This window comes from Xiphophorus couchianus, chromosome 13, assembly GCF_001444195.1.
Source record: "Xiphophorus couchianus chromosome 13, X_couchianus-1.0, whole genome shotgun sequence".
In the NCBI taxonomy this organism is placed as follows: Eukaryota; Metazoa; Chordata; class Actinopteri; order Cyprinodontiformes; family Poeciliidae; genus Xiphophorus; species Xiphophorus couchianus.
In genome coordinates, this window is record NC_040240.1 from 23,161,880 (window position 1) to 23,269,098 (window position 107,219).

A 107,219-nucleotide genomic window follows, 5' to 3' on the forward strand; every position below is an offset into this window, starting at 1 on the left:
GAGACAAAACTGAGCAGCAGGGGATCTGTTTGCCAACTCAGAGACAAATGACAAAGTTAATAGAATGGCTGAGGAGCTCAATAAGGTGCAACAAGAAAATGAACTGCAACACTTTAGTGCTAATCAGTAGCTAACCTCCAAACAAGACTGCATGTGTCAAGCCTCCATTTTTTTTCTTTTTTTGTCAGAGAACATCTCCCAAGCTGAGACGGGGAAAAAGATTAAAGGGGTATTGTGTGATTACTTGTCCTGAATGGGGAAGGTTCATGCAGTTAAAACACTTTTTGTCTTTGTAAAAAGAACTATGCTCCTTTGGGTGCCATCTTGTACTTCCAGCCAAGAGCAAACAAACAGTGAACAATCAAAACGGCACCTACAGACACTGACGTCACTCAGCTCATGCACACAAAAGGATTTTGAACTTTTGACAATGTCAAAATCAATCAATATGAGGCTTTAGTTTAATAATTTTTATGATTTATTTAAAGTTCTTTAGAAATTTTATTGAACACCTCAAATTAGTTCATTCTTAATTAGTGGGACCAACTGGTCCCAGTAGTGAGCAGGTGGGGGGAGGGTGGGCACCATAAGTATCCATCAAAAGACTGACCACTGAGGCGAAATCACACAAGCGAAGCCACTTATTCAATTTTTCGTATCCCCCTTCCATCCCTGCATGCATCTGCATCCCACTATCTTTTCCCTTCACTTTCCCTCCACCCCACCTCCCTTCCTGTGTCCAGCACCCCCTGATTTTACCCTGCACCCCCCATTTCTCTCCCTCCCCTCTGCCTCTTGCCCAATTCATTGTACCAAAGGAGATTTTCTCCATTGAGGCCCAGTCTCTTAGGTAACCCCAGCGCTGCATGAAATGAGGGTAGAGAGAGAGCGAGAGACAAGGAATGAGTGAAAGAAGAGGGAGAGAGAGGCAAAAGAGGGCGGGGAAACCAAGAGGAAATGTAAAGGCGGAGGGTGGGCCCGGCAGAAAGGGTTGAAGAAGGAGAGGGAGAAGGATGCAGGATCAGAAGAGGCAAAAGCAGAGAGAGTGAAAGATGGAGAAGTAGGACAAGTGCGGTCAGACGTCGACAGCGAAGCAGCTAAAATTCGACCCAGAACGGAGGGAGGATGGAATAGAAGAGAGGATGTCGGTCGCACATGTAAGGATGAATGATCGGTGGTTGAGACGGACTTTATGGCGGGCTTTTTGCAGAAATTCTTGATCCAGATTTTATGTCCCACAGGGTCCTAATACCTGGCACTACAAGCCTCCTTTCCTTTAGGTAATACATCTTTTTGTCACTTTTAAACAGGGCACCGAGTATTATCAGTGCCTGCAGACAAGTGTGAGGCAGAAAAGTTTAGGCTTTTGGGCCTTTTTAATTCCAGCAGGATCAGTACTTGTAAGGGAAGAGGTTGGGAAAATGGAGCAAAGAGTTTATGTAAATTGTTAAGAATGCAAAACAAATTCTTTCTGTTAATGCATAAATAAAGGTGAACTTTACTATAAGGCACTTAAAAAAAACTTTTAACCATAAGACTTTTTGGACTTCATTAGGAAAAGATAATTGAAATGTTGTAAACTTACTATTACAATGCTGAAACATACCAGGACTTAAGAAAGCATTTAAGAGATTCCACTTTGAATTTATTTTTTCAACAAAATGAAATATTTTCTGGCTCTAACTGCAAACTTTATTCTGAACACAGGCTTAAAACTTTAAGGAACAAGCTTGCTGAGTTGCTGCCATCCTTTGTGACCATGCTACTCTGCACCTCAATGGTGGGCACACAGCACATGGGGTTCGGATGAATAGGCCAGGCCTCACCAAAGACCGCATCATTTGGATAAAGACGGAGTCCCACAGAAAGAGAGAACGCCTAACAGAGCGAATCAGATAAAGAGAAAATGTTGCATTCGGCAAATCAGATTAGAGCGAGTCACGGTTTTACTTTTTAATTCTCAAGCATCCCATTACTCCACCCTCACTTGATCTAACTTGGGGAAATTTTCTACCCCTGTTGCTAATGTGCTTGATAATCAGGTGCACAACTGCTGTGCTGAGTTATCATCTCAGGCTTTTGTCCTCTTTGATCCATGTGACCATTGGGGGGGGACCCACTCCTTCTTTTGTGCAAGGTCACAGCGCTGGCTCCTTTAGGACGGGCCTGCCCCCGGGTGGTGACCCCTTCGTTTATCATGGTGTCACCGGCTCAGAATACAAGCATGAGTTAGCGCTTTCTCCCTTTCTCTTTCTCAGGCTTATTCTTGGTTATTTCTTTTTTCAGGTCTTTCTTTTTTTCATCCACAATCGCTGACCTGAAGGCCACGGACAAACACTGCTTTGAACCTTTTTTCTCAGCAAGTGGACAAACTGATATTTTGGATCCTCTCCCAGCGCTTGGTGGCTTGAAACTTAAATCACTAAATCAGCTCTGCACCAACTGCCACACAACCAGGCGATGCACCTGCCTCTTCAAGAATGTGAGTCCTCTAATGACCAAAGGAGACATGGAGGTCTGGAGTTGATTGTCCAAACGCAATTCTTGCGTCTGCCTTTGTGAAACCAGGAGTTGTGGATGGACATCACGCCCCTGACCTCCAAACATCAGCGAGGGACAGACCGCCATGGATGGGATCAAACTCAGCGGCTCTGAGGATGGAAAAGTGAAGCGCAGAAAGACAAACAGAGAGAGGGAGAGTGCTATTGAACGAGGCAGAGAGTGTGAGTTTATGTAAATCTAAAGCCTTCAAGAAACTCATCTTACATTTTTGCAAGACATCCTGAAGGTTTTGTTAATAAGACTGATTTTAAGATTTCATGCTCTAGAAGCTTTTCATCAAAGTTTCTTAAACTTAGTTTTAATAGAATATTGCATTTATGTTGAGAAAAAGCTAACTATTTTTCCTGGCAACAAGTACAGGAAGTGAAGAGGAAGTCACCTGATTTGCCTAAATACAATCTAACGTAAACATCACCTTTGCATCTATGCTAAGCTCATATTTTTTTCAAAAAGGAAAAGTCTTTTGAAACCATTAATGTTTCTCATTACAAAAGATGTGATCCAGCTTGCATCAGTTGAGAGTGAAAATTAACTCCAATTAATTGAATATCTGTTAACTTTAAGTGTTTCTTTCACACAGGTGTCATGTCTAATTGTTTCTACACATCTTGCTCTGCAGATCAGGAGAGTCCCCATTTTGGACTCTCAGCTTTTTGCTGCACCTCAGACAAACTCAAAAAGCAAAAAGCTTCACCTCAGCTGAATGTGTCCTTCTCACACTTCAGCACTGAAATCTAAAGCAGGTCTTGCTAAATTTGCACTGGAAAGGGTAAAGTGACAGAAAAGGAGAATGAATGGGGATTGGGAATCTGTATGTGTGAGTGTGTGTGGACTCACCCTCTCTCTGTTTGCTGGTGTGAATTTGCTTCTGTGTGTGTTTTCCTGTGTTTGACAAAGTTCAGGGGGGAGGCAGACCTGGAGAAAGAAAAAGGAAAATGAGAGCAAGTGAAGGATTTGAATGTGGTGCAGAAAGAGTGGGGGGAGAGGCAGATTTTTGGAGGGAAAAAGAAGAGCAGGAACCTTGAAGTTTGTGTGGCCAGATTGTGTGCTGCTTCACAGCAAGAGGAGCGTAAATTGGTGAGATTTATAGATTGAAGCTGCAGGAAGCAACATTGCAGTCTGGGAAATATGTATAGAGAAAGAGAAAACACGAGAGAGGGACAGAGCGGGAGAGTTAGAGGGCAGAAGGAGATCAAGAGCGAGGCTGCATTAATATGCTAATGTCCTGAGTGAATGCACAACAGGCCCACTGACCAGGCTAATCACTAGTGGACACACACTGGGGCTAATCCCTAAAGCAGCACTGACACACACATGCGTGAGGCACACATGCACATATTTAGATAGTGACATCTTCAGCATTAATTAGTGTTTGTTTGAAATGCAAGGAATTGCCAGGCTTGGGTTCAGTTTTAGAAATTGCAGGATAATTTCTAGATAATATTAAAAGGTGTAACTGATTGCTTCCATCAGTCAAATCACAATGTTTTAAGGTTTTCTTTGTTCTAGATATGATTGAAAACAAAAAGTTCAAAGAGGATCAATATAAAAGGATGCAAAAGGCTATTTTAGTAATATGGAAATGTAACACACAGAAACATTTTAGTCTAGCATAGATGTAAAAATGCCATCTTCTGTTAAAATCTGGATAAATGTGTATAGCTAATATGATAATTATTAAAATTTCAAAACGCTGTAAAACATGAAGATAAAGCTATTCTTTGTCCTGGAATTTGGACTTCAGTAGCTTTTATCTGCTTGAAAATGTTATTTTATGTACTTTGTTTTAAAATCTGATACTTTTGTACTATATTTACATGTTTTCAGAATAAAGTGATTAAAAACAATATGTCAAGATGTGTTCTGGGTTTTTGCTCCCTGCTTTCTCTGTTGGCTTAAAAAAAAAATACAAACTGCTAAACTCTTTTCTAACTTTATGGAGGAGAATGAGAAATAATAATGGTCATATTTATCTATCACCTTTGTCTGATTTTAAAGCCCTTAAAAAGTAGCAGACTAACATTTAGCATACATTTAACTTATCTGCACAAGGACTAGTAATTGGGTTTGCTTATCTGTTAAACACATGGTGTAATAAATTCTGAGAAGGAAGTTAAATGTCTTATAAATAATGTTATGACATAATTTTATCCACAATTATTTTTCCCAAAAATAACGTTTTGTCCATCCATCCATCCATCCATCTTCTTCCGCTTATCCGAGGTCGGGTCGCGGGGGTAGCAGCTTCAGAAGGGAGGCCCAGACTTCCCTCTCCCCAGCCACTTCTTCCAGCTCCTCCGGGGGAATCCCGAGGCGTTCCCAGGCCAGCCGAGAGACATAGTCCCTCCAGTGTGTCCTGGGTCTTCCCCGGGGCCTCCTCCCGGTGGGACGTGCCCGGAACACCTCACCAGGGAGGCGTCCAGGAGGCATCCTGACCAGATGCCTAAGCCACCTCAACTGGCTCCTCTCGATGTGAAGGAGCAGAGGCTCTACTCTGAGTCCCTCCCGGATGACTGAGCTTCTCACCCTATCTCTAAGGGAGAGCCCAGCCACCCTACGGAGAAAACCCATTTCGGCCGCTTGTATCCGCGATCTCGTTCTTTCGGTCATGACCCAAAGCTCATGACCATAGATGAGGGTGGGAACGTAGATCGACCGGTAAATCGAGAGCTTCGCTTTTTGGCTCAGCTCTCTCTTCACCACGACGGACCGGTACAGCGCCCGCTTGACAGCAGACGCTGCGCCAATCCGCCTGTCGATCTCCCGCTCCCTTCTTCCCCCATTCGTGAACAAGATCCCGAGATACTTAAACTCCTCCACTTGGGGCAGGACACCCCCCCTGACCCGGAGAAGGCACTCTACCCTTTTCCGGCTCAAGACCATGGCCTCGGATTTGGAGGCACTGATCCCCATCCCGGCCGCTTCACACTCGGCTGCGAACCGATCCAGCGAGAGCTGCAGATCACGATCTGATGAAGCCAAAAGGACCACATCGTCTGCGAAAAGCAGAGATGAGATCCTGAGGCCACCAAATCGGATCCCCTCAACACCTTGGCTGCGCCTAGAAATTCTGTCCATGAAAGTGATGAACAGAATCGGTGACAAAGGGCAGCCCTGGCGGAGTCCAACTCTCACCGGAAACGAGCCCGACTTACTGCCGGCAATGCGGACCAGACTCTGACACCGGTCATACAGGGACCTGACAGCCCGTATCAAAGGGCCCGGTACCCCATACTCCCGGAGAACCCCCCACAGGGCTCCCCGAGGGACACGGTCGAACGCCTTCTCCAAGTCCACAAAACACATGTAGACTGGTTGGGCGAACTCCCATGCACCCTCCAGGACCCTGCTGAGGGTGTAGAGCTGGTCCAGTGTTCCACGACCAGGACGAAAACCACACTGCTCTTCCTGAATCCGAGGTTCGACTATCCGACGGACCCTCCTCTCCAGGACCCCTGAATAGACCTTGCCAGGGAGGCTTAAGAGTGTGACCCCTCTATAATTGGAGCACACCCTCCGGTCCCCCTTTTTGAACAGGGGGACCACCACCCCAGTCTGCCAATCCAGGGGAACTGCCCCCGATGTCCATGCGATATTGCAGAGTCGCGTCAACCAACACAACCCTACAACATCCAGAGCCTTAAGGAACTCCGGGCGGATCTCATCCACCCCCGGGGCCTTGCCACCGCGGAGCTTTTTAACCACCTCGGCGACCTCGCCCCCAGAGATTGGAGAGCCCAACCCAGAGTCCCCAGGCTCCGCTTCCTCAGTGGAAGGCATGTTGGTGGGATTGAGGAGGTCTTCGAAGTACTCTGCCCACCGGCCCACAACGTCCCGAGTAGAGGTCAGCAGCACACCATCCCCACTATAAACAGTGTTGGTGCTGCACCGCTTCCCCCCCCTGAGACGCCGGATGGTGGACCAGAATCGCCTCGAAGCCGTGCGGAAGTCTTTCTCCATGGCCTCTCCAAACTCCTCCCACACCCGAGTTTTTGCCTCAGCAACCGCCCGAGCCGCATGCCGCTTCGCCCGCCGGTACCCATCAGCTGCTTCCGGAGTCCCACAGGCCAAAAAGGCTCGATAGGACTCCTTCTTCAGCCTGACGGCATCCCTCACCGAAGGTGTCCACCAACGGGTTCGAGGGTTGCCGCCGCGACAGGCACCGACAACCTTGCGGCCACAGCTCCGATCGGCCGCCTCGACAATGGAGGCACGGAACACGGTCCACTCAGACTCCATGTCCCCCACCTCCCCCGGGACGTGTTCGAAGTTTTGCCGGAGATGGGAGTTAAAGCTCCGTCTCACAGGGGATTCCGCCAGACGTTCCCAGCAGACCCTCACAACACGTTTGGGCCTGCCAGGTCTGACCGGCTTTCGCCCCCGCCACCGGAGCCAACTCACCACCAGGTAGTGGTCAGTGGACAGCTCCGCACCTCTCTTCACCCGAGTGTCCAAGACATACGGCCGCAGATCCGATGAAACGATGACAAAGTCGATCATCGAACTGCGGCCTAGGGTGTCCTGGTGCCAAGTGCACATATGGACACCCTTATGCTTGAACATGGTGTTCGTTATGGACAATCCATGGCGAGCACAGAAGTCCAGCAACAGAACACCGCTCGAGTTCAGGTCGGGTGGGCCGTTCCTCCCAACCACGCCCCTCCAGGTCTCACTGTCGTTGCCCACGTGAGCGTTGAAGTCCCCCAGCAGAACAAGGGAGTCCCCAGGAGGAGCACTCTCCAGTACCCCCTCTAAGGACTCCAAAAAGGGTGGGTAATCTGAACTGTCGTTCGGCCCGTAAGCACAAACGACAGTCAGAACCCGTCCTCCCACCCGTAGGCGGAGGGATCCTACCCTCTCGTTCACCGGGGTAAACCCCAACGTACAGGCGCCGAGATGGGGAGCAACAAGTATGCCCACTCCTGCCCGACGTCTCTCTCCCTGGGCAACTCCAGAGTGGAAGTATGTCCAGCCCCTCTCAAGGAGACTGGTTCCAGAACCAGAGCCATGCGTCGAGGTGAGACCGACTATTTCTAGCCGGAACCTCTCGACCTCACGCACTAGCTCCGGCTCCTTCCCCACCAGAGAGGTGACATTCCACGTCCCAAGAGCCAGTTTCTGCAACCGAGGATCGGACCGCCAGGGTCCCCTCCCTTGGCCGCCACCCATCACACAGTGCACCCGACCCCTTTGGCCCCTCCCACGGGTGGTGGGCCCATGGGAGGGGGGGCCCATGTTTCCTCTTCGGGCTGAGCCCGGCCGGGCTCCATGGGTAAAAGCCCGGCCACCAGACGCTCGCCATCGTGCCCCCCCTCCAGGCCTGGCTCCAGAGTGGGGCCCCGGTGACCCGCGTCCGGGCGAGGGAACACCAAGTCCAAGGTTTTCCTTCATCATTGGGGTCTTCGGGCTGCACTTTGTCTGGTCCCTCACCTAGGACCTGTCTGCCTTGGGTGACCCTACCAGGGGCATGAAGCCCCAGACAGCATAGCTCCTAGGATCATTGGGGCACTCAAACCCCTCCACCACGATAAGGTGGCAGCCCATGGAGGAGTAACGTTTTGTGTTAAGCTATATAGGATTCCTTCATATTTCTTCAAGAACTTAGGAGATACAAGTAATTCCACTATTATATGGCCAGAATTGCAGTAATTATATTAAATCAAATAAAACTGGGTTTATTCATCTGTCTTTCGGCTTTATTTATTCCAGGAACTATAAGCTTGTCCGTTTTAAGTAATTGTAATACCATGTCGAGCCACTTGGGGGTGATAATGTATTTCAGATCTCTATTGAAAGAGACTAATTTTCATCAAGAATGGGAATATCCTGCTGAAGAACAAAACAGTTATGAAGAAAAACACATCCAAAAAACGTCAGCTATATTATTATTAGACATGTGTATTAACAGAAGGAGAAGCTATAAATAAATACAAAATCAGATTTAATAATGAACTTGACATTTTTTTCTGTGAGATTTAATTATTTAAACATATTTTTTAATGAATAAATTTTACTGACATGATTAAAATGCTTTCATTTGTGTAAAAAAATGAAATTTGTATGAATTCTATATTAGTGTCATATTTTCAAAATGCTCCATTTTAAATAAAATTACACAGAAAGCAGGCTTGCACTGTATGCTATTCTATATACAGTGAATTTGTTTGGAACATGTTTGGAAAAAAGGAAAATAAATCAGGCTATTTTTGCACTTAGATTGGGATATATCCAGTGTGAAATTTGATCCAAACAGAATACCTGCAACCCCTATAGAAACAAAAAAAATTAATTTAAAAGCAGAAAGTGAAGACTTCAAATATGTGGTTGAACTAATCTAATGGAAAATGAAAAAATACCATAGAAGTGTACCTAAAATATGTTTTATTTGGTCCCACATAATGTTAATTACACAATAAAGAGTGCAATCATTTTTTGAATTAAAATTATCATTGAGTTTTGTTATTGCAGCTCCTTCAGACTGACAGCATATGAAAATATTCAGCAAAACATTTGTGCAATTTATAGTTTTTCAGTTTTTTAAGTAGAGATGCTGCATTGATATGTTTTGGTTACTATTTGGTTTTGAAGAACTAAAATTCACCCCTTAGCCCTTTATTTATTTTTTATTATTTAATCATTGGACTCAAAACTAAAGTAAACAGTATGGATTAAATCACGTCATTTATGTGTTTACTCAGCAGCGATTATAGGAATATTGGTGCAATAAAACTCTGTGTATTGCATAAGAGTACACACTGGTTCAAGCAATAACGAAACTGATGAAGTCACCAATGTCCGACAATAACCTTTGGAGCTACTGAAATGCAAAGCTGAACTTGTCTTGACCTCCTGACCTCTTGCACTGGATGTGTCTCCCTCTCTCAGAGACATGTGAGGCGCATCATGACCACACATCCTCTCTCCGAAGGATGCTCTGTTGCTGTTGCTGTGATTTTCGGGGCCAATGTTCAGCTGTACAGGAGCACTAAGCCAAATCCTCCACCATCATCATGTTTTCATCGGCGCAGGAGGAGGGAGGGCTGAGTGCGAGGCAAAGTGGGGGGAGAGATAGACACACACCGGGCCTAGTCGCCACATCTTTTCATGCGAAGGAGCTGCGCCGTTAAACCGTCAGTAATCCGTTTTTATTTGCTGTAAATATAAATTTAGCTAATTCAGCTAGCATATATGCGAGAGAGTGAGACAGAGGCAGGACTGCCAGTGATAATCCGGTTTGTTCTTGTCTGTCCTGTTTTCCTCTGATCCACTTTAGCTATCTAGTTAGCTTGCTGGCTAAACATAGCTAGCTTACCTTGCCAACTTAAAACAGACTCTAATTTATGGTTTCTAAACTTGACAAGAAATATCAACTTTCTTTAAACTGTGTACCGAATGCTTTGCGTTTGATTTCACACTGAAAAATAAGTAAAATAAGTTATTTGTACGGCACAGTCTGATATTTTAAGTTTTCTTGTAACGTTAGCTTGGCTAGTTTACGAGCCCCACCGACTGGCTGTCTCACAGCAGCAGCGGTTTGTTCCCGTCGTCTGGGCTCCGTGTTGCTGTGAGATGTTTTAATCACTGTGATAAACGCACAATGTGTTACGTCAGTAACATGCTGTTAGATTAATATTGAGCTATTACAACCCTGTAATATATCCGGACAGGACGTTCTTGGCACCAGCTGAGCAGCTGGCTGCTTTTCAAAGCCAAAATGTAACGTTACACAAAATGACCAGAAAAAAATCAACAGATTCGCTTTTATGTCTTCTGGGAGCAGCAGATTAAGTAATCGCAATCATTTGCACAACTGTTTTACTCTGATTGCCGTCACTGAAATGTCAGCCTCGTATGTTTATTTTTATTTCTTGCTCTTCCTTGTGTTGGAATTTCAGACCCGTTTTTGGTTTCCCAAACCAACTACGGCCCGGGCCTCAGTCCGCGGTCTCGAGTTTGATAGTGGGCTGTTAGAGACGAAGGAACGCCGGCTTGACGCTGCCAAGCAGCCCCTGCGCCCCAACCACCATCATGGGAGACAGCAGAGGTGAGCAAAAAAACGACACAGATCTATTTATTTCTAATGATTTGTTCACGAGAAGCAATATTTGTATTAATTATTAAAAGTTTATACTTGCATACATATTAGTACCTGTAATAAAATCAGCATTAACAAAACCATGGTTATAATAAGACACCCTGGCAACACTTGCTCACTTCTCCAAATTATCATCCTAAAATAGCAAAGCGGGTTGTAACATGTTTTATTTTTAGAATTAAAAATTGTTTCATGATTTTATTTCGTTTGCCCAAATGTTACAATGTAAGCAACAATGTAATATACAACAATGTTATAAGTTTTTAGAATAAAAAGAATCTTAATGTTTGGGTCCAAAGATTAAAAAATATATATATATTATGTTTTATTTCTTTACTAGGAGTTGTTTTATAGCCGTGTTAACTCTAGAGTTTATTAACTGTCATCTAACAAAACTAACAGCTATGAATCTTTATTAGTGTATTATGAGTTTTTACTCATAATACACAAACTATAATAGTCAGCTTACAAGTGTTATTTATTTCACTTTATGAGAAATTAACTTTTGAAAGTATTGTGCTTGTTTATGAGTGTGAGCAGTGTTATAAGGACTGGTCTCGTCAGTTGATTCGTCTTATCAAAAAAAAATAAACAGACGAGGCAAAAACCAGCATAAAGCAGTGACAGTGCAGTCTAGACAGCGACAGATGATAGTGTCAACATTTTGAAGTGATCATAACAAACACTGTGGTGGAATTTATCATTGTCAAATCTGTCAGTATTTGTCGGTCTGACCTCTGGTTGTGTAAAATAAAATGAATAAATTCAGATTGTTGAAATGAAAAGATTTCTTAAATGTTGATTTTTGTTGTCCACTCTAATTAATTATACTGTAATTAGTAATTATACTGTTGCCATGTGCTGTTACATTTTTTGCCTGATGTTTAAAAAATGCATGTTAGTTTCAGAACCGCGTGGAAAATTTATGTCAGTTTGATCTTAAATGCTGTTTTGCAGTTTTTTATCTAAAACGATGCAATTTGGAAACTTCAGTAAATCATTTGATGGATCAGTTGAATAAAGAAATGTTTTTCTTATATTTTAAAGCTTCAGTTCATGATTTGATATCAAAATAGTTAAACTGTCAGTGATTTTCCACACTGTGTATTTTGCTTAAAAACCGTTCAGCTGACAGCAGGTTTCTGTTACCTTTTTACGTTGCACTTGTGTATGAAACTCTTTTACATTCTCTCTGTTATTTTTTCTCGTCAGATTCTCGCAGTCCAGACAGTTCGTCTGTGTCTTCCCCTCCCTCGGGCCAGCGCTCCCCGCCGCTGGTTCCGTCTGCAGCTTCCATGACTTCACTGCCACCCAACACCACCACAGGGGTCAACAGTCCCATCAGTAGCATTGGTTCTCCCTTTTCTGTTATTAGCTCATCACTGGACTCACCCTGCCTACCTGGCACACCGTCAGTGGGATATGGCCCAATTAGCAGCCCCCAGGTAAGCTAGGCTGTCAAGAAAAAAAAATGTATATCCAGTAATCTAATGAAAATCTTTAGTTTAGGAGATTCCAAAATATGCAAAATTAGATTTTTGGACAATTTTGGCTCCTGTATTTCTGTGTATTTGCCATTCCCTTTTCTCAGTATTGATTTTCCACCCACTAAATTATTACTCATTCCTTTTTTCCCTTCTAAATTTATCTTGAGATAGATATATGACACCTATATTTTAGGTTTAAACCTTTTCTTATTGTTTATTGTCAGATTTTTAGAGTGAGACATCAACAGAGGTGGAACCTAAAGGGATGGAGAAACATTGAATGGAGGAAAATATGTAACCATTGCTTTTAATACACCTATTTGCTACTTTTGTTGTTTTGGTTTGATGAATGTTCATGATCTGACTTTGTTTTACTGTATGATATGAAAATAGTTTGGGACAAAATGGCAAATCCAAGTTTTTAAATGGGGGTAAGAATAATTAATCAAGGATTAATCTTGATTAACAAACAAATTCTTTCTATTGTCTTTTGTCTATTAGATTAACTCAACAGTGACCATGTCAGGGCTCCATGCAGTGAGCAGCTCCGATGATGTGAAACCTCCTCTTGGCTTGAAGCAGCTGTCTTCCCACAGCCCAGGGCCAATGCTTTCTCAGAAACGCCTTTGTTCCATCTGTGGAGACAGATCTTCTGGTCTGTAAACCTCTCCAGTTCCACTGTTCTAGTGAAACGTGTTTGAAACATTTAAGAAATTTGCAGTTGTTTGACTGACTTTTTCTAACTACTTCAACGTTTGCTTTTCAGGTAAGCACTATGGCGTCTACAGCTGTGAGGGCTGTAAAGGCTTCTTCAAGAGAACAGTGCGAAAAGACCTAACCTACACCTGTCGGGACAATAAAGACTGCATAGTTGATAAAAGACAGAGGAACCGCTGCCAGTACTGCCGCTATCAGAAATGCCTGGCGATGGGAATGAAGAGAGAAGGTGAGAAAGCATCAAAAAGATCCAGAGACTTCCATTTATTCCAAAGTTAGATGTTCTGTTTCATAAGAAAAAAAGCAACAGAAAGGGACAGGTTTTAAATATATCAATAGCTTTCTTTTAAGCACTCTGGGGTTGGGATGTTCGTTCAGATCCTCTTCAATTTTTTTCGGTTTGTTTTTCTTTAACTTGCAGTTCAGTAGAAGAACACGTTTTGTGAATGTCTTCCACCCAAAAATCTTTTAAAATTATCAGCCTTTTTCACAGGCAAAGTTTTTTTCTGTCCTGAAATTATTTTACTGTTGATCAAAACCAAAAGTGTTTTGTTTTGTTTTTTTTATCTTATTTAGTTCAAGATTTTTAAATAACAAACAAAGTAAATAATCTTTGGGGTAAAGAGAGTCAGGAAGCTGCTGACGGGTCGTTTTTGGAGTATCAAAACACTAATGCTCGTTTTTTGAATATATCAGATAAGTTGTGCAAACAGAAAAACCTGAAAGTGCAGCAGTTAAACTTGAACACCCATGACTAGCTCTTTGAATAAGTATGGCACATAACCATTCTGCTTAAATTAAAGACTGTTCTGTATAAAACTCTTACTGTGGAATTACTTGTTAGTGAGTCTTTCACTATTTAAATTTTAAAAGTGAACCATAAACATTCAGACGTGGAACAGACTGAATGATTTACAACATAATTCGGGTTTTCCCTGCAAATCATTTCAGGGCCTTTCATAAACCAGTCCACCTGAGGTCAGTTCTCTTAAACTTAAGAAGTTTAAGAAACAATCAGATTACCCGTGTATTTTTATTATCTCAGTGTTATGCTAGAATTTCACACCAAGGTACAATTCAATATTTTGTGTAGCTTTATTTGACCTAAATTAATGATACTCTAGCCATGTAAAGTGAAAATGTACAGGCTAAAGGTCTTTATAGGAAGTTTTACTAAACTTTTTTCAACTCATTAGTTGTAATATTTGACAATATGTGATACCAATAAAAACAATTAGGGCTGCAGAATATTAAGATAACATGTCATATGTGATAATATTGATGAATGTTGCCATAACAACAAGATTTGTTTGGAAAAGATTTCATTTGGCTGGTGCCTTTTGGTTTTGGTATTGAAACGACTCGGTTGTAGTTAATTTATCACCTTTTTGCCATTTAAAACATTTTATTCTGCCTTAAACAGGAAGTGTCACTGGATGTATTGGTGCTAACTCTTAGCTAACTCTGTTGCTCTCCGGCCTCGTCTTTGTGATAAAATTTGTGACACAATATGCAGCCCTAAAAACTATCATTGCATCAATATTGACAGTATAGGTTCTTTTTTTATTTTCATCACAGACCTGGTCAATATTTAGTATTGTCTCTGTCAGGAATACATATCTTTTCATATCATTTTTCTCAGTTATTTTTTATAATTCTTTTTTTTTTCTCTGTATGTTTTAAAATTACAATAATTTGATCTAGAATGGCCCTCCCCGTCTGTTGCAGTTATTTAAAAATAAAATATATCAGATCAGATTATAATTAATCTTTGTTGCTCTTTTCTACTGAAAGAGACTATCACAATGTAGAGAAACAGCATTTCTGCTTTAATTGTCCTTGCAGTCACAGCAGCTGAATAATTTTTGAATGGTTCTGTGTAATCTCTGGTCAGTTTGTGGAAAACACTGATTGGTCTGTCTCTACAGCGCTGCTCTCAATTCTGACAGATTATAAATGAATCTGGCAATGTAGAACAACCAAGCATCACTTACATAATCTGTAATTTTTTTTTTCTGTTTGGGCTTGGATATTCGGTGTCTGTTTTAGTGCCTCTACCTGGACAAATGAGATGATGTCTATTTGATTGCTACTTGAGCAGCGTGATAAACAGAGACGTTGATATTCTGAAGGAAGGGGGGGTGACGTGTTTACAGTAGAGGATGGGAAGAGCGAGAGGGGGATGTGGGGTGGATGAGTCCTATAAACACTAACCCCTTGCCCCCTCTCTTCCTCTTTTGTGTTTCCTCTCGTTCTCTCTCTCCCCCTCCCTCCTTCTGTAGTGGCCAAGATGAACGACAGATGTAAGGAGAAGAGAGAGGGAGGGGGGTGTGGCTGTCTGTATGAGCGATCAAGGCATAGAGGCATATTACGCCTGCTGTCGCTTAGAAGGACCTCATTTAAAATATTTTTCCATAGCTTAATGCCAGGCCTCAGAGGCATCCCAGAGCAAGCCTTGAATGACTTCCATAGGTATTTTCACCCTTTGTGGACGCGCAGCTAGCCAAATATACAAACTCTTCTTTAATCATCCCCATTATTTAAAAAGCTATTCTACTCCCATCTGATTTCTGCACAATTAGGGCATATTTCCTGCCATCAACCACAGAGCCGTTCCACATTTGTTCAGAGGCTAAATGAGACTTTGATGCTTGTGGGGCTTTAAGTAGAAATGTTTAATTTTCTGCATTTTTTTTCTTTTATTTACGCTCATTTTCTTCGTTTGTGGCTTAGTTGCACAACATTTAATTTTCTCTCTCCATTTCCCTAGTTGATCAGAGCAGATTGTTGTGAAAGCAAATAGTTTTTTTAAAGCGCTTGCCTGAGTAAAGGCCACTATTGAAAGTGTTTAAGGCTGTGATTTCCAGCCTGGGGGGCGCTAGAGAGCTCAGAGGAGTTTTGCAATAAAAATTTATCACACTAAATCAATATCAAATATTACTTTTACACATTTAACTGATTTCAACCCAAGGGTTTTCGTGGAGTAATAATTATTTTCAATAATACATAAAACTTCTTGTAATCACAGTTTTAGGAATGTTTTTTTATTATTATTGAAACAGCATTCCTTGGGGGCATAAATCAGGATTTACCCTGAAACTAACAAGCAGATGCAACATCTTAAATCAAACATTATTTATAAACTGGAGGAAAAATATTGAAAATGTTATATTGGTAGCAACAGGACGTGTCTGGAGGATAAGATGATTCATTTAATGAATGTGTTTCTGCATCTAAACAGTCAAATAAGTTACTAGTGGAAAACTCCCTCAACATCCTTGTTTTATTGCCATTTTTACAGAGTATGTATATCAGAATACGTGTTGTACTGAGGACATTCAAACCATGAACTGCAATTAGGTTAATGAGGCCAAATGAACAGATTTCAGGTAATTTTATCACCCAGTACTACATTCACAACAGATAATTTATCTCATTATGTTTTGGAGGATTAAAATATCTGGACTATTTTGGGGATCAAATAAAATAAACTAGCAATTAGTGGTTTTTGTAATATTTTGTCAGTGGTAAAAATTGTGTACCGCTGCTTTAAATGGTTATTACTGATTTCTATGAAAATGTTTATTTACGGAATATTAATAATTGACTGCCGTGATTAAATTTCATATTATTGTGTGATGGATTTGTTGAGTTATTTGGCTGTTATGTATTCTGTTGTGTAACATAATGAGGAGGACATTGGTGAAGTGAATCAATTCCTTGATTGTAAATATAAACTCATGTTCAGGAGTTACATTGCTTCAGTTGTATCACATGTTTTTCTTGGACAATATTTTCATTATTTTGCAAACAAATAATTCATGATTTTAATGTTTAATTGTCTCCACTGCATTTGCACCAGTTAAAGTGGGTTGTGTGAATTAAAATTCTCCCAAAATACAGAAAAGTAAAAGAACAGAAATGTTTAATGTTTGACTGACTTTTGCATGTTTTCATGCTGATCCCTCTTTCATTTCTCTGCTTCTCTTTCTGCTTTTTTTTCTGATGCTGATCTTTATAAATCTTTTTCTTCTCGTCATCCACACATTTTGTCCATATTTGAAACCAATGCCCTTCTTTCTATTGTTTTCATTAATCTTTTATGTCCTTCACATTTTCTGTCCTACTTTCATTCACCCAATCTCCTCATCCTCATCACACTTTCTCTACTTTTCTCACCCTTTCCTGCAATATTGTTGATCCCGTGCTCCTCCTTTCCCGCTCCGATCCCTTGCTCTGCAGCTGTCCAGGAGGAGCGGCAGAGAAACAAGGAGCGCGAAGGCGAGGTGGAGTCGACCAGCGCAGTGAATGAGGAGATGCCTGTGGAGAAGATTTTGGAAGCTGAGATGGCTGTAGAGCAAAAGACGGAGCTTCATGCAGATGGAAGTTCAGGCGGAAGCTCTGTGAGTAACTACGATACTAGAAATTAAATCCTGAATTAATTATAAAGTTTAAAGATATTTAAAATGACTAATTTGTTATTCTTCTTCAAGTCTAATTAAATATTCCTAGGAGAATGTTCCTAAGAGTATAAAAATAAATTGGCTCTAATTTTCCATTTCTATACAATTCAGCCCAACGATCCGGTTACCAACATCTGTCAGGCAGCAGACAAGCAGCTCTTCACTCTGGTGGAGTGGGCCAAGAGGATCCCTCACTTCTCTGAGCTTCCTCTGGATGACCAGGTCATCTTGCTCCGCGCTGGTTAGTCTTGGTCACAACTGTAGTGTCATAACTTGATATTAGGAGGATTTTATCCTCTGTAGCTTAAACCTGTATCCTGGTCTTAAAATATAACAAACTGGTTGAAATTTGAAATGTGCTAATATACATGGTCGGGCCAAACACATTCATTAATATTTCTGTAAATGCACCAGAATCAGCATAAAGGCTGTTTCCTCTCTGTTGCCCTTGGACAAGTCATGCTTGTCCAAGGGCATGCTAAAAACGAACAAAGGTTTTACAAAAAAGGTTAAAAATTACATAACTACACACATTTTGTCAATATGAAATACAGTCAGTGCAAACAGCAAGCATAAAACAAAGGAAGCTCCAAAACAATTATTATAAAAAGTATAAGAAATAATTAAAGTTAATTTAATCCTTCATCTAGATGGCAAAACACAAGTGGCCAAATGGTGGGATTTGGAAAAAGTACTTATTATTCAAAATGTTGACAAATCTGATGTGTTATGAACCACTTATTATTTTTATTTTTTTTAATGCAACATGTTTCATATGTTGCTTCCTGACAGCAGGTTTTGTTTTTTCTCGTACCATATAAGAAGATGAATCCTGCAAATCCAATACAAAAACAATCCTGATAAACGAAATAATAATTTTCAAACAAATTTATTTAATAGTGGTTCAACTTTAAAATCTTTCCCATGCAGACACAAAAAAGGCACATCGTTATTTCACTCTCTCAATCTCTTTAAGTATGGATGAAACCGTCTCCAGTGTGTTCAGACTATACTTCGCAGATCGTCCTTCTAAGTTAAGGATGGTCACAGATCTTGTTGCCTTATTTGTGTAAAACCTGCCAGAAAGTCAGGTTTCTTTTATTTATTAGCAACTATTCTAACACATTTAGTTTTAGTAGAATTTAAAGTATTTCATAAGACTTTGCTGCTTTTAACCTTAAGACGTTGCTAGACATTATAATGGTTAAAGAGCTCTAGAAATGACTGGAGAAAGAAAGAAAGAAACAAAGAAAGAAAGAAAAAGATTCTTTAAGACAAACTGCAGCTTGTCTTAAAGCTGTAACTCAGTTCAGATACTGAGACGCCGACTCTCCAACAGGCTGGAATGAGCTCCTGATTGCTTCCTTCTCCCACCGCTCCATCTCGGTGAAGGACGGCATTTTACTGGCCACTGGCCTCCATGTCCACAGGAACAGCGCTCACAGCGCAGGGGTCGGAGCCATATTTGACAGGTAATTTACATATGCATGTATAGAAGAAAAAGATATGCAACAGTTAAAACATTCCTCATGATTCTACAGATATATGTATAAAAATACTGATAACTGGAGCAATTTGACATTATAAGTATATTTTTATTCAAATTGATCTGTACAATATTACTATCCCATACTAAGAGATCAAATTTAATATCCTTCTTTAATTTTATCTTGCAATTTAACAATCATTTGTCTCAATGGTTTTATACTCTGGTTTAGTGTTTAATGCTATTTTAGTTAATTAATTATTGACGGGGCTAAGTTCTTAGGATAGTATCTTCTCATCTTTGGTTGGCTGCAACTGCTGTGTTCTGCATTGGCTGAAAGATTCTGCTTGTTTTTTTTAAATTGTTTTTATTTTTTGTTCTGGCTGTCCAACTTTAGTGCATGCAAGGCGAGGGAAGCTGGTGGTTAATGCTTACCCATGAACATGCATGCCCATCCTGAGTTAGTGGCGTAGCACCCACTGTAGAATGTATTAATCCAATAATGATGGCTGGAGAATGGAAAAATACTAACAAATGAAGATTTCATAGCAGTTTCCTTAAAATGATTTAATTTTGATGTTAAGCGTGCAACCTGTTATTGTGAATGTTATAAAGCATGTGTGTGTTTTTAAGTTTTTTTTGTTTTTGGTATTTTATCTTAATTTGAAGACATTTTCTAATGCGATAAACCATACATAGTAGGTGATTTTATGATGATTACCGCTAAAAAGCAAGGCTTAGGTAAAGTACGGCTGTCTCATTTAAAGTGTTAAGAAGCTTTTATATCTGTTATCTGCTTCCATCCATGTATTAGATTCTTATCAGCCTTGATTAAAATGTATTGCTGCAGATGTCCGAACTTCTTAAAAAAATCTAAGTCTGATCACAACGTGTTAATCCACTGTCAATTACACTATAAATATTTAATTATAAATAGTTAGCTTTGCTGTAGATTTTAATGTTTTTATGTAAATCTGTTTAACTGGAAGTCATTCATTTTCTGCTGATAATTACCTCAAAACTCAGATCTCCTCCTGCAACTAGATTATTTTATGTGTGTTATGGTACATTTAATTAATTATGCATTTATCTATTTAATTTTTAACTTTTAACTCTCAATACTTAACGTTGGCAGCGAGTTAGTCATGTGATTCAGGCCTGTTGGATCAGAGATGCAGCTAAAGTTTTATTCAGACATTTGATCTACAGAACAGTGTGATCATCATCTACACTCTCAAATCTGATCCACCATATTATAAACAAAACGCTACTTTGTGCCATTTGACGTTTCGTAAACACACCCAGGTTGCATCAAGGCATCATATGTGTGAATTGTTATTAAAGTAATTAAAGGCGTTTTAATGCCTGACGTGTTTCGCCTGTTTAGAATAATTTACAACTGTGGCTTTAAAAGTAAATAGGTCTGTTTACTGTCATCATGAACAAACAAGGAAGGATTTGATTCTTAAACTTGCTTGTTTTTTGTGTCAATTAGAACAATTTTTATTTCTATTTTAAGTTTGATCACATCGCCTTTGGAGACATGAATTTTTAGTTTTAATTTTTTTGCCCAAAACCCCAAAAAGAAGTGGTTACTTTTTGACTCGCTTTTAAGTGCATTAAAAGGAAGAAAGAAGCACAACGCCTCCATTTGTCAGTTAAAATAATGTCAAAATTTATTTTCTCTATTAGTTTTAATACAGTATAGAACTACATCATGTTAAACATTTTAATTTATTCTTATGCAATACAGGATCAGTGAAACATTTGAAACATTTTCACTAGTCAGAGGATTCATCTGTAATTTTCTATTATTAATAATTTGAAATATGACATTTATCATAATCTCCTCCTCCTTACCAAAAGATATAGGAACATCATGATTTTGTTCTATTTACTTTTTAATTATTTTATAAAGCATTTGACCCCAAACAGCGTTCTGGTTTATGTACAACACAGCAGAAAATCCAGACAATAGATTTCAAATGAGTTCAGTCTTAAAGTGGTGAAGTCATGTCTAAGCATGGGCTACATGTAGAGGTGAAGTTGTCAGCACACAGGCAGAATACTGTAATGACCATCTGTGCAATGACATTGTAATAACGCATTGTGATTGAATACACAGGGCGAACAATGCTGAGGTTGGGGCCCTATTTGACAGGTAATTACTCCACTACACAAACACTTCTCTTGAACCCCTCCTCTTTGACTCAAAGTGAAAATAAACAGAGAAGTTGAGGCTTTAAAGCTCTTTCTAGATCGTAGCAACACTTTTATGATTCCTTGGTACAACATAAAAATCTGAACAGAAACTACTCAGCCTGGTCATATAGCTAGCTTGACTTTTTCTTCTTTTTATGGCTTTTATTGCATATGAACATTAGAGGAATGTTCTGCTCATCGTGTTTGACATCAGATGCTTTCTGAGACAAAAACAGCAAAACGGAAAAGAGTGAATTGGATTTTTTAAAGCTGTTGTTTCCAACATAGTAGTGGAGTCAAATGGTTTGTGTTTGGATGGAAATGATATTCCACCAGTCCTCAGTTCTTTTATTTATGCTACTTTACCGTGGAGGTTTGTGGAAATTGTGTTGGCCTGCATCAGTAACGCCACCTGTGATTGGGCAAACCCATTTCATCACATCAGTAGCATGTGTTTTTCATACGTTCTGGAAAATTTCCTCTTTCCTTCTTTTATACAACTAACTTCCAAACCAATTTAATCTACACCATCAGTGTGGATATAAACTATTAGTACTGTACTGTAATGGTGATTAAACAGTAAACCTTCATCCGGATCTTAGATGATCCATCAGTAAGTAATCAGACTCTAATTTGCATGACTTTGTTTTTCTGAATCCTTCTTGATGGTTTCTTTGTATTTTTATTACAGGTTATATTTATGTGAGATGCTGTTAATAAATTCTTACATTTCTCACAAAGCATGCTATTTAATTTTTTTGTTTATACATGTTGATAAACAAAATTGTGTTGAAATGTTACAAAGACAAGTCAGATGTTTCAGGCATGTTTTTGAACATCTTAGTTTTTGTGAATTCAGATGTCAGGAGTGGATAATACCTAGAATCCTAAATTGACATATTTTATTTAGCCGAAGTTAAATATGCACATAAGGAACATATAAAGCAAATTGTGAGAATATAAAAGCAGAAGGTTTCATTTCAGCTTCCATACTTAAAAAGTCAAAAAAATTTATTTTTATTTAGATATTACCAAGCAAAGTAAAAACAAACAGGAGTACTAAAAGCTCAAACTGAATACCAGCAGCAGTTAAAAATGTTGATCTCTGGATGACAAACTTGTGCTTAAAATAAAATTTGCTAAATCTAAATATTTATGTATTTAAAATGGATTTGTGTTACTGTTTCCTCAGCAGTTGTGGTCAGTTTCAGATTTCAACGTCTACATTATCAACCGTCACATTTTCTAGTAGATCTGTGTTTAAGCAGACCAGCTCTCAGGCGGCCGTTAGATTTGCCACTCTGGTATAAAACCTTTTTTTTTCCCCCTTCTTTATTTTCTTGTGCAGAACCAGCAGTTCAGCCATGCCATACCTAATGTGATAATCACTGAGAAGCAATTATGAATAACCTTCTGGGACTATGGAGTCTGTTTGTCTTAGAAGTAATTTCCTCCGTGTCTCATTTTTTAATATTCTGCTTTTTTCTTTCATTCTTTCCTCTACTTCTGTTCTCTTAATGAATTCCACCATTGTGGCATCCCGCTGTATGTATCGCCCTACTGCATATCTCTTTTCTCTTCAGGGTTCTGACAGAGCTTGTTAGCAAAATGAGAGATATGCAAATGGACAAGTCAGAGCTGGGTTGCCTTCGAGCTATCATTCTCTTTAACCCAGGTAAAGACTGTTATAACAAAACCCTCGTTAAAACAGTTAAAGACAGATATTCAGGTTATTTTACATGGAGAGGCATCTAAAATGGATTAAATTCTATGTACTGATTGTATATTTTTCTTCTCCTGTTGAAAGATGCCAAAGGTTTGTCCAACCCCAGTGAGGTGGAGCTTCTGCGAGAGAGAGTTTATGCGTCTCTTGAAGCGTACTGCAAACAGAAATACCCTGACCAGCAGGGCAGGTACAGTAAAACTTTAAACATTTTTAGACGAACAGAACATTTTTTACGGTTATTCATTGTCCAGTAAATTCAGTTTTCTGAGTATCTGATTTTTCATTAACCCATTTATCCTCCATTCAGGTTTGCCAAGCTCCTCCTCCGACTCCCAGCACTGCGCTCCATCGGTCTAAAGTGCCTGGAGCATCTATTCTTCTTTAAACTGATTGGTGACACGCCCATTGACACCTTTCTGATGGAGATGCTCGAGGCGCCTCACCAGCTGACTTAAGGGAGCCGCGTTCAGACCGGTCAGGATCCGACGCACACCAGGATTACCAACACGGCCTCCAGCGTCTGCTCGCTGGCTTCTCCTGCTGGGCCTCGCTAAACTGCAGCACCGCTGGTTTTATTCTGCCAGCTTTTACACCCAAACACACACACACACACACACACACGTTACCCGTCACCATACGCTTCATTATGTGTTCACGGACATACAGTCACACATGCACCTGCAGTTCTCCGAAACGGGATACCTGAACTGAAAAAAGAATCTTAACAAATACACAGAAAGAGCTTGAATTTAATAATTGCTAATGCTCACACACACACATAGACGCATGGATTTTCATTATTGTTTCCTCAGTTTTCTTCTACAGGAGTATTGACTCAAGAAATGATCCCACACATACAAGAAAAAATGTCTTAATTTAAATTAGACGTTAGTTTTCACATCTTCATCTCACAGTGGGATTTTGCTTCTGCATAACTGGTGATTTCCTTTTCTTTTCACTTTGGTTACTTACAGTTGCTGCTCGCTGCACCTCTGTCTCTTATATTCATAACTAGCTGGTTAGTTATTTATATGATTTTAGCTGAAGATCAGGTGCAAAGCATTTGAATCAACTGTCCAGCGTCACAACAAAATCTCCTTTTAAGGACTTGCAAACACATCATCAAAGCGATTTTATTCAATCGGGTAAACATAGAAATATTGTTTTTTTTTAAATAGTCATGCTGAAACTTGTTTGAGTTTCTATTTTGAAGTACTGTACTCATGAAATGAGCGCTTTTTAAGGCATTGAAATCTAGGAAAAGGGGGCTGGGTGTGCTTTGTTTAACAAGCGAAGCCGCTCCAACCCTTACGCGCACAGCGGGCTTTGTAAGAAAGGAAGAATGACTTGAATAATTTGTTTCTTTTATTTTTAAGTTGAGATTTTATCTCTACTTCGGCAGATGTTTGGCATTTTAAGGCGCTTGAAGCCTACAGGAAGTAAAGCTTCACGCAAAGATAAAAGTATTTTTTTCTTTTATCTTCTGTTCCCCGAACCTCTCTTCTCTTTTCTTCTTTTTTCTTTTCTCTTCTCTTTTCTTCTCTGGTGGTCATTTATGCACTTTTGTGAGTTGTAACTGTGTAAATGTTCCTGTTCCCTAAAAATGACCATCTCTTCCAAACACCTAAGATGAACTTGAAGGTACTAAGTGTAGGGTTTTCTCATTATTGCATATTTTTTAATCTTTTATGTTTAACCTGGTGAGTGATTGCTGAGTTTCGGTGCAGATGTTAGTGAAGCAGCCTTGTGGTTAAACATTTTGTCCGGCAATCTTGATGAGAGTCTGCCCTAATGACCAGCACAGATTTTACCCAGTGGCCATGAAAGAGGAAATTTTTCTCTGTGCCCTGAAAGTAATCATGTGGATAATTGGACAGCTTGTATCTGAGTGTGTGGCCTTCTGGTCAGCAAGTCAGTGAGGAAATAAATGCGTCCGACGTTTGACTGTTGAAGTGACCTTGGACTGTACGCTGAAGATGTTTGAATTGAATCGACGTGACTCTACTGTTGTTTTTTAGAAACGAGGTGCTGAAAGCTTTGCAACGAAGCATCAGTAGAGTTGGAAAATGTAAACAAGCTGAAATGATGTGACAGTGGAAAAAGTTTTAATCTCACCTGATAGGCGATATTGACTGTGGCGAGTCTGCAGATCCTGGAAGAACCAACGGTTTAAATGTGGTCCACACGCAATGAATGAATTACATAGGACCTCTTGAGTTGTGTTGCAATAATGAAATCCCTTTATGCTCGACAGTATAATGGAAATCCTACACCTACTACCTGTGGATTTGGACGTTTTGCTGCGTGTTGGCTTGAATCTTTTTGTACAATAGCTGTAAATAATACCAAAAAACGAACAGAGAAGTCATGCAGAAACGATGACCTGCTCACACTTGTGAAATACGTGGCTTCAAGAAATTTAAAGCTCTATTTTTTGCTGTTTATGAAACATCACGTTTTTATCTCTTGAAATCACGAAACATGAAACTGACCAGGGCCAAAACCACACCTCATTGCTGCTTTTTTGCACCAGCTTCTGCCAGTTTATTCCTGTCGTTCCCAGTAACTGATTGGCTGGATTTTTTTATTTTTTATCTTTTTTGTTGACATTAGCTCTTGACATCTACTGTGATTGAAATTTGTGAAGAACCGAATCAGTGAAAAAGTCAAATGCAGCTACAAAGTGTTTAGAAGAAAACCCTCCACACACCCTTGAATGTGAGCAATACTGGGAAACACAGATTTACTTCCCTTTCATGTATTTAAATAAAAAAAAGTGTTGATATTCTAAAGTATATTTAACCGCCTCTTTAGCCAACATTTAATAGAAATAAGAACATTTTGCGGTGTCATTCTAGTGAAGAGGTACAGCTGTCTTCTTCCAGGTGCTAAATCATCCATGGTCTTTTAAAGACCTGCACATTCACATCAATGCAAATACAGTATGCAAGAACACAGACAAATCAACCATTCTCCCTCTCTATTAGATTTATTCTGATCTCCATCGGCTTTGTTGTAGATTTTAAGTTGTGGAAAATGATTTCCAGCTGTGTTCTAGTAGAGTTTGGCTCTGCCACTCAGAGTCAGACCCGGTTTTAGAGACAAGCGTAGGAAGCTGCGGGGTTTTGCCGTCTAGAGACGTTGTTGGCGTCCAGCCCAGCAGATGACCCTGGTGTTCCTCAGAGAAGGTGTCCGGCCTCCACGTCGGTGTGATGCTGCGGCTGACCTGTGAGACAGGTGATTTATTTTAATCATGGGAGAAAGTTGGCGTAACTTTAACCTTGTTTCAGTTTCCTTTCATCTCTGCATACGTTTGGTCAAATTAGTAGCGTTTCTATTATTTGCGGAAAAAGTCAGCTTTTTATGCAACATTGCTGACTCGGACTGTTGGCAAAAGGAAAGCGAGATGAAGGTGAACTTATGATTTAGGTGAGCTTCCGGTGTCTGCCAGCCTTTTTTACTGTGTAGTGTAGAGTTTGTGCTTTAGTAGTGTGAGGATATGAGCTGATGCAGGTTTTGAGTGAGACTGATTCTGTAGCTGCTGAGCTTTTAGATCTGTGATCTAGATTAGAAACAGTCGGACTGAGGACAGAACCCGAGGAACCCAAAACGAGCGTCTCTTTATTTCTCCTCTCCTTGTACCTCAGTGGTGAAGCTGACTGTTGGATAACTGCCTGCATGAGTTCTGTCCTCTGACTGTTTGAAGCTTTTCCTTTTGGAGCTTCCTCTCTTGAATGTTTGAGCCTTCGGCTACTGCACAGCGTTCAGAACCAGGGATGAAAACAGTGATGAAGGCAAACTATTTAACACGACTCAGATGATTAAGCAGTTATTCTGCAACATTTGCATTATATTTCTGTCTGTTACATGATATTAATTAGGAGTAATTTACATTTCTCATCTCTCCATACGACATGTTTGTTTTGCTTTCTGTCTTTTTGTTATCTAGCTGAGAGCTTAGCTTTGAGTGATTTATAATCATACAGTGATAAAAGCTATAGACTCAGTGCGGGTTCTTAAGCTAAGTTACGTCCAGCTTTGCTGAGCAGGAAAACTCTTTAGCAGAGCTGGTGGTTGAGCGTTTATAAAATAATGTGTGGCCATGTTTTTATGCATTTGTTCATTAATCTGCAGCTACACGTTTTAACTGGCAGAAACTGTAACTTTGGTTGTGATGTGCTGAGTGTTGTTGGGTGAAATCGCGGGTTGTTGGAAGTATATTTGAATTTTTAAGCTGTTATGTTGACCTGAAGCTTTATTACAACAACCCGGCCTCCTGGAGTCCTTTTGCCCCATCTCAGCTGCCATAGCTACAGCTTCACTCACCCGCTTTGACTTTGCCTGGGAATAAATAGACTTGCAGCTTAAACCTCTGGTTGTTGGACTGCTTGAGGATGTGAAGCTTTTTCTTTGATGGGAAGCTGTTGTGAAGAGGATTCAGAGCTGCGTGTCTCTCTTTGCTTATGTTACTTGACGGCAGAGCTGCGACGATCCGCGATCACCGGGTGAGACCGCCGAATCGCACCGCCCCGCCCACAAATGTTTGTTATTGCAAGTGTGCACTCAAGGCAGGCGCATGCTGCCACCTTTTTTAGACTGTGTAGCAGCATTGCCGTCGCCATCTTTGTTACATTTTGAAACTTCTTGTGTTTTTATGAGTAAATATTTTAATTAAATACTTTTTTAATCTGACTGAAATTGATGGTCGTGCGTCGATTGGACACGAGGGTGGCGTTGTTGCACGTCTTCTGGAGCCAAGGCCCGTGCTGGTTTAATCAGAGAAGTTCAGTGTGTGCTATGCAGCCTCCAAACTCACCACCCTCACAGTTTTCAATCACTGCCAAGCTGTTTGCAGCCATCTTTAATGTAGGGCCACTAAGTCCTTGTCATGTGTGTAAATTGTGATTCTTGTGCCGCACAGTGAAGACGGTGCGCTAACGTTAGCCTAAGTAGTGCGTTTCTGAACAGAGGCCCTGATAGGAATGGAAATAGCAGCTTGTGTGGAGAGGGTGGACCTGGGCAGAGACGTAGACCAGGGTGTGGACCCCTCTGGGTGCTCAAGCTGATCATTTGGTGCTTTTTATAGGGTCCTACAACCTGAGAACATACATATGAGTGAAATACAAATAAGGAACGATTAGATAGGGAGAGACTAACCCTGGGCCTGATCTTCTCTGTTAGGTCGGTGTTGTGAATATTGTTGGGAACTATAACCTGTCAGAGAAGCAGAGAGAAACTAATGAAGGAACCTAACAGGAAGGACTGATTGAATATAGCATCTCTCCTGGAGGATGAGGGGGTTTACGGCTTGGATTTATGGAGCTCTGATCAGAAACGAGGGAGAAAACGGGGCAAGGACTTAAATAACTTGGATCAAGTGTTCAGTTATTGATTGAGAGAAAAAAAAAACTATTTTCCAGTAGATCTCGGATCTTCCTTAATCGTTTACTCTCCATCTTAAAACTTTCACACAATGCTCTTCGTCTTGTTTCTCGTCTCCATCTACTCTGACTATGCTGTCCACCTTTTCTTTGTTACAAAGTATTAAACAAATGCAAGAACTGACAACAAAAAAAATCAGAACTGAATTTGTCACTCTTCTGTTTGATTTGTCTGTTTCTCTCTCTTGTGTCTGTTCTCTGTCCTGTTTGTATTCTACTCCATTTTGCTCATGGAGCTGATTGACTATTGTGTGCTTTGGGGATTGAAAGAAGAAAAAAATATGAATAATATTTTTTTTTGTTCAGTCATTAATTCTGAATCTTGTTTCTGTTTGTTGTATAATGTCTGAGTAAAAGTTTTAATACTGTATGTGAAGTGTTTTTTGTTTATTATTCAGAGAAAATGCACTTGTAACTCTTATTTACAACAGAGTGTTAGGGCTACGCTAAGAAAATAAAAATAATATTGTGAGAATAGATTAATAATATTGCGAGAAAAAATTCATATTACAACTTCATTCTCGTAATATTACAACTTTCTTCTATTGTTTGACTTTATTCTCGTCATATTATGACTTTGTTTTTGTAATTTTGTTACTTTATTCTTGTAATTTAATGTTTTTTTTTATTTGTTCATAATATGACCCCAATACTCCGTCATACTTGTTATGTATTATACTAGCTGATCCGAATAATAATATTAGTAGAAAATACAACAAAACCACAACAATGAGAGAATTTACAGCTCATTTATTTCAGCGTCTACATTATAAAAACCTTCATTTGGTTCCTGGAGTGTCCAGGAGAAACGATGCGCTGCTCAGTCCAGCAGGACCCCAGGGCCTCAGCTGACCACTGCCACTGCACTCCCACCTATTAACCTCTAGAGGGAGCACTGACCTTTTCCTGATTAACTTCCACCATCAGTGGTCTGCTAACTCTGCTCCGCCTCCTCTTGTCTCCTCCCGTGGTTGTTTCTCCTCAGTAGCACCTGTTTGACTCAACTTCACCTTTAAGGAAGCAGCTCAGCTAAGATTGGAGTCTTTCCAGAGAAATTTCATCCAACAGTGGTGCCTCTATTCCCTCTGCCTCCCATTAAAACACATAAAAATGACCACAAATATGAAGTTTGATCTCTTTTCCCCCATCTCTGACTATATAGCCAACATAACTCAAAACTGCTGCATATCTTACTTTTGAAAGTTGATTTATAATTTCTTGTTGTAATAAATCCCTTTGAACCTTAGTGGTATGCTACCTGAAAACTCAATTAGACTTAATTTGGGATTTTTCTTGGCAGTTGGAGTATATGGGCTATAAATAATAAACTATAATCAGTAATTTCCTTTTCTCTAATAGAAAACTATTAGTGCTATTTAGGAGTATTATTATCCATGTTGCAGATTTCAGGGCCAACCTGCCTGTGTGGAATCGTTTCCTGTAGTTCCGGCTGGTGCCAGCAGAGGGAGTAAGCACAATGACCTCTCTGTTGAGAACCACAAGACATTTTCAGCCAAGTCAGCAGCAGCAGATTTAGAAAAGGCGCTATCAGCTCGTAACCTTGTAAGTTACACGTCCGCATTACGAAGGTAGCTGCTGAGTTTTCTTACTTTCTGAGCGCTCATCATTTTTAATCATAATTTCCACCTATTGAATGTGTCCAAATTAAATATGATGCTATATTTTAAGCTTCAAGGTCAGGGGTTTAAAGTTGAAAAGTATTTATAGTTGACTGCTTCCTGAATTAAACTGTTGGTGGTCCCTCTGGTTGTTTCCAGCTTTATCTTTTCATCCTGTCTTTGTTTCTCTCTTCCTTTGCTTGAATTATCTTCCCATTCTCTCCATCCACCTCTTTCTAATCACTCTCCCTGCCTCTTCTGCCAGTTCCTCCCTCGGTATCTTCCTCTCCTGTTTCTCCCTCTCCTCCCTCCCCTCCGCTGTGGTATGCGAGGCTTTGCTCTATAGAAAGACACCTTTATGCCCGGGGTCAAATTCCTCTTAATTTCAGCTACAGAAATGTCACTTTTCAGCAGGTCAATGTTATTGCTGTACTCTGAATAAATGAGCGGCGTTTGAAGTCACTTGGCACCAGCGATTTGCTGGATCCTGTGTGGTAGAGGAACCCCACACACACTGCCATTAAAACACACACCTGCAGAAAACAGAGCTTATTTGATGCAGTGCATTCTTCAGAGGAGGCAACATGTCAGCTGGGTTTGCTGCTCGCTGTTATTTTCTGTTCAGTCTAGTGGACCAACGCAGTAAAATAACAGTTTAATGGCTGTTTGAACTCAGAAGTTGATGTTTTCACATATTTGCTGATCTGTTGCAGTTTTATATATGACTTATTATCTGCAGATTTGGTTAGAATTTACCAAATTATTTCATATTTTTGAATCTTATCAAAACTGGCTTCTCTTAAAAGGTCTTAAAATTTCACTTTTAGGGATAATATAGTAACAAATCTATACTTCTTGTCTTTTTATAATGAATAAATTTAAAGCTTGAACAAATTTTAGGGCGTCTTGGATCTTGAAGATTCAGATGATCAAGGGAGGAAAAATCCTCAGGAACAACTAGTGACAGCATATAGCCAAACCAAATTACTGGTCAGCCTCCGTCCCCATGTTCCTTCAGCTGTAATCATATGCTGGTTTTTTGGGCATACACAGACTAAATCAGAGCCAAGGTACACTTAGATGACTGAGATCTAAATGTGGGCGAAGCACAACAAAATATAATTTTACATTTGAGGACAGATGATCTTTGTAATCAAGGAAACAGACAGACTGAGATACTTAAAGAGTCTTAAAAGCATCAAAAAAAAGGTCAGAATTTGAAGGGAGGCCGTTCTGGTTGCAGCTATTGGTGCTTAGTCATTATAAGGATGTTAACAGACGAGGAACGCTTCAAACTATTTTTCTGTAGAAAATTTAAAAGCATAATCATAATTTAAAGTCAGTTATTGTTTGTAGATGCCTATTTCCACCCTTTATAATATGAGTTTTAGTTTTACATCATATAGTTAAAGTCAAAAATTTGCATGAAGGTCTAATTAGGGCTTTATTGATGCATTTGAAGCATTAATTTTCAGGATAATTGACTACAAAATTTAAAACTTCAATGATCTTTTTGATGATCATTTAATGATCTTTTTCCACTGAAGAACAGAAATAAACTCTCAGACTCATCGTTAAACATATAATCACCCTCCACCTCCCAAGTTCCACCTTTTATATCCATCACCAACTTTCCAGCATGAATCTGCGGAACTAAATTTGAGGTAAGTTGAAAAATTTGAGGTTGTCGTCATTCTTTTCTTTTTCCTCCTTTTCTTCTTGTTGAGCTACTAATAAACAAAGACAGCTGGTGCCAAAAATAACCTTTTTAAAAATGTCTGCTCATCCTAATCCGTCTTATATTTTCAGCAAAAGTATTCCAATAAATATTTTCTTGAAATAGAGCAGGAATAATAAAATATACGGATCGATGGTGGCTTCAGACATTTTCAACTCCTCTCAATGGTGTTTAGTAAAATATGAAATCTGAAGGTTTTTGTGAAAATGACAGAAGGAACTTGTAACTTAGACTCAGATTAGTTTTATTTAGGTACATTTAGAACATTTCCAAAAAGGGAAACAATATTTTACAAATCAATAATTTCACAAAAAAGTGATATATTGAAGCTGAGGCTTACAGTATTCTTTCCTACTTTATTCATATAATAAAATAAAGAAACATAACTAAAGTGATGTATTCAAACCTGCAAGATTTAAAAGAGATTACACAAATGTGTCCTGGAAATTAAAAATCATAACTAGGTATTAATAGGGATTTTTGTTTTTGTTTTTTTGCACTATTGAACCAGTTGTGACTTAATGCTGCTTATTTCAATGACTCTGGTCACATTTGAAATTATCTTCTGTTAAAACCTTTTCTCAGATGACCAAATCAATTAAAACACAGAGTTAATAGTTTAACATTTATCAAGCAGACCTTCTAACTTCTCCTTAGTGGAGAGAAACCGGGTCGTGTGTTTGGGACCATTAATGAGCTTTTGCCTGTTTACCAGGATTCCACAGAGGGAAATTTAGAAAGGAAGAAGGTGATGAAAAGAAGAAGACATAAAAAGGAAGAGGGAGGGTAGTATTTGCATTCTGCAGCGCCTCGCGTATTAATGATGCCGCCTTGGCATGTGCATGCTTTGTTCGTGCAGCAGCAGCCCGGATGAACTGAACTAGGCAGAGATGAAAAGCTCTTTTTACTTCAAAGGTCTGACAGACTGGAAATAGCTAAACACCATAACAGTTGGATTGTTTTTATTGCTGGTTTTCCTTGACCTCATTAAGCGGCTGCAGAGCCTGAGTACAAATAATTTTTCTGTGTCCCTTTTTTTTCCTTTGGAAATTATTATAAATTAGTATTTCTTTCCTTTAACTTGTTTTGAATCCTAACTTGGGGCAGTAATCTCCACACAGGGTCTTAATTCTGGTTTATATTTGTTACTCTTTCTATTTTTAAATAGGCTGGAACCTGTAACTATGTAGTCCAAAACCATTTATTTAAGTGATTGTGATATTGAGTCACAGAGGTCACAGAGGTCACAGGTCCAGAAGGAGAACCCAGATATTCCACTTCCCAGTGATATTTTCTTCATCATTCTCAGGGATCCCAAGACATTCCTAAGCCAGAAGTGCATAAAGTCCAACCAGCAGGTTCTCGATCTGCTTCTGAGTATTTTTCCAATGAGTCTTGCTTTGGAAAACTTTCAAAATGATTCAGCCAGGAGGAATCCGGATGAGCCACTTCAAAACAAATGCCCTCCATAGTTGTCTCCAGAACCCCAGGAGGGGTGATGGGTTAACTGGGGTAACATTTGCCCACAAAGGTTGTATTTGTTCATCAAGATTTCTGAATCGCCCTTAATCTGGCCCCGACCCTCAGACCACCACGGACCTCACCCTACCAGGTACCGGAGTTCATAGGGATACTCCAGCCTCTCTACCATGATGAGCTGGTGATGCTACTGAGCTGCAATAAAGAAAAATATTACATCAAAGATGTTGCTTCATAGGTTCTGGAAAATATTCAGATGTTTAATTGTAAGGGCTTTCATTAAACTCTCTTCCTTTATGTTTTCTGTTCCTCTTTCTACTAAAGATGCAGAAAACATTTTCAGGCTGAGACAAACTTCTGGTTTTCTTATCAATTAACTTTGCTTTGATATAAGAACTTGACATAACAAACATTGATTATAGATCAAAATATGTTGCAGGTTCATTGACAGACGACACAGTTTGACTCCAACAGACAAGGAAGAGATTTTTATATTATCCCAATTATACATCAATGTTTATTTCCTTAATCTTTATCTGTTTTGTTTTGACTCAAAGAAAAGTGGAATGGGACATTTTCAGATTTCAACCCATAGTTGATTGATTGGTGGATAATTTTCTTATGTTTATTATTACTGACTTTCTCATTGTTTGCTCTCCTCCCTCTGTCCTATCTTCCTTAATTTCACAGATTTCTCTCCTCTACTGTACCCCGACAGAGGACCCTGCTCTCTGCAGCTTCCTGTCTCACAAAAGGCTCTTCTGTTTCCCCCCTCTGTGTTTCCTCTGCTGCCACCCTGCCCCCTTCCTCAACACCCCAGTGGTACATTCCCTCCCTCTCCACCGGTGCATTCCTCACTGACTTCGCCCTCGTCAGGAGTCCCTCTGTCAGCTAGCTCCATGACTTCGGAGCCAGTCTTCATATATCAATAAGTTGATATGTTTTCTGACATCTGTAGGTGTGACTTAACTGCTTATACTAAGGATCATAATCAGAAAATTTCCTCAGAAATCATTTATTATTTAAATAGATGTAAGGAGTTACTCCATGGCACATTTTCATGCCTGCACCTTTATTCATCCCCATCATTTGGTGAACAGTAATGTTGTTCCACCTGGAAGGTTTAATTAAAATTGTATACAGAAATATAGTTGTGATTATTTAGGTTGCTCATGCTGAAATAGATAAATCTCAGTTTTACATAAATGATGCTCAAACAAATATGAGCATCACTTCCAACACTTTCATATTTACAGTTTTTCTGCTAAGAACCAAACATATTCCTAACCTGTTTAACATTTTTTAAAAAGATGCACCAGTTTGGGTCTCAGTTGGTCCTGTTTTGCTGTAATGCTCCAGGTGTGACGTTCAGGTAGGTCACCTTCGTTTACTTTGCAGTAAAGCTTTTTCATGCGTACAGGATACGACTTGTGTTTCTGAAATATGCAAACCCTCCTCAAAAAAGATGTTATCACACTGAAAGGCTGCATGTGTTGCTCAAAAGCTCCAGTTATGGTTCATAATCAGTGGTGCATTCACAGACGTGTAAATTAACAGTCAGTGAAAGCAGCGACCACCCAGCGATGTTTTCCATAGTTTCATTTTTTCTTTTTCCCCCCAAAATCCAGAGATTTATCCAGAAACTGAACAAAGCCGAGCATCTCATAGAGACCTATTTCCAAGTTTTTGTGTTTATTTTTGTGTTGGTTTTGCCTTTAAGATTAGTTGGTTTTTTCTCTTCTTTCAGATATAAATATATATCCAAAGATCTGAAAGGAACTGGTACGTTATGTGTGATTCTGTTTTTACAGTTTTAATTTTATTTTTTCATTGCTCAAAAGTCACTATGACAAATTTTATTGAATGTTTTGGACTAAATTGAATAGATTTTGATTTACACCAGAAGTTTGTAACAATTAGTTGTAGATAATAATATTACCTCTTATAAATTATTGTTTCCCCAACATTTAGCTATAATTATTTAAACATTTTATAGTCTAAATCTTTACCTTTTATCAGTTTGAAGAGCTCAGCTCAGCAGCTGGCATGAAGAAGGCCACTCAGACTTCGCTGCCCTGCTTTGCTTCCTCCACGGTTTCTATGTAATCATCAGGTTCACTGATGTGTCACTTCAACACCAAACGGACTCACCTGACCTTCACCTCGACCCCACAGTGTCTGAAAACCAGTCTGGGTTACAGCCGGGCTTCGCTGCCCTTTGTTCCTTCATCGTTCAACCAACCAAATACTTGTGATGCTTCACATTCTTGGTGTGTCTCCTTTTTCATCCCTTGTAATTATGAAAACCACTAAAAAAAGCTTGATTCTCATCCTGAATCAAGTCGTTTAATAGATGTGCTTGTAGTTTAGTGAAACCTGTCTCACCTTTAATTCCCACACAGTTTGTGTTCACATTAAAACTCCAGTAAATTCCCTTTACACCTGCATATTTAGTGCTGTTTTTATTGTGACAATTTAATATAACTTTGTACAGTGATTGTAAAAAGGGGATGTGGACTTTGAATATATCATTTTAGACTGGATTATTGACTAACTAGTTAAAAAAAAAAACTAGTTTAAGCTAAATCTGATGCAAGCAATCTTTTATTAATATTTTTTTTTTTGCAAATTGTCCCTGTTGAATAAACTAATAAACTAAACTAAACTTATTTTGCTACATTTTTGTTTCATTTGAAAAAGAAACAGCAAGTCCTGAACTTTGGTAGCACCGTGGATTAAGATCTTAGTCTGATTAAATTAAGATTATGTCTCATTAGTACTGTTTGCTTACTTGTTCTGCTTTTCTAACACTGGATTTTCTTTCCAGATCAGTAAAACATTTATTCTTTTGCACCTCCAACACAAACCTAATCACTAAAAAGAAGCTTATACTATAACCAATGATTAACACACCAAACAAGCACGAAACATATTTTCGCTTATAATATGGGAGAAACGTCTTGTAATAAGTGAAAAAAATCTGCCAGCTGAACTTTTTTAAAAACAATATTAAGGAAGCATTGACTTAAATAAAGCTCTTATATCTTACTTAAAAGTTACATCTAAGTTAGTTTTATCTTATTTCAAATGTGCTACGATATCTGCACTAGAAACTAAAAAAAAATTGGTTAGATTTTGTGTTTTTGCAGTGTACATGTTGAGTTGAGAAGATCTAGAAAAGGTGAAACTTTGACTCTCCTGTTTTCATCCCTTTTATGGGATGTTTCTGCTGAGGTCATGAATTATTTGGTGTCACCAAGTCAACGGGTTCCACCTTGTGTTTTAGTTAGCAGGTCATCCATCCGTCCATCCATCCATCCATCCATGCATCCATCCACCTTCTGCCTCCACACCTCTGTTTTATTCTGGAATCTCCATGTGTAAATACCTTTTGGCCCCTCCCCCATCCTTCCAGCTCCCGTCAGCCCTTTGCTTCTATCCCAGCTCTCCTTCTTCATCAATGGCCCTCATTCATTCCCTCTCACCCTCTGCATGCCTGCATGCCCCCCTACCACCAACTCCCTGCCTCCCCTCCTATAACCCCGTCTCTCTATTCATTCCTGTGATTTTTCCTGCCTGTACCTTTCCACGGCCCTGGAAGTCCCCCCCTCCCAGGCTGCAGTTTCCCCATGTGAGTCCTATCTCTCCTCCATCTCGTTTCTTTTCAGAGATTTGAGTGTTCAGATGCAGACATCTGGGTGGTTCCAACATCTCTGACAAAATGTACTGACATCAAGAAAAAAAGAACCATCTGTCAGTTTTTAGATGTTCATCTTTTGTGTCTAAAGCTTCAGGTGAAACCCAGACCTGCTGTATGTGCTGGAACAGTTCACTCTCTGGCTCTGTGCAGATTAAGTCCTTCTAACTGCCTTTTATTATCCCAGCCATTATTATAAACCATCTGGGTAAATTACCTTCCAGAACTGGGTAATTGTGCTAAATTGAGCGAATCTTGGAGTTTACCTACTGCTATATTTAAGGTGAAGGAAGCTGCCTGAACTCCAGAAAAAGAACAGCATTTGTGCAAAAAGCCAGAGATCAAATAAAAGCTGTATGAGGGACACAGACGGCATTCAGGGCATCAAACATTAAAACTGCTAGTTTACTTAAACAAAATATACGTTGTGCTATATATATATATATGTATATGTATATAAAGCCAATTCTTTCTGCCTCACACATTTTGTTGTGCAGCTGACGGACACTCACCCCACTCAGAAAAACACACCCACTTGCTCTGCCTCCCTCTGCCCAGTTGTCACCCCTCTCCTCCCTCCTCCTGTCTATTTCGAGGTATGTGGTTAGCAGGGTGTGTGCGCAGCTCCGTTTTAAAATCACTGACCCTTTCTCTGCCTAAATTCCCGTTTTTATCTCCCTCAGCACACCTTCTGCATCTTTGCCACTCCGAGCGCTGTGTGTATTCATCACAGGGACATGCACACTCTTTGGCCGCTCTGTCTGCAGCGACTGTATCAGTCCACTCCCTTTGCGCTCCGTTTCCTCCCAGGCGAACCCCGGCTCTGATCTATTTCAGTGTGTTGTGGCTAGCAGGGTGTGTGTGCGTTTGTGGCCCTGCCCTGTAAAATACAGACTTTTCAAGGAAGTCAGCTGTATAATATGGTTGCTTTATTGTAATTATAAGGTTCTTCTTTTGGAAATAGCACACAGAGAGAGAGCTGCCCACAAGCACTTGTTGAGTCCATCTCGTTGAGCTGATGCCATCCCTCTGCAGACACTCTGCTCTCGCTCTCGTCCGTCCTTGAGGAGTCTCCTGCTCCCAGTGACCCAGATGTTGCCCCACCAGGGCGCTCAGCCAGCTGCACACTAATCACCCTTTGATATTGCAGTATGTGATGCATCGGGTCGGTCTGGATGTCTGTGAGAATTTATTTTAATGGGAGGCTTCGTCTGATGCAGGTTTTCTTCAAGGAAACTCTGCGGTCTCTGGGTTCTCTCAGCCTTTAAATATCATCTTGACTAATTAAAAGGCTTTATTAATTTCCACGCAGCTGACATTGAAACTTAATTTTACAGCTGAAGCCTGAATCTGTAGCCCAGATTTTGGGGCAGATTTAACAAATGTTAATACACCTGTACTTTGAAACCAAGCAGCTCCAGCTTTTAAAACATGCCACAAGTCTGTTTTCAGATGATGAAGTCATGCCACAGTGGAGATAAACGTGTTTTCCTCATTTTCTGGAGTTTATGATAGTTCCATTACGTTGGTGGCCAGCAGTTTTTATGCAGATGCTATACTGTTGCGAAGGACATCCTGCTTTGTGCAGGACATGGTAAAGGGTGGGGACATGTTGGAGGAAACAGGCTGAATCAGAACTGACAAGTCTAATTGTTTTTATTCTTCTGACTGTGACTGTAAAAACACTGTAATACCTTAATATTGAGATAATGTAAATGAATTCAGTGACGAATAAAAGACGTTTTATTACCACCCAGAATCTAAAGCAACAACCTGTCAGCAACATTCGGAAGTAGGCATGTGATTTTATAGATGATGACGTTCATTATTCACTGCTTTTATACCCAACTCTGTGATTTGACTGGAATACACTGGAATTAGCTGGATTTTTTTGAGTTAGTGGAGATGACCTGGACCAGTTTGTCTTGTAAAGTTTCTTGAAATTGCAGCTTTTGTGAACTGACATCACAGAAAATTGTGTGTTCCATGTTTTCTAGTACGAGATCTAAGACTTTCTACCATTAAGATAAGTAAAGCAACAATATACAAGTTGGAATATGGCACCACATGTACTTGGCTAACGGTAAATTTCCTTTTAACAGAGTTTGTCAGAGTAAGAAATTCACTGGAACAATAAGACCAGAGGAAATCTTTATTTCCTGCCACATTTCACTTTCTATTTTCACCCAAAGTATCTCTACCCAATTAGCATCAAGCAACACTCAGTCTACAGCACGATTTAATCAAATATGAGTTTTTTGTGATATCACTTCAATCAACCTCACAATGGCGGATTTATTTACTGTCTGAAAAGAAGAGAAGAATTTCTAATCTTCAACATTTGTTCATTCTTGACTTCCTGGTTAATAAACAAAGTTTCTGTCATGTTCTCGGCTAAACTACAGCTAACCTAAACTACAGTTTTGATGGCACATTTACTGCCAGAGACTGCACACACACACTTAACATGCGAAATCCAGAACAAGCATAAACCGCCGATGTCTCCTGGGGTGTCTCCTTTTACAGCTTGTGGTCTCTTCTTTCAGAGCAAATTGAGGCTAGAACCAAACAGGCTGTCCTCAAAAAGAAACACTCAGTCCAGTGTGTCCAGAAAACCAAAAAAACAAAGCTGCCACATGGGGGGAGAGACTCCAGGTCTTCTGATTTCATGTAAATACTGTTAAAAAGAAAATAGCATCTGAATAAGGATGCTCTGTCTGTGAGAAAAAAACAACTCCTATCCCTGGAAACAATGCTAAAATGCATGTTTTGGGTCTGCAATTTTTATTTCTATACATTTCTGGTGCATTAGGTGCACAAGTATTTGATTTACAGCAGAAAAAAATCTGATAACTTTAGTGTAGTCCACATTTCTGTTTATTTGCTCAAATTCAAACCAACCTGTCCTGTTCAATGCAGCAACAAAATGCAAAATTGTGATAGATGTTCTGCCATTTGTTTCTCTTTATTTCAGTTCTTCATCTTGTGCATGGAAGAGGCACCGGACAATGAAAACTCCCTGTTAACAGGAAGAGATCTCCTGCAGAACCAGAATCATTAAATGCAGTGATCTATGACCAAATATTTAGCAAACTACATCAAACACTTTCTACAAACCCATGAATCATCAGTGTAGCTTCCCTGCCCTCATAAAAACAAAGCAACACTCCTCTAGGTTTCTTCCATTAGCAGAAAGAAATATTATCTTGTTTTATATTATAATGTCACCAGAATAATGCTTCTGCAGGGAGGATTTTCTGAAGTTCAGTTATACTCATTCTGTTTCGCTCTTTACAGTTTCTCTATTGTTGCTAAGCCCCCAGACTGAATTATAGTCAGGGAGTTATCTTGGAAAGTACCACAGATTGTAAACACACCCCTCAGAAAATAAAACACAAATGGGGAGAGAAATGAGAAGGTGGTGAGAAGGAGTGAGTGGTATAGAGCATCAAGGCATAATTATGGTTAATTACGGCTTTCTGGATGTGAAGTCTGCAGTCAAAGAAAGTGACTAACCATGGGCTTTGTGGAGGCAGAGACGTTTAAAAGCCAGACATCAGGGCACATAGAGGGACTTTGAACATACATGGTTCTTTTAAGTGTTTACAGCAGGTATAGATTTAAAAGCCACTTTTAAAGGAATGTTTCTTTAGATTGAAGTTCACAGCGTTATAGTCTGATACTTATAGCAATCAGTTACTTGGCAGCTTGTTATTTCTGCTCATTTATCTTTCAATTTATTCCCATGTATGATTGCTGCACACGTTCTGCACACAGAGGGAATACTGTCGACATGAGAGCTAATCAGAGCCAGTGCAATAACTTTAGATCTATTTTCCTAAAGCAGTCGTGTCCAGGTGTTGCTTCAGGAAAAAAAAAATGCTTTTTGTTGAGCAATTTATTACTAGCAAACACAAATATCACCCTGAGGGAAAGCATTAGCTGCCGCTGGCTACGATTTGTCTTTGTGTTGTCTTCTGCAGTCAGAAGAGATTGTGTTATCTGGTCTGCAGGAACACAAAGAGATGGTTCACAATATTTATCTGAGCTGTCAACCAAACCTTGCAGAAGGATGTAGCTCCTCCATCTGCTTATCCACTGTTTAAATACTCTCTAGGAAAGATATGCATTACTGCTTATAGGTGAGAGTATAAATATTATCTATTGAATCTCACACTACTAATTATTATTAATATTATTATTATTATGTATTTGTTTAGATGGTCTTATCATCATAATAATAATAAGAAGAAGAAGAATCACAGAAAACACATTAGAAATCCAAATGATAAAACAACTTAAAACAAAACTATAAAACAATATTTGAAGAAAAGAAAGAAAAGTATCACAGAATTACATATAAATTCTGACAGTCTGTTAAATGTCTTGTGTTACCATAAACATTTTATTAGAATCTAAATAAAACATTTCACCAAGATAACATTTATGACATTGTTTATGTCATAAAATTAATTAGATAATGAACTAGATCTATAACATATCAGGACTGCAGCTATGATTTCTAAACATTCTCCTCATTTTATTAATCCCTAAACCAGAGCTGATATTTTATTACAATGTCCAGATATCTCGTGGATTTGATGAAAGGGGCGTGGCTAATTGTGCGGACAGACTTCTGATTGGTTGGTTCAACACTCAGTCAAATCTGCTCCTCGTGTCGCTCCAGCTAACAGCAGAAGTTTATCTTGTTGGTTTAAGCTGAAAAAAAACGAAGGTAAGGAGAATTGAAATAAATTTCACAAAACGTTTTTTGTAAATTGTTTTTTAGCAGAATCACAGACGACAACATAAAGTTGTTCCACTGTCTGAATTAACTTCTAGCCATCATTAAACTCCGAATCAGCATAAGAAATACATCATAATTCTGCTGGTCAGCTGAATATTTGTACGTGTCACTGATACTATCTTATATCTACAGTACATGCGCCCCGCGCGCATTTACGCACGCCCTCTCTCACCTTCCTCTGCCTCTGTGCCATTCTCTCTCTCCTATTCACACACACACACACACACACACGCACTTTCACTCTTCTTGTGAGAAAGTAAAGAAGGAGAGAGAAAGGGGAGAGAGAGAGTGTTTCCAGGTCTCTCTCTTCTACTCTTTCCACTTTGGGTACTCGTACCCAATCTGACTCAATGGGGTTTTAGCACCGAGGGGTTAAACGTCACAATTATATTTATTAACCCCAAACCCCGTTCTGTGTTTAGGTTTTTTTTAATGCATTAACTTAAACATTGGTTTCTCATCAAGGAAAGTCTCCTGGAGAAAGGTGAAGACGTCTCCAGAGGCGTGCCTTTTTGTCTGCTGCCTCTCGGAAGGTTCAGTCGGGCTCCGCTCCACGGCTGGCTTTCTGTGACAGGATAACATCCACCTCATCCTGCGTTTACAGCTCAGTCAAACCTCCGCAACGCTATGGATATTCGAGACTGTCCCTTCCGGAAGAAGCGGAGACCGTGGCGCATCGGCTTCCCATCCTTCGCCTTGCTGACTGTGGCGCTCACCCTGTGCCAGACCACCGTGGCTCGGGCAGGTAAGACGGAGACCCTTAATATTGTCAGTGATGTATGTCGCGCTTTTCTTCAAAGCCTGAGCGTATCCCTCAGTCACATCTTTTCTACATTTCAACCCCTAAACTTCATTCTTGTCATATTTCACTGGATTAACTGCGTAATGAATACCCTCTTCATCCATTATCGGATACTGGCGCACCTGACATGCTGCTCTGCGGACCCCCTAAAGAATGTGGTAAACAATACCCCGTTACGGTGGGCCCCACAGTATCCAAATATGTAAACCTCTTTGGTATTTGTTCCGCAGAGTCCGACAGTTTTAAGTCGTGAAGTTTATGAGCAGGAACAGGTCAAATTCCCAAATCCTCCCAGGGAGATTCCTGTTCTGTTCCTGAGCTCATGATTGGACCAGGCTCCTGTTTATTTGTTAAATTCAATAGTTTTATGAACAAATCCTGTAAAATTAGTCAGTTTTCAGGATAAATTTTATGTGACATTTAAAGTATTGGAAAAACAAAAGAGGCACAAATGCTGTTTTCTGGTTTTTCTCCCTAATATACCGAAGATGTCAGCTTTAAATAATCTATTAAAAGATTATTAATAATGTTTAGGAAATTACTATTACATGGTGTCTAAGGTATATTTAATTGAAAATTAGATAATTCATGTAAAATTTGTATACGTCAATAAAACGGTTTAATTATTCCTGACATAATTTCCTCAGGTTTCTCGGTCAGAATGAATTTGCAGCCTGATGCAGGCAGGTGCTGTCCTGCTGAATCCTGCAGACACTTTGTTAAAATCTCTCCCAAGCAAGAGTTTTAAATAGTTTCGACCTTTTTATCTGGATTTATTTTCCTATCTTAGCTTATTATTGCATTACTTGATTATCAGGAAGCATTTTTTTACAGGGAGAAGTTTACTTTACTGTTGCAGGTCTTCCAGAGCAGAGCTTCAGCCAGGTGCAAACATCTGTTTTTGTTGCCTCTTTAGATGATTGCTTCCTGAACATCATGTTCAGAAATTATTTTTGTAATGCAAGTAAATATGTTGATTCTGCGTCATGATGAAGGCTGCCAACTGGACCCTGCCTAGTCGGTTGGACGTTGCCAGTTCAGCCTGTTCACCAGTCCTTCCATTACTGCCTGTGGTTGTTTAAGGAGGAGGGATTTCATTCCCACAGGCTCTGATAATTTTGCTTTTGATTACATTGAAACATCAGTAAATATTTGATCAATAAAGAAGCTATGTGTTTTTTTTATATAAACTAGCTGGATCCATTAGAAGTTTGCAGTTTAGGATCTTATGTTATGAGTTAATTTTTGTGCAGATTTCAGATTCCCTCCTGTCTCTTCAATCCCCATAGATTACAGATTAGTTGGTCCTGGAATGATCTGTATGCAGAGCAGTTCCCTGATGCACCGCTAGTCGTCTTTGGGTTCTTTTTTAGACAGAGAACCCAGTTATTCACCTGAGTCTGCATTAAATCTAAGTGCTCATTTTAATCCATTACAGCAGATCATTTGGCTGAATCTGTGGACTATTTTGTAGATTTTTAAACATCAAAGTTTGGTTTGTTCTCACCTCTTGGTATTTTTAGAAAGCTCAGATTCGGTGATTAAATAGGTTTTCTTATTGTTTGGAAAGACAGATGCTGTAGCTTGGACAGTTTTTTTTAAACCTGCTTTCTTTGGCCGGGTTTTCAGTCAGAGATCGCAAGATTGGCCCTTCTGGTCTCCCATGTGTATTTTGGAGGCAGAAGCCTGAGACATTTTTACTTTTTATGAATAGCTTGCTATGCTGCGGAGCACCTCGGTGGCAGGGGTTTGGGACTGAAAGCTTATAGTGTCTGCAGGTCTATGTGTGCTTTGTACAGTTCTGTTTGTGCATATGTAAGCTATGGATGTTTTCTCTCAGCTCAGGGTGTGGAAACGTATGCTTCATGAGTGAATGTGCCTCTGTGTGCCTCCGAGTCAGGCTGGCTGCATTTTTCATCTTAAAGGCTCCTTATAGAAGGGAAGGAATAAAGGAGTATTTAAGGTATTTAGACCTTCCTGCTACCTGTAAGAGTGTTTTTGATCCTGGACAAAAGCTCACGTGTTGTGTGAGCTCATTGTGGTGCAGCAGCAGATGTGGGTGTAAATTATGACAGCGCCCCACCCAGGCAGTGAAAGCCCTTTTTAGAGAAAAAAGTGGTCAGAAGCTCACATGTTTATTCATTCTTCTCTGGGAGAAAGAAGAAAAAGAGGTGGAGGGATGGACAAGTTACAACCATCATCCAGAGCAGCAGAACCAGAGAGCTATGAAAGCCTGGTTTTGTTCTAATGAGGAGAAATTCAGAAGGCAATATTTGCTTGACATGGATGTTCCTCAGCCTCATTTCAGAGCAGAAGGCTCCTCAAAGGGCAGCCTGTCTCAGTCTGACTAAACATAACGCAACACAGCCCTCCTCTCCTTCTTATTCTCTGTGCCGCTGCTGATGAATGGAGCTACTATATCTGGAGGCAGACGGGGCTTTGACAGCTCATTCTGTGGCTGTGTGGAAGTGTCCGGTACTCTAGGCTTCTCCTGGTGACATGTGACCAAAACTGACATTTTAACCTTGTCCCTTTCATTTTCCACTGCTTCATCATCATTTTCCCATGGAATCCTGCTCCTTTCATGATTCACATCGGTCCATCCTTCAATTTCCTTAACCATGACCTGGATGTTAGCTGGCTTGTCCCAATTTACAGGCCCTAATTTTGTTCCCTGAGTCACAGTTTCTGACCTTATGGCAATGTGGCACTTCGAATGTTCGTCTGGCAGTCAGAAGGGATCCAAAGGTTTAATCTAAACCCTTGCTAGACCCAATAAACATTTGACTCTTTGCAACACAAACTTAATTAGGATTAAAGGGTTTTTCTTTTGTAATCTTAGCCAATCACGTACTTATCCTCGACAAATATTTGTAATAGATTTTTTTTTATATGGAAATTGTAATAATCACAGTACAATAGAAGCCAGTTGTTTATTTAATGCCAAATGATAAAGTGTGATTTAATTCAGAGAGCCCAGAGGATTGTATCTAGTACTTTGCAGAAATCTCTTAACAGAGCAAGTATGTGGCAACAGTGGGCAGCTAAATTTGGTTAGATTGTTAAAAAAAGCTATGAACCAACATCTGCAGCCTACAGATGTTGACACAACAAGTTTATTTTTGCCTGTTTTAAGACTCCAAACAGCCCATTTCTAAAACCTTTTCCAAACCAGATTTTATTAAAACACTTTGCCCTGGATTTAGTTTTCCAGGCACTGCTTGAATTATTTCTTTTCTTAAGATTTCACCAAAATTGAAAAACGTCCACTTTACCTACGCTATAAACTCATAATAAAGGTATTATTTTGGTTGTGGGGTTACTTCTGGGAAAACAGGATGGTGGGAAGTTCATGGCAAACAGCCTGTTTTAATGTGCTAATTAGTGTCAAGGAGTCGACGCACTTTATCAAAAATAGAACATGTAATTGCTTGCATGTCTGAACTCTGGCTAAGTTCATTTATCACAGGAATTTATTTTCATATTGGATAGCTCTCTCTCGTTTATTTTAAGATATAATAAAAGTTTCTTACTTTGTGCAGTCTTTAGACATCTTTTTGCTTAAGGAACCACGACTTTGCTCTCCTTCATTTTCTCAGTAATTCAGCAGACTCAGATGGTAGCTGTAGCTAAATCACACAGAAGTCAAGCTGAGATATGATTTAACACCTTTCAGGCCTCAGCTGTAAACCATGACATTGCCTCAAAATGTAAACTTTTAAAGGCATCTTTCAGACAAAACCGCATTAAAAATGCAGACTTGAAGGAAGATGGGGAGCGGAGGACAGCTGTTCTGTTTTCCTTTGGTTTTATAGGTGATGATTTGGTGGTTTGTCTGACTGGATTCCTCCAAGACGTTGTGTTTCAGCAGAAGATGTACAACGACGGCAAGCAAGCTTGCCAACTTTATAATGACAGACTGTCTGCATAAGTTGCTATTCCCAGTCGCTGCTATTTTTCTGTTTCAAGGAAGTCGATGTAGGAGGGCGCAGAGCCCAGCTGCGTTTTTACATGAAATCTTAATGTACATCGTTTTTCCAGACACTTCAGTCGGTTGTGTTTTCAGACTTCCACAGAAAGAGCTGCTCTTCATGATGCAGAGCTGCAGGGAAGCACTTGAAATTAATTACCTACTTCTGCTGTTCAGATACAGAAACTTTTGACTATAAACTAACATTTAGAGGAAACAACATTCCTCTGAGTTTCTCTTGAAAGCTGATAGTTTTTAAAAGGATTATGTGTTAATCTCAGTTAGGAACTGTGTGAGAAACGAATTGTGTGTACCAAACAGTTGATTCAAACTTGTTTAAAATAAACGTAAAGTCAAGGAAACACTTTATATTAGTGCTAACTTGTGTTATTTCTTTTTAACTTTAAGATTTAGAGATAAACTCTGATGATATTTTGTTTGTCAGAACAAGATCTTTGGAATGAAACGAAAAGTATTTATGGCTTTCCGTATTTGTGTTTTCCTGTTCGAGCCACAATTTACACATTACATTCTTACTCCATATGTCATTGTTTTATATTAAATTATTCTGAAATAATGTGGCGTCTACAAGTAAACAGGTGCATCATGATGTTAACACAACATGTTAACACAACATGTCCCTACTACTCAGGCCCAGCTCATCCTCAGGTCTCTTGCTGAGGCTAAAATGCACCAATAAAATCTCAGAAAGTTCACAGTACTGCTGATTTTCACACTAAAACATCTAACTGTGAGCATGATTACCATAAAGTGAAGCCTTTTCACGTATTCTAATTGTTTTTCTTGAAAGTCAGGATTCGTCTTAAACTGGTAGCTCGTGTGAAAATATCAGTTACTTGACTAATGAATTTTTAGAGCAGTAGATGGGAGAGAATCAGACCTGTAAGTATTAATTGCTTCCAAACTTTGGGAACTTTTAGTTTCTGCTTTGATTTGAAACTTTTTTTTTTCTTCTTTTTTGGAAATTTCATCAGAAATGAGAGATTTTTGTCTTATCTTTTTAATAAAAACTTGTGTCTTTGTTTCTAACTTCTTCTAAGGTAAAATAGTGCAACCTTTCTCCCTGCCATCATAAAGAGTTTCATAGTGTTTGACACTTAAACTAATAGTTTCCCATATTTGCAGTAAATGCAGACACAACTGAGTTGCTTTTTCTGCTTATCATTTATCATAATCACCATCATCAGTGTAGTTTCTAATTTTGGGTCTTTGCTAAATATGCGGTCCATATGATGGTACAGAGCAGGGAACCACTCATTCTCTGCCCTGGTCAGGGCACCCTGGTCCCATGCTGGCATTGTGGTGTCAGGATCCACCCGCTGATCCAAACTGAGCCTGCGGCCTGCAGTCCAGAAACCACACAAGACTCCAGCATGGCATCATCAGTGGAGCAAATGCACACTGGCAAAAGCCACATAAAGGCTGCCAGAAAACAGCAGCACAGTATAAATTGGCTCTTCAGGGGCAGATTCATCATTTAATATATTAGGTAGAGGCAAGAGCTTAAAAACATAGAATAAACAGCAAGAAGAATAGCAAAAGATAATGACTAAATATGAATCTGGGCTGAAACATGGAAAACATGACAGGCTAATTTTAGATGTCATGGATGCTTCTTTTTAATTTGTCCATTTTAGAAGAAACATTTTCACACATTTTTATGTAATAAACACATAAAAAAGGCAGCTACATTGCCTTTCACATGTAGCTGAAGTTCCTTTTAATTGGTCCTTTGCAGCTGAGTTCGTTTTCAGTTGTTCTTTAACAGCTAATGTCGTTCGTCTGCTTTCTGGTTTGCACATTTTCCTTAATTTCCTCCTTTTTTGATCAGAACCACATCAATTTTACACAAATCCGAACTACATTAAGTTTTTTTTTGGATTTCCTTAGTTTTTTTTTCTGTTTGAATGTTTTTCTCTTCCCACACTGCAGAAAACATTGTTGAAAGTCAGCAAACCCACACCGACAAACCCAAACCTCGGCTTTAAACCAATAATCTAAATTTTAAAAGCTTTCTCTTTGTCATGCATGGAAACTCATTATATATGTTACTGTCTTGGTACTCGAGACATTATAAATAAATCATAACTACAGAGGCTCATGTTGAAAATTATAACCTGCAGTTTGAGCTCTGCATACTTCCTAGCGATGTGGTTTTCTGGGTGGACGGAGGGGCAGCTGGTGCCTGAGGAACAAGTGGAATAAATTTAAAATTATTTCTTAAATTTTGTTTTCAACATGAGAATCTTTATGCCTGCTTTTTAACTTTACAGTCTGGATTTACTTCCTTTTCTCATATGAGCGTCTGTGAAGCTGAGAAGCACTGAGACAGACAGCAAAGATAAATTTGCTTGCTTGTGTGTTGATGTGTTGTAAATATAACACATTTCACTTGCTCAGGGTGTCTAACAAAGCGGTTGTTGTGTAAAGGTGAGAGGTTAGGGGTCAGTGTGTCGGCTGGAGTGTGTGTCTGGTATTTGTCAAAGCTGTGCAAGAAAAGGAAAAGGAACACACACACAAACACACACACACAAGTAGAGAGGTATGCTAGTACACAATGATCACACATGAAACCTGCAGTGCAGAGCATCCCAGTCCCCTTGGGGGGTGAAGACATCGTTCCTTTGGGTTAGTTTTCAGCATTTTCCTGATAATGTAAGTTTTGTTGTAGTGGAAGCGACACATTCACCATGTCAGTTTCTAATTTCGGATGTTGTTGAGGGTCTCATGTATGCTTCACAAGGGCAAGTCTAATTGTGAAACTTTTTTTCAGAAATGGAGATTTTTGACATTATGCACATACAAGATCAAATCTGTGCACAGCACCTGCTTTGTATTGTAAAAATAAGAGCTCTATGTTTTCTAAACTACTGGACATATCTAGATAGTTTCTAATCGTTTTGCTTTAGTGCTGATTATTTGTCTCTGCAGTCAGCTGCTTTCACAGTCTGTGAATATATAAACACTTTTAATGAGTAATTGCAGCTTTCTGCTCAGTTTCCACAGCCTTTTATTGTCGTCCCAAATTGTCTACTCTGTTAATTACATTTATTTCAGCTCCATCTAGTGGCCGTTAGCAGTAACTACAGCTCTCTGAACATCAAGAACTTTGTGTTCAGCTCCGCCTCAGTTTAGATGCGTGCTTTTCATGTTGGTTGTAATTGAGCTTAATTTGGGCTCTGAGTGTTGAGTTGTTTCAGGTTCTGCGTCACGTACAGGATTACAGTGTTAAAGAGACATGACTGTTTCAGTCTGGGTCACATGTTGAAAGATTAAACCACCCTATAACACAGGGTTCTACTGTACACACACTACATGTGAGTTTATTACACTTTAAGTGTGTTAGTAGTTATGGCCACAAGACCTCTGAGGAGCAAATGGCCACAAGTAACTATATGAGCTTTATCTGATGTGGCGTTGTGATTTATGTTCTTCTGAGCTCTGCTGTGTGAGACCTTGTAGGTTCAACCATGTCAAAAAGGATGAGGGGAAGAGTCAAAACTAGAAGCGACATCCTGTTCTTCCAGGTTGATGGTTCTGAATTATTTTACATCCCACCTGGAAACTTCTTAACAGTCAACTTAAAGATTTGTGAAGTTTATTGAATAGTATTTGTTGTCCAACTGAATGTGTATTTTTAAATCCTTGATTTTCCACCTTTTATTTTGCCTTGGGAAAACGAGCTTAAGCTGACATTTACACTGATATGTGAATTGCTGGGTGTGTACCAGACAAGAAAGCCCTGCAAATGTTTTAAAACTAAATAATGATGTGTGAATGCAGCGCTTTGTAATTTGAAAGTGCTTTTAGTGTCAAGGGGTTATTGTTAAATGAGAACAGTGTGATTCAGGTGTTCCTGTTTTGTAATTTTCTTGACAAAAATAGTTGCTTCTGTTAAACCTCAGCCAGATCCCTTGTCGGTTGGTGTAAGCTAGTGTAATCTTCACATCCTGCGCTGGTTGTGACTGTTCTCATGCGCCTCAGAGTCCTGTTTCCTGTCTTAATGACAGCAGCGTAATTGGGCCACGCCTGCTGATATCAAATGGTCAGAGCCATCTGTGGGTCTTCATGCTAAAAGATACTTAAGGAGCAGAAAGAGGGAGAGAACAGAAAGTGGTGAAGGAAAGTTTGTGCCCCTCAGTGGTGTGTTTTCCCAGCTTGTCTAGTTTCATTTGTGCCGCCCCTCATGTCGTGAGGTGTGTGTAGCGCGGTTCGCCGCCTGCGCTGTGAGTACCGCTGCTGCTCTGTGTGTTATTCCTTTTTCAAGGTGTGTTTTTGTCGTGATTGTGGTCCTTCAGGCAGGAAGGGTCCCCGGCTGCAGACTTAAGCTGGGCTGGGAACGGTGGGAACAGAGTGCCGCATTGTACTGGGCGTACTGGGGGAGCTCAGGGTGCAATCTGATCCAGTATCCTGCCATCACAGAACCACACTGTCTACTGTCACTGACTGACCCCCCCAAAACACACACTAACTTGGCATGAGCTTTCCTTCCCAACTGCTTCCTCTTTTTGCTTTCCCTCCTTTTATTTCAACACAGTGTTCCCTGATCATAATGATTATTTTTTATCTTTAAAGTTTGAGAATAAATTGTGGCTTAATGGACTCAGAAGTTTAATTTTCTGGTTATGAAGGGGTTCTCAGATCATAAATCTCGTTATTATTATCAGAAATCCAAGAAGAAAGTTTATTTAAATTTCTCTCATGTCTCTCTTTGCAATGATCTCTAGTATTTTAATTTCTATTTTAACTGCTTGCACCTCCTGCTTCCTCTCTCCTCCTAAGATCTACTGCCAAGCTGATTTTCTGAGAAGGTTTCTGTGTAGGACAGCGCAGCCTTATCCAGTTCCTCTTATCCACCCCTCTGCCTTCACCTGCTCCTCCTCCCTGTGGCTTCCTATTACTCTCCTCCTTTTCCCTTCTCTCTCTGATGCACAGTGACATTAACAGGCTGTGGTCTGGACACCCAGAGGTAATATGAATGCGCCGTTTGCCAGTCTGAATAAACATGACCATCTGTGGGATTGTGTGACAAACTGTTAACTCTGGGTGTTACCACTGCTAGGAACAAAAACAACAAAGTGTCACATTTGGTACCAAGGGATTGTTTTGAAAGTGCTGGACTAAGGCATTAACACACTCTTAAGAAGTATTTTTAACCAAGTATTTATGTGTTTGAAGATCCATTTTGTTAAAAGATCATTGAATTTGTGCCAATTTGAGATGTTTTCTGAAAAATCATCTGTTATTTGTTGTTGGCGCTTTCAAACTTTGATTACCAGAAGAATTTACTGAACTGAGCATGTTTTACTTTTAGTTTAGAATATTTATGTTGTCTTTCTTTGGCTTTTTGTTCATTTACTTTTCACCAAATACAACAAAGGAAAAGTTTTGCACCTGACTGGCACACAGAGCAGGTTAAACGTGGCTTCTCTGCAGTTTGCCTTTGCTCCATGTATTCAGCATTGGTGTTTCTCGTAATTATCATGCTGTTAAACGCTTCATTGTGCTTTTCAAACACTCTGAATTGGGTACTTTTGCATGATTTAAATATAGATATTTTTCCCAAAGCATGCTTCACTGACTTTACAAGTTTATTATGGAAAATACTAAATTACAGCAGCCTATAAATTATTTTTTATTGTCTGTGAACAATAAAAGTGACTCACTGGTCACCAACTGAGGGAGCCTGATGACTAAATCTGGGAAAATGTGAGCACAGGTTCCAGCTGCATAGCTGCATCACCAAAGAACTTAACAAATGACTTATTTTTTTAATTTTAGACATTCTTGAGGTTTTTCTTTTATTTTAGAACCTCAGCAAAAAAAAAAAAAACATTGGTCTACATGTTTGCATTGTTAAAAATTTTTTACAGTAAATACTATTTTGGATGAACAAATAAAAAACTACCCTTGATTTTCAATACGCAACATAATCTGCACACAGGGCCATGCAGTCACCCACACACACACACACACACACACACACACTCATGTCTAAGCACAACTTACAGAGATCTCTACCTGAATGTCCTGTTTTTGGAGTGCATTTGTTTCTTCTAGTTTTTTATAATGTCATAGAGCTTTTGATCAATGTGAGAAAGTCAACAAAATAAACCAAAGTGTGGAGAAACCGGCAGGCTGAGCCAGGTGTCTGAAATGATGACAGGATGTTAGATTGGCTGTTCACTCTGTTTCTTATATCTAAATGAATATGCCACATTAAAATGTTTTCTGCTTATTTTGAATGTGTATAAATTTCTCTATTAGGTGTGTAGTTAAAACTGTTAGATGGTGTCAGATGAATATTCAGCTGACTACAATATCACATCAGCAGCTACTTGTTCCAGTTGCTTGAAGAATGTGAGCAGAATAGAGAGTTCTGTCTGGTTCTACTGTAAACTGAGCTTTGCTAACCCAACCGGCGCTGGTTACGTGTTGGCCTGCTGCCCATCTGCTCCAACAGAGCAGCGCTTTCTTCTTACAGCACATATACAGTAGTAGACACGTTGAGGGCATTCTCAACCTTATCTTATATCATAATTGTGCTGCAAGAACATTTAAGATCACTTTTGAGCGAGGGTGTAACTTTGTGTTGCACGTTGGTGGGGACGAGGAGGAGCCGGGGAGTTCCAGTTACTGGAAGAGCTTTTCTTTTCTAGTGCTAAGAATAAAGCCAAAACTTACATGTGAATGCCAGACAGTCTTATTCAATAAACTGATATATGTCCTGACCAGGCTTGTCAGATTAAAATCTGCTAAAATAACTTTTTAGCAGGTATTAAACATACTACGAAATATAAATATGTTAAAATGGAAGCAATCTAATTAATCTATATAATGTATTTCACTTGGTGATGGAATTACTAACAAAGGAACTTTTCAGTCATATTTACTTAGTTGTCGCTCTAGGAGCTGTGGTTTAAAACTGAACAAACTTTGGCTCTTTATGCTTTATGAAATATTTCATCCTATTTGATGATTGATCTGAATTTCGCCACGTTCTACGAACAAATGATGCAAAGATGTTTTGGGAAAATGTAGAAAAACGGGTGGTTGTATTATTTTTTTTTCAGTCGGTGAGCTTAACGTCACGCACGTTAAGGTCACTGTGCATGACTCGTTGCCATGGCAACCAATACACAGCCACGGGAGCGCAGAGCAAAGATTATGTTCAAGTGCATCAGGAATTAAAACAAAAAAAAAAACACAAAAACATTTCCCACACAAAAAAGTAAAAACACCAAACAGAACATTCTGTCCGTTGCAGATTTATGTTTTTGAATTTTAATTTTGCGATCATTAGGAAGGAACACTTTCTAATGATTGGCCCCGTCAGGCCAAAGTTGGTGGGGACGTCCACAGTCCTTCGGGAAGTTACGCCTGTGCTTTCAAGATCAGTTTGACTCAAACCTAAATCTACAAAAATAATCTGTTTTAGATGATAGAGGTACAATTAGTGGCTTGATAAACAACTTGCAGTATCATTTTAATAAACACACTGTTGTCCCTGACTATGACTATAAATAGATAATATTTTTAGGAAATCTCTTAGCAATCCCAAAGCAATAAATTGAATATCTTTCTTTATTTCTCTTCCTCATTAGATCCAGTGGACGTGTTGCGTGCTCTGCAGGTTCCCTCTCTCCCTGAGGGTGTGAAGAAAGTCCCAGGCTTCTGCACATCCCGTCGCTCCAGCAGCCCTGATCATGCTTACCGTATCTCCAAGAAGGCCCAGATCTCAGCCCCCACTAAGCAGCTCTTCTCAGGTAAGCTTTGGGTTGACAGGGTGTATAATTTTCTAAACAAGGAACCAATGTAATAATTTCCCCACAACCCTATAAATAATCAAAATGTAAATATTCAGAGACACTCTTAATGTTTTACACATTTCTTAATAAATAATAAAGGCATAACTGCAGTAATAAACAAAGGAGAAAAAGCTTAACTGGGACACCTCTGCTACTGAAACATTAATTGTTTAACTTATTTATCGGTAATCCGTCACTCTTTTGTCAGAAACTTTGAGTCACTGATTTATCTACATTATCCTGGTCATATATTTTGAAAGAATAATAAGAACATTTTAATTAAATTAAAATATAAACAAGTAAAACACACTTTTTCATCAAAGTTAACTAAACTTATTTTTCAGTTGATATTGGAACATCAGTAAATGCATTTTTTTAATTGTTTGGGACAAAGTAGGAAATAGCTCATATGATTTTGTGATTTTATTCCCAACCTTTTTAACAACAATCTTCACTCTGACGCAAGCACGTCGTATCCATGGCAACAGCAAACTATGCTAATTTTCACTCTCAATTAGCTTTGAGTTAAACTCTTCAATAATGACGAATTTGGGGCTTTTGTTCAGTTTGTCTGTATGTGCGCTAATGTAGCAAATGTTAGCAATTTTTATTATTTTTTTAAGTCGTTCTTTTGGCTAATGTGATGATATTGGTCGCTGATTTTTGTTATTGCAGTGGAGCTAACTGTGGAAAATCGTTCACTCCAGCTTGCTGTGCCTCAATATGTTTCAAACTCACATTCTTAGTTTTAGAGGAGCTGGTCTGTGCCCTTTGTGCTGAATGACTTCTAGTATAATTATGTGTTATTGTGTTGGAATTAAGTCAGTTTTGTGGAAAGTTTTCAACACGTTACTTTAAGATTTTGCTGCCTGACTCTATGGAGCAACATATGAAAACAGAAAGTACCACTTATGTGGTTATGAAGAAATCCTTGAAGCTGATTTTTAGCTTTGGTTCAGCTTAGCATTCTTTCTCTGGCTGTCGCCACCTGTTATTATGAGCTCATATCTCGATGCCAGCTTCACATTCTGATCTGTGTGGATCCTGAGGTACCTCACCCCTGACTTTAATTTTAAGATTTATGTCAACATGGTCTGCTTCTGATTTCTTGCATTTCTCTTAGTTTTTGTGCATCTTTTCCGTTGAAGGTCGTTTCCCGGAGAACTTCTCCATCATGACTCTGATCAAGCCCCAGGCTGGTCTGCAGGCTTTCCTCCTCTCCATCTACAGTGAGCAGGGCATCCAGCAGTTGGGCATTGAACTGGGACGCTCACCTGTTTTCCTGTATGAGGACCAGCATGGCAAACCAGCTCCTGAGGATTACCCCCTCTTCAGAGGCATCAACCTGGCTGATGGCAAGTCAGTAACCAGCAGCAACCAGTTTGTGACTGGTTGAAATTATGTTATTTTAGTTATTTGTGATTTTAGAAAAAGTATCTTTGTTGATGTTTGTTGGAAATTGTGTATAACAGAGGGGATGTTTTAGTTTAATATATAATTATGACTTTGGTCACGTGTGTTTGCTATTCCTCCTACTTGTCTGTAGGTGGCATCGGATCGCGTTCTCTGTTTCAGAGAAAAATGTGACGCTGCTGCTGGACTGTAAGAAGAAGATGACCCGTCCTCTGGCCCGAGGCAATAATGCTGAGGTTGACACCAATGGCATCACCGTGTTTGGAGCTCGTCTGCTTGATGAGGAAGTTTTCCAGGTCCGGATATTAAGTATTAGGCAAATGATTGTACTCTCCATGATTACAGCTTGTCTGTATAAAGTTTCATCACACAAATATAATTCTTTGAAATGGCTTTGAATTAGGATGTATGAAATTATTATATAGCTACTTATGTCCACTTTTTATCCACAGGGAGACATCCAGCAGCTGTTAATTGCCTCCAACCCTCAGGCAGCATATGACTTTTGTGAACATTACAGCCCTGACTGTGACTCCCCTCTGCCCCAAACCCAAGCTCAGGACCCCAACACATACGTGAGTAACACCACTGAACTGGTGCACAGCCTAACCTTTGTTAATCTCACAAACACACATTCTCTCACCTCTTAAAGTCACACATTCTAATAATTGTAACTTAAAAGATTAGGAATTAGCATCACAAGTGAGAAACACATCTGTAGCTCCAGGAAATCTGGCCCAATCAGAATCTGTGGACTGGATTTTGTTTCCTCACACGTTCTGCCATTTGTAGACAAATCTTAAGTGAGCCTTATATTGAACTAAACAAGAGCTGCTAAATAATAATAATAATAATAATAATAATAATAATAATAATAATAAAGTTGTGAATTTCTTGAGATGATATTTGCTGCATTTGGGGCTTATGTAAACAAGAAAACTACTTTTATTTTTTGGGAAAATTGCAAAAGACAAAAAAGAAATAGCCATTTCCATAGGTGTATTTTAACAGATATTTTTGTTACCAGTACTTTTGTCCCTTTTGCTCTGGCACAGACGTTCAGTCACTTTTCTAATGTTTACCAAACTTCTTCTCACAATACATTTTTAACATCTATCTTTCTTTCACCATGTAGTTTATGATTACATTTGTGTATTAGGAATATCAGAGCATATGCAAATATAGTCAAATAGTAAAATCAACAGCCTCAGTCTCCTGAAATTGAAGTCCGCAGGTTCAGTTTGGGTCATCTGATAATGCCATCAAAGTTCTGCTCCCCCTTTCTGTCTTCCTCATGCATCCTTGTCATCATCAACTGTTTGTATCTATCCAACTTCTCCCTCACCTCCACAATCTGTGTCCCAGGAGTATTTAGAAAAGCTGAGGGATTTTATTTTCCTTTCAAATCTGCTCCTCTAAACATTTACTCCTTCTTAATCACGATATATACTGTACTGTTTTCTGCTCTACTGCAATGGAACACAGAAAGGTAGAGGTAAGAGGATGATACAGTAAAACATCAGTGTCTCCCCATGTTTTTTTCTTATGGATTGAAATAAAGAGAACATCAGCAGAACATGAAAATTTAATTCTGATTGGTTCTGTGGTTAAATTGTGACAGGATTGTGGCTAAAGGTCGGCTTAGGGTGGAACCTGTTTGCTTACTGAGACTGGATGTGCACAATAGATTGCAGGCTTTGGTTTGCCGTTTTGCAGCGTTTGCAGTTGACATTCCTTCGACACCAGCACAGATTTCATGAATCAAATACGTTTCACCTGCATGCATCCATCCAAAGTACCAAATCCATGAGCTTGCATGCCTGATCTTACTCAGTGTAAATTATTAGTCGCTGCACAGAGCTCTAAACTCGTCATGTTGATGTTGTTGGGATGACTGCTTCTTGAATGAATATAACTCACTATGGTTACATTCATTTGACTTCACCACTGCTTATGTTTGTCTCGTTCATCTGGGTTGGTTATTTATTGACATTTATAACATTGGCACCTTTTACCACTCTGAAGACTCAGATGAACTGAGAAATGAAAGCTTTGCATTTTGTCAATACCTCCTTGCTATCTATTGCAGTCTTTCAACATTGTATTTATGACCTTTTGCTGTTCTTGCTCTTTGGCCTCCATAACTCCTCCTTATTTCCCTGTGAAAATCTATACTTCCCCTCTTGATGAATTTCTCTTGCTATCATGTATCTTCCTGTCCCATTCCATCTTATCCCTTCTATCTTTCCTCCAATCTTTCAATCCCTCCATCTTTCTCAGTACTTTGATGAGGAGCAGGATGACCATGAATACCCCTATTATTATGAGGAAAAACAGGCTTTCCCTCCTCCTCTGCATCCCCCTCCTCCCTGCCTGGGGACCCCAATCAACAGGTAAATTGGGAGCAAGAAGAGGGAAAACAAATGTAATGGAATGAAACAGGGAGCGTGACATTTTAATACATTAATATTGCAATCCATGATATACACTTGATACATATTTGAATCTAATTTAAATTTATTCTACAAATTGTATAAAATTTTTGTGTTTTATTCTTTAGCAAGTCAGGGCCCTTTTATCTGTTATCACGCCGTACCTCCTTTATTTTACTTCACATTTTCCTTTCTTATTAATCAAGATTTACCTCCTAAACATCCACCTCATATCTGCCATTTGTCTAACTCAGGGTTATGTTTGTTTCCTGCCAGATTTTTGTCTCAAGTCATTAAAATGTTGTCATTTATGTATGTGTGTATGCTCACATGTGGCCAAGTGGCGGCACTGAGGAAGTGTAGGTATGCTTGTTTTGGCATACACACATGTAATTTCTTTTTCTCAATTATACATTAAGTTGGATAACTTTTAACATAAACATAACATAAAACATAACAGAATCTACAAAAACAAACTAGATATGCAAAACATTTAAACATTTCTTATTAAAGCTTCTGGATCTGTTGATGGTACTAAATTAATTTCATTGGACTGAGTTTATGCAAATATGACTAAGATTTTTTTTAAAAGCCTAAGTGATTTCATCTAACTATTTCCTTATAATGTTGATATGATTTATGATATTCAGTTGTCACATAGAAAGAAATGCTTAAACTTTAAGCCTTTAGTTTCATGGTCTTTTAAGATGAACTTCAACAGTTGGCAGCAAACTGTGTTATTTGATCTTTTCATTGTTTTAACACTTGCATGATCACTTAATTGTTCTGAAAAGTTACGATTGTTGCATGTTGCTGTCTTTTTGTAATATGTATTCAATATATTTTTGTCAGTATATATAATTAATTTACTGCATGGTAATACAGTTGATGTTTGCATTATATTCATAAAAGCCATGCATGGATGCCACAGGTTGTATCAAAATGTGTTCAGATTCTATGCTTGAATTACCCTGAAGGTCTGTTTCTTCTCATGTATCATTTTACTGTTATTTTTTTAGAATAAACTATTCTTATTTGCATGCATTTACCTGTAGCACTTGTGAGATAAGAGTTGATCAATGTATGGTACTGTTTTATTTTGGGGGATTTAATTTGACTGACATGTTTTTGCATGCCCAGATAACATTAAGCTGTCCTTTGCATGGCTTAACAGCTGGAAATGACCTGATTTTCCAGTTGGACCTCATAGTACATTAGTGCAGCTCTGCAACAGGTTAGTGCATTAGTGATAAGTATGACTGTATGTGTGTTTGTGGGATTGTTTCCACAATGTGTGTGAGTTAAAACAGCTGGCTTTAGCTGACCGTTCACACCCTCAGTGCCTCTACTAAACCACAACCTCCAGTTCCTTAGAGAGCAAAGATGCTGCTTTGTCATTTGATAATGGGAATGGCATTACTGGAGAAAACAGCTAAATTAAATCATACAATTTTGGATCAACGTACCAACATTTCTTAAATGCCTCTTGTGAATTTACTACTAACTGATTTTAGTAATGTTATCTTAGATCTAGACTTCTGCTGTATCCAGTAATGCCTGCACAGTCTCAGTAAATCATCCAGACCTTAGCCATCTTTATGTCACTGTTTGTCAAAACACCCACTCTTGTCTTTTTGTCTCTTTCTGTCAATCCTTTGTTTGTGCTTTTCATTTTTCTCCCAACCCTTCTATGTATCTGTGTCATCTTCTACCCTCCCTCCCTTTCTTTGTCAATTTGCACTTCTACATTATAAATACTCTTCTACAAACAATTTTACTGGATATTAGAAGAAAGCACTCGATGGAAAAGCAGCTCCATCTAAACCCCATCTTGTAAACGTTAAACCCACTCCACCTAAGTCAGCCAAGACTGGACCATACAAAGTGGTTGTCAAGCCACCTATGCCCACCAAAGCTTCTAAATCTCCTACAACTAAATCACCTAAAGCAAAACCTACTGCAGCAGAGGTCCTCTTGTCTAAGATCAAGCCAACTACAGCAAGTAAATCTAAACCCACATCTGCTCCTGCTAAGAATGGAAATGGCAAATCAACTGCTCAGAAGAAACCAAATACTGGCACTAAAGCCAATGGTAAAGGTAATGGAAAGACATCTGCAGAAAAATCTAATGGTAACAATAAAGCTCAAACCCACACTAATGGAAATGGCAAAGGGACCGGAAAGGCCTCCGTTGTGTCTAAGGTGAATGGAAATGGCAATGGCAAAGCTACAACAGAGAAGAAAGCTGTTGGAAATGGCAAAGCTACTGCTGAAGTTAAAGTTAATGGCAATGCTGGGAATAAAGTCAATGATGCAGCTAAAGCAAACGGCAAAACCAAAGAGTCTAGTAAAGAGGCTACAAAAATTAAAACCACTAACAAACCAAAGACTGTGGCCAGTGTAGCTACTTTAACCTCCAAGCCAAAAACTACTAAAGCACCCAAACCCACAAAACCAGCTCCAACAAAAATGGCAAAACCTGCTGCCACCAAGGGTTCAGTAGGAAAGAGTAAAGATGTGGTCAACAAGGTTCCTTTGGTCAAACCGACTATCGGCAAACCTCAGAGGGTTTCCAATCCAACAAAAACGACTTCTCCATCTCCAGCCACCCGACCCACTTTGTCTAAACCTACAAAATCCAGGACGATAGACAACGATGTGAAATCCCAACACAGGCCTTTCCCACCATTTGACAAGGCTGCGCTGAGTGGATCTGCAGTTAAGAAAGTTACCACCGGTTTTCAACAGGTACAACATGAGGGTTCATGTTTGGCTTGAAATGTCCACAGATTTCTGCTCCGCTCTTTCATTCTCTTTGCTAGCATTTTCCATCTACTAGGACCTACAGCAAAATTGCAGATGTCATTGCAAATTTTGATGTAAATCCTCAAGCTAGCTGTCTGAATGGAAGTTAGTTCATAAGAACATACTGCCTTCTTGTATTTGCACGTATCATATGTTCCTCACAATCTTTGCAACCTCTCCATATGATATGATCCTGCGGCGCACATTGAAGCATGGCTAAAAACAGTTGATCTGTTCTTTACTTCATGCTGAGACAGAATCCTAAGCCCCAGACCTCATTTTCCATGGAAACACTTAAAGTAAGAATCAAGTATTTATTATGGTACAGAAAGTGGGAATCGACATTTATTACTACACTTAAAACACTTGCAGCAGAACAAACCTCCACCTGTCGCTTTGTCACTGTATGGCAATTTGTTTTAGCAGCCTGTCTTTCTGATTTCTATCTCTTTGTCTTTTGTTGACTTTATATGACATATACAGTACAGACCAAAAGTTTGGACACAACTGTGTGTCCAAACTTTTGGTCTGTACTCAATACAGACCAAACGTTTGGGCACACCTTCTCATTGAATTCAATGAGAAGGTGTGTCCAAACGTTTGGTCTGTACTGTAAGTAAAACAGTTTCACAGAACGCATGACCAAAGTCCAGCTCTGTAAGACTGTTATGTCACTTTGTCTAAGTTTTCTTATCTTGGTTGAATCTACATACTGAAGCATCAAGCTATGATATTTCCATCTGATGGGATGGATAGATGCTCTCAGTGTTGCTTCCAATAAGAGCAAACTTCACACTTTTTGAACCTTGGCTTCTGAGCAAAATAAAGCAAAACCAGTTCAAGAATTGCATGAAAAGAAGTTTCAGTAAAGTCTCAATGACATTGCAAACTGTGAAAAATTTATAGTCATTGATATGTTAAAGCTACCTGAAACTTCTTTTCTAAAATGGATCTTTATAAGATTAAAAATGTGTGTTGCCAGTGAAACGAAAATGGCCACCGGTGACCACAGTTTTACAATGCTTTCCAGTTTCTGGCTAAAGCAGACTGAACTAACCCTGCTCTCCCAATCAATTCTGCTTATTTCCTCTCTGCTCACAACTTCCTGTCAATCAGGATGTAGACACTGAATATTCTGAGGCTGGCCACACCCCTACAGACACCGATTATTACTATGAGGAGATGGTTCCACAGCCAGACGGTGAGGTGATTGGAGAAGAAGAGATACCTGTTCAGGTAAAAAGAAAATGACTCTTAATTACACATGTCAAATAAAACCAAATATATAGATAGATCTTCCTTTATGAATTTGTTTTCAATATTTGTAGATTAAACTCAACTGGACAGACAAATTTATCAAGTGAAATCCAACAGCTAAGAAATAAATATGTTTGATTTGTACCACAGAATTAAAAATGGTTTAGTACCTGTATGTTGGTGAGCCCAGTCCTTGTAGATTAATATCTTAGTATAAGTTCTTTGCTCTTCTTTACATATTTCTAACCACTCATTACTGTGCTGTTGGCCCTGATGCCACAAAGCAACATGTGAGAGAAAACTCCTTCTGAGAGAGAATGTCCCACATTCATCTCCTTTACCAACAAACATGTTTATGTGGCTCTTTTTCTCCTTAACAGCAAGATTCTTATGTTGTTCTCATGTCAAGATACCTGCTTTAATATCTAAGTCATCCTGAAATAAGAACAAAAGTCTTGTGAAAAAAAGCTCCACATAAGAATGTTTGATATGTGGTTTTACCACAGTGACACAAGGAGATGGATAAAATTCATTCTTATATGAAAGAAAAGGCTAACTTGACTGGAGTACAGTTACCACTCAGGGTTCCTTAATGGTGCTTTTGTGTATTTTGTCAAAAATGTTTTTAGTTCTCGTGTTCATATAGAAAATCAAAGTTAATTTTTTACTTATTTGTGTTAAATGATTTTATTGACTGCGTCCAAATTTTGTGCTGAAATCTGTTGCAACTTTGAAGAAACCTTTGGGATGGTAAGGAATGCTGTTTGAAACACTATAGAGCCTTTCATATGTGTTTTCATTTGTATGAGTTACAAGCAAATACTTCTGTTTCCCCACTGGATTAAAACCCTTGTAACAGAGTTGGTAAGTACACATGTAACATTTTTGCTTTGCATAGAGTAGCACGTAGCAGAAGTTTGTTTTCGCAAAGTTTGTCATTATTAGTTTGTGTTCAGAAAGGTAAAAATGAAGGTCTGCAGCACAGACTGTCTTTCTCTCTGTGCCAAACTCTTACAAAAAGAAATTTATTTGCAAATCATCAAACAGAAGCTGGTAATGAGATGCTCTGCTGAAAACCTACTGAGAAAACTAAAACAGAAGATTTAGAGTGGCAGGATAAATGTCCTTCAGCGTTGTTTACGGAAAAAGCAGACTGAATCCAGGACTGATTACGTTTCTAGGAAATGCCACATTGTTTTATTTTAACTCAAACTTATAACAGTTGCACAAGGTAAGTTATATTTAAACTGTTCCCTTTTCTGGTACACCTCTTTATTTCTACCCTTTTTTTCTGCTACACTTACGTTTTCCATTCTGCACGTCTCCCATCTCACTACTTTCCCTTCCCTTTCTTGTACCTTTATTTTCTCTTGGCTTTTTCTTTCCTGTTTTTCCATCCATTCTTTTGGGGCTGTAAAAACGCTTCACAGCCCCAGGAAGGAGAGGAGTTAGAGGCCACAAAGACAGGCGGTGTGGGAGAAGAAGAAGTCTTCACTGAGGAGTATGTGACTGGAGATGTGGGCATGAAGGAATATGATTATTCCTACAAAGACTACAGTGACCCAGTACCAGAGACCGGAGAGGCTGATGGCTACGCTGGGCCCGCCTTGTCCGCTGTGACCCATGAGGGAGGCGTGAGTATTTTTGCTTTTGAAGCAAAAAATTGTTTTAACCAATCAGGAAGTTCTGGTCTTTGATCAATTGTATTCAATGTCTTCTCGATAACTTGTTTGAGTTTGCTACGTGTATTTTATTTAATTTAACCCAAACCAACACAGTCCAGATAAATTTCTTATCCACTGTTGGTAATTCAGACGTGCAGTTAAAGTCTTTGTGTTGACATGTTGATGTCACTCAATTAGAAAAAAGTTATTTAAGAGATTTCAAAGATATCCAGGCAAAACTCAGTCAATCAAAGAGTTTTATTGAATGCAATTCAAGACCTTGAAGTTACACTGTTGGTTGAAAATGCTTTTATTTTTTAAAGTTAAAGTAAAAGTGGCTAGTACTCATGTAGAGGCTGTTAAACATAATCAGTAACCTGAAGCGTCACACACACTGAAAATTATCATCTAAAGGTCGTTTATTTTCAGTGTCTTTTTTCAGTGTATGGCTTTACTTTGGTGGTGGTAAGCTTCTTTTTTTCATTAAAATTTATGATAGTTAAGGACCAAGACTGTGGAGATCCACGTAGGTAATCGAAGAAAATCTTAAGAGATTCACACAAGAAAAACACATTTTCATTGTATTACATTTATTTTAATGCTTTAATAGGGTTGTGGGAAATTGTTGGTTATTAGTGTTGACTTTTTTTTGTTTATAAGTGGAAGTAGCTCCATAATGATTGTGTTGTGTTCCTGGATACTTGTGTGTTTTCCTCAGGCCGGCGTCAGCGGCCAGAAAGGAGAAAAGGGAGAACCAGCTGTTCTGGAGCCTGTGAGTCATTTGTGTTCACACAATGTTCAGAATTATGACAGCTGATTTACAATATTTTTAGGTTTTTAATTGAGCCAATGGGGCATCTTCATACTAAAGAAATGTAACTACCAATATAAAACAGTTTTTTTTTTTATTGATTTATTTCCAACCACTTATCAGTTTTGACTCTAATAAATATTGAAGCTTGTTTGGTTAATGAAAGTCTCAACAATTTTGGCTAAAGTTCTTGTATATCAGTTAAGGTACTAAATATAAAAAATGATATACACATTTTTATTGGGTCCATAATTTAGTTACAAAAATTTTTTCTGACTCCACTATATCCAGTATATATATATATATATATATATATATATATATATATATATATATATATATATATATATATATATAGTATATATTAGGTATTATTAGGAGAATACTGATTTCTGCAGAGTGCAAGCTGTGACATCTTTATGTCTTCAGTGTTTTATTGACCTCTGTAAGCATTTTTTATTTAATGGTTTTTGCAGGGAATGCTGATTGAAGGTCCTCCAGGGCCTGAAGGACCTGCTGTAAGTAGTACATTGTCTGCTTTTGTGGTTGTCTAATTGATTAGATGGCATTATTTTATTTCTTGATTGGAAAATGTAGGTATGCATTTACTATACTTAGTTTATTAAAGTGATTTTGTGTTTGTTTTTCAGGGGCTTCCAGGACCTTCTGGTCCTTCTGGACCTCCTGGCTCAGTGGGTGACCCTGGTGAGAGGGTGAGATTGTTTTTACTAGTGCAGAATTGTGATTAATAAGTGAGGAAATAGTTTTAGTGTTTCTTCCCTATTATCTTTGTTTAATGCTCCTTTTTGTTCTGCAGGGTCCTACTGGTAGGGCGGGACTGCCTGGGGCCGATGGAGTTCCTGGACCTCCTGGAACCTCAGTCATGCTGCCTGTAAAATATTTTTACTTATTAATACTTTAGGCATGATTTCTATTTCTAATATTGTTTAAGGTGTTACAGTGTTTCTACTCACTGGTAGTTGTAATTTTGTATTTTTAGCATGTTTAGCCTACTTTATGAAAGGTGATGGATGTTTTTTTTTATATGACAACAACAACTAATTAAATATAAACCTTTAGATTTATTCTGTATTTATGTTTCAAACAGTTTCTCACTGCTGGGAATGTTTCTGATCTTTGTTATTGTTCACTAACAGTTTTGTTTTGTGTTATAATGATGTAGTTACTGTCGGTGGTTCAGCAAACAGATCTGACTTTCAGTTTTAAACAAACCTTTTATTTTCTTATTGCAGTTCCGCTTTGGACAGAGTGGAGGCGATAAAGGTCCGGTTGTTTCTGCACAGGAAGCCCAGGCAGCAGCCATCTTGTCTCAGGCCAGGGTTAGTTCTGATTCTCATTTAATTTTTCCACAAAGCAGGCAGTTTATTTAATAATTAGTGATGATTTGAAGTTATCCATATAGATCTATGGTAGCCTGTGCCATTGATATTGCTATGTTCTTTCTTATTGGTTGACATGAGCTGTTTTTTATTTCATTTAGTCAAACGCACCAACTGTAAAGAGGTTACAAATTAAATTAGGAAATGGAAAGACATCTAAATATTTAGGGTTAAGTAACAAATTGAATGTTATTTTACCAAATCAAATATCATTGCAATAAATATGTAAAGTTGTTGTTATGGTTTTGTTTTATTTGTTTTACTTAAACAAAATCATAATAAATAGCTACATATATGTCCCTATCATTGTTGAGGTTAAGATATAATTTTTTTATTATTTCTGTAGATGGCTCTGAAGGGACCGCCTGGACCGATGGGATTCACTGGACGCCCAGGACCCCTGGTGGGTTAACAGCAACCAGTTACAGATCTGTTTGTTTTATGGCTGTTCTTTCATAAGCCTCTTTGTTCATTAAATTGCTGTTATTATTTGAGGGGTTTTTTGCATCAAACTGCACCATCATTAATGCCTGAGGAATTATAAAAAAGTTTGCTATGATGATCTTGTTTTTCCTCAGGGAAATCCAGGAAGTCCAGGTTTGAAAGGAGAGAGTGGAGATCCTGGTTCTCAGGTAAATCACTCATTTCACCACATCGGTGAGTTCAGCATACATGGATGTAACACATCTCTGGCGTTTTTGGTTTAGGGCCCCAGGGGTCCCCAGGGTTTGCTGGGCCCTCCAGGAAAATCTGGAAGAAGAGTGAGTAAAATAACTGTTTTTTAAAGCTATTTGAAATATTTTATACTTAAAATTTAAGTCCTTTGAAAAATTATTTGTACTTTTGGAAGTCCAGGATAGTTTTTTGAAAGACTCAGTACAGGACCTCTTCATTTGACTGTATTTCATTTGTGTTTGTACAAGTATCGCCCTCCAAAGCTACAGATGGATGTTATAAAACAGTGTTTTCCATATCCTGTTAACAGGGTCGTGCTGGTGCTGATGGTGCCAGGGGAATGCCAGGAGAGACTGGATCCAAGGTAAAGTATTCTTCATTAATTTGGGATAATTAGCATCGTCAAATTTAACACAGTTTGCCAGAACTCCCAAAACTAGCAGAACAGTCTCAGCTTTATGGATCAAATATTTTGAAATAAAATAAGTTTCCTAAAAATGTTTGTTTTTGTTTCAGGGTGATCGTGGTTTTGATGGCCTTCCTGGTTTGCCTGGTGATAAAGGGCACAGAGTAAGTTAAACATTAGTTAAACATTAGTAATAATATCAGTTTATTTGTATCTTTCATTGCTTATAATTTTATAAATACCTGTAGAATGTCCAAAGTCTCCATCTGAAATATCCTCTGTTTAGGGTGACCCAGGTCCAATGGGACTGCAAGGATCTACTGGAGAGGATGGAGAGAGGGTGTGTAATAAAAATAAAAACATTAAATTTATTAGAAAGTATTTTTTACATATTGTTACTTCACATCTTTTAGATATCATCTACTCACTGACATGTTGTGTCTGTTTCTGTAGGGAGACGATGGAGACGTTGGACCTAGGGGTCTCCCAGGTGAACCCGTGAGTGTTTCCATGACAACCAAGGAGATTTAACATCTCTGTATTTTGAGATTTTGTGTTGTGCATGTAAATATATATATTTATTTGGCGGAAAAACTATTCAGTTTCTCACAAAAATATTCATGGTGTTGTAGGTTGAACTGGAGGAGGATTTTACATGAAACTTATTGTTGTAGCATCAAAGTCTTTATGCTAAAGAATAAAGACTTGTATTCTTGTACAAGTCTTTATTGTTGGTTGAATCCATCACAACCAGTAAGTGATGGATTCTTATTGGTTGATATTCGTCTTTCTGCAGGGACCCCGTGGTTTGCTTGGCCCTAAAGGTCCTCCAGGAATCTCTGGACCTCCTGTGAGTAAAATCAGTTTAAACTACACTAATCTGTCTTATTTTAACATCATTAAGTTATTAATGTCTGACCACAACAACCTCAGATCCTTTGGAACGAAATTACAAAATGAATCCTCGATATGTTTATCAGTGTAATTTATAATAGTTATGGGAGAGTCAGAACCACCAGTTAGAAACCACTTGATTTTTTCTACATATGATTCTTACAGTTTGAGATTTTTTATTTTATAATTACCTTAATGCAACATAATAGTTATGCCAGCTATTTAGCTTTGCTTGCTAATTACGTTCAGTTGGTGTCCATGATTAATTTCATTTGTATAATTTCTTTTTAGGGTGTAAGAGGAAATGATGGACCCCATGGTCCCAAAGGAAACTTGGTCAGTAACCGTTTAATTTTATTTTCTTGTAGTCTGTGTTTGCATTTTTAACTCCTCTGGTAGTTGCACAAGAAAAAAACTATCTGAAATGAATTATCAATCTCTCTTCTTCATTATGTGTCTCTCGGTCATCGTTTATCGTCTCTTTCTGTCATTAAGGGTCCCCAAGGTGAGCCAGGACCTCCTGGTCAGCAGGGAACTCCAGGAACTCAGGTGAGAAACCAGCAGCTGTTTCTGTGTGTCAAATAATTATGTGCTGAAGTTTTTATCCTCCAGCCTGAGATGCATTTATAGCTGCGTCTCCATACATTTTAATTCCTTCATTCTCAAAATATGTGAGAACGACACATTGTTTCATGTTTATGAAAATATATTATTGTGAGTTATTTTTTTAATACTTAAACTTCTGAGTCCTGTTCATCCCAGTATTAGGGTTACCTAAAAACATAAGAGTCAGTCAAGGACAGAGAGCAAAAAGGATCCTTTACCTGGGCTGGTCTGAATACAGAAACACTTAAACTTTCTGCCATGTAACAACCACAAACTTTAACATATTTTCATTCAATTTTTGTGACAGAGTAAGGAAACAGGAAATGGTTTTTCCATTCTTTTCCACATTAATGTTTGAAAAGTGTTGCATGCATGGAAATGTTTAACCCTTCACTCCTTTGACTTAAAAAAAATACCATATGAGCAAATAGAGACCAGCTGTATGTAATTTAATGTCAATAAAAATGCAGATCTTCTGTGAAGGACTCAGAAGTTAGAAAACATTATTGTTCAACCAGCATCATGAAGACCAGGAAGCACAGCAGAGAGTCAAGGAGGAACCTGTGGAAAAGTCTAAAGCAGGATTATGTGATAAAACAGCGATGAACTTTGATCTCTGTTCAATTTATTGTCTGAAAATGGAAAGAATATGGCACAACTGTGAGCCTAGTAAGACATGATGGACGTTTGGCAATACTTGAAAATTGATGTTCACAGAAACTTAATCCAATCTGAATGTTTTTTTAGAAACAGGAAAGAGTAAAAGTTTCTTAAGATGCAAAAAAATGTAATAGAGTTGTAGTTCTGAAATATCCACAAAGAATTGAAGATACGTATCATAAGAACCTCTGAGTTGTACAGTAGTTAAATATTGTGCCGCCTTAATGTGTAATTGTTGTTTTTATGTCACCAGTTATCAGTCATGTTGCACAGTTTTGCAACAAACTCGATCAGATTTTTGCTGCTTAGATGCTGAATTCTTTATGTTTGCATCTCAGTATTATAACTTCTACATTTGTTTTATCTATAGATATTCTTGGAGTGTACATCTACAATATGTTTTATTATTTCAGCAAAATTAACTTTGTTTTTCTTTGCAGGGAATGCCAGGACCTCAGGGGGCGATCGGACCACCAGGAGAGAAAGTAAGCACCGCAGTTTTTTACATCTATTTCAGAAGTTATGACACATTTCTAACCAGATTTGGTCGTTATTTTAGTAGAGAAAATGGATGGATAGCGTAATAAAGCCTTCATTTTCCAGATGTAACTGCTTGGTTAAAGTACATTTCAAAAGAACCGAGAATAATCCTTTCATGTTTTATAATCTCTAGATTTGATTAAAATGTTATATTATTAATATATAAAATACTTTTGAAATGCAACCTTTCCTATTCACCTATTAGCTGCAGATAACTCAACCCTGAAAAGGATAAGGTGTCTGTATTAAAAAGATTGATGGTTTAATGGCTTTTACTAATAATTTTAGATTTTTACCATCTTAACTTTCTCTCTAGGGTCCCACTGGAAAACCAGGTTTGCCAGGAATGCCAGGAGCTGATGGCCCTCCTGTAAGTTCATTTTTATTAATAATTTTATTTTTAGATTAAATAAATAGAGCCAACACTAAGGCCGAGGCTCTATTTCGTTTATTCTCAGGGTCACCCAGGAAAGGAGGGGCCTTCTGGCACTAAAGGAAATCAGGTTGGTATCTTCAGTTTCTCTGATTTATCGACCAAAGTTCTGAATATATTTTCATAAAACGCATTTTAAAGTTCATAGAGTTACAGAAAGAGTGTCTTTGAAAATAACAAATATGTTTGCCTTAATTTGTGTGATATGCTTCCAACTCATTGTCTTCAGGGTCCCAACGGTCCTCAGGGAGCTATTGGTTATCCTGGACCTCGTGGCATTAAGGTCAGTGCATTTTATTCATAATTTACCAAAACTTCTTTAAAATGTCATTGTTTTTACTGAACCTTTGCTAAGTTTTAATTGAATTCACTTTTGGAAATCTTTTGCATTGCAATGTAAAATAAACTGAGTCAATTCAAAGGATTTTATTTGTCAGTTGTAATTTTCTATCTCAGTCACTGATAAAATGATCGTCTGGTTGCAGGGAGCTCAAGGAATCCGAGGTCTAAAGGGTCACAAAGGGGAGAAGGTTTGTCCTTGATTAATGGTTTAATGCCACCAACAGTAGCATATCACAGAAATATTATGACATATTAATCCATAGATGACTAACAATAATACAAAATAAAGACTTGTGCTTTATTGTCATGTGTTTTTATCCTCAGGGTGAAGATGGATTCCCAGGAATTAAGGGAGATTTTGGTGTCAAGGGAGAGAGGGTAAAATGAATTATACATCATAGATGGTTGGATTAATCTTTAATAAATTAACTATTTAACGTCTTCATTGTACTGATCAGTTTTATGGTTTATTGTTGCTTTCTTTATATATACTAAAGGCGTTGTTTTGTGTCCTGTTGGTAGGGTGAGATTGGAGTACCTGGACCTAGAGGAGAGGACGGTCCTGAGGGGCCGAAGGGTCGAGTTGGACCCCCTGGTGAGCTTGGAACAATTGGCCTTGCTGGGGAGAAGGTATGAATCTTTTATTCATCTTTAATTTTGTATCTGTTTAAAGTAGCATTCATATTTAAAGAGATGTTTCGAAACAATGTTGTTTTAAACCACAGCAGATCCAGAATGTTTATCTTGAGGACTAAGTGCACAACACTGTAGTCCATCAGGAAACTTTAAAAAGTAACAGGAAAACACGGCAGACTCTCTAGTTTCACTGAAGTCTCCAGTTTGGGAACCTTAATGTTTCTCTGTCAGCTGCTGTGACAGTGAAGGAAACAATGTGGCCCAAAGCAAAGATTCACATTTTTCAGACTTTTACTTAATTTCTCACCTTAAACAACTTCAAATGTAGCCAAGACTGCTACTGGACAAATTTCAGCCAGTCCAAAATGCTGCACAGCAGCAGACATGCAGGATTAGGGATTTCACAAAAGCTGCACTTTAATGGTGCATTCAGGGTCAGCTGGTACTTCATGGTTTCTGTATCAAAACTGCTCCAGTGACTTAAACCATTTTATTCTTAAATATCAGGTTCTGATTTTTTTTTTCTTGTAAGAATGATTTAATAAATGGCCTTCTCAATGATCAGTTGATCATTGAGAAGGCCATTTATTAAATAAAATGTAAATAAACGGTTTTTTTCCCAGAAATTGATACTCCTTTTACATTTTTTATTATTTTTTGAGGGATTTAAGTCTCAGGATTCCCACTGACAAGTATTGATTTCCCAAAAGCTGCACTCCTGTTCTCCTGCTCAGACACAAACTGGGTTGAATAAAAATAATCTTAAGTCTAAATCTGGCAGGTCAGAATAATTTTGGACTAAACTGTATGTTTGCTTTTATATGGGCAATTAAATAAAGACACATAATAATGTTTTTCTACCCTCCTGTGTTTGTGTCACATTAGTCAAGACAATTGGTTTCTTTTATTGTATTTAAATGAGAAAAACATGATGTGGATATGTTACCCATTACTTGTCATAGAGTATAATTCTGTCTAATATTCTTGTAATTTTGGCCAGCTGTCTTTAAAAGGAGATTTTTAATCTCAGTGAGACATACCTGTAACTTAAGGTTACGTATTAACAATATTAACCTTACAACCAGCGCCTTTGTTAAATCATTTTAACAGATGTAACAGAAATGAACAATAATAGAAATAACTATAGAAAATTGATGGATTTATGTAGCAGTTATGTAATTACTGCAAGTGTTTTTTCCACTTTAGGGTAAACTTGGTGTACCTGGACTTCCTGGATATCCTGGAAGACAAGGAATCAAGGTTAAAAAAAAATACAGCTTAAGAATTGTTTTTTTTTCATATCACTGCCAATATGTATATATTTTTTTTACTTTTATTAGGGATCTCTTGGATTCCCTGGATTCCCAGGATCTAATGGAGAGAAGGGAACAAGGGTAAGTTTTTAGTCCTGTGAAAAATGTAGCTTTAATGTCAGACAATATCAGATGTTATTTGCAGCTACATTAATATTGTAATATTGTGATTCTATGTGTAGTTAAACTGAACAAATCCCTTTTTTGCTCTGCAAATTGTCTTTCATGCACTTTAAGTATCTAATTCAGGTTTTTTGTTTGTTAAATCAGGGAGTTACTGGAAAACTAGGACCAAGAGGACAAAGAGGACCAACGGTAATTTTAATTAGTTTAGTTATCCAGTTTATAAAAGCTGTCGTTTTGTCAGCAAAGGGTGCAAAACTTTAACTGCACTGAACCCAAAAAAAATAACTTTGTAATTGTTTTACCTTCACTCTCCTGAAGCATCACTTCTAGATGGTGCTGCAGTTAAACGTTTGACCTCCAGGGGTCAGCAAAGAAAATATGTTTCTGTAGGGAGTCTATTATTATTTATGTAGCAATATGAATGTCATGCATGACTACGATTTATTTATACGAGAATATTTGGTATATCTTTTATCATTATATAATATTTTTATATTTAAATTATAGATTTTTGTTTATTTGTTTTTTAATTGAAACTTGTTTAACATTCAGGGCCCAAGAGGCCAGAGAGGGCCGAGAGGATCAACTGGGAAACCAGGAGCAAAGGTTTGTCTAAACAATGATTTCATCTAAACTGTTCAGATGAACTTTATTTAAATGTTCTGTTTATTAATATTATTTTATTTTGCAAAAAAAAAAAAACATAGCCCAAACCATAGCATTTGATTAATGTTATTTATCTAGAGTTGTGCTCTAAACTCTTCTGACACAACATTAGACTGAAGCTAATGGTAAAAAATAAAAATACTTTGTTTAATATTTGTTAGTGTTTGTTTAATTATCTGTGTTTTAATTAGGGAACATCTGGAAGCGACGGCCCTCCTGGTCCTCCTGGAGAGAGGGTGAGTGCTAATTAATATTTCCATTCACTACAGAAAACCATCCTGTGATTGTTATCTAACAAACACAAACATTTATACGACATTCAGCCACTTTCATCTTCTTAACAATGATCGTATTCTGTGTTCCCACCAGGGTTTGCCTGGACCTCAGGGAGCCAACGGCTTCCCGGGGCCCAAAGGACCTCCTGTAAGAAAATGTTTTAATGAAATGGTTTAGTAGCTTCTAGTGATATAAATTATTTCATTACTTATTATTATTAATAATATTACAGGGACCACCAGGAAAGGATGGACTGCCTGGACATCCTGGACAGAGAGGAGAAGTTGTAAGTTTTATATATTAGTTTTATATATTTGTCATAAAACATTTCCAGATGTGTGAAGTGACATCTGAGGATCTTCTGACTGTTAGAAACTCTTTATATTTGTACACAAACGGAGCAAAACACACTAAAGTTCTCAGTTTATTTGCAGATGTTATATCTTTTGCAATGATTTTATTCTTTATAAACAATTTGGATTAAATAGCTTTTGATAAAATGTTGGATTAAAACAATAGTGTTGAATTTGCTTCAATTAATCTTAATTGTGTGTCTTAAACATTGTATAGAGATCCTATTTTATTGGAATCTAAATTAGCAGCACAGAACCGGATTATCTGTTCATTCAGTTTCTGTTCTGCAGGGTTTCCAAGGTAAAATGGGCCCCCCAGGGCCACCTGGAGTTGTTGGACCTCAGGTGAGCTCAGGTTTCATCTTGTTTAACTTTTATCACTGTTTTTTGTTGTAATGTCGTTTTTCTTTAATAATTTTCTCCTTCTGTTCTTTCCACCTCCATCCTTTTAGGGTCCGTCAGGAGAAACTGGCCCCATGGGTGAGCGGGGCCATCCTGGCCCCCCTGGTCCACCTGGAGAGCAGGGACTTCCTGGTCAGTCAGGAAAGGAGGGCACTAAGGGTGACCCCGGGCCTCCAGGAGGTCCTGGAAAAGACGGGCCCCCGGGTCTGAGAGGTTTCCCCGGAGAGAGAGGACTTCCTGGAACCCCTGTAAGTATAATCAATAGAAATACAGAAAACTGGTGTTGCTAAATCTTCAAAAGATCACAAGATTCTAACTAGATATGTATGAAATGTACCACTAGTAAAACAGGAACTGGGGCACAGTCTCCATATCCAGAAACATACAGACAACAAAACAAACTCACCTGCTGCCTGTTTCCCAAATGAGTTTGTGGTCTCAGTCGCCGGCTTTGTGTCTTTTAGTTGAGCCTGAGCTGTTGCTGAATCTTAATTCTCATTTTAAATTGAATTAGACATGGTGGATATGCAACATATCCCAATGTGAACATATACAGCATGTTATTGTTTCTCATTTTTACAAAACGTATCTACAAAAGTATTTATTATTCTGTTTAAAGCTGCACAGTATCAACTCACAGTCCATATCTAAATGTCAATGACTGTAATTTTTTAATCTCAATGAACTAAATAGATGCTATTTTTGGGAGAATTTTCCATTTTAACTCATGATTCATGCATTAAAATCTGCATTTGGCCAGTTGGATGGACTTTAACTACGCCAGACGGCCACAACACATTAGTGCCTTAGATTGTTGTGATGCTAAAGCTCACATGAAATGGAGGGATGAAAAAGAAAGAAAAGAGTTTGTACAATATATTGTAATCTTAACCAGTATCATCATCACAATTTTCAAGTATAATGTTTTTTTTAATTGTGTAGCTTGAATTGTGTAGTAGTATAAACTAATCAGTTTATAAATGAAATGCTGCTTTTTGACCTGCTTGTAGTCAAAGCTCCATCGTGTACCTGAGGAGATGCATTGATGGTTTTAAAAGGTTGCAATGCAGAAAAATCTGTTTTAATAGCTAATTTATATTAAGTTGTACAAAGTTAAGTGTTGAGGTTTAGCTGTAAGTGCAGAGAAGGAAACTGCTGCTGTTTTCAAACAGGGTTTGGTGAGAAAATGCAAAGTTGCATCTGAGCCAAAGTTGGTTTTAAGAGAATCTGATCTTATTAAAATAATCTGATTAGCAGAAATCAGATTTCCTTTTTACAGAAAGTGAGTATTTAAAACCTGATTTCTTCCTCCTGATGTTACTCCCAGGGTGGTGGAGGACTGAAAGGAGGAGAAGGACCTGCTGGACCTCCTGGACCTGCTGTACGTTTTTTAACCATCTCAGATATTTTTATTCATATTTTTAATAATATGAACTCTTATTTCATATTTAAGTTTTTCAGCTGTGGATAAAGATCAAGTCTAATTTTAGCATAAATCTTTTTCAGTGTTTGAATTTTGCAGTGCATCTAAACATTGCAGCAAAAAACTTCTACTGTGATTTAATCTGTTTTCTTGTACTTTTCTAGGGTTCTCCTGGTGAGAGGGGCCCAGCTGGAACTGCCGGACCTGTGGGGCCTCCGGGCCGACCCGGTCCTCAGGGGCCTCCTGGACCAGCTGGAGAGAAAGGAGTCCCAGTGAGTCATCTAGATGTTTTTCGTATCTGGAGCTGACAGTGGGAATAATAATTAATCTAATTCCTAAAACATTGTGCAGCTGTAGGAAAACTGACCCAAACTTATTGTTTTTTATCTTAACTTCTGTTAAGGGAGAAAAAGGACCTATTGGTCCAGCGGGTCGAGACGGAGTTCAAGGACCGGTCGGTCTGCCAGGTCCTGCTGGATCACCTGGAGTACCTGGAGAGGATGGTGATAAGGTCTGAAACTCACAATTCATTTTATTAAAGATTGGCATTCCTAAACCTGCTTACTAAGTTCTGGGATTGGTTTATACCTGATGATTAAATTTATGTCAGGCTTTATGCAGAGTGACAATATTTAACAACTTCTTTAGCAACATGCTAATCTGGATAATAAGATAAACCTACATGCTCTGAAGAAATGAGTTGAAACAGAATTATAAATACAACTCTTGAAACAGAAAATAAACCAAATTACAAAGGTGTGAGTCAAATATTGGGCATTTTATAATTAAATTATAAAATTTAATTGATTTTATAATGAAATAAAATAATGTGCTTTTGTTCCAGGGTGAGGTTGGAGAACATGGTCAGAAAGGCGCCAAGGGAGGAAAAGGAGAACATGTGAGTAACTTCAATAAAACCTTCATATTTAGTGTTAGTGGTAATGATCAGAGTGACATGTTTCAAAGGAATCTTGTCTCTTTGTTTCATTTCTCTATGTTGTTGTTTGTTAGGGTCCTCCTGGTCCACCGGGCTCAATGGGTCCAGTCGGTCAGCCTGGTCCTGCTGTGAGTTCAAAGTTTGATTTATTTATTACAGATTTTTTAAACATGATGTTTCTGGATTAGACTGCTGGTTGAGTTCATCAACATATTCTTATCTCCACGTCTTTTCTTGTGCTGCAGGGTGCAGATGGGGAACTGGGACCCAGGGGCCAGCAGGGGCCGTTTGGCTCTAAAGGTGATGATGGGACTCGAGGATTCCCAGGGGCTCCGGGACCCATCGGACTGCAGGTAGAAACAAAGCTAAGAGGATGATTTTCTTGGCTCCTTATCCCAGAATTCATCATATTTTTAGAAGTGATCTGATCTACAGTTTTGTGTTTGTGAAGTTTTTCCGTTGAGCTTCGTAGCTGAAGAGTTTTTATTTAACATTATGTTCTGTTCTGCAGGGTCTTCCTGGACCACCTGGTGAGAAGGGAGAAACAGGCGATGTTGGACCTATGGTGAGTTTCACAGAATACTAATTACTGTAGAAACATGTGATGTGACTTCTTCTTTAAAATAAAATCACAATCAAAATGAAAACAAAAGCCTCTTCCTGTTTCCAGGGGCCACCAGGACCTCCTGGACCTCGCGGCCCTGCTGGTCCCAACGGAGCCGACGTGAGTCTTCAGAGCGTTTCTTTTTGTTGCATTGTTAAAAATGTGCAGTTTGTTGGAACATTAAAAGAACAAACACAACAAGAGTATCAAACAGTTCAGGCTGCTGGAGATTTCTAAAAAAGAATTAAGTTACTTTTCATAAAGTAAATGTTCATGTAATGATTTACTGAGTAAAACAAAAATTATCTTTTAGTTTCTTCTGTTATTAGGATGTAAATGTAACATCATAAGATTATCTCTCTTTAATTAAATTACTTTTTTCTTTGTGTTTCAGGGTCCTCAAGGTCCTCCTGGTGGTTTGGGCAATCCTGGACCTCTTGGAGAGAAGGTGCAGTGTTTTTGGAAAAAATGAATGATTTTAATAAAGTAACAGGTTTAAAATGTTCTATATTTTCTCCACAGGGAGAACCTGGTGAAGCTGGACCACCTGGTGTTGGAGGAGAGCCTGGAAAGAAGGTGAGAACCTGCATCCAACTAGATCTTTAAAAAGTTTACGTGTTTAAAAACAGGTGCAACGCTGATATACAAGCAGGTGCAGCCAGGATTGCATCAGCAAAATGAGCAGGACATGTGCTGATCATTTGACATTTGAAAAAACTGGGAGGAAGATTTGCAAATGTGTTGAGTGCAATGTGATTTATTAAACCCGAATCCGATTGAGTGATGTTTCTGTGTCTTTGTGTAGCATAAACAAATAGTGACGCAAAAGTGTCTGCAGTCGCTGTGACGAGCAGGAGGCAAAGATACAACAACAGAAGACAATGATTGTCAAAATATTTGGAACATAAAATATATGACTAACATCTTCCAACAGTGACAACTTTGAGCTGCAGGATGTATAATAATTCCAGTGCAGATTATCATTTATGGCAGCATAACTCCGTTTGGTCTGGATGTCCTGCAGCAGCAACGTGTCTGTTTAGCCCAGAAAAAGTGATGCAGATTTTCTGCAAGCTTCGCAAATTGCTCAGGCAAAAATATCTGGTCAGACAGATTAATGCAGCTGGAATGCTGACATCTATGCAATTAAACCAAAACAAAAAACACCGACTAAACTTAAAATCGCTTCATGTTTTTCAACAAAAACAGAAAATCAAAAGCCACCAGAGATCAGAAAACCAGAGCCAGAGAAACACGGAGGGTAAAACAAGCTAGCAGAGCTAAATACAGCAGTTTAGAGCTTTATTTTTATTGATGTTTAAATGTTTAAATGTTATTATACTTCTAACTTCATGTTTTGTGACCACTCTCTTCTCTGACAATCTCCATGACAACCAGTAGTTCTCACAAATCTTTATTTAAATGAGGTGGTTCAGACCAGTAATCAGTCACACGTTCAATCTTTGTTGATCTCCTGCAACCTGCCCACTAATTTCACATGAATTTTTTTTTTCTTGCACAAGGAATTTATCATTCCTTATTTAAATCTTTTAAAAGGGCAGTATTATGTATAATAGTTTTTTAAGCTTATTATCTCATCAAAAACACACCTGGAGTGTTGCCTTGATTCTTTCATGCATATTTAAGAAATCCTTTAATCTCCATGGCAACCATTCAGCTCTGCAAAATGCCTGGGTGGACCTAGCCCCGCCTTCAAGGCGCAGCTCCTCCTTGGAGCTCCAGAATCTAAGCTTCAGAGTTTCCACCTTACAGATCAGCCCTCCTCCGCAACTCAGCTCCTTCAGACTAGCCAGCAGCAATTAGCAGGGTGACATTACATTATAGAAGCTACTCCTCAGTGCAACACTGATAAAAAGGTTGTTGGGGTTAATAGAGGAGCCATGTTGTTATGACTTCCTGAAGGCAGAGTTTCAGAAAGAGAAGGAGTTTTTAAAGAGAGAGAAGCAAAATTCAAAATGTTAAATTATAACGTCAAATTTAGCATTTTTATAAGAACTAAAGGTAACATATTTACTTGCTTGTGCCTGGAAAAAACAAAATTCTGCCCCTTTAAGATCAGGCCCTCGGTGTGGTAGTCAGCAGTCACTGTTGTCTCTGATTGGTCAGCCGTGTCTGCATGTTAATGAAGAGTGGTGTTGCCGTTGACAGGGGCCTCGTGGAGAGCGTGGAGAGAAGGGAGAGGCTGGACAACCTGGAACTGCTGGACCTGCAGGAGGAAGAGGACGACCCGGAGACGACGGACCCAAAGGAAACCCAGTAGGACACACACAATGAGACACACACACACCCAGGTGAATTAATTAAAACATTCTAATCTTAAACCTTCGTTTGTTTTTCCAACCAATTTCAGGGTCCTGTTGGTTTCCCTGGCGACCCCGGCCCCTCTGGTGAGGTCGGACCCAGAGTGAGTGTCTTTTAGGATTCTTAATGCATCTTTTCTTTTTATTTCAGATCTTCTTTTATAGCAGTTAATTTATTTTAGCACCGCTGCTCTATACTGGCTTAAATGTTTTGCTAAAATAGCATAAAATCTATTTCTGACTTTGTTTTCAGGGTCAAGATGGGGCCAAAGGTGAGAGAGGAGAGGACGGTGAACAGGGAGAGTCGGTCAGTAAAAATACGAAGCAGCAGATTTTAGGATGAAACATTTTAATCTTTTCGTCTCTTGAATGTTATCGCTTTGTGTCCCTATGTCACAGGGCTCCCCGGGACCTCCTGGAGAGAATGGACCTCCTGGTCCGCCAGGGAAGAGGGTAAGAGCATCTTCAACGTTTTACGGTTCACTGCTGCTGATGAGCTGATCTGTAAGGGCTGCAGAGAAGCAACTAAATTTATCTCTACTCTGCATTTGATGAACATTTTACAGAAGGATCTCTTAACGTTAAAACATGAAACATTTTGTTTTATTTCTTCGTGTTTCACCTGTCAGGGTCCTGCTGGAACAAGAGGAGCAGAAGGACGACAAGGAGAGAAAGGAACCAAAGTGAGTTGGTTGGTTTTCCAGATTCTAATCACAACGTCTCAGTTTAAATGATCACTGTTTGACTTTACGGCCTTTTCCAATTCTAGATAATCCATAAATATTTGGTTTTACTAGGGAAAAATAAACAGGAGGCACTTTGGACAATTCAGACTTTGATTATGTCTCTGTACCTCATCACACCAGAGATAATTAACTTTATTATTAAATTATATTTTACTTGTAACCAAACAAATTTGGAGAAACAAAGGGTATAAAAGGCTTTGTGCCAGACAGTTGATAATGATGATAATCACATGTTTTTTATAAAAGTCTTTGTTAATCTACTACAGTAGGCATAAATATCATTAAACATCATCTACTCTAAAAATGGTAACGACCAACAACCTCATGTGAAAAAAGCTTAAAGATGGAAACATTCTTAAAATATTCTTCTAAATCAAGAATCTCCAAGAACAATGATTCACATTGTAATAACATAAACTGCTCTATTTTCACACTTTTATATTTTTATCTTAATGTAAGTATATGTTTACCTTCCTCTGATGTCAGTCATGCAATAATCTGCACTCTGGGTCACACTTTTAAGGAAACCACTGTGTCTAACCTCCTATCTATGAGTTCTGGAGTAACTCAGCAAAATGCTGATAATAATTGTGATTGTTCACAGGGAGACTCCGGCGCCGTTGGACCTCCTGGAAAAACTGGACCTGTTGGTCCTCAGGGTCAACCAGGAAAACCAGGAACAGAAGGTCTGAGAGGTCTGCCAGGATCAGTGGTCAGTTGGTTTTTATTTTCAGTTTTTTTTATATCTGGAAATGCAGCAGCGATGCCACATTTTAAAGACGTATTTGGGTCATCGCTGAATGTGTTTGTGTTTCAGGGAGAGCAAGGAGCTCCAGGAGCCGCCGGACAGAAAGGACCGCCTGGACCGATGGTAGGACAGCAGCTGCGTTTCTGTTACTAATGTGTGCAAAACTTTGTTAATAACCTGCTAATGTAAAAAAAACACAATCTTGCATTTGTGGTGTTTACATTAAATAAGAAACATAACTTCCTGTTGACTCCTTCATCTTTTCCACCAGTAGTAACATCCTGTTGTTGATCACATGACTTGTGTGATATGAAATGTTTTCATTGCAATTTTGCAAAAAACACAAATTTCAATAGTTCCGAAAAACCACTGTAGTCTATCACAAAAACCTTTTATACATTATTTTTAAACTGGTTTGTTTCCAATATGCAAATTTTTTTTGTAATTCCAATTTGCTCAATGGAATCGCCGCTTGTAAAACCCTTCCATGTTTTGCTTTCTTTAGCAGCGTCTTCTGGTGTTTCCTCCAATCTTCCATTTTTTCTTCATTTTGTCATCTGGTCTTTCTTTCCATTGTTTCCTCCTGCAGGGACCTCCGGGTCTGCCTGGGCTGCGTGGAGAACCCGGAGCGAAGGGAGAGAAGGGCCACCAGGGTCTCATTGGTCTGATTGGACCTCCAGGCGAGCAGGGAGAGAAGGGAGACCGAGGTCTGACTGGGCCGCAGGGATCCACTGGACCCAAAGGAGAGCCGGTAGGTTTAATATCTACACATAATGAAAATAAATAAAAAACCTTTAATAATTTTAGCCACATCCTGTTTAATGACAGGGTATGGCTGGAGGCTCCGGACCTCTCGGCCCAGCAGGTCCTCCTGGTCTTCCTGTGAGTTTTAACTCGCCAACATCCTCATTTAGTTTGTGTGTCACTTTTAATAGAAATTAAGATTTCTGCCATTTTCAGGGACCCCAAGGTGTCAAAGGAGCAAAGGGTGCAACAGTAAGTTAAAAATATTTTTAAAATAATTAAAATAAGTAAATGTGAATACATAGCGAATAATTCTGATTCTGACAACCTTCAGGGAGGATCTGGTCCAAAAGGAGAGAAGGGCGTACAGGGACCTCCTGGACTTCCGGTGAGTTTTACTTCCTGTTTTGTTTAATAAACTTCAAAAACATTATAACATGAAAGTCAACTGTTTCCTGGTCAGTTTGTGGATTAAAGTGTAAATCTTAATCCAGGGTCCACCAGGCGACGTCATTCAGCCGATGCCCATCCAGAGGAGTCCCAAGTCCAAACGCTCCATTGACGCCAGTCAGCTGCTGCCGGAGTTTGACCCGGACCTGCCGGCATCGGACACGGCCGGCGCAGAGTTCCTGACGGGCAGCGAGGGCATGGAGGAGATCCTCGGCTCTCTGAATTCACTGCGGCAGGAGATCGAGACGATGCGCTTCCCTCTGGGCACGCAGGACAGCCCTGCCCGAACCTGCCAGGACCTTCACCTCAGCCAGCCAGAACTCAAGGATGGTACAGAACAAAGTCCAAATATTTACCTGCCGCCTCATTTCCCAGCTGATCTGAGTCATGTTTCATGCTGACGATGCTCAAAATTTTAAATTACTAATTTATAAAGTCGATTTAATCTGTAAACTTTAACACTTAATAAGATTTTATTGATTAAAAGAAAGAATAAACATATTTATCTCTAATTTTCTGTGGCTTCTGCAGGAGAATACTGGATTGATCCCAACCAGGGCTGCTCCAGAGATTCCTTCAAGATCTTCTGTAATTTCACCAGTGGAGAAACGTGTCTGCACCCCAGAAAAGGCATCAACACGGTCGGTCTAGAAATATTACAGAACTTTTATTTTGAATCTCAAATATCACAGGTGCAATGCCAGTAATCAGATTATATTTCCAGTTGACAAAAACTTTGAAAATCTTCACTGTAACTGATTTAAACTTTCTTTAGGTAATGTGATTAATCTGCATCATGTAATATCAGCACTTTGAACTTTTTAACATTGACAGCCCTACTATGTTTTTATTTTTAAGTTACTGGGTGTCAAACTCTTGTTTTCTCTTACCAGGTTGCCATGAAAACCTCAAACTAGATTTATTAAATTAATGCTCCGCCTTTTGTTTCTGCCTGCAGGTAAAGATGAACACCTGGACCGGAGAGACTCCAGGTTCTTGGTACAGTCAGTTTGCCTCTGGCAGTAAGGTTAGTAAACCATAAAGTTTTTAACTTTTTTTTTCTTTTCTCCACATGACTGAACTCACTTTCATCATTTCTTTACTCTCTCTCCTCATCCGCTCAGTTCTCCTACGTGGACTCCAACGACGCGCCCGTAGCTGTGGTCCAACTGGGCTTCTTGCGTCTCCTGAGCGTCCAGGCCCGTCAGAACCTAACATACCACTGCCACCGCTCAGTGGCCTGGGCCGACCGAAGTGCCAAGAACAACCACAAGAGGGCGCTGCACTTCAGAGGCGCCAACGACGAGGAGCTGAGCCACGAGACCAACCCTTACATCAAAGCGTTGATCGACGGCTGTTCTGTGAGTCCAGCGCTGATTCTGGTCCTAATGTGGAGAAAATGATAAAACAGTTTGTTTTTTATAAAATTACAAAAATATCCAGCAACTTAACTAACCTCCATCTGAAGAGTGTTCAGACAAGAGCTGGAACGATTAATCGGATTAATTATAAGTCGATTATTAACATAACTAATTTAGTAATTGATTAATCATTAACTGGAATATACAGAATATTAACTCTAAAACATAAAATCTGACTAAAAAACAGCAATTAAGCCAAAACTGTTCATAAAATATACATTTACATTTAAAACGTAAAAAAAATCTTCTTTGTCTGTAAATCGTTTCTACTCAGAACTCTTTTTCCAGGCTTTGCATCCAATTATTAATCAGTTGATCCAAAATTAATCATCCAATCAGATTGATGTTAAGTAAAGCAGAAAGCTGTTTAAACTGCAGATTCATCCTTTACTACAAATGATCAAATGTTCACTAAAATAATTATTTTATTGCATTTTAGGCAAGAAAATTTACTTTTCTAAAAAAAATTACTCTGTTTATTCGCATTTTTAAAGTATTCTTAATATTGGATAAAATAAGATGAAGTGCTTAAATGCAAAACTTGCACATTGTGGCAATGTTTTATGCTATTTACTAAAATAATCGCTAGTTGCAGACAACATTTTCCTTTATTGTCCTCTGTGTGGATCAGCCCAGACATGCAGCATTAACAAGTTAAACTCATTTAAGCTGATAAAATGTCTCTAAAGTTGGACTCGGTCTCTCCTGCAGTATCGTAAAGGCTTTGACAGGACAGTCCTGGAGATCAACACGCCGCAGCTGGAGCATCTCCCTCTGCTGGACATCAAGGTGACAGACTTTGGGGAGAGCAACCAGCAGTTTGGCTTTGAACTGGGACCTGTCTGTTTCCAGGGCTGAACACACAAACACACACCACGCAGAACACACACCAACACTCCCACACACACACTCGCACGCCAACATGCACACGTGATCAACATACATGCCCGGTAATTTGTAAATTAACTTGTAAATGACATTAAATACATAAAACCCACACAGAAACACACACTCACTCTCACTTATGCGCCTCGGGAAACATTTCCCCAGCGGCTAACGGACTTAAAAACACAAGAGAAGTGAAATAAAACTTGTGAAGAGGAGAACGACGACTGGGAGCGTGACGGCATAGAAGGAGGAGAAAACCAGGAGAGAACATTCCTTGGAATAAAACGTTATTTTTACGAGCAACAGGAAGGGTTCCGGCCTGAGATGGAAGATGGAGCCGGCGGCACGAAGCCTGCAGCTCCCTGGTCTCCAGTCCCACCTCACTCCTCCCCCACCCCACTTCCTCCTTCCTCCACCCAGATCTCCTGCTCTACCTCCCCCACCTCTTTCTGAAAAGAGAGTCACATGCAAACTTCATCTCCAGGTTTATCGTGCAAAGCAACATGATTAGCAATCACTTTAAAAAAAGAAAGAGTAGCACCTGTCTTCCTATAAAATATTTTATTTACTTTGGTTTGCAGCTTTACTGTTATACAACAACTTGAATAAAAGTTATTGACATTTTTGAAGTGCCGTGTTTTACCTCATGAATAAAATCTGAATTCAGGCTGAAACAGTGGAAACAAAACTCAGATTTGAACCAGAAACAAACATTGTTGCACATCTAAACTTTGGGTTATTTCTGGGTGTTAACTCGTTTTGTTTCTTCGTGTTAATCATGTTGCTTGCATGTAACCTCGTCCTGCTTCACATCAGGAGGAACCAAAGAGTTGATGTCACCAGATAAAAACAGGGGCCTCACCACATGATCTCTGCAGGGTCTTACTTATCTGATTCTTCATCATCTTCATCCTGAGCTTCTATAAAGTGAACTTTCTGCTCTGTAAAACATCATCGACACCCTGAGGTTTTACCTTTTGTTGTCCAACATGATTCCCTGCTCAAATGATTATTAAAATCTGTCTTAAGGTGCTTTTAAACTCAGCATTTTTGTTCGTTGGACAAACTGCTGCTGACATGAAAGAAGAGCTGATGCCTCCATCAGTGAAGTCAAAGCCATTTTTATAAGCTGTGCTGAATATTTCTGGTGCCTTTGTAAAGAAAACAATCCAAAATGGCCTCAACATACATGTGTAGTGACTGTCTGTATGTAAACGTTCCCTTTTCATTTGTAGGAAAGATTTACTGAATTAAACTGTGTGGCAAGGTGCTAATTATACAAAACTCCATTTTTTAGTCTCTTTTCTATTTCACAAAGCGTTTTAGGAGGGAAATGTGCATTACAGTACATTTGTACAGAAATAGCAATATTTTATTGTATTTATTTAAAGCAGGGTGCTTTGAGAATAAAATAAGAACTATTATTTCAGACAGATGTGTGTTTCAGTTGTATTTATTTTAAAGCGGCTCAACTGAAGCGATTGATTTGCATGTTATAAACTCAGTCAGCCGGAGCTGCGATGCTTCTGTCCAAACCCTGAACAAACATCTGTTGTACAACCAAAGAATCTGTGGCCACGACTTAATATCCTTTTTATAATGTTTTTATCAGCTGTACTGTGCCTTTAAATGTTGCTTCCACTATATTGATTAAATGGTGACTCTCCAGTTCTGTCACATTCCTGTTTCCTTGCTAGCAATAAAGTTTACAGAGTTCATTCCTGAAGCTCCTGCAATAAAAAAAACTCTAAAAATGATCAATTTCTGCATGAGACCACAGGGAGGCAGAGGGAGGCGGTGATGGGAGTGGATAAACATTTGTCAGCCATGATGGAGTGAAAAGTGATTTCTAAAATTATGGGGTGATTTCTGGCTGGAGTTCTGGTTTGTTTTGTTTATTTTTTGTTGTTGTTTTTTTTTAAACATAGCAGTAAAGCGGGGAGAGACGGCCAAAAGATGAAACCAAAACAATCTGTCCTTCTCCTTTGAGAACGACCTCAAATATTTGTTTTTATTGTGTTGAAGACAAAAAAATATGGTGCTGAAAAGTTTTATTTTATAATGTCTGTAAGTAATTTTTTTAAAAGTTGGTTTGGTTAATATATAATCTTTTTAAAAGGAGATGTTTGAGTCTTAGTTTTTCTTTCAACTAACGCTCTTATAGTGGCAGCTGCAGTTGCTGCAAATGACCACCAGGTGTCGCAGGTGGACTTTATAATTTCTTGATATTTTTCTTGCAAATAAATATTTTTTGTTTTGTTTTTACCTGAGTTTACAGAATTTAGAAGGATTTTTTTCTAAATTGTTCTGGCTGATTTTTTGTGTTGCAATCCAGAACTTAATCTGCCAAAAATAAAAAATTCTCCCAAAAACAATTTGTTCCAATTTCATCAGCTGAAGATATGAAAATTAGCAAACATAATTCACTTTTTTTTTTATTCCACTGTGCAGAATAAGACCAGAACAAGCACAAAGTGAGTGAAAAAGCAGCAAAATGCGAGAAAACTGTTATATAAGACCAGCAGGAAACCTGGAGACAAATTAATCAAGAATAATTTAAACTTTTACAAGAATTTTTTACTTTGTTTTCAGTAAATTTCTCCATCTGTTGTGAAATATTGAAGTTTGAACTGGTTCCTTTTCCATGGGCCTAAATTTATTATTAATAAAAGATATAGAGTGATGATTTAGTTTAAAAACATGATATTTCTAACTTTATTTTTATTGATTTGTTTTGCATGATTGACTTCTTTGTTTTCACCAAGTTAAACCCGCACATTACCTTTACTTTACGGTGTAACAGCACCATCTAGTGGTCATCCCAAGCTTCTGCTTTTCTGAACTAGTCAAATATTTAAAACAAATTAAAATGATTAAACAATATTACCTAAATTATTTAGTGACACATTAAGGAAACAAAATAGAACCATTAAAACCCTTTGATGTAATAAAGAAATCTTTTTATGTACCAAAATGACAAATTTGTGAACTTTTGAAAAGAAAATGCATAAAAAATGCTAATTTAAATCACTTTACTGACTCTGAAGAAGTTAAACTACTTTGTAACCTTTGAGATTCTGTTTTATTTCTAAATCTATTTCTAAGGTTAATGTGCATTTTATGGTAAACATCTGGAACATGAATGATGGATACAGATGTGGAGTTTGAATCCCAGCTGTGGCCAAAAAAAGGAAACAAAAAAACATTTCCTGACTATCAGGTTTTAAATAAAATCTTTAATGAAGAAATGCTTCAACATGGCATTCAGGTGTTTAATGATACAAAAAGTATTTTCATAATTAAAAATATTGTCCTATAAAATCACATTTAAATAATCACTACATTAATTAACTACTTTAGGGAGGAAAAATCTTTTCTTTGGGATTCATTAACAGGTTGTTGTGTTTTAACCCATGAAAAGTCCACCTACAAAAGAAAAACACACATTTTACCTTCCGCCTGTTCAAAGTGAGATGTTTTGATTTATTTTAAATCCTGCAGAGAAGTGAACCACGCCTACCTGTGACCTCGATGCTGGCTCCTGTGATGTAACGAGAATCATCTGAAGCCAGAAAGGCACAAACATCGGCGACCTCTGGAGGACAAAACAAGCCACAACAGATTCTGCATCAAAGCTTCATCCAAAACCGTCACATTTTAACATGTCAGTGGTTAAAACTTTCAGGAAGAAAACAGAAAACGCTTAGAATAAATCCTGCAGATTAAGGATATGCAGTGATGTGAAGCATCTGAACCAACCTGCAGGTTCACCCATTCTACCCAGAGGCACCAGGGACTTCATCTGAAGCACAAAACAACAAAAAATATCATTTTATAGAAGTAGGGGAGTTTCTCAGAGTGGACTTAAAATTTTAATTAGTTTTACTGCAGGAAAAAAAGAATGAAATATGAATAAATGAAACCTGGAAACAATCTAGTGGAGTCAATGAGACACAAGTTGTTAGTAAATATATTTATAACGGAGCTAGAGACATAAAATTCATCATATAAGAAGTCAGTATCCAACTGATACTTATTCAAAGAAATCAACACAGTGAATAAATAAATTTATATGCAATAAAGTGTAATAAGTATTAGTAGGATTATAATTCAGTCATATCAGCTGAAACTCATATTTTCTGTTTCAGAAATGTCTGTAAGTATCTGTGCTTTACCTTGACTAGGACCTTCTCTGGTACTTCGTCCGTCATGGGAGTGGTTATGAAACCAGGCAACACGCAGTTACAACGAATCCCAAACCTGGAGGAGATAAAACAGATCAAATGTTTTTATCTCTGGTTGTTCCTGCAGCAGCAGCAGCGGCAGCCAGCAGCAGCAGCAGCAGCAGCTCCTCTGACCTGCTCAGCTCTTTAGCAGCCGTCCTGGTTAAACCTTCGACTCCGGCTTTAGAGGCAGCGTAGTTCACCTGGCCCAGGTTTCCCACCTGCAAACATCAGAAAATCACATTTTAAATCAGAGCTCAGATTTTGGTCTAGTTTTTATGTCGTTATTTAGATGCTTAAAAACAACAGAGATGAGACTAAAAAGAAAAGATGGTGTCTGACTTTTCCTACGATGCTGCCCAGAGTAATGATGGATCCTTTAGGAGCTCCACAGGCAACCAGAGCCTGAGCCACAGCCTGGGTCACCAAGAACGAACCCTGGAGAGCAGAAAAGACAGAAATCTATTTAATCTGATCAATCGTTCAATATATATTCAATAACCTGACATAAACTAACTGATGTTTTTGTAGCAGTTTAGTCTCTAAATTTTTAAACTTTTGAAATAAATGATTCCGATTTATTGTTCATTATGTGTAAACATCTGAGGAAACTTTACTTTATCCTTATTTTATTATATTGTTAAAATCATCCAAAGACGTTTTTATGTGTTTGTTATTGTTTAGTTTGTGATCTGACAGGTGTTTTACCTTCAGGTTGACCTGGATGACTCTGTCGAACTTCTCCTCCTCCATGCTGAGCAGGAAGTCGTCCTGAGTGACGCCTGCAGAGTTCACACACACTGAGGGAGGCTGGAAGTAACGAGTCTGCAGAAAGAAAGACGGATTATTTAAAAAAGAAAGAGAGATGAAAATACACAAAACAGGAACCAAGGACCAGCTTTATGAAGCAGGATCAACATAACCAGGTTTTCTTTGAGAGATCTGACTTAATTAACACCGACTATTTAGACTCTACAAATCTCACAACTGCTCCATGTTTTCTATCAATCTGGAAATGAAAAAATCATTTCCAGATTTATAGGTAGATGTTATTGAGTTTTATATTAATTTGTTCTTGACTTTCTTCAGATGGAGTCATGATGTGTTGAGATCTTTAAACTTACTTCCTGGCTCTAAATAAGTGACTTCTTGATTCTATACATATGACAGAAATCAGGCCTGTGTGTGGCTTCAGGAACTGAATTCAGAATCAGAATGTGATTATTCACAGTTATTCAATAATTTAGTAAGGGAGAAATTACTTTTACACATAGATCCAGGTTGGTTTGTTTAGCTTTTTTCTTAAAGAATAAAATAAATATGTGAAAACTGCCTTCTTTTGCTCAAGTCTAGCAGAAAAATTTTAATACACTGAAACTTTTACGTGTAACAAAAAAGTGAAAACAGACGAAACTATCTTGATAATATAGAAAATCTCAAACTTTGCCACTAATTGTGCTCCATAGAGCAGAGCTCCATCTGATTCTCACACCTGGATTCTCGTCAGCAGATTCGTCACGCTCTCCTTTGACGACACGTCCACTGCAGCCGCCATGTGACTCTGACCTTTGAGGTCACTCTGCAGGCGTCCCACCGTCTCATTGGCTGAATCCTCGCTGATGTCAGCGACCACCACTGAGGCGCCTTCAGAGGCCAGACGCTGAGACACGGCGCGGCCGATCCCGCTGCCTCCACCTGGGAACAGAGGAGCAGAAGGTCAAGAGGAACCTGAGCAGAACAGACGGATGAAAACCAGAACGCAGGAGCTGAGAGAGACGAGGGAGCAGATTTAGTTAACAGATTCTGCTCTCAGTGTCACATCATTCCTACTGTTAGGGTCAAACTGCACAATCCCCTCCTTTGAACCCAACACAAGCAGACAATGAGAGTAATGCTATTTAATGTGCATCAGTTATATTCACTTAACATAGTGCTGTTTTTATTTTTAATTCAGTTTGGAGCATGTTTTTGAATCCACTCAATTTTTAGAGATTTAATTAATATTTTCTTTTTGAGATTAAACTGGGCTAAAAGTCAAGGTCCCTTTGGACCAGATAAGCATTTTGATCCAGATCATATTCTGATATATAAATCCACATACAACAGTTTTTTTTTTTGTTTTTTTTTTAATGAATGCTTTTTTTAAATTTTGACTTTGCATTTTCTGCAAACTGGAAAAAGAAAAATGGAAACAAAAGGACACAAAATGATGCTTAATTTACTTCAGAGCTGATTACGTCACCAATTGAGTAATTTGTACTCAAGCAAAAAACGAGCGATTATTGGTTAAAATGGCACTAAATCTCCAACTTCAACTAAAGATTAAATTAGTTTTTTTATGTATGTTCAAATCTCTAAATTGTAATCATCCCTACATTTTGTACAGTAAAATAAAATTTTATTTAAACTGAAATCACAGACGGCATCTAATGAGTTTTTAATCGCTACAAAATCCTTTCAGTCCTGCAAACTTTCACCGAGTTCGGAGTTCGCGTTTGGCTTTAACAGATGCTAAAATATTACAATATACGCAACATTTTTATTTAAGGAATTACATAAAACAATCCGGAACACGTTTAAGTATTTAGTGTAGGAGAGGAGTTTCTAAATGTAGACGAACCAGTGACCAGAGTCAACCTTGATATGAGCCTCGTGGGCGCCGCCATGATGGTTTTCTGTTGTTGTAGTTTTCGGTTTGACCATCAGTAGGGCCCCATCCGAGGTTGTGACTTTTATTCTATTTTTATTTTGGCATCTTTTAGTATGTAAGGCCACAATAAGCTTTTAAAGGCTAAATAAACTGTCAGGTTTTTAACAGAAAAAATGTTTCACAGATAACCAACTCCTATTGATTTATTTAAATCAAAATTTTTAAAAATTGTATATGTATTGGTTTCTTAAACCCTCTTCATTTGTTAAGACGCATCATAGAGTGTAAACACAAATCTAATGTGAAATCCTCGCTTGCTAGTCTTTTAATAACGGAGATACCGTTGAACGACGTCACCCTCATCAGTCTTTTATTTTGAAGCAGCAAACAGGAAGTAAGGAAACCGGTTTTATGCCTCACTGTGATCAGAACCGGGCAGCAAAGATCCCAATCCATGAAATTCTAAAATAAAATTGTTTGTTGAAAATATGGTTACCAATTCAAACAGATTAGGTTAATATACTGAACAAGAAGAGAGCAGAAATTAATGTTTGATAAACACCGAAAACTGAACCGTCTTTACGCAATTAAACGTTTAAAATCACTTTAACGGCAAAAAGTGAAGACATATGCATCCAATTAAAATAAAGTAATAATATATTTTTTAATTGTTTGTTACCAGAAACCACTATAAACTGATTACACCAACCCTATGCAACGTATTTCCCAATAAGCTCCTTTTAAACAGTTTTTAAGATGGTTTATATTTGTACTTTGTTTAAACTCATCATTTAATCCATCCTATAAATCTACTCCACACACTGATATAAAAACTCTTTTTGGTTCTTCTAATATATTGTTTTTAATTTGAGATTTAATAATATTTATATTAAAAATAGGACGTTTTGTTGGATTTTTTTAAAGGTTGTACTGTTGAAATCACGGCAAAGTTCACCGCCCTCTTGTGGTCACATAGAGGAATTGCAGCACTTTCAGATCAGGCCTCCAAAATGAATTTTTGGAGATATAACTAGAAAAATCAACCGACACTGATCATAAATTTAAACATTTCTAGAGCTGGTCACAGAAAGGAAAATAAAACAATATAAAATACCAGTAAGCAAAGAAATAACAGAGGATAACAACAAATACAATATAGCGATCATTTCTAGGGTTAGTGTTGGGGGCAAGAAATCATAAGATCTCATGTCTGTTCAAAATAAAAAATAAAAAATGTTCTGTGTCTGTTGTTAATCGTTGTCCTTACGACTAAAAACATTCAAAAATCTGCCGAATAATGTGAATCAGGACACATTGTAGTTTACAGCCAACATTGATTACGTTTTGTAATTCATCCACTAGATGGCGTCAAACTATTTGCCTAAGAGTTTTTCAGTTGATAAAATTAAATGTACTTTTTTTTTAAAGACAGATGTAACCAATCTTCGAATTAAGTACAAAGATAAAATTAAATCAGAAGTAGTTAGATGAGAAAGTGATCCAAACAGTGAAACGATGATGTATTTATTTACAGATGTTCAGAAGAAACAAGCAGAAGCATTAAGATTTCTGACAAACTTCAGAGCAAGACTGACATGTAAAGTTTTAAATCTCACAACTAGAGCCAAACAGTAGCAAATTATAGAAAATAGACCATAAAGGAAAACCACACTGCAAGGTTTCGATTCTGTAAAATTTGCACACCTTTTTATTCTGAATGTGGATATTTCAGAAAACTAAACCCTTTCAATAATATCCATATTTCTTCTAAATAACTTACACTATTTCAATCTGAAACCAAACAGAAAACCAAAATGCAACATATTATAAAATGCTGTGAAACTGTCAGCATAAACAATACATGTCTACATTAATACCTCCTGACTTCCAGTACCTGATTTTATCACACAAAGTAAATGAGGTCAAAGGTTGAGCTGCAAGACAAAAGAGATTTTAGAGATTCTGCTGACAACAAGCCTGTTAGAGCTCTGATTAAATCTGTCCTTGTAGCTGAAGTGAAGAAATGAAAAGGATCCAGAAGTTATTTGGGCACAGGTGAGTCGACAAGACACGTTCTCACAATTTATTAGCAGATTGGTCACAAAGAATAAAAAAGCAACATGTTTACAGAGAGCTTGTAATACATGGAGAAAAACAAACATGGGAACAGAAATTGAAACTATGACACGTTTAATTTTCTGTACAGCGAGCGGCTGAGGAGACGCAGCGAAGCCGTCAGCTCCTCTGTTGCATGCAGTCTGTTTTCTACTGAACCAAGGTGCTTCTGCGTGCAGCGCGACTGCAGCGTCTGCTTCTAAACTATGAGGAACTTCACAAGGATGCACTTGTGGTGCCAGATCTCTCTCTCTCTCACACACACACACACACACACACGCAAACACACAATTCATACATTCATACAAAAACTTAACTCCCCTCTTTATCACTCAAAAAAAAACAGCAAAAAAACCCAAAACAACTAAACACAGCTCTGTTCACGCCAGTTTAATCTTTTCCCAGAATTAGGGAATAAATAAGCTCCATAAAAGGCTTCTTTATAAAAGAAATAGATATTTATACATCTGTACATGTTCTCTATACAGCATAAAGACATGGAGCATGGTAAGAAGGGAAAGAAAATCCAGAAAATGCCGATATTCTGGTTGTAGCACCCTTATCCCTCCAACATATGCATCAATCTTTATCAGCAGGAGATGGAGCTTCCTGTTGCTCCGCCCGGAGCCAGCAGGACGCTCCAGTCGCTCTCCTCCGCTCACATTCATCTGCCGGGAAGTGTTCAGGGCTGCCGGACAGAGCCGAGCGCAGGGAGAGCCCATCTCTGTCCGGACCCGGTGGGCCGGCCTCGACCCGTCCTCCATTACATCTCAGTCCGCTCGGAGGGGAGGAGGACACCAGGGCGCCACCGCCGGACCCTTTTTGTTTGGAAACGGTTTGAGCGACTCGGATTCAACCGGAATCTGAGTCGCTTGTGTCAGAGGATGACGAAGAGGAGGAGGATGAAGAGGAGTCTGAGGAGGAGCTGCTGGCGCTGAGGCGAGACGGCTGAGCGTGAACGTCTGACGGAGGTTTATCATCTGGAGGAAAGAATATCAAAGATTAACAGGAGAATCTCACAGGTGGAATAATCTGTTCTGACTAAAGGTGGACTCAATTTTATCAATATTTGGTGGTATTATTGTGATAATGATAAACATTATGATAAAAAATTATAATATTTATTTTTCAGGAAACTGCCTGGCACAGCAACCATAGCAACAGAAACAGATATTGATCTTGAAAAACAATCACATTTAAATGCAATTTACTTTTTTTAAAAGTTGGATTTGTATCAATAAGCTGCATCTAGTGACTGCATTTAATCATATTTTCATCATATTTATTGATGTTTTCATGGATCATCAATAAACAGCAAAAACAACATTTCAGATTACATGATCAGTTTTGTCATTTTATTTACTGTCAATAAGTGAAATTTATCACAACAATAAAACAAAACTCTTATAAAAACTTTGTCACAATAAATGCCCAGCTGTAGTTCCAACATCATTGTTCGTTCTTAATTTTTTCTGTATCTCCAGAGACAAAACGATAAACGAAGTTTAACTTACTTTTGATCTTTGACGGTTTCTTCCCGGAGTTGAGCTGACCACTGACGTCCATCAGTCGTCTCTCCAGCTCCATCTGCTTCTCCATCGCCAGCTCCTCCCGCGTCTTTCCAGCGCTGTTCTTTTTACTCGCTGCACAAAGACCAGAAATATTAGAAACATTAGGGCTGAAATGATTAGTCAACTAATTTAGTAATCGATTAATCGTTTGCTGGAATACACAAACTCTTAAAAAAGGCCTTTTGCTGAACAAACATATTCAGAGCGGCAATAAAGACTAAACTCTACAAAAAATATATACATTTTGCATTTATGATTGAAAAAGTTTTGCCTTTAAATGTGTTCTGAGAAATTCAAATGTTTAGAATTCGCAGCCAGATTAAAACGTCCGTGCCCGCTCACCGTACGGCTTGCGAGGTTTCTTCCTCAGACACGTCATGACGTATCGCTCCAGCTCTCTGAGCGTCGACGGCTTCAGCGTCTCGAAGTCGATCTCGATCTCCTCGGGGTTGGTGTCCCTCAGCGACGGCTCTCTGGACTGGATGATGTAGACGACGCGGCCCAGCTTCTCGCCCGGCAGCTTGTTGATGTCCAGGCTCAGCTGGCGCTTCTCGTCGTACGACATGGGAACCGTGTCCTCCTCTTCATCAGAGTCAAAATGGCTGACCAGAGGGTCGTGCATTGGCTGGGACACGCTGAACATCATGTTGGGCTTTTTGGATCTGATGGAGCAGAGAGTCAGATGGAGGTTTGTAACAATGCAGCATTCAGTTTAAACTCTGTCCACCAGGTGGCAGTACTCACTTGCTTTTGTTGTTTTTCTTGCTCTGTGTCTTTTTCGCTGGTATGACAGGACAGCTGATGCTTTTGTTGCTCTTTGTCGTCTTTGAAGACTTGGATATTTTGGGGGTTTTGGGCGGTTTCACAGAGACGATCTCCTCATCCATCCTCCGATGTTTCTCTACTTTCTTCTTCTTTTTCTTGTCCTTCTTTTCCTTCTTCTTCTTGGGTTTGACGATTGGACCCTGAGAGAGAGCGGTGAGCTGCTCGTGTACAGCCTTCAGCTGGAAAACACAAAACAATTCAACATCAGGGCCAGGAACAGATTTTAATTACCCAGTGAAAGGGTTTTATGCAAATTTAAGACTTTGTGAAATTCAAAAACAACTTTAGTCACATGAAACATTAGATAAGAACATTTAAAATCATGCAGGTATCAGAAGCAGAATCAAGGTCTCAGCCTTGCAGTTTTATCAAAGCAACAAAAGCAGAAATCTCCAACCAGAACTAAAACTAATGGAATAAATGTTGTTAATATCTCACTGCAAATTACATAAATACATTCAAATAAAGTAGATTCAAATTCATATTTAACTAAATGTACTTTTACGTTTGTATGGTAACAACCCCATCCTTCTCCTTCATAGGTTTTGTTATGGTTGTATAGACAGTGCAGAACCTTCTGGACCAGAACCAACCTGCTCCTGCAGCTCAGCCAGCCGGTTGGCCCGCTCCTCCTCGGAGTCGGAGCTCTGGCTGCTGTCGCTCTCCTCGCTGTCGCTGCTGAACTCGCTCTCAGATGAGGAAGACGAGGAGGAAGACGAGGAAGACGAGGATGTGGGAGGTGCTGGAGGCTCGTCGGGCATCTTAGCGAAGCAGAACTCAAACACGTCCTGGAGAACAGAATAAAAACCGGCCAGTCAGTCGATACATTAAGAAACAGATTTTTCAGCTCAGTTATGTTAGAGGGAAGTTATGCATTTTCAAAACAAATCTACCTACAAGCAAAAGCAGATGTTTCATTTTATTCTTTATTTACTCAATAAATATGAAGTTTATGTAACAACAACAAAAAATAATGTATAAAAAGCAGAAAGAAGCAGAAACTCATATTATCTGCCTCCTATCAGCATAAAGGGAAAACCAGCTATTCAACTCAGAAAACTATAAGACATATTTCAAATACACACGCATAAAAAAAAAAAAATCAAATTACTCAAAGCTTTATTATTTCATCACAATGATTTTTGGATTTCTTTTAAATGAAGAAATTTTGATAATTTTGTCCATAAACTGACCTTTAATTGAAATGCATCTTTATATCTTCACTGTTTCTCTCTTTACAAATTTGTTTTGTATATAATTTGGTAACAAAAATATGCACTTTGTACATAAATTGTAAAATATTGTACTGAATAAATTCATTAGGTTTCAATAAGCTTAACTGTATAAATATTGGGTTCTGTGATCTCTGCATCAACTTCTGCTAATGACTAACCTCTTCTGTAGAAGAAAAATCAAATCGATGCGTTTTACAGCCATTGTCCCTACAATATGCCAGATGTAGAACAAATCAGTGGTTTAGATAAAACATAGAAGACCTTTCTGTTCAGTAATTCATTTACCTTATTTAAAACAGCAATAGTTTTGGTTATTTTAACTCTTATATGATTTATATCAGATTTCCGAGACATAATTTCTTCTGTTTTCAACGTGTTATTGTGCATCAGCACTTTTTTTACTGCTGCAAAATATCATAAACTTTGTTTTATCCATGTCTAATGCAAACAGGCTGAGTGGGGTCACCTGGAGTTTTCTGGCCATGGCGACCACGTCGTGATCTGGAGGGTTGTACTTGTAGCAGTTGGAGAACATGAGTCGGACGTCTGCGGAGAACATCTGGGCGTCTCTGTACTCCCTGCTGTCCATCTTCCTCTGCAGAAACAAGCAGGTTCAGATCCACTTCCTGTCTGATAAAAACACAGTCGCCTGTAGGGGGATCCGCCGTACCTTAATGGTGCTCAGGTCCATGGGCTGCTTGATGATGTCGTGGTAGTCATGGAGACCCAGCGACATGGCGTCAACGGGCTTGTAGAACGGCCAGGCGTACGCGGCGTGCTTCTTGGACAGCAGCTCCTTCAGGACGTTGCTGCAGTAGCGCAGCTGCGGCGTCAGCTTGCTGCGGCGCACCGGCGTCGGCAGGATGGAATCCGGTAAGTCCTTCTTGGGAGGCTTGATGGGCCGGCCGCTCACGCCTCTCCTGCTCGCCGCTGTTCCTTTGTTCCCCATCATCATTCCTCCATGAGCCATGTCCATGCTCATCACCATGCCCTGGCCCAGACCCAGGCCTGGGGTCAAGCCCAGACCGCCACTGTGCTCCATGCCCAGAGAGGTGAGGGTCAGCGGCGAGTCCAGGCCGCCGCCCATCCCCAGGCCGATCCCGCTGACGCCCATGGTGCTCATGATGGGCATGGCCATCGTGGTCGGAGTGGTCGTGTCCGCTTTCCTCTTCACACCTTTTTTCTGTAGCGGAGAGAAGATGGCGACAGTTTGGGTCAGAGCTCCGCCTCTGAGCTTTGTGATGTAAACACACAGTAGCTGTGTTTCCATTAACCACGGAAATGCACAAATTGAAATGAAGGAAATAAATTTGCTTAATGGAAACACACCAACTCTGAAAAAACTATTTGCACTAGAATGAGGTGATATTTTTCAACGTCAACAAAACACTTTTTACATTACAAGAGTCACGTGATCAACAGCTGGATGTCGCTGGTGGCAAAAAGGACGAAGATTACGACAGGAAGTAGTAGGAAGACGATGGTTTGTCTTTTTTGGACAATGTGCATCCGGCTCCACCAGAACTCTCACAGCTTCACACAGTTCATAAAAAGTTGTGAGTCATTCCAACGAGTTGAATCCATAGCTCTTCTGTGAAATCAGCAACTACGATTTCTGCAAAACGGTGCAAACTTAGCGGTGCCATCGCGCTAATGTCTGAATAAGACGCTTATATCTCCTGTCAAGATTTTTATGACTTATTGCGTCAACCAGCTTATTTATGTAGGATTTTAATTTTATTTCTAATTTAACAGAAACACCACAATTACAAAATTGTGTTATTTGGACATGAGTAGAATAATATAGGCAAAGATTTGCACACATCTGTGATGGAAACACAGCTAAAGATGCAGCTAGTGTTACCTTTGCAGTGGGCTGTGTGGGGGGCATGCTGGTGATGGAGGGGATGCTGTGCTCAGAGGGGAAGGAAATGCTCTTGGATAAAATAGTCTGGGGGGGGGTGGACAGGATGGAGTCAGGCGTTTCTGGAGTGGGAGGAGAATACGCAGACTGGGAGACGGCTGGAACTTGATGGGCTGTTGTCACTCCTCCTGGAACTGGAGGACACAAGAAGTTATTAAACTTCAACCAGATCCTCAGATTCATGAAGCCTGAATGTTTTTAATGTTTCCATCCTCACCTGGATTGTTTCTGGCTTTTTTGGATAATTTTGCAGATTTGCTGCGTGGAGTTGGAGGGGCCAGTTCGATTTCCTCTTGGGGCATCTGAGCCACTTTCTGCAGGAAGGCTTTCTCCAGAGACTGAGCCATCAGCACAATGTCATCTGTTGGCTGGAAAAAAGATGGAAACAAAACTTAATTCAATTAAAAATACTTCATTGATCCATAAAAACTATACAATGCCAGTTGACACTGTTTGAAACATATTCATAGAGAGAATGGGTATATAGTGAGCATTTCTCTGCATTAGTCTTATTTTATATTTGTTTTATTATGCAAAGTACTTCCTGTGACACATATTAATTGTAAGTTTGCAGTAAGAGTTCACTCCAGACACAGTGAGTGTGATAAACAGGTCTCGACTCCCTTTAGTCCAAGGTTAATGAATCTGTGCTAGTTTGTATAATTTAGAAATTCAGATCTTGTTACCGTGTGAACAAACGCAGCCTGTTGAATGTGACATGTAAGCAATCAAAAAGCAGGGTGACAGAAACATGGGGGGAAATCCAAAATACACACAAGACAAAAAGACTTTGTATTGTTTCTTTTCTCTGTTGAACCTTGACCACGAAATATCACCATTGCTTCTTCCTTGTCAGCCACATTCGTTGACTCTGAACTCATATTTAATCTCAAAATATTTTACAAGATTACATCTAAATGTTGGTGAGTAGATATTGGTGTGTGCAACAATACCATACAATGTACAACCAAACCTGTTACACCTAAGAAGATTTCTTAATCATCATGTGTAGTCTCGGATTTTGAAAAATCGGCTCACAATTTTAAAATCAAGTAATCATTTTTAATCTGTGCAGACTTCTGCTACACATTCTTATAGATCCATTTTTTTAAATGTGAGTCATCCCAGCAGTTCTTACCTTGTTGTAAATGTAGCAGTTTGTAAACATGGTGTTGAAGTCCTGCATGCACTCACTGGCACTGCGGTAGTAATTGTTCTCCAATCTCTTCTTGATGCTGCCCATGTCCATCGGAGTCTTTATGATCTTATGATAATCCTGGGAATGAAAGACATGCTTTTAATCAAACCTGTCACCTTTCAGACTATATATAAATATTTCTACACCAGTGAAACTACTCTTAGAGTAATTACTTAAACTGCACCGACTGTAAATAACGGCCCCAGTTGTACTTACAGGCAGGCCGAGCTTGACTGCATCCACCGGTTCATGAAAAGGCCAGGCGAAGTGATGCCTCCACAGGGACTTGAGGACGACTTTCTGCAGGAACTGGAGTTGGTTCGTCATCCTGCCCTGCCTGCTGGGGTCTTTCACTGTGGGCTGGGGGGGTCCCAAAGGGGTAAGCTGACTGATGGGGGGCATCCCAGGACTCTCAAAGCCTTCGTAGAGCTGCGAGGGCTTCCGGATGCGTTTTCCAGCTGTACCAGTGATCTGATCCATTGTCACTGCAAAACCAGGGTCAACCCCAGAATGAGTGCTGTAAAGAGGAAGCAAGAGCCGGTGAACTCTATGGAGGATGAAATTAAGAAAAAAATAGAAAGAAGTAAAAATAGAAACTTAAAACCAACTTTAAGTCAAATTCTGCAATGTTTAGACATTAAATCACATTTTTTAATTAATCAACATTAAAGTATTTTCCTTTATAGTCTTATACTTCATGCTATTATGTAAAAGTTCTGGTTACTCCCCTCCAACCACTCCATAGCACCACCCACTTTACAGAACATTAAGTGTCCTGTCATGAAGAAGCCATCCATCATTCTGACAGGGAGCATACAAGCGTTAAATCAGCCAACCGGCACCATGAGAACCGTCATGACTACCACTTCCTCTGCGCCCTCTTCCCTGTCAATAACACTGACTAACTCCACCCACTCACTTCTGTGTGGGGAAAAAAATAAAACCTCAGAAGAGGGTGGGCGGGGTTATTACCATGCTGCAGCAGTTGGTGTTCCACAATAAGATTTCACAGCAATAGACTTCCAATGTTTCATAAATTTCTTTTATCGTCCCGTTTAGTACTGGGCTTTTTTCCAGAGCAGAGACGCTTCAAAAAAAAAAGAAAAATGTGCAGCGTCATCCCAAGCTTGGTTTCTGATAACTTTTTTAAGACAAGCAAAGCCCTAGTTGGTTGTTTAGAGTGACCGACCTAAAATAGAAAACATCCTCACAAAACGCAAGGAAATTTGACCTCATTTGCAGCATCATTTGATATATTCAACAGATTAAAATTGAAAATAAAAGCCGATCTCTCCTAAGAGTCAACTGTCAAAATAGAGGTAAGAAAAAATTAACAAAGTCATGAACTTTGCCTGTTTTAATCTCAATCTTGATCGTTTTGAATGAACCATATATTCAGATGTCATTCTGTCTTTTCTGATGAAGGTAACCGCCATCACACTGCTTTGCATTTTACTCCTGAAAGCACGTGGCCTCTTGTGCAGTCAACACTCCATCAAATCAGGGGTCATCTTCTGGAAAACATTTGACCCAACTCGTACCTGGCTAGGGACATAACCTGATAGAAGACACTAATCAACTTTTTCTTCACGAGGAGTTTGTTTACACCACAAGCAAAACCAGGACATAATCAGGGCATTTAATTTCAGCTCGTCTCTGAGTTACATTGTTTGTTTTTTTTAAATAAAAAAAAAAACAAAGGAGGGGGGGCACCAAAAACATACCGTTATCCATTTGGAGTAATATAAAAAATCTCAAATAAACATTTGGAAACTCATTTGACAGTTAGTGTACTTTATTTAAAAAAAGGCAAATTGATGAATCATTTACACATGCGCAACATTACTAAAAAAAGTTTATTAAAAGTTTGCTGTTTAAAACATTTAAAAGTAAGTAAAAACAAAAATGAAACCATTACAGAGAGAAAGTGACAGTTTAAGTAAACTAAATATGGGCCGCTTGGTGATCTGAGTGACACTGAGCTCTGTAACCTGGCAACGGACAGAAACACAAACCACCCCAGGACACAGACTTATTTTGATCATTCCTATGAACAATCCAAATTATCTGTTGTAGTAATAGTTTGAATAAGTTACATAGTTGGCATATTTTAGGTCGCACCGCACACCCCGGCACTGTCCATCACAACAATCTGACCACATGGCTACCACAACAAGCCGGCGAAGCCCTACAGATTGTTCGGATGTAGCAGCGCTCCAATTATGGCATATACAGTGAAACTGTTTAACCACGGAATAACCAGCCGATATTTATATGATACGTCCAACAAAAAAAATAAAAAATACAGACAAAAAAAAAAAACACTGAACAGAGGTCTTGCTATCGAACATCCTACATTTGGTTACACATTTCGCTCTTCTATTATAACCAGATTTGACCGAGCACGTCTAAATAAAACACGAGTTTGGTACGTGAAGCTGCTAATGCTAGCTATGCTAACACCAACTGCTGAGATGCGGGAGAGCAGCAGCCAACGGCCGCGAAGACCCGAAGATGGCGCCGGCGAAGTTGTATATATTCCAGTATATTTTTTATATTTATAAATAATTGCTTCAAGGTATCAATTAACTCATTCCGGTGCTTTGTCCAGTGTCCATCTCTCACCCCTGAGCGTTTAACAATACACACGGGGAGCCAGTAAAGATATATAAAAATATGGGGGGAAAATCTGTTAAAATAATCCTTTTCATGGTAAGGTGAGAGTCAGTTCTACCGATAGATACCTGTCAAGGGGCGGGTTAACAGCCATATCCATCAGGATGGATCCGGATTCTGTTTTGGTAAACACTCAAAAGCAGGATCCGTCTCGGCTCGTCAGTTTTCTTCGCTGCCCGCCACGACGAAATCCCTGCGAACCGCTTCGTTGAAATGGCGACGATACGGACTACACCCGGGCTTTTATAGACCAACCATTCACCTCATTGGATAAACCGCCTCTGTGTTTCTCCGCCCACCGACTCCTTATTCGCTACTCACGATGCCTGTCAAAATTACCACACCCACAGGTTGTCGGAGATCCTCAAGCAACGTTTAGGACCAACTTATTCGCATGTTTCCCCTGTCCTTCAAGGACATTACCCAGCACCATTGGTCCATCCCGCCCTGTCCTGCCGATGCGCCGTCTATGACTGGCTCACGAACGCAATCTTTCACGGAAAACGAGAGCAACAGGGCCTCCCTGTTCTGTAACATATTGTATTACGTCAACGTGTTCACAACGACGACGGGGATTGGTTAAAACGGCCGTAACGCGGGCTTGTAGTCTGAAGACCAACACTCCTATTGGTTCACCGAAGCAGTCACGAGTACCACCCGAAGGGAGCCTCTCCCTCGTGAAATCATCAGTTTCTTCTAGAACATGTAGGCGGGCGCCATCTTTGAGCAGTAGAACACAAAGTATTTTATAATGATCCTAACTAGATAGACGCTTTGCTATGAAAAATAATACACAAAACGTCTCCCCAGTGTTATAAACACGAGATTAGTTTGTTTTCATTAAAAGCGAACCCATCAGAGAAGCTTATTGAGAAATGCCATCAAACAAGGCCTCCATGTGGCTTACATAGATCAGAAGTAGGAAAGTACTAAAGATAAATTAGCTCTTAAATTCAGATTCAGCTAGTTGTCATATATCCCTCGGGTAAAACAACTCAAATTATCAAATTGAAATAAAATACCACCCTGACAAGGTCATAGCAGCAACAACCCACAGAATGACACAGCAATTTTTCAAACTGAGCCCAGCCCAAACCAAAAACAACAACTAACCAAAACTAAGACTTTGCATCTATTAAATACGTGTTAATGTGGCGGTAGTAATAGAAACCTTACAATCTAAACACAAGTTTACTGAGCCCAGCCATACTAAGGCTGGTAAAAGCAGGACAGGAAAGTAACTTTGAACTAAGAAAACCAGATTATTACCGCTGAAAAGATCATTTTTTATCTTGTAAGACTCATTAAATAAAAACTAATTCAAGGCACACAGGACGTTACCTAACCATTCGCGCCCATCCCCCATACCAAGGTTACAGAGTCCCTACAATGTCACTCAAATAACCGACAGAAAGATTCCGTACAGTTCATGCAGTAATACACATTACTATTGTTACTTTGTCAGGGTTACAAATAAAACTAAGCACTCCCTGAAGTGACAGTTATATATACGGAAAAAAATTCAAAAAGTCTATTTAAAGTCTCTGGATAAAGACAAAACCAGATGTGGACTGATAAATCCCCAAAAAAGAGCGAAACCTTTCTTCCAATAATCTTCTTTGTCTTCCACTTGGATACTTTTTAACCAGCACATTTCCCCTCAAACATGTCCGCCTTCTTCCCCAGATCCCCGGGCTGGGTGGGGGAGGGGAGTCATGTGATGAAACGATCCCGATCTGCACACTTCATCAAACCTGTACACGTGGCAATTCATCAAAACCACCAGAAAACGCATCCGCACTCCGTCTGTTCTCCCAGAGCATCAACGCTACATCCATATCCCGCGGCGTTTCCATCCTATTTTTATCAGATTTAAAAGGTAAAATTGGCAAAACAACCAAACAATGAACGTACTTTTCCGTTGGACTTGGCTCGCTCTGATTGGTCAGGTTTGATCACGTGACAAAGACAATTATTTGTGATTTCTGTATTTTTAGGTTTCGTTATCTCCAAGTATTATATTCCATCCTTCCAATTTTCAAATTAATTTTTAGACCGTGTAAAAATGTCAGAAAATCAATCCCAGACAAATACTGCTGCCAAACATTGTCCATTGTGCAACATGAGCCGCTCCTCTTCTGCGCATGCGTTTGCCCAGAGGAGGAACACTGAAGGGAACAATGAATGAGATTTAGTTAGGATTCACCTTCAGGGCAGCTGAGTCTGTGTCACATTATAAAAACACAATAACATGTATCTGAATATATACTAATTAGACTCCTGTAGCTTATTACGTCGTCCATAGAAATGTAACACTTAATTTATTGATGTTATTTTTGTTGCACCAGTTGTTAATTTCAGAAATGCTTGGAGAATTCATTCTTTTTCTTTCAGAAATAAAAACTAATCTTAAATAATCTATTGTTTATTATTAGGTTATAATAAACATTGTGAGAACACCACAATTATTTTAGTGGTCTTCTCACAAAAACAATTAATAGTCCTAGGAGATTTAAAATTATTTTTATTCATTTGAAAAGTTGTTTCCAATGGCAAATGACAAAGGCATTTTTAAAGACATCTTCAAAAAAATAATAATAAATCAAAGAAAAAGAAGCATCAGTTTTGGAATAAGTAATTTAATTTGGGTGTATGGTTGGATATCTAAAATATTCTACAATATTGGTTCCAGCCAGAAGAAACATGTTGGGAAAATTAAAATACTGCAATAATCTACTCAGACCAGGGATATGAATAATTTAAAACTTATTTATTCTAGATTTTGACTCGATGTCACATTTCTGCCCAAATTCAGGCCCTCGTGTAACAATGAACTTCATTAATTCTTTGAGAGAAATATATTTTCTTTATATTCCATCTCACCAAAACAAAACGTTTTAGTTTTCTCCTTGTACAGTCCTCCTCCTAACGTACAGTCAGTCGGCTCCTTTTTTCCCTATGATTTCCAGACGGCTCATTCTGAAAATGAAACAGAGGACACCTAAAAGTGAAAGCACTTTATGCATTGATATTAAAAGTGATGTCAGTTGTTCCTGAGAAAATAACAGTGAATAGACTCTTTTTATGTTACATGAAAAGCTTAATGAAAGTAAAACTTTGATTATCTCAAATGTTTGAGTTTTTCTACCAGGAAGTACATATCAGATTTCTACATCAGCTAATGCACCTGAAAAAGCTGTTTTTTTATACCTTATACATTTGTAATTAAAAGTTTTATCTCACATGCAAAACACTGACAAGCCACTTTCTGTACTTGTAACTTTTACTTTGTTATTCTGACAATTAAGTATATATTTTTTTATTAAAGAATAGTATTACAAATGCAATATTCTTTAAGAGTTGGTTCAGTTGAATATAAATGTTTGCAACAAAGTTCCTGTATTTTATGCAGAACGTGTTTAACAGTAAACTAGCAGTTTGTTGGACACTGAGAAGAAGCTCTGCAGGCAGAGGAACTGATGAAGGGAGGAGCTGCAGGATTACATCAGAATCTGCCTCTTCTGACTCATCAGTACCTTTCTCTCTCTCTCTCTCTCTTTCTCTCTCTCCACCTCCCTCTTACACCACCATCTCTGTCTCCCTCCCTGTGTTTCTTCCTCAGCGTTCAGATTCATCATCACTGGATCACATGATGACAATCAGTCCAGAAATGGTTGGCAGGGAAGTTCCCTCCTTCACAACACCTCAGTCCTGAGTCATATGTTTACAAATCCACAGTAAACCGAGTCAGTGAGGAATCCACCACCATAGGCTTTCTAATGCTGCTTAGTTTATACTGACGTTTATCATGATTAGACTGCAGCAAAACCAATGTTTCCTCAGTGAATTGGTGTGGTTGTGTTTGTATAACTCTGCTCTGGTGCTTTCAGTTTCCTTCGTTAATGTTGTGCAAGACTTCCTTAGCAACAACAGTTCCTTTGATAGCTGATGCAAGCAGCAGTGTGTGGACACAGAAGGACACTGTGCATCTGAAATCTCCCATTCATCACTTTGTTCTGTTGTTTCTTTGAGATCATTCTGTCTGAAAACTGAAAACTGTCTTTTAAATCCATATTTTACACAACCTAAACCTACTGCTGCCTAGATATGTTATTTATTGAACAATTTTAGCTTTTATTCTTTTATTTTGCAAACAAATCTACAAAAAGACACAACAAACACAACTGCTTGTAATGACTACAGTGAGTTATGTGCTTGCAATTATTCAAAATATAATGGGACATTCTGCCTCTTTCAAGGAACAGCTGGGAATATTTTCCATCTATTCCT

The 107,219-nt window shown here is 38.8% G+C and overlaps 4 protein-coding genes and 1 long non-coding RNA gene across 15 annotated transcripts; 3 read left to right on the forward strand and 2 right to left on the reverse strand.

The window, feature by feature from the left end:
- Positions 1–1,020: 1,020 nt before the first annotated feature.
- Positions 1,021–3,342, forward strand: LOC114156489 (uncharacterized). The gene is made up of 3 exons (XR_003597948.1): positions 1,021–1,157; positions 2,287–2,482; positions 2,569–3,342. It is a non-coding gene; the product is annotated as an uncharacterized LOC114156489 (long non-coding RNA).
- A 6,127-nt stretch (positions 3,343–9,469) lies between these two features.
- Positions 9,470–28,549, forward strand: rxrba (retinoid x receptor, beta a). 4 transcript variants are annotated; one of them, XM_028036937.1, is made up of 13 exons: positions 9,470–9,692; positions 10,458–10,606; positions 11,870–12,102; positions 12,646–12,799; positions 12,911–13,090; positions 15,144–15,164; positions 17,104–17,264; positions 17,436–17,565; positions 18,664–18,796; positions 20,936–20,971; positions 22,596–22,687; positions 22,820–22,925; positions 23,046–28,549. In XM_028036937.1, exons 2-13 carry the CDS (start codon positions 10,591–10,593, stop codon positions 23,191–23,193), a joined length of 1,410 nt encoding a protein of 469 aa, XP_027892738.1. In that variant the 5' UTR covers positions 9,470–9,692; positions 10,458–10,590; the 3' UTR covers positions 23,194–28,549. The 4 variants fall into 4 exon arrangements, with proteins under 4 accessions (XP_027892738.1, XP_027892741.1, XP_027892739.1 ...); XM_028036940.1 differs by lacking the exon at positions 20,936–20,971; XM_028036938.1 differs by lacking the exon at positions 15,144–15,164 and having other exon boundaries at positions 9,472–9,692.
- A 13,180-nt stretch (positions 28,550–41,729) lies between these two features.
- On the forward strand, positions 41,730–86,230 carry col11a2 (collagen, type XI, alpha 2). 6 transcript variants are annotated; one of them, XM_028036922.1, is made up of 65 exons: positions 41,730–42,264; positions 53,917–54,078; positions 55,269–55,479; positions 55,667–55,829; positions 55,986–56,108; positions 59,754–60,713; positions 61,887–62,006; positions 63,458–63,661; positions 64,410–64,463; positions 64,979–65,020; positions 65,153–65,215; positions 65,320–65,394; positions 65,756–65,842; positions 66,249–66,305; positions 66,481–66,534; positions 66,610–66,663; positions 66,888–66,941; positions 67,094–67,147; positions 67,270–67,323; positions 67,437–67,481; positions 67,780–67,833; positions 68,169–68,213; positions 68,373–68,426; positions 69,584–69,628; positions 70,000–70,053; positions 70,142–70,186; positions 70,346–70,399; positions 70,602–70,646; positions 70,783–70,836; positions 70,981–71,088; positions 72,301–72,354; positions 72,435–72,488; positions 72,678–72,722; positions 73,086–73,139; positions 73,391–73,435; positions 73,569–73,622; positions 73,708–73,761; positions 74,120–74,173; positions 74,281–74,478; positions 75,558–75,611; positions 75,818–75,925; positions 76,057–76,164; positions 76,498–76,551; positions 76,665–76,718; positions 76,836–76,943; positions 77,102–77,155; positions 77,261–77,314; positions 77,589–77,642; positions 77,717–77,770; positions 79,364–79,471; positions 79,566–79,619; positions 79,769–79,822; positions 79,915–79,968; positions 80,145–80,198; positions 80,866–80,973; positions 81,079–81,132; positions 81,599–81,760; positions 81,838–81,891; positions 81,970–82,005; positions 82,088–82,141; positions 82,248–82,533; positions 82,735–82,844; positions 83,162–83,230; positions 83,328–83,564; positions 84,336–86,230. In XM_028036922.1, the coding sequence occupies exons 1-65, from the start codon at positions 42,147–42,149 to the stop codon at positions 84,480–84,482; spliced, it is 6,267 nt and encodes a 2,088-aa protein (XP_027892723.1). In that variant the 5' UTR covers positions 41,730–42,146; the 3' UTR covers positions 84,483–86,230. The 6 variants fall into 6 exon arrangements, with proteins under 6 accessions (XP_027892723.1, XP_027892724.1, XP_027892725.1 ...); XM_028036923.1 differs by lacking the exon at positions 61,887–62,006; XM_028036925.1 differs by lacking the exon at positions 59,754–60,713 and having other exon boundaries at positions 41,733–42,264.
- Positions 86,231–87,728: 1,498 nt separating this feature from the next.
- Positions 87,729–91,999, reverse strand: hsd17b8 (hydroxysteroid (17-beta) dehydrogenase 8). 2 transcript variants are annotated; one of them, XM_028036949.1, is made up of 9 exons: positions 91,356–91,998; positions 90,228–90,430; positions 89,444–89,560; positions 89,078–89,173; positions 88,871–88,956; positions 88,688–88,772; positions 88,272–88,314; positions 88,033–88,107; positions 87,729–87,938 (listed from the first exon to the last, which is right to left on the reverse strand). In XM_028036949.1, the coding sequence occupies exons 1-9, from the start codon at positions 91,399–91,401 to the stop codon at positions 87,919–87,921; spliced, it is 771 nt and encodes a 256-aa protein (XP_027892750.1). In that variant the 5' UTR covers positions 91,402–91,998; the 3' UTR covers positions 87,729–87,918. The 2 variants fall into 2 exon arrangements, with proteins under 2 accessions (XP_027892750.1, XP_027892751.1); XM_028036950.1 differs by lacking the exons at positions 87,729–87,938; positions 88,033–88,107 and adding an exon at positions 88,117–88,190 and having other exon boundaries at positions 91,356–91,999.
- Positions 92,000–93,426: 1,427 nt separating this feature from the next.
- brd2a (bromodomain containing 2a) lies at positions 93,427–105,028 on the reverse strand. 2 transcript variants are annotated; one of them, XM_028036928.1, is made up of 12 exons: positions 102,998–105,028; positions 100,470–100,800; positions 100,194–100,331; positions 99,273–99,423; positions 98,996–99,189; positions 97,802–98,314; positions 97,598–97,726; positions 96,490–96,684; positions 95,816–96,075; positions 95,414–95,733; positions 95,015–95,143; positions 93,427–94,480 (listed from the first exon to the last, which is right to left on the reverse strand). In XM_028036928.1, the coding sequence occupies exons 1-12, from the start codon at positions 103,027–103,029 to the stop codon at positions 94,353–94,355; spliced, it is 2,520 nt and encodes an 839-aa protein (XP_027892729.1). In that variant the 5' UTR covers positions 103,030–105,028; the 3' UTR covers positions 93,427–94,352. The 2 variants fall into 2 exon arrangements, with proteins under 2 accessions (XP_027892729.1, XP_027892730.1); XM_028036929.1 differs by having other exon boundaries at positions 100,470–100,770; positions 102,998–105,027.
- Between the last annotated feature and the right edge of the window lie 2,191 nt (positions 105,029–107,219).

Bases quoted from the DNA above. Each gene is read 5' to 3' on its own strand.
- brd2a (XM_028036928.1), bottom strand. From the start codon at position 103,029: ATGGATATGGCTGTTAACCCGCCCCTTGACAG. The intron at 100,332-100,469 runs GTAAGTACAACT...TTTCATTCCCAG, and splicing joins CAGTCAAGCTCGGCCTGCCT to GATTATCATAAGATCATAAA. The intron at 94,481-95,014 runs GTAAGTTAAACT...TCTTTCCTCCAG, and splicing joins GAAACCGTCAAAGATCAAAA to ATGATAAACCTCCGTCAGAC.
- rxrba (XM_028036937.1), top strand. The intron at 12,800-12,910 runs GTCTGTAAACCT...TTTGCTTTTCAG, and splicing joins CTGTGGAGACAGATCTTCTG to GTAAGCACTATGGCGTCTAC. The intron at 22,926-23,045 runs GTACAGTAAAAC...TCCTCCATTCAG, and splicing joins TACCCTGACCAGCAGGGCAG to GTTTGCCAAGCTCCTCCTCC.
- hsd17b8 (XM_028036949.1), bottom strand. From the start codon at position 91,401: ATGGCGGCGCCCACGAGGCTCATATCAAGGTTGACTCTGGTCACTG. The intron at 88,773-88,870 runs GTCAGAGGAGCT...TATCTCCTCCAG, and splicing joins GCTGCTAAAGAGCTGAGCAG to GTTTGGGATTCGTTGTAACT. The intron at 87,939-88,032 runs GTAGGCGTGGTT...TTTCTTTTGTAG, and splicing joins AGCCAGCATCGAGGTCACAG to GTGGACTTTTCATGGGTTAA.
- col11a2 (XM_028036922.1), top strand. From the start codon at position 42,147: ATGGATATTCGAGACTGTCCCTTCCGGAAGAAGCGGAGACCGTGGCGC. The intron at 64,464-64,978 runs GTGAGTCATTTG...TGGTTTTTGCAG, and splicing joins AACCAGCTGTTCTGGAGCCT to GGAATGCTGATTGAAGGTCC. The intron at 66,306-66,480 runs GTGGGTTAACAG...GTTTTTCCTCAG, and splicing joins CTGGACGCCCAGGACCCCTG to GGAAATCCAGGAAGTCCAGG.